This window comes from Lacerta agilis, chromosome 4 (assembly GCF_009819535.1).
Source record: "Lacerta agilis isolate rLacAgi1 chromosome 4, rLacAgi1.pri, whole genome shotgun sequence".
Lineage (NCBI taxonomy): Eukaryota > Metazoa > Chordata > Lepidosauria > Squamata > Lacertidae > Lacerta > Lacerta agilis.
Genome location: NC_046315.1, coordinates 68,708,964 through 68,833,461, shown reverse-complemented (window position 1 = coordinate 68,833,461; position 124,498 = coordinate 68,708,964). Strand labels below are relative to the sequence as shown.

General features: G+C 42.8%; 5 protein-coding genes across 11 annotated transcripts; 3 read left to right on the top strand and 2 right to left on the bottom strand.

Annotated features, from left to right (window-relative positions):
* The first annotated feature begins 12,994 nt into the window (after positions 1–12,994).
* Positions 12,995–42,122, top strand: LOC117045908. 5 transcript variants are annotated; one of them, XM_033147469.1, is made up of 12 exons: positions 12,995–13,544; positions 25,647–25,679; positions 26,802–26,855; positions 28,084–28,137; positions 29,026–29,061; positions 30,560–30,631; positions 31,356–31,409; positions 32,844–32,867; positions 35,729–35,755; positions 38,544–38,653; positions 39,166–39,219; positions 42,034–42,122. In XM_033147469.1, the coding sequence occupies exons 1-12, from the start codon at positions 13,025–13,027 to the stop codon at positions 42,061–42,063; spliced, it is 1,068 nt and encodes a 355-aa protein (XP_033003360.1). In that variant the 5' UTR covers positions 12,995–13,024; the 3' UTR covers positions 42,064–42,122. The 5 variants fall into 5 exon arrangements, with proteins under 5 accessions (XP_033003360.1, XP_033003359.1, XP_033003363.1 ...); XM_033147468.1 differs by having other exon boundaries at positions 29,026–29,064; XM_033147472.1 differs by lacking the exon at positions 28,084–28,137.
* Positions 42,123–46,167: 4,045 nt separating this feature from the next.
* XG (Xg glycoprotein (Xg blood group)) lies at positions 46,168–67,753 on the top strand. Of its 2 annotated transcripts, none has more exons than XM_033147466.1 (11): positions 46,168–46,411; positions 48,151–48,354; positions 58,850–58,888; positions 60,288–60,329; positions 60,933–60,998; positions 61,839–61,877; positions 63,690–63,758; positions 65,053–65,109; positions 65,566–65,604; positions 66,284–66,403; positions 67,500–67,753. In XM_033147466.1, the coding sequence occupies exons 2-11, from the start codon at positions 48,297–48,299 to the stop codon at positions 67,514–67,516; spliced, it is 546 nt and encodes a 181-aa protein (XP_033003357.1). In that variant the 5' UTR covers positions 46,168–46,411; positions 48,151–48,296; the 3' UTR covers positions 67,517–67,753. The 2 variants fall into 2 exon arrangements, with proteins under 2 accessions (XP_033003357.1, XP_033003358.1); XM_033147467.1 differs by lacking the exon at positions 46,168–46,411 and adding an exon at positions 47,417–47,638.
* Positions 67,754–71,445: 3,692 nt separating this feature from the next.
* On the top strand, positions 71,446–86,305 carry GYG2 (glycogenin 2). Of its 2 annotated transcripts, none has more exons than XM_033147463.1 (9): positions 71,446–71,728; positions 74,305–74,446; positions 77,152–77,326; positions 77,872–78,034; positions 79,095–79,221; positions 81,004–81,226; positions 81,650–81,778; positions 84,234–84,344; positions 85,598–86,305. In XM_033147463.1, exons 1-9 carry the CDS (start codon positions 71,722–71,724, stop codon positions 85,757–85,759), a joined length of 1,239 nt encoding a protein of 412 aa, XP_033003354.1. In that variant the 5' UTR covers positions 71,446–71,721; the 3' UTR covers positions 85,760–86,305. The 2 variants fall into 2 exon arrangements, with proteins under 2 accessions (XP_033003354.1, XP_033003355.1); XM_033147464.1 differs by having other exon boundaries at positions 84,234–84,338; positions 85,598–86,304.
* Positions 86,306–87,180: 875 nt separating this feature from the next.
* LOC117045905 (arylsulfatase D-like) lies at positions 87,181–109,623 on the bottom strand. Its single transcript, XM_033147462.1, has 10 exons — positions 109,261–109,623; positions 106,892–107,032; positions 106,362–106,483; positions 105,794–105,916; positions 104,645–105,068; positions 98,967–99,103; positions 98,095–98,229; positions 96,728–96,890; positions 94,810–94,931; positions 87,181–87,563 (listed from the first exon to the last, which is right to left on the bottom strand). The coding sequence occupies exons 1-10, from the start codon at positions 109,308–109,310 to the stop codon at positions 87,187–87,189; spliced, it is 1,794 nt and encodes a 597-aa protein (XP_033003353.1). The 5' UTR covers positions 109,311–109,623; the 3' UTR covers positions 87,181–87,186.
* A 4,480-nt stretch (positions 109,624–114,103) lies between these two features.
* On the bottom strand, positions 114,104–123,473 carry LOC117045904 (arylsulfatase D-like). Its single transcript, XM_033147461.1, has 10 exons — positions 123,362–123,473; positions 121,662–121,811; positions 121,303–121,424; positions 120,438–120,560; positions 118,463–118,886; positions 118,246–118,382; positions 117,603–117,737; positions 116,097–116,259; positions 115,082–115,203; positions 114,104–114,677 (listed from the first exon to the last, which is right to left on the bottom strand). Exons 1-10 carry the CDS (start codon positions 123,439–123,441, stop codon positions 114,301–114,303), a joined length of 1,833 nt encoding a protein of 610 aa, XP_033003352.1. The 5' UTR covers positions 123,442–123,473; the 3' UTR covers positions 114,104–114,300.
* Positions 123,474–124,498: the final 1,025 nt, after the last annotated feature.

The following is a 124,498-nucleotide window of genomic DNA, read 5'->3' as shown; positions in this document are numbered from 1 at the left end:
GGTTTGCATCTTAAGTGTGTGGGTTGCAAGCTCCCCAAGAAGAGGAGGTGGAATACAAGTCAGAAAGTATTATGTGTATTAGAGTTGTTATAATTTCAATCCAGCAATCGAGGATCAATGTCCAGGCTCATGAACTCCAAAGTTCATGAATAATGGTTTTAACCATTACAGGATCAGCCTCCATAGCACAATAATAAATCGTCAGTAGCTGAATATTGCACTAGCAATGTTGATAGGAGATATTCATGTAAGACAGTGGGTGTATTCCAGAAAGGATTGTATTTTTGAAACAGAAACAACTACCGCTGTCAAAACCTGCAGGGAGACTAGTTATGAACTAACAGTGCAGATGACAAAGTCAGGCACTATCAGTTTCCAGAAGGGGGAAGCAAAGAATAATAAACAGGGATAACTTGCACTGCATTCAACTCCTGGCTACTAATGATCTCAGTGGAGTGGACGACATCTGGTCACTTTTGTTTGGCTCTTGGGTACTTGCAAGGATTCTAAAAAATCTCTTAAGATCATAAACATTGAGGCAAGAAGCTTGTTTTTTCACCATTTTTGTGTTTTGTTTTTGAAGTAGAAAAGCTCATGTCATGATGAGTGCACAGAAGCACTAAGCACTGTTTGAACCATCATGAAACATGCTAAATCTTCTGAAATACAACAGGACAGGGTATTTATAATATACAAATGGGACAACTCATGAACTTGTCCTCTGTCAAGAGTTAGCAAAATGGATAGGATTGCTACAAAACCCCATTTCTGGATCAACAGATTTTTTGACCTTTCTCCAGGACAGGCAGAGGGACTGGTCAAGCTTGACAATACATTTAAGTGCATGAATGTTATTAAAGGAAAACGTAATGTAAATGAAATTAAAGATTTTATATAGATAACAGCCACATGGAACCCTGAGCAGCCTTGGGAATGTAAGCAAAGCCAGCCCTACCATTAGACAGAGAGAGACAGCTGCCTGAGGCAGTGGTGGCCATTGGAGCTGGGTGGTGCACTAATCCCAGGAACTTTCTTATATTATCACATACAATAATTTCCTCCTAGGTGGAGGTTATATGCTTGCTTTTACTTTTCTCTCTCTGATAAAAACATGCCGTGTCTGAAACTTGCCTGCCACTTACAGAGAGTCCCATAGTCAGAATTTCCCAGAGGCTCATGGCCATCCATCTACTGCTACTTTTTGGAGAGATTCTTGCTACCCTCAAACCAGAAGCCTGATTGTCGGTAGTAGGTTTTACCAAGCTGGTGACTGTTCTCTCTTCCTGACTACTATAGTTGTTTGTGCTTAAGAGTAGAGTGGGAATGAAACATCTCTCCCTCTGATGCGAACTTTATGTTTATTGCCATCTCTTGAATGATCGCCTAAATGCTCCAAAGTGGAACTTTTGCAGATGTTTCCAGAAACATTTAGTTACTGTATAGTGGCATGTGGTCGGTGGACACGGGGAACCAGGCTAGTCCCTTAATTGTTCCCCTGGCACCTCCTTCCCAAAGCCTGGGGAGCTTGTGTCCATCTTAGGGGGGGAAGCATGATGCTCTGACGGGTCCAAGAGCCCTCCTGCCTGGCTTTGGGAAGGAGGCAGGAGGGCTATAGCATCCTGTCAGAAGCCTGATGCCTCCTTCCCAAAGTCTGGGAAGCTTCTGCTTGGTTTAGGGAGGGAAGCATGATGCTCACACAAACAACATCTCTTCCTTCCACTCCCCCATTGCCCCCGGACGCTGGCACCTCTAGCCCTAACTGTTCCCCAATGAAAAATTTCACCACATACCACTGTTACTGTATGATCTGTGACCCTCCAGATGCTGTTTGACCCCCAGCTCCCATTATCCCTGACCACTGTGCATTCTACGTGGGGCTGATGGGAAATAAATGACAACAACATCCGGAGGGCCATAGGTTTCCCAGCCCTGCTGTATGTAAGCACTGCCATTCACTGAAGGGTACAAGAACAAATGAGTGTGTCTGATTGTTAGTATTCATTTATTAAAGTTCTACACTTCCCTTCATCTGAGGATCACAGGGCAGCTTCTAATATAAAGACACAAAAATGCACAGCATCGCAACAAACAAAAACAATACTCCTCTTCTCACATTTTGGGTGAGTTTGCTCATTTCACAGCAAGAAAGGAGTCGATCTTATTTGCGTTTGAGTTGAAACGCCATAAATGTTCTTAGAAAAAGTTTGTAGCTTTAGGTGGCTGGTTAAAGACACACCTTTTCCCACAGGCATTTGGAGAAGAATCCTGATAAGATAAATGGATTAGTTGCAGCGGCAGAGTACATTCCTATTCAATGAGCTGCCATGAGTGCTGGAATTGTGAATTTTAAGGACTTTGCTATTTTGCAGGTGTTATGTATTCTTTTTATCTTTTTTGACTTCATTATAAACCACTTTGTGGTAGCATGTCATGCCAATTAATATTACGTCTAAAGATGCATCTATAATTTATATTAACTCTGAAAGTAAGATGCTTTGTGCTCAATAACATTTCTACTTCTTCTCTTAATAGTGTTTCATCTCCATTTAGAGAAAGTACACTGGTGTATTGCCCACATCTAGTGCCCACAGCAAAGTGTACCTGCCATTGAGCTTGGGGCTGGGCTGTGGTGCCGTTTGGTGGTAGAGGGCAGAGCTGCTTCTGTCAGGTGACATGCCCTGTGTCCCCTAGTTAACCGGGATAATAGTGTCCTGTCGCCAGTATTTAGCTGAGATTCAACACCAGTCTGGTTGCTTTCTGCATGTGGAATGGGGGGGGGGGAGAGGGCACCTTGCCCTTTTCCTCAGGCAGCGAATGGAACCCAAGGCACAGGAGAAATTGACGTCCTTCTCTCCCTGTCGCAACGCAGACAACCATTTCCATAAGCTTCTATTTGCTTTTCTAAGGGAAGCATCCACTGGCACCAGCGAAGGTATCTCTTGAATTGAAGATTGCAGCTTCTAAGTGGGAATTCTAGATGGCACTGTGGGAGGTATAACCCCATTGTCCCAAGGCTGCTCAGTGTTCCCTGTAACTTCTGTTTCCATAACTAAAATGTACGTATTCATTGCAATCATGCAATTAACATCGCTTCAAGGTTGGCAGCCCTCAATTGTGCTACCATAGCGCATCATCCTACAATCCCTATAAAATAATGAAATATGCCCAATGAAAACACAGTCTGTTGGGTCACAGGTACATTATTTGCGGTTGTGCCGCTAAATAAAATAAAATGTGCTTGTGGAAGGGGGTGATTGGTTGTTATTTGCTTTTATTTTATTACGTATTTTGTGTCCTCATTTTGTATTTTTATGTTGTGAACTGCCCTGTGATCTTCGGATGAAGGGCAGTATACGAAACAAACAAACAAACAAACAAATCTCACTAGTTCTGTGCATGCACACACACATAATCAGATATAGATTGTATGAATAAAGAAATGGTCAAGAAAAATATATTAAAATGTACTGTGGGAAAGCCTGTAACATTTTTTAAAGTAGATGTCTCGCAAAGGTAATGTGAGCCAATGGAAAGGTGACATTTAATTAAGATTACTGACCAACATGAAAAGATTCCAAAGTTTCCTTTTCAGACCTTCTTGAAATATCATGCTACTGGCATCTTCATAAAATGCCACAGGTTTCTCAAATGCCAGGCGATCACATGCACTCAGTCTGAAACCGTGAATATCTGTATGGAAGATAGCCTTGCTTGATTGGGAATTAATGGGGCTTCAAAGATGGAAATCTTAGAGAGTTGATCTGCAAGAGTAAGTGATGTAGCATTGCTACACGTTGTGCAAAAATAACTAAATGGATGAGAGACACTAAGAACCCCGATCCCATTATCCACTGCATAAGGCCATAGACAGATAGCATGTCAAGGAAGCTTTATAACTGCCCACATTTGCCTCTGGCCCTCCCCACCTCAAGCACACGGCCCTCAGAATGTTGCTGAAAAGTGAATGCAATTCCCAGCCTCAAAAAGGTTCATTGCTATGCACCTGAGGCATCAGGATCATCCTCATCCTGTCCTTTGTATGGGAAGAGCAGGATCATATTTTCTCACCAACCGTGGGTATTTCAGATCAAATCTTTTTCATCATTGTCAACAGTTTTAAACAGTACTGACATCCACCTGCCTTCAGCCCTTCCGCTTGGCAGTGGCGATGTCTCCGCTGTCTGTCTGAGCATGGATTCAATGAGAAGAATCTAACCCTTGATAAAGAAATTCAGCTTCATTTGGCATTTCTGATCATATCCGCTCATGATTTCACTGGTAACCATTGAAAACCTGGCACAACTGTCAAGAAAAAGAAGGTAGTTTGTTGACAAGCCTGCTCTTGGTATGCGAAGAACAGGTTTCAGGAATCTGACATCTTGCACAGCTGTAAAATGATTATACTTTGGCCTTGATATAATCTAGCCGGAGATTTTGCTTTCCATTAATATTTACTGCAAGTCAAAACTCCCCTATCACAGCACAGAAAACTCGGCGCAATGTTGCTCTGTGAATGGAACGGCATGCAATGCATGAAGTGAGCTTGCTTTCCCTTCTTACTCCACCCTGGCAGAAGGCGGGAGAGAGATGTACAGAACAGAAAGAAAGCAGGAAAATTCAAAACCAATGAGTCACATCTGTGAGGGCAATGAACTGAAAGAAATGATAGAAAACTTGGTTGTCCATATGCACCTGAGACAAGGTGGCCACACCTCAGTCTTAGCTGAAATGTGAGAAAATTGGCTCAAGGGGTGGGCAGTTGTTGATTTATTTTAAGTTACTTGAACACGGACATATTTTCTTTGGGAGATCCCACCTTGGGCTGTGCTCTGCTAAAGAATTTCAAAGCACAATGGCAGGCATGTTGCTATTTATCACAAGTATGCTGAGAAAGGGCTAAAGGGGAATAGTGGATAGCCAGAAGACTGAGTAGCACTTGGGGGAAAAAACAATATGTTTTTAATGCAAATCTCTCTCTCTCTCTCTCTCTCTCTCTCTCTCTCTCTCTCTCTCTCTCTCTCTCTCTCTCAAATGGCTTTTCATTGCTGCCTGCTGATGTCATTCCCCCCCCCAAAAAAAACACAATTTCGGATAATATAAAAAAGAAAAAGAAAATATATGTATGAGTCATGAACTGATGACCAGATTAATGTGACTTTGATCACCATGGTTGGCTCGTTTCCGCACTGAGGTCGACGGATTAAAAAAAAAATCACAGATCAGCCCTCTGGAGCATTTTGTACAATTGCAGTTATGCTTGCTATTGAAACTCGGTAGCAGTTTGATGTTCCAGGAATGTACACAATCTGTATTTTTCTTTATACACTTTATCTTGCTTTGGGTAACAATTGTGTGCAAAAGAAAAGAAAGCCCCCAGGGTTGTTTTAGTAATGATCTTTACTGCTTATCATTGCTGCCTAGTGTAATGTGGACGGAAAAGGTCAGCAGGCATGGGGGCTGTATTTCTCCTTCAAGCTGAACAACGCGGCGATCTGCATTCAGCAGGCCTTTCGTGCCGTGCGACAACTATGATCTGGAGGCAGGGGAACACAGCAAAATCATTACGAGAAAAAACTCAAATGAAGATTCAGTAACCTTCAGGTTGTTCTTTATCTTTGTTTGCTTAAATGAAAAAAAAAATCCACATATAAAACTGATGGTGGCAACGTTGCTGTCTTGGGCCGCCCCCCCCACAAGAATCATGAGAACTATTATTTGTTAAGGGTGCTGGGAATTGTAGCATTATGAATGAGTAAACTACAGCTCCCAGGATTTGGAGTGGGGCAGGGAGAATGTGCTTTAAATGTATTGGCATGTATACAACCTTGGATATGACAAGACTTGAGCCAAACACAGTTTTTTTCTCCATTTGCTTTAGAACATGTTGGTCCTCCAGCATTCTGCATTATCTTCCCCATCCTGTGCCCTCCAGATCTTACTGACCTGCAACTCCTGTCATCTCTGACCATTGCCCATGTGCCCAACAGCATCCAGGAGACCTGTCAAGGGTGCTTCCCAGCCAAGGAATGCGCAGGGCAGATAATTATTTATTGTCAAAGATAATACTTAACAGTCATTTCTACAGCTCTGTATACACACACACACACAGAGAGAGAGAGAGAGAGAGAGAGAGAGAGAGAGAGAGAGAGAGAGAGAGAGACCAATCTATTGGCTAGGGAGCTATTCCCAGGTCTGTGCTTTATGGAGCAGTTGCAGCAGTTACAATACCTGGGATAGCTCAGCTGGTAGTGCATGCAACTCTTAATCTCAGGGTTGTGGGTTTGAGATCCATGTTGGGCAAAAGATTCCTGCATTGCAGGGGGTTGGACTAGATGACACCCAGGGTCCCTTCCAGCTCTACGATTCTAACAGGGGGCTGCCCGCCCTCCACCAGTTTCAATACCTTCCCCCAACAGGCTGCATATGCAGCCTGAGACTGCATGGAAACTTTCTCTGCACATCTCTTTTCAGTTCCCTCCTGGTTCTGGGAGACAGTGGTGCAGGGGAGGGTGGGGAAGCACGTGGCCCTTCACTTGCCTGACCTGCTTCTTCCTCCTCTTCTTCCGACCCATCCTGTGCTCCACCTTCCAGCTCTGAAGCTTCCCCTGCCTCTTCCTCTTGCCTCCTAGCTGGTACAGTTCCCCACAAATCACTGACCCCCTCTCCCAAGAGGGACTCCAGCCTCCCCGCCCCCAGTACATACTCACTAGTGGCTTGCAAGTCCTTGACAAGACCACAGATTCTCTGTTGCAGCTTTAGGAAGAGGTGGGACATGATCTTTTACCTTTTGCCTGCAACCTTTAACTAAGCAGATGTAATCCACTCTTCTTGGCATTCTTTGTGATAAGGATGGTACTGCACAGCCATCTTCATTGTGCTTTTATGTTGCGATGTCGATGGATCCGTGTGTGTGTGTGTGTGTGTGTGTGTGTGTGTTTAATAGCTGCTACTCAAATATTTTCAGAAACGCTTAGTATCCCACTGGTAGGTGGTTAATGGACGGTAGTAAAGAGAAAGTGGCTGCAAATGGGCCCCCACAAAGGACAGTTTGGAAAATCTTCCCAAGAGGGGGGGAAAAACCTCAGTAAACAGGAGGGTAGTGTCATGAAGGTATAAAATCACCTCATCCACCCAGAATTGGAAGCAGACAAATCTACTTTCCATCCAGACACTGATATGCTGATCTACTCTTGCATTTCTGATTTGTTTGTTTTCCATAGAATCATAGAATTGCAGAGTTGGAAGGGACCACTAGGTTCCTCTAGTTGAAGCCCTTGAAATGCAGGAATCTTTTGGCCCAGTGTAAAGCTTCAACCCACAGCCCTGAGAGTAAGAGTTAATTCAAACTGCAAGAGTTAAATCCTTTTTCATGTTATAACTGTTTTCATGATAGTGACTTGTGGGATTACTCCTGCAAATTAAAATCTTCTCACGAGGCACTTGAGCTTGGAGTTACATTACCCTGAACAATCATCAGGATAAGAACATCCCCCAAGGAATACGGCAACTGCTGCTTTGGCACAGTTGGCTGCGCAGTGTAATTTGGCTTTAAAGCAACACATCTATTTTTCAGCTATGAGCAACAGGAGCACAATCTAACATCCTATTTGATAGCTTCAGGAAGCTGGGGGGGGGGAATAGATGCACAAATCAGATTTCTACCACATCCAAAACCATTCATCCACTGTGTTTCACCGGCATGAAGGGGAGTGCCAATTTGGTAATGCTAGCATGTTTCATTGGAGGGAAAGACCAAAACCAATTGGGAATGCTTAAAGCCATTACATGAATGAAATTCTGCTTGGAGATATGTATTTTCATATCTTTAACAGAAATTTTAATTCTCGAAGTCAAAAGTGCCCCCCCCTTTGTCTTTCTCTTTGTCAAGGAAATGAAAACAGAAAAATACAGGAAATAAATGGTTACTTAACAATACTGTCATTCCACCCCCCTCTCCTTGTGGTAATAAATCATTTCCTGCTGTTCTTCCATTCTCCAGCTAAGCAGTACAGTATTTCAAGTCCCACATCATGGCCACCCCACCCCACGAGCTGTTGCTAAGTGAAAATACAACAATGTTGGCAACAGTTTGAGAAGTCGGAGAGCTACATTTAATAGGCAGGCAGCCTATTAGCTTGGCAGCAAGTTGGTAAAACTACCGAGGCTTCAATGCTGTTTGTTTCCATACATACACCCACTCAGCAGCAAACATGCACTGTTTGGCAGCTAACACACATTCATCAAGAGGGATTCCAAATTCTGTTTTGTTGTTTTATTTATCCATCATGTGCTCTTCAAGGCTGGGACAGGGAACCCACACTTGCTCCTGAAGGTTGAAGGCCACCCTTTTCAGTCTGTTTCCCCTTAAACTGGCTCACAGCATAAACTTGTACTCCCTCGCTCATCCACAAAGACACCACTTCAACACAGCTAGAATTTGTGTGCACCCCTAAAGTTCAAAGCATGCTGGGAACAAGAATATAGGTATTGTTTCCTTTTTCTGACAGCTGTTTTCTGGTTTAGTCTTTGGGATTCAAAATGCCTGTGCTTTGCTGTGTAGTGATAATCTTCTGCTGCTTCATAGAGCATCTTACAGAAGTGACAGCTTCTTTGTCTTCTACCCTTTCATGAGATGTCCTGCCTGCCAGAAGGACTACACAGGGAACATACCTATCTATGAAAGGAGAGCAGGTGGCTCAGGTACTGGGCAAAACAGGAGATTGTATCTTTCTCCAAGATTGGGGGTCTTGTAGAAGACACACATTAACACCAGTGTATGTAGAAAGCAGCAAGAAGGCAAATTGCTAGCTTAAAGTTAATGATGCCTAAACCACTGAGCCTAGGGCTTGCTGACCAGAAGGTCGGCGGTTCGAATCCCCATGATGAGGTGAGCTCCTGTTGTTCGGTCCCAGCTCCTGCCCACCTAGCAGTTCAAAAGCACAGAGTGCAAGTAGATAAATAGATACCACTCCAGCGGGAAGGTAAACAGTGTTTCCGTGCACTGCTCTGGTTTACTGGAAGCGGCTTAGTCATGCTGGCCACATGACCCGGAAGCTGTCTGCAGACAAACGGTGGCTCCCTCGGCCTTTAGAGCAAGATGAGCGCCGCAACCCCAGAGTCGTCCGCGACTCGACCTAATGGTCAGGGGTACCTTTACCTTAATGCAGGTTCGAGGACTTGGAAGGCAATCACATCCACACCACATGGTCTGCATATGGACACCTAAAGTGTTATATTGGCATGATGAGGTAACATTTACAAGTCTTTAAATCAGCATCTGATGAGCTCAGACACAGAGTATCCCACAATGCATGGAATCTAATATATGACTGCAACAAGATTTATTTATAAAACGTTTATCCCACTTAATGTAATAGAAATATCTAGGCAGTTTACTTAAAAACAATGGGTTGTATTCAGAGTAGTGCTATGTAAATCATTCTGTCAGCACAAATATTTCTCCTCCTCTCTTCTTGCCATGCCCCCCCCCATCTGTTTTGGAATTTTCCCATTTCCCCACAGCAGAATTATTTAGCTGAATACTGCCCAATAAAAGTACAACATTCAATAACATTTTCTAAAAACTGAATAAAAAACAAATTGCAGTTGCATATCACAAATAAGACTGAGCAATGCACAATCCAAAACATGGGAAATTAACAGTCAGAGTCCACAAAAGTTGGGTAAATACAGACATTTTAAAGAGAAGATTACAGGTCACTACTGTCTTTGCCTCACAGAGGGCGGCTGCTATCACTGAGAAGCTCCGCTTCCACATTGTCACCTGACCTTTTCTGTTATAGCAATGACCCTCCGAAACTTTAGCAGGGTGGAGAAGTTTACCAAAGATAAGCTCTGACAAATTAGATTATACTGAACATTGTAAAAACTGATAGGTAGTAATAGTATAGATTTGATATAGTATCTCCTGTGGAGCTAACGGGCAACTGATTCTCTGAGACACAGAAAGCACAATCCAGATCTGTTGCACACATTTATTTTGCCCCTGAAAAGTACTTCTTGAGAAACTGGTTTAAATTTTGAAATAAAAATTGCTGCATTACCCTGCAGTGTGTCTATCACAAAACAGTTTTATGCGATTCTGGTAATGTGGGGTCTACCCACACTTGCCCAGTGTTGTTGTGGATGGCTGCATACCAAGATCAGTTTCTGTGCTACAAACAGGTTGGTGTGGACGCAGTTTTGGTTGCGAAGACCAGTCATTCATATTTGTGAATATTTTGTGCCATTCCCGCTCTCTCCCGACATTTTGAAGGGTTGTCAAAACCCTAGTCGATGCTTCTTCCCATATGGAAAAGATACTTCCTTTACCTTCTTCCCCCCCAAAAAAAACCCCTTCCACCATTCTTCCAGGATGTTTATCAGCTCTGTTGCCATTACTGCTGCCATGATGCAACCACTGAGCAACTTTGCTTGACTCTTTCCTCCTGGATCTCTGTTCTCTAGGGTAGGAAACCATTGCTTTCAGTCACTCTCAGTGGAGTAGGTCCTGCAGGAAGGAGACGGAGAGCAGGTGCAGACGAGTTTATTTTGACTCTGATTATGGCAGCACAATGGTCTCAGAAGGTGTGTGAAGGAGGATGAAGGTGTATGAGTAAGGGAGATAGACCTGAGCAGTTGAATCGCCTAGTTAGCATGACAGGATGTTCCAAAGCTTGGAGACTATTTTGTACGTAAAGAGTTGAACTTACCCTGAATAATAATTAAAAAAAAACCTTGTGTTGATTGTGGGCACAAAAATCTATGTTTAAATTATAAGCTTACTGATGGATAAAATTTCTTATTCAGTGGCACATTAATGGCTTGAACAATAACTAATACAGCTCCCTTTCTGTCTGCTTGCCTGGTTACCTGGAACAGATTCTAATCACCACAGGCAAGTAAACAAGTAGCTACTTAAAAGCCCATCTTCATGTGACATGTTCATGAAGGGTGGTGAGGAATCTGTTAGCTGAGACAGTTCTGGATACCACTGAATATGTCCTTGATGTAAGAAAAACAGAGAAGATGAGGCGAACAGGGTGGCTAATATTAAAATGATTTAGAAATGCATTCAGATTTCATAGGAGAAAACAAAAATTGTTTCAGGAACTACCAACAGCTTGGCACTTCTTTCATACAATATTAAGTTTTTTTAAAAAAAAAATAATGCTGAAGATTGAGAAAAACAAATGACAACAATGTGATATTTAGTCACACCAAGTGATTCATTGCAGCTCAGTAGTTAATGCTGAGTTGTTCCTTCCTTGGCTTAAATTTCATTGTGCCAAGTTTTGGAAACACGCTGTTTAAACACTGTGCATGACTACACGGTTCGCCATTTCTGATACAAACTTAACTCCCATTCTTTTTTCCTCCCAATACAAACATAAGTAGAGAGCCTGATGGATCAGGCCAATGGTCCATCTAGTTCAGCCTCCTTTTCTCCTGTGGGAAAACTGCAAGCAGAATTGAAACATAAGCAAACTCTTCCCCTTTAGTGGTTTCCACCAACTAGTATTCAGAAACATTACTGTCTCCAGCTATGGAGGCAAAGCATTTCCATCATGGCTAGTTGCCACTGATAGTCTTATCCTCCCTAGGTCTCCCAAACAAGCTGATGTAAGAGTAGGCTTTCTTCTTCGGAAAGGGAGACATGTATGTAAAGATCATATTAACTGTAACTGTTGTTGTTTTTTTAGAATGTTTTCACTGTTTTAGAGAGTTTTTTCATTTTAAATTGTGGGTGTGTTTGCCGCCCTGCGGTCCATCGGGAGGAAGGGTGGGATACATTTTTTTGGCAAATAAACACATTAAATAATATGGGAATAAAACACATGGGCCTGCCTTTTGCCAAACAAAACAATATTTAAAATCTATAGTACGGAAAGGGAGATCCTTGCATAATGCTGGCGCAAACTCTGTGTAATGCTTTCCAACAGGGGAGAAAGGTTGGGTCAGAGAGTAACAGTCCAGTAAACTTAGCTGGTGACAAATTTTAATTGTTAAGTGCAAACAACAACATACACCCACACCAGTGTTCTCCTGGAGCTGGAGAAATCAGATCCTGAGTAACCACTAAATAATCATTTTTGAAGTTCAATTTATGAGGGAACTTAATATTTGTAACTTTCTATAGTATAACATATCTCTGCTGCACCTTGTCTGTGCAGAGAAGAGGCCATAGCCACCACTCTGAGGCTTTATTATTTTATTTATTTTATTTTATTACAATCATGTGATGTATAAATTTTATGAAATAAAATAAATAGCTCAGTGCTATTCAAAGACATGATGCCTACCAGGCAACAATACTTTGCTGTGCTCACTAGCAAGCACTTCATAAATTAAGACCAAACTTGACAAGCTTTTTTCCCCTTGTTTCAGAGCTAGGGAACTTTTGGCCCTCCAGGTGTTGCTGAACTCCTAACTTTCAACCTGCCAGAAGAAGTTCAAGCATCCTCACTTGATGAGATGTCTGGCTTGTGTGCAGCATCCCTCACAGATCTAACACTACTAGATTGCCTCAAAGGGTTGCATCCAACTAAATCAAGTGGGTCAGAGTAGACCCACTGAAATAATTGGCCCTCAGTTAGCCATGTCCATTTGTTTCGATGCGTCCTTCAGCTACAACACATATAAGGCTGGCCTGCCCTCACAACATCCAGAGAGCAAGGAATGGCTTGTCATATGTATTGCATTTATATCTTGCATTTCCGCCAACCACAACCAGCTGAAGATCGCGCATGTGGTTCTCTCCTCTCAAGTTTATCATCAGGCCAACATTTCAGGCTGCACGTGTGAACTCCGGAGATAAGGGCGGATTTGAAAGCGAGTCTCTCCGAAAGCCAACGGCGGGATCTCCATGCCATCCCTGCCGCCACATGCGGACACAAGATGACCCCGTTGACCTGCACAACTCATCCTTTTAGCCGTTTAGCCAAATCTCTAGCCAAATCCGGGCCTCTTTTCTGCTGTGATCTGAGCAGCAGGCCTGCGATTCTACCCACGGCTCCCTTCGCAGATGGAAGAAAGCCCAGCTGCGCCACACCCGAGCCGGCGGCTGCCCGCGGGTTTCCTATTACTTCGGGGCATGACTCAACGCTGGTGTCTTCTCCTGGCCACCGGGGTGGGCGGTGCTCTCCCTCGCCTCTCCTTCCATTGGCTGCCGGAGTTCGGCGCCCACTCCGCATTGGCCGCCCTTCTCCTCGGCGGCGGGTCTCCAAGCGAGCGCCGCTCCGAGTCCCCTTTTGGCTGCGGGGCTGCAAGTTGCGGGCCGCTTGTTTTGCAGCTGAACCGAGAGGGCGAGGAGGGGAGCTCGCGGGAAACGGGGTCTCTCCCTTCATCCTCTGAGGGAAGGGTGGGAAACAAGGAGAGCGCGGGTGGAAAGGACCCGAGCAGAGATTGGGAGCGCCGCGAAGTTCGCTTCAAGTCTCGGGGGGCAGCAGCAGTAGCAGCCGTCGACGGCGGCGGCGGGACCATGACGAGACTCGCCCTCCTGGTGCCTTTCGCCGCGCTGGTGCTGCTGGCGGGACGCGGCCGAGGTAAGGAGCGCTGCTTGGCCCCTTCCCCCCCCCCCCCTGCGCGCGCGCCTGTAGCCTTCGACGCGGGGCGCTGCTCGTCCCTCTCTCCCCCAGCCCGAACAAAGGCTCCGGGAGAGCGGCAGGAAAAAGGGAGCAGCAGCAGCAGCAGCAGCCGCGCCCCGACGGGAGGCGCCGAAGGGACGCCCACCCCCTGCCCGCCGCAGCAGCGCCGCTCCCGGGCGCCTTTGTGCTGCCAGCCTCGAGGAGCGGGCGAAGGGAAGCCCGTCTGCATATGCTCGAAGACATCCTCTCCTTCGAAGGCTCGGCTCACCAAAAGAGTCAAATGCAGTGCTTTTTTCTGGGGGTACGCATACCCCTAATTTTTTTGTGGATTTTTTTTTGTACTTTAGTCCATTTATTGCGTTTATTTTTCCCGATTTGAACTATAAAATGGTGGTTTTCTGGAATCAAAATGAGAGTAACCCTAAACATTCCCACCCCAAAAAGCATTGCTCAAATGGATCCTAGAAGGATTTGGGGGGGGGGAGGGAGTGGGAATCGCAACGGGGTGACAGGCGTTTGGCCCAAATTGGGCTGTAAGCAGACCAGGCGGCAAGTTGTTATGTATTTATGGACACCTTGCCTTTTCCCCTGATAGGGACACAAGGCAGATAAAATAAGAACTGAAAACATAGCGGGCAATAATAATAGAAACCCAATTAAACATTAGGGTCTGGGAACACTTCCAAGAAGAGCAAGCAGATGGTTTTATCTGTAGGCCAAATGGACAGGATCACACCCAGCAGGAGGTGGCAGCTTGAATAAAATATTGGGGGGCCAGGTAAGCCCCCACCCCACACAGTCAATCACATGGTGGGGCACACCCACACCATTTGAATGGCAGTGCCCATCAACTTGGGGGGCCCTGGCCCCCTCAAATATGGGGGTAGCCCATGGACATAGCCAAGGGGGGTCAAGGAGGGGCAGCTGCCCCCCCAATCAATAGAAATAAATAAAAATACATAGCTAACTGAGGTTCTCTCCCCCCGCAGCAAAAGGCCTGCGCCCCCAACAAAAATCCCGGCCACGCCTTGGCCCCTAGGAGTTGGCTCCTGTGGTACCCAGGTGTTGTCCTAATATTGTGGAATTATTCTCCCACTTCACCACTTAAGCTTGCTCTGAAAGGAGAGGGGATTCTGCCTGCATCATGTCTACATTCCAAAGAGATGTCAGTGTTAAGATCTTGGATAAGCATGTGTTTTCTGGCTTCAGTTTCCTGTTAGACATGCCCACAGGTCTTTGTGTGGAGCCTTTCCCCAGTTGTTTAAGGACCTGGTACTATAAACTTGGTAGTGCCTATCCTGATGCAGAGCAAATGGTACTTAGCAAGGTGGCTGAGTGGGAACTTAGGGTAAAGTGCGAACTGGAGGGTGTTTGTGGAAATTCATTCTTCCTGTTGGCTGGCTGTGCCAGACTTTGGTTTATTTATTTGCCACTGAATTAACATCCTAAACAAATAGGAAGATAGCCTTGAAATCTATTATACTTTTATGGGGTAGGCTTAACTGCAACCTAATATTCTTTGTACATGTAGATTTTCACTGGGGGAAAGGCAATATAGAGTGCAGCCCTATATAGGTTTACTTAGGGAGAAGTCTCACTGAGTTCAGGGGACCTTGCTCCATAATAGTTGCATTTAGAATTGCAACCTGTGTCTGCTTTTGGCTTAGTTATGTTATTGTTGAATAGTGACAGAGGATTTTCCATGGCTATGTGGTTTCACCCACAGCACCACCTGCATCCCAGACTATTAACAAACAATGGGTCCAGTTATGGCAGGCTTCCTCAACCTCGGTCCTCCAGATGTTTTGAGACTACAATTCCCATCATCCCTGACCACTCGTCCTGCTAGCTACGGATCATGGGAGTTGTAGACCAAAAACATCTGGAGGGCCGAGGTTGAGGAAGCCTGAGTTATGGAATAACTTTGACTGCTAGTCACATTATTTGAGCTGACTTCTTTGGAAAACATTTATTATGAGGATGGGAATTGCCCTTTATGTGATTCAGTAATTGGGAAGGGGTGCATATGATGCTAGAATTCTATCCTCCTGTGACATCTGGGGACACCCCCCCCCCCCGGAATCACCACAGTTTTTGGAAAAACCACGTGCACACCCATAGGTGAAGGATGCATACAGCTGTTTTGGTCTTGTATGTGGTGGAGTAGACCTAAGAGTGCTATTTAGTTATGACAATATATTCACACTTCAGTGGTAATCTTTGTCTGAAGCAGGCCTGATGTACTGGAAGAACAAAATTGTCTTCTCTACAGCAAATCATTCTATCATCTTTTTTTTTTTTTAACCATTTGTAACAGGACTTTCTTCCGTGGAGCTCAGAGCACTGGTTATTGCTCAGGCTGCACATGATGTTTTTCTTTCTATTTATTATCTAAAGTAGTCTCTCAAGCTGCAATGCCCTGTGGGAGAGGGCGGAACATTTTAACCCTTTCCATTCTACTGCTTTTGCATACCTGCAAATTGTCCCAAAGCTGTGTTTAGTTTCATTTATTCTATCTTCCCCCTATGAACTACAAGCAGCTATGTGTAGACAGTAGCACAGTTAGCCTGGGGTGGTGGTGGTGGTCTGCACTGGGAGCAGGGGGGCTGTAGGGTGTCATGGGGGTCTATAGGGCAGCACGGGAGTGCTGCATGGGAGCTGTTGTGCCGGGGGTGGGTGGGATTCTGTGCCTTGGTGGAGCTTGCAGGTAGCACAGCAGTTCCTGGGTATTTCAGGTGCTGCAGCAGGGTAGAATCACTTCCCATCCTTGAAATTGGTGACTGCCCTAAACAAACTGAGCAACTGTGGTCTGCCCCAGGTGCCGGTGGGGGTTGTGCTGTGTGTGTGGAGGTGTGTGTGTGGAGGTGAAAACACACCAGAGAGCCAAGGGTTAAAATGTTCTGTCACACGCTGCCTCCTCCTCTTTACACTGATTAGCATCATGTTCAGTTTGTCTCTTAACCTTAGAACAACCCACTGAGTTAGGTTAGTCTAAAATATTCTACTGACTTGACCAAAAGCACTCCTTGAACATTGCAGCTGAGCAATGTTGAAGTAGACTGTATAACAAGTTGAGCAGTGCAGTTGTTTTGCTCCAATTGCATTAAGTTTAACCAGACGGGGAAATAGCTTTCCTTGAATGCCTTTCCATTTTGGAATTCTGGCCCAGATAAATTCCCATTTTAGGCAGCACAGATAGCTACACAGCTTTTTGACTACAGCATAGTTCTCTGTGACAGGACCAAGTTTTAAAAATGCATTTCCTTTTTGTTAGGGGAACATAGGGAATCCTTATTCTATTATCAACCTTTAAAAAAAAGTTTAATACCATCGTTTATTATCCACCACCTAAACAAGTTTATTTGGACATAAATGAAAGGCATTGATTTCAGTGGTACCTGTATCTGGTTAATATGCTTGGGATGGCTGCCTTGAACTTTACAGTCTTTTTGGGCCCAAGTCATTCATCTTCCTGCTCCTAAACTGAGCATTATAGTTTTCCAATAAACAATTTTAGAGCTGACTCTCACACATGTAAGTACTTGGATCCAGCTTGTATGTGACAAATACCACTCTGAGCAAGCCACCTCCCTGGAACTGTTATGACTGTTCACTCATGTTAGGCATATTAATCATTTCCTTACCAACTATCAAACAGAGTCCTACAGTATGTAGGTTGGCAGAGAAGTAATTTGTACACATATCGTTTTTCAATTAATGTTTTCTCACTTCTCCTTGCAACAATGGGCAAGTATAAATTGATATTTGTCAGCTGGTAACCTGCCAGCTCCTTCCAACCTAGCAGTTTGAAAGCACGTCAAAGTGCAAGTAGATAAATAGGTACCGCTCCGGCGGGAAGGTAAATGGCGTTTCCGTGCACTGCTCTGGCTTCGCCAGAAGCGGCTTAGTCATGTTGGCCACATGACCCGGAAGCTGTATGCCGGCTTCCTCAGCCAGTAACGCGAGATGAGCACCGCAACGCCAGAGTCATTCATGACTGGACTTAACTGTCAGGGGTCCTTTACCTTTACCTTTAACCTGCCAGTGCATGTGCATGCTGCATAAGCACGGGCAAGATGCAGCACTTCCTCTGGATACTTGGAGAGACTTTTTGTGTTATTCATGAGGCTACCGTGCAACAAGTGAAACATGGGGGAATAGAAAGCAGCTGTTGCATGAGTTGTCATAGATCGGGGTCAGCAAACTTTTTCAGCCATGGGCCGGTCCACTGTCCCTCAGACCTTGTGGGGGGCCGGACTATATTTTGAAAAAAAATATGAACGAATTCCTGTGCCCCATAAATAATCCAAAGATGCATTTTAAATAAAAGGACACATTCTACTCATGTAAAATGCTGATTCCCGGACTGTCTGCGGGCCGCATTTAGAAGGCGATTGGGCTGCATCCAGCCCCCGGGCCTTAGTTTGGGGACCCCTGTCATAGATGGTTGCCTCTTGCTTCTGTAGGCAAAATCCCCAATTAGGAATGAGACCGAGCAATAAAATGCAATGATTAACGGGAGCAGTTAGGAACATGGAAAGCATGCCTTCTACTGTGTCAGAGCTCTAGTCCATCTATCTGTTGCCAATGCCTACACCAGAGGTGGGGAATTTTCTCAGCCCAAGGACTTCATACCCTCGTGGCAGCCTTCTGGGGGCTGCATGCCAGCAGTGGTTGGGAGCGGAGGCAAAAGAGGCAGAGCAATGGAGATGACTCTTGCCTTCGTACAGTAGGGTGCATTCCAGCCACACACGCCTGGGTTTTGCACACGCTTCTCCATTCAGTCCAGCAAGAGGCATTGTTCAAGGACTCATTTCAGCCAGGCAAAAGCACTTGAAAGGGGCAACAAGCATGGCTGCTGCCGGGGGGCTAGCCTGGGGCGAGTCCTGAGAGCTGGAGAGAGGCTTGGGGAGTTGCATTTAATCCCCATGCATGAGGTTCCCCCATCCCTGGCCTACACTGACCCACAATGGCTCACCCAAGTTTTCAGAATGGGGACATTCCCAACCTGCCTGGAAGCTCCAAGGATTGAACCTGAAACCTTCTGCCTGCAGAGTTTGTTCTGCCGCTGAGCTGTGGCTCCACGTCACAGATTTACTGTGTGAGCTTGTTGTCCTAGCAGAGATTGCCTTACCATTTAGCTATTGCCCACCTGGTTATAAGGTGTTGCATCAGGTTCCAATTATGTTAGCAAGTGGGAATCTTATAGGTGCAGGGATGTTTAAAACAGGACAGCTTAGCAGAAATATTAGCATTATTGTATTTTATGTTTATTGTTCTGGGGATAAAAGAAGAGCAGGGTATAAATATGTTAGTACTGAACTGGCAACATGCAATAATATATATTGTAGGAAAAATCCTAAAAATACAGCAACTAAATTAATCCAGCCGCCTGTCCATAGTACAGGCAAATGAAAGCATAAATGCAGCTATTGTAATAAGCTCACAAGGCAACAGCATTGCATTAGTTGCTTTAAGTATAGGGTCTACAAAACTGCTGTCAAAAGAACGAAAAGGAGAAACGGCATCTTTGTTGGAAGACAAGCTGTTAGGCAATTCATTCCAGATGTTTGTTTCCGCCAACCCTTATTGAATAAACCTTGAACTTTTGCCAGCATCTTTGTGTTTACTGGGTATGTTTATCCTGTGGATTGCAAATGGTCCACCTGCTATCTCTTCATTCCTTTCCCCCACTTGTGCAAGGAATATAGCCCATTTCCAGGGGGAAGGAAGCAATGGATGATTGTGGCAGGTGAAAGAAAATAGAGAGGCATTCAGCACTGAGCCTTACAGTCAACAATGAGCACAAGCTTCAAATTAAGTGCTGTCTGCAGATATACATTGGTGTTACCCAGAATGAAACTGTATCACACTCCAGTGTGGGTAAGACTGCCATGTTAAAAGCCTGGGCATCATCTTAGGTGCTGTATCTTTCTGTGCATCTGTCTGAGGAGAGCACATGATGCAGCTGCCTTGGAGAAGCTAAGAAGGTCTGGATCTTGTCAGTACTTGGGAAACCTTGGCTTCCATGACGTCATGGAAGACAGGTGGCACTCACGCAATGCAATAAACATTGTTAAGATTAAAAAAACCCAACAACAACCCAGCAAGATAGAATTGGAAACCTACTGCATTCTTAACTGATTGTAGTGATACAGTTGCAGATTTGATTTGAAGATACTCTGTTGACTTAGCTGGGCCTCGGTTCTCCTTCCATGACTGGAAGCTTCTTCCATTAACAGAGTGAAACTATTGGATACATTCCTGTTAACTACAACATGGTGGTGTAGGTTTCCCAGAAAATAACCAGTGCAAATATGGATAATTTGTAGTGGAAAAATTGCTGGTGCCCTAATCTAGTTAGCATGCTTGTTTTGCCTGTATTTGGTATACAAAGCCAAAAAGAGCTCCTTTGAAATGACCACGTTTGCCTAACAATGCACCTGCAATTGGCATCATTCATTGTTACCAATTAACTCGGGAGATCCGTAGGGTGGCAACACGAGAATGGGCCTTCTCTGCAGTGGCTCCCCCATCTGTGGAATGCTCTCCTCAGGGAAGTTCACCTGGCGCCTTCATTATACACTTTTAGGCACCAGGCAAGAACGCTCCTTTTTAACCAGGCCTTTGGTTGATTTGATTGACATCCTATGCCCTTTTAAAATATGGAGGGTTTTTTTTTTTTGGAAGGTGGGTTATTGGGTTGTTGTTTTTATTTTGATTATCTATTTTGTGGTTTTGTATTCTGATTTTGTTCTGTGAACCGCCCTGGGTCATTATATAAATTCAGTAAATAAATAAATAAAACTTTTGCAATGGACATATTTTTGCAGAAAAAAATTGCACTCCCATCACTATTACTAAATTATTGGAGTATAAATATAGACTATGGGGAAATTGGAAAGAAACTATAGGCTGAAGGTAGTCATTTGAGACAGCGTTATTCCCCTTCCATACGAAAGTATGTATTACATCATCAGTCTCAGTGAGATGAGGGAAATCCCAAATCTTGTTGTCAAAGTCTTGGTTGCAATCAATTTTGGGTAGTATTCCTACAGATGAATAAGTCAAATCAGTCTGGCCTGCCTCATAGCCGTCATTTTTTGTGGGAGGTGCACGTGTTAATTAATGAAAGTTTAGCCTTGCATTAAAGTATCAGAAAAGTCTTAAGCAGGGGTCAGCAACCTTTTTCAGCTGTGGGCCGGTCCACAAAAAACAACAACATGAGGTCCCAATCTGGATCAGCCCAGTGTGGACAAGGGATTAAATCTTCCTCTCCCACATGCACCTCCCCACTCTCTGCAGTAAAGTACACTGTCAGCATGCCAAAGGAGGAATGATTTCTGGTGAAGGGGGGATACGTTTTCATTACCCCAACCCAGAAAGTGGTCTTGCAGAGCAACTTGCTGTATGTATGTGTGGAAAGTTAAGCATTTGCCCCAGCTGGGCTCCTTCTTTCAAAATGGCCTGGAAAGGCAGTGATTCGAATTGCTGAAAGACACAGTAGAATGAAGTAACCACAGATTAGTTTAGTGATTTGGCAGGTGGGAAGGAGCCTAGTGTAGACCCGAAAGCAGCTGGCAGCATGGTAACTTGCTAGAAACAGGGAAAGTGAAGTAGCAGAGGCATGGGATTTCAGATTCGTAGGAAAGCATGTAGAATGCAGTTGGGGTTGTAGTACTATGAAAAAGCTTTGTCTCCTAAGCTATTCGGAGAGTACATTTTTGATCCCTTGCATCTTAGAAAGGACTTTGAAATAACTTTTTCCTTGGACAGAAAATTAGTACAACGCCAGCTTTTTAGCTTGGAGCAGTGTGCTGATAGAAGCAGTCTGTGTGGTGCACAGTTTCTTGAATCTGCAGTGCAGCGTTGACTCTTCCCAACTTCATGGTATGTTGCTGCAGAGCTAATTATAAAGGGCTGCTTGGCAGCGCATGTAAACATCCTGCCAGAGCTTTTGCCTCATCGGGTAGCCCACAGATTTCTGCGTAGCACGAGATGACTCATGCTGTTGCAAGCTGTCAGTTATTCTCCTATGAGTCATGCTTGTATGCCAGTCCCTCTACTTTAAAGGTGTCCAAGTGTCCAGATCTCTCTATTGAGATGTTTTGCAGAGGTGATATGGAAAAGGCATTCCAGTCTGTTACTCATTAGCAAGGAGGGTGTCCCCCACTTCATTGTTCTGAAATCCCATACCCAATGGTTTTGGCGTGCCTCTATTGCTAAATGGATTGCAGATGACAAATGAAACTTGGAGAAAATCGCAACAACAAAAATGATAAAAATGGAAGGGGGCAGGAGGGAGAGATTAAATATTACCCCCCTTCCAGTCATTGAAATGGATGTTTGCTTTTGTTTATTGAAATGGTAAAAGGTGACCCAATGTTTTCATTGGTGTTAATCTCACTGGGCTGGATCCTGACTCTTCTCCATGGGTGTAAGGGATCCTTCTGTGAGCACAACTATCCTTCTGGTTTTTAGAAGTTCTTTCAATATTTTAAGAAAAGTTGGGAACCAACTTATTTTTAATTGAATGGTGTTGAGCTGTTTAGGCACACTTTATGGTTGTTTAGCAAGTTATTTCTGCCAATATCAGAACAGAACTCTCATCCCACCCAGCACTTCCTTTCCTGATAAATCTCTATTGGTAACTGGATAGGAAATAAGTTACAAAATAAGTTGCTCAAAATTGGGAAGGGGAGAAAATCCCAAAATCGAGGATTGGCAGATTAAATTAGTAGAATATATGAATTTAGCAAAAATGACAGCAGTGATTAGAAATGTCCCAAAACAAAAAATCAAAAGCGAGTGGAAATATGTGGAAGATTACTTGATTAAAGAAGGTATAAAAACAAACGGAATTGGTGATTTGTCTAGAATGAGATACATAAGGGAATATATAGATGGATAGTATATTATATGACAGATTGATGCATTTTGCTAGATGGTTGTATTGTATGGTGAGGAAAAGTAAGAAATGTTAAAATGTAGAGGGAAACGATATACAAATGATGGGGAGTCATTGTTTTTATTTATATTTTATTTTTATTTTTTGCTGTTTTTTGGGGGGTTGGTTATCTTTTTTTTCCTTTGTGATTGTGTTTGTATTGTATGATTTGCGTTTTTCTTTGTTGTATATTTGTGTGTGAATGTAGTTTTTTAAAAAAATATTTTGAAATAAAGATTATTTATATTCTAAATAAATAAATAAATAAATAAAAGGAAATAAGTTACAGTATGTGTATTTAAACATTAGTTTTGAGTTGGAGGAGAAAACCTACCAAAAACAAGGCACCTTAACAACATGCTAATGGTTTTTCACACATACCTGCACCCTAATTAACTGCCTATGGCTGAAAGTAAAAATTGATAATGTGTTCATCCAACAACTGTACTGATTCCTGCTGCTTACAACAGCAGGCCTTTATATTCTTTTATTTAATAGATTTATTGCCTACCATTCGGAACACAATATTTTTGAACACCAGCTTACAGCCATTTAAAACAATGGTTTAAAACAATCGCTATCATAGTAACAGCAATAAAAAAAACCATCAATATGTCACAGCCAGCGATATCCATATAAGGCTTAGAACAGAAGCTGCTGCCTTTTGCATCATCTCATCATTAGACTCCATTTCATTTTCCTTATGCGTGGTGGAATTGAACACTGGAAGTAATAGTTGCTGTGGGGTGGGGGCAGGTCCAGCATGAATGCTGTCATGCACTTATCCATGGATTAGTTTTGGGTGCAGGGTTGAAAGACAACTTGCCCAGTTGAAATTGACTGAATATGCAGAAATGGACAAACTAACGGGAAGAATCCGAGAGCAGCGGGACCAGAAATTCATCAAAGACTGGTTAAAATTTACGAATTATTTGAAAGACAATTTACATCTGAATACGTTAATAGGATTTCAAGAAGTTTAGTAGTGAATGTGTAGAATTATTATTGTAAGTAGGATAGTAAAGTAAGGGAAATTTCTTTTTTTTGATAATGTAAGCAATGGTTAATTAAAGAAGTATAATGCTAAGTTAAAAATTTAGAAAGCCATTTGAAGGGATTGACGGAAGTCATGGCTTGACAGCCAAATGGAAAATGTGTGAAAATGTTTAAATATTACTGTAGTAGTTTAGTATAAAAAATAATAAAAATTATATATAAAAAAAGAAAGACAACTTGCCCAGAAGTCATGTAGGGTTGTCACTTGTATCCTTTAAACACCTAGATCAGGGCTTTGGGGGGGAAACACGATCCCTGAGCAGGTACAAGAAGACTGATGGCATCCTGTCTTAGACAAAATTGTGGTCACTCAGGCAGGCACAAAGCGCTAGCACCTGCTGTTCCAGCTTTGCAGGGTCATGCTGAGGGAGCATATATATTGGGCTGCTATTGAGAACCTTCTGAAAACCCACAGTTCTACCCAAGGGAAATAGACAAGTTTGGGGGTACAAAAGTACTGTTGATAGATGCCCAGGGATATGTGTTTGGCAAGCTTGTAATGCCTCTTCAATCATGTTAAGAAATGGAAGAATGGAAAAGTTAATTGGACACGCTCTTGTGTTTTGTTATAATTGCCCTGCAGTGACCATCTTTTCCTTGGACTGTTCTTTTGCATGTGGCAGAGCCTGCCAACCTTCTTGGATTCATTTGCAGCCTGAAGATACTGTCACAGGCAACACACACCACAACTAAGCACATGTTGCAGCCAGTTCTTCTGGCTACAACAGAATGCATCTTTCAAGCTTAATTTCAGTGGGAGGAGACATGGTGGGGGGGGGCAATGAAAGCTGCTATGGGCACATATGTATACACAGATGCTACATTGGTTTTCCCCTTGCTTATCTATGCAACCAGATATGAACAATCTTAAGGAAACTGAGGAGTCATCTAGTTTAGTGTTCTGTTTCTAGTGGGTGCTTCCAAGATGTTTACAAGCAGGATATGAAAGGAAACCAGTACCTGCCATTTAGAGGTAAACTGCCTCTGGACACAGTCTTGGCCAATAGCCCTTTATAGGTCTACACCTTAGGGAACAATCTTTATCACCATTGGTTACGTATATCCCAAGCTTTGCAGTTTTGTTTTTGGGTTTACCATACCATTTCTTGGCTGTCCTTCAGCACATCTGGCAAGATTAAACTGCCAGATATATTTATGCTAACAAGGAAGGAGAGGATGAGAATTTGTATTCCTGTTCAGATACTTCAGGTGGTGCAGAATATGGTGGCCAGACTGCTTATGGGGGCATGTGGTTGACAACATGAAAAACCATTTTTATAACTCCCACAGTGGCTGCTCATCTACTACCAAGACAGGTTTAAGGTCTATGTATTATCAAGCCCTGAACAACTTAAGCCCATGTTAGGACCATCTGAAGCCTTGTATCCCAGCCAAATCACTAAGACCATCTGCAGGACCACCACTGGTCGTTCCTCAAGTGAGTGAGGTCAGTCTAACAGGGACAGGAATCTGAGCCTGTGTAATGCCCTTCCAACAGAGACCTAGCAGTCACCTTTTGTTTTAACCTTTAAACATGCTGAAAAAAAATTCTATGTCACCAAGTTTGTGCAAGCAATTAAGAAACTATTGATGATCTCTGATTTTAAATATGTATGTTGTTTTTATTGTATGTATCTATGGGACACGGGTGGTGCTGTGGCCTAAACTACTGAGCCTAGGGCTTGCCAATTGGAAGGTCAGCAGTTCGAATCCCCGCGACAGGGTGAGCTTCCATTGCTCAGTCCCAGCTCCTGCCAACCTAGCAGTTTGAAAGCACGTCAAAGTGCAAATAGATAAATAGGTACTGCTGCAGTGGGAAGGTAAAACGGCATTTCCGTGCGCTGCTCTGGTTCGCCAGAAGCAGCTTAGTCATGCTGGCCAAATGACCCAGAAGCTTTCTGCGGACAAACACCGGCTCCCTCGGCCAGTAAAGCGAGATGAGCGCTACAACCCCAGAGTCGTCCCTTTACCTCTATGGCAGCTATAAACTGGTGTGATTTTTTCCCTTTGAGACATACAAATATATTTATAAATAAGCAATTATTTTAATTTTACAGGACAAGATCTTGACTTGTCAGATGCATTTGGCGGTAAGTTAACTACAACCTACAACCTAATGAAGTAAACTTAAGAATATTTAATGGGTTTTATAGTAACCATGATATTGTGATGCAGATTTTAGTCTAAATCAGATCTTAACCCTGTCTTGGCTTCAGTAGCATCCTGCTGCATTATCTCAGTTTAATAAATCAAGAGGGGTGATCCTGATTTATAGAGCCCAGGAATTTAAAACAAGGTGGGTAATGCAGAATTGAGGGTAGGAGGGGGAGGAAATGTTAAATTACTTGAATGTAAAAATCTGCAGTGTCATGAGATTGAGCTGTGATTAACATACCAGCACAGCATTATATAACCCATGAGCATCAAGAGAACTAGAAAACTAATTACCAGGGTGTACACTGTATTCAGATGAATTTAAGGCTGAACCAAATCTTATGGTCAGTGCACACCTCTACTCAGTTATGTGAGCCTAAGGTGCTTTAGACATGCTGGCACAGGGGCTGGGGGAGCAGTAGCCTCCTGACCAACTGCCTTTGAAAGTGATGGGAATTGGAAATATAGTTTGGTATTCAACCCCCCACACCCAGGTGAAAACATTTATTCTGAGCTAGCACAAATCCCTTGTGGGAACCTAAGCAGCTCTTTCAGTTCATGCCCCCCGCCACTTCAAGCACGCACGCGCGAGCACGCACACACACCAGTGCAAGGGTGCAGTCTTTAAAGCTTGACCATGTGCACTGTCCAAAGTGAATTCCTACCTTCCATTCCCCCCCCCTTTGGCACAAACTTTGCTTTGCCTCCTACCCCCTTCGGATGACCAGTTTAGGGTTTGGCATAGCTCTACTTTACTCATTGTGCAAATGAGCAGCAAAGGCTCACACCTTGTATCTGGTTTCTTTGTGTATTTTTTAAAAATAATGAATATACTGTATGTTACCCACCCTTCACAAAACATCCTGGGTGAGGTCTAGTAAGAATAAAAATGCAGTCAAGCAACTATCTTACCAGCAAGAATAAGTGCAGCCCTGTCCAGTTTTTTTTTTTGTGTGTGTGTGTGTGTAATGCTGAATCACTAATCAGTCCTAGCAAGTGCCTCCTTGGTAACTGGTCATTGAAGTTATATTAAGCCCTGTGTGTTTTTAATATGGCAGATCCGACAGATGTAACACAGAAGCCAATTCCACCAAACAAAAAGCCAACACAAAGTGAGTATAAGAGTAATCAGAACATTGATTTGCTATTCCTATATACAATTATTTTTCATTGTATGTGACTAGGTTTGGGTTATAAATGGCATTGTATGTCATGAGTTGTCACCCCTCCGTCTCAGGAAACAATGGAGGAATGCGTTCTGATGAGTACAAGAGAAGTAGAAGCCAAATTTGCCTTAGTCCAATGTTTTGTTTTGTTTTTTTGCGGATATGTGGGTGAACTTTCCATAACACTGATTATTCATGTATTTAGGGTCTAATAATGCAACCCACTTCAGGCTAGGTATAGGGCAGGACAAGCATCCAAATAATGCATCCTTGACTGCATGTGTACATGAATGTGAACACGTGTCATCAACAGAGGTGTGATTTCCAAGATATTGGGTCCAGAGTCAGGGCATGCCATGGGGACATGGCCTTGCCAGACTATTTACAGAGGGGAAATTGCAACAGAACGCAGACTTCAGTTTGGTTGAAAAATAAAAGCGTTGGTTACAAAACTGAAAAGTGGTCAGTGGGTACAGACATACATGCAAATGCTGCTTGAGCACCATCCTGCCTAGACCAAACACTGTTCTCAAGTAGTTCTCTGAACAGAGAGATAAAAACAGGCAAGAACAATCGCTGTTGCAGTATGTTACGGCAGATAAAGCGGGTGGGCTGCTAGGGGGCTACTATGCTGAGCTGGTGGCTCCACACACACACACCATGTGTACTCCCTAAACCTGTTCTGAAATTTCCCCCAATGCTTCAGAGCAAATTCAGGGACAGTGCAAGGTACATGTGGTGGGAAGTCTCATTGGGCTAGTTTTATTCTTGGTGCTAGTGAAACTATTTTATTGAGTACCATTCCTTTCTGCTTTAAAATATCAATCATTTTAACCTATAATATTTCATTGGCAACCCCATGAGTGCCCAATTCAAATATGGTTCTATGTGCATTGTGAACCCCCCCCCCTTTTGTGTGTGTGTCACTTACTATTACCATTTAAAAAAAATCTAAATTGTTTTAGCTGAAATATTTCATTTCTGGGAGAAAAGTTACAACTGTGTTGTCTTTCCTGTTTAGGTGATGATGGCTTTAACTTGGCAGCCCTGTCCAGTTGTGTGTGTGTGTGTGTGTGTGTGTGTGTATGCTCAATCACTAATCAGCCCTAGCAACTACCCCCTGGTAACTGGTCATTCAAGTGATATTAAGCCCTGTGTGTTTTTAATATGGCAGATCCGACAGATGTAACACAGAAGCCGATTCCACCTAACAAAAAGCCAACACAAAGTGGGTATAAGAGTAATCAGAACGTTGATTTGCTATTCCTATATACAATTATTTTTCAGTGTACGTGACTAGGTTTGGGTTATAAATGGCATTGTATGTCATGAGTTGTCATCCCTCCATGTCTCAGGAAACAATGGAGGAATGCGTTCTGATGAGTACAAGAGAAGTAGATGCCAAATTTGCTTTAGTCCAATGTTTTGTTTTGTTTTTTTGCGGATATGTGGGTGAACTTTCCATAACACTGATAATTCATGTATTTAGGGTCTAATAATGCAACCCACTCCAGGCTAGGTATAGGGCAGGACAAACATCCAAATAATGCTTCCTTGACTGCATGTGTACATGAATGTGAACACGTGTCATCAACAGAGGTGTGATTTCCAAGATATTGGGCCTAGAGTCAGGGCATGCCATGGGGACATGGCCTTGCCAGACTACTTACAGAGGGGAAAGCATGAAGTACTAATAACTGTTCCAAAGTTTCTCATTGCGCAACATAATATTCCCTCCCCACCCCCATGTATCCCCTAAATCTGTTCTGGAAGTTCCTCCAACCCTTCAGAGCGAATTCTGGGACAGTGCAAGGTACACGAAATCCTCATTGGGCTAGTTTTAATCTTTGTGCTAATGAAACTACTTTATTGAGTACCGTCCTTTCTGCTTTATAAAATATCAATCATTTTAACCTATAATATTTCATTGGCAACCCCTGACATTGACCATGAGTGCCCAATTTAAATAGGGTTCTACATGCAATGTGAGGCGCCCCACCCCCCGGTGTGTGTGTCACTCACTGTTAGCATTAATAATAATAAAATCTAAATTGTTTCACCTGGAATACTTCATTTCTGGGAGAAAAATTACAACTGTGTTGTCTTCCCTGTTTAGATGATGATGATGGCTTTAACTTGGAAGATGCCTTTGGTGGTGAGTATTGTCTGCACTCCATGCAAGTCTAGTTTGTATGTTGCTTTTGAAGCCCAGACAGTCACAAATTCAAAGACCATAGCGCTAGGATCCTTGGAAGTCCTTTGTACAAATAGCACTTCAGACCTCTGCAAACCTAAGGTTTAAAGAGCAGTGTGAAGCTGTTTGCAAAAGGCTTTCAAACAGCCCTGTGTTGTGCTTTGAAGCAGCATCCGGCAAGATGCTGATGGGTGGAGGTTTCAGTGCTGCTTTCTGCAGGGGTCTGAGCAGGATTTGAACTCAGTTTATCAACTGCTGAGTGGCACTTAAATCCTGCTGCTTTGGCTGCACACACCACTTGCCTGTGAGGCAGTGACACTTGCATCTAATGCAGAATTGAACTCTTTCAATTCCCTAAGCAGCTGGTGTCACCCTCCCAGATTAGTAGGTGGCTGTGGTTTTGGGAAAAAAATTGCCTCGTGTGCCAAGACTGGCCCAAGAGCCAGAGCTTCTCTATCCCATTTGAGCAGCATAAGCAAATATAATGGACAGAGTAGTATCTCAACTGTACAGTTGCATCAAATGGTCTACTTAAAATCAGCCAGAGAATTGCCTTTACCATCTTCCGCAAATTTTAGGAAACGGTGCTGCAAGATCGTCTACAGTCACACTCTGCACACTATAAGAACCTTTGCCAGATGTTGCAAGACTGCTAGTCCCATCATCCCTGACCATTGGTCATGCTGGCTAGGGGTGATGGGAGTTTTAGTCCAAAAATACCTTGAGGCACCAGTTTCAGGCAGCTGACCCAGCACTACAGATGCTGTTTACCTTTCCCTTGCTCTTTGTATGCCTGCTTCAGTCACTGCTGGTAATCTGTACATCCCTCTCCTGGATGCATTAATAATTTGGGGGAGTTGGCAGGTGACATTCTTAGTGACTGCGGAGAAATAATATGGCTTATTGATCTGCCTCTGCTCCTGCACCAAAAGAAACTTGAGGGAAGAGAGGGGAGGTTATTTATCCTGCTTGCTCTGGAACTCCTCCCCAAGGAGCTTAGGGTCTTCTAAATAGTTCTCCCCATCCCCATTTTATTCTCACAACAATGCTGTGAGATACATTAAGCTGAGAGACAGGCTCAAGATCACCTAATCAGTTCCATGGCTGAGTGGAGATTTGAACCCTGGTTTCCCAGATCCTGATAGTTTTCTGCTCAGAAATAGCCCTGTGCCAAACCCCTCCTTAAATTTGGATGGGTTTCTGAAGGGTATGAAAGCTGCTGAACAAGAAAGTGACAGAATAACCTGAGAGCATGCCAGGATGTCATGTACACACAGCTGTGGTATTGGCTTTAAGCTAGATTCCAAGTTTTAACAATGTGGATGGGCTTGTCAAGTACATTATTCTACCTAATAAGCAAGGAAAATGGGACACCCTTCCTACAAAATCAGAATATCAAGGTATTTTCTGCTTCTCTTATTTTGAAGTTTGTTATCTCTCTCTCTCTCTCTGTTAGTGGATGACCCCAAGAAGCCAGAGCCACCAGCACCACCTCAACCAAATCCTGGAAGTCATGGCAATACTGGTGGTAAGCTTCTCTAGAAATACTTCTTCAGAGCGTAGCCTGACAGTATCAGTTATGGTCAGTAACCTAAAATCTAATCTGAGATTAAAGAAGAGAGGTGATAACTTTCATCTGTGCTTCAGTGCATCTTCAGATCTTTATAGTTCACCATCTGCAAGATTTTCAGCTCAGTGCTGATGTAACACTGCTGATGGCTTACCCATAGCATTCTCACTCCCTTCCTTTGTCAGCAGTAATATAATGTAGCTCTATATCAGCATTGATCCTGGTTTAGTTTTAACCAGAACTTGAAATGTTTTGTGAACCTGGTTAGAGCTGAATTAGTGTTCTGCTACTGCACCAGATCTTTTGCAGGAGACGTGGAGAAATTTATAAAGCACATACGTAATATAAGGCACTGTAGGTAGAGATTGCTGCCATCCTAATCATGCACATGGGTGCTTGATGCCAACATGTTTCACGAAATGGCACCAGCATGGCTGTTCACTTGCCCCTCTTGAGCAACTTCAAATGTGAGTCTTACATGCTCTCCATAACCATCTTAGCTGAATTCCGTGGGCTTTTCTTCGTGGAAAACATGCTTGGGATTGTAGCTATATTTATAGTCCCTGGAAAAGTGCCACAAACACCATAGTGTACAGATTGTCATAGGAAATAATATGTTAAAATTATGTTGTGGGTTTTTAGAAGACTTTGTTCCTAACAAATATTCTCTTTTAAAAAAAAGATTTTAGTGATTTGGATTTAAATGATGGTCAGGCACCTGCAGATCCACCAAAAGGTAAGTTTGTAGTGCAAACTGTTATAAATAACCACAGATATGTCACATTTGTGTTTTTTTTAATAATACTGAGGGATTATGATGGGGCTTCTCTGGTAATAATAATAATAATAATAATAATAATAATAATAATAATAATAATAATATCTGTTTCCCTAAATCAATTGATATCTAATCTGGCTTTGCATTAACTAAGCAAATCTTTTTAAAATGTTAATTTAAACATTTTAACAGTTTTCTACTAGCCAGAATATGTTGAAATGTTTTATTTGGGGATGTGGTGTCTGGGACAAACTAAAAAGATGGATTGCGCTGTGCTCTTAGCTTTGGTGCTTACAGAAATTCAACATTTTACTTGGAAATCATCTTGATTAGAATACCTGTAGGTATTTTGAGATGGAGCTTAGGAACTTACATCTCTCCAGGTGATATAGGACAACAACCCCATCATTCCTGATCTTGGGCTGATGGGACCTGGAGCCCTACAATGGCTGGAACGCCACATGTTCCCCATCTCTAATAGATGTTTCCCTTAGATGCTGAGGCATTGGGGGTCAGGGGCAACGACAGAGTGAACCAGGAAGTCTTTCTCCGTTGTCCAAATGTAGATGGGAAAATGGAGTTGCACTCAAACCAGGATACACCCAAAAGTTGCTTTAGTGGAGAAATGACTTCCTGCTTCATTCCAAAGCTATTACTGGGTCTTCTCGGGGCTAACTTCTGTTCTGCAAGGACTAAATGCTTGCTTTTTAAAGAAATGAAACTCAAGAATCTGTTCCCCTGCTGGCCCTGACCCAGTATCTGTTGAATTAGTTTCCAGTCCTGAAATTTGTTTGACAGCTTTGGGCACCTACTTTTCGATACCCCATTGTATATACCGTAATAGCAGTTTCAGCATTCCTGACCAGACAGAAGCTCTTAACACAACACAGTTAATAACATTGACTTTTTATTCATGTGTAATAGCTTAATAGTTTTAGTTTTCTGTTCTAACCATTCAAGGAACTAATGGCACAACTGAGTGTCTGTAGCGGTGGCATTTGTACTGCTCAAATTTGTCTACATGCTCCTTGAAACTCCCTGTGAAGGTCCTTCATAGATAGGACACTCTTAAATGATCATGCATGATAAATGCATGAATCACCTTGATTGAGCATGATAAATGGCTGAATAATCTTTGAGTTTTGATCTGGGGCTGGTTTTGCAAGGCTCATGCATAATACTTTGTTTGATAGTTTGAACGTTATTCTACATTTTAAATAAAGTACAAACACATAGTTTGAATTGGTTATGTCTGCATGTGTTCTATGCACAACTAATTGATGCTAACTATGTGCACAGCTAACTTATAATTTCTCAGTTACTTTTCTTAGAATAATTTGTGTTGATTTTGCTTCTCACGCTGGTTTGCACAATTTTTCTTTCTTAATGTAGGCCGTGCTTCTAACCCTTCTGCAGGTATGTGAGCCGTTCCAATGTTTGCTTTTCCATGTAGCAAGATGTTTGCAACTGTTGTCTGTTATACCACACATGTCCTTGTTACATTGTCGTAGTTGTTTTACTTGTAACTTGCAAGTCCCTTGCAAGTCTCTGATCATATGCTTCCCATGGGGTCATGAGCTGCTTGAAGGCACACAAGGTTCTAAAAAGAAAACAAGAAAACAATCCAGTTTAATTGTACAGGCCATCCTTAATACCTTTTATCAAAGCAAATTTATTTTAAGGATAGCCATCACTCAAAACAAGTCAAGAAGAGGAGGGGTGGGTTTGGTTTTTTTTTTGTATTTGATATCCTGCTTTATCACTACCCGAAGGAGTCTCAAAGCTAACATTCTCCTTTCCCTTCCTCCCCCACAACAAACACTCTGTGCAGTGAGTGGGGCTGAGAGACTTCAGAGAAGTGTGATTAGCCCAAGGTCACCCAGCAGCTGCATGTGGAGGAGCGGAGACGCGAACCTGGTTCCCCAGATTACGAGTCTACCGCTCTTAACCACTACACCACACTGGCTCTCCAAGAGAGCAATTGCTTTTAGTTCTAGACCTCAGTCTGATAGAAATATGATTATAGCCATATCTTGGATCTCAAATGCCTTGGCTCCTGAACAAAGCGGCTCCCAAACGATCAAAACCTGGAAGTGAGTGTTCTGGTTTTTGAACTATTTTTGGAAGCCGAATGTCCAACGCTCCTGCAGCCAATCGGAAGCCGCACCTTGGTTTTCGAACGGTTCCATATTCTGTTTGAGAACCAAGGTACGACTGCAATAAGAAAAACAGAAGACATATCTATGGACATTGATGAGCCAGTCATGGGTAAAACAAACACAAACAAAAGGATTGGCAAGACTGCAGGCAGAGTGAGGAGACAGTCCATCATGTCTGGTCAGATACCAAGGGATGTATTAGGTGAGGTTAATCAGCAGCTGTGGAACAATAAGCAAGGGACCAAGATGAATTGCAGACTGTGCTACCTTTTCACAGTATCTTCAGTACATCAGCAGTAGAAACAGTTGGTGTAGACCTGCGTAATAAGATTGCAGCTCTAGTCTATCTATTCTCTCTGCTGCCATCTCACTTTTATATAAAAATAGTGGAACACTAACAACACTTTAACATTTCTTTCCCTCCCACTCACATATTGGGAAGGGCAGTTATGTGATTGCATTCAGCGTTCTCAGAGGGCTGTTGTGTATAATTTCCCTCTGACTTAACTGCTCACATCCAGAGTATTTCATAGTACAGCACTGCTATCTGGAAACTGAAAGGGTTACAGCTAATTGTTGGAAGGGAATATTCTAAATATCTCCTCCAAGGAACTCTGAAAGGCTTTAAAAGGGGGGGGGGAATCACCCTGCCTTCTGAGAGTCCTGGGCCATGCCCAGCACAAAGATAAATAGCAAAATACATCTGGAAATAAAATACATGCCAAACTAAAATATTTAGAGAATAACCATCATTGAAACACCAACCCACATATTTCTGCTAGTGGCCATGAAACAACAACAATTTGGGAAGTTCTGTGTGATCTGTAAAGTCTTCAGTTGCCATCTCTCAACAATGAAGGGGACAGAGGTAACCTGAGGCAGAGATCATTCCAAAGTCAAGGCCCCTTTGGGATAAGTGATAGGGTACCTTTGGGTGAGCATTTCTGACAAGGAGCAACAGCTGACTTTGAAAAAGTGTGCCACGCTATTTATACCTTTCAGTGATTAATAATATGCACCTTGCCTTTGATCGCTATTCATAGATTAAGCAGAAGAAGGAGCAATATATGAAGAGGCTTCGGGTTTAGATGTAAATATTTATCTTGGTAATAGCACTGGCCCTTCACATACTGCTTATTTGTTAATACAAGTTTCCCAGGACTTCTGGGTTCAGGAATTTGAGAGGGAGGGGGTGGGTTGAGAAAATGTATGTCTGTATGGATATTCTCTTTGTTTATGGTTTTGACAGATGGATTGGTAATGGATAATGTTTAAGAATTAATAGCCAAAACGTAGGGGACCGGAGGGAGGAAAGGGGTGGAGAAGAGCAAAAAATAATTAATTAAAATGTGTTTATTTATGGAAATTTAAATTTAGGCTATGGAAGGTTCAGAAATATTGTGAGGCAGGTGATATGTCAAATTTATAAGTAAAATACGTCAGATGAATAATTATTTGGTAAAGGGGTTAAGGAAAAATGTTAAGAGTGTATAAAGCAGTATGGAGATTTAATTGGTGATAACTGTGAATAAGGGTTTAACTTGGAAGTCAACGGGGGGGGGGATCGGGGAAGTCAGTAAAGATGATGTAAGGAGCTAATTGGTTAAATTGGGAAAGAATTGTTAATTACCCCAGTGAGAGGGGTGTGTGTTTTGTTTAGCTCCCTTTGGTGAGAGAAAGGGGAGTGTGGAAAATTTAATCATATTCTGTATTTCGGTCTAAATTGTAAAATCTTTTATATATATATATATATGTTAATACAAGAATCCTTCTGACCTTCTTTTACTCTGCTAGTACAGTGGTACCTCAGGTTACAGACGCTTCAGGTTACAGACTCTGCTAACCCAGAAATAACGCTTCAGGTTAAGAACTTTGCTTCAGGATAAGAACAGAAATCATGCTCTGGCGGCGCAGCGGGAGGCCCCATTAGCTAAAGTGGTGCTTCAGGTTAAGAACAGTTTCAGGTTAAGAACGGACCTCCAGCACGAATTAAGTTCTTAACCCGAGGTACCATTGTATTTGAATTGGAAGGTAGAACACTTTTTACTGCAGTTGCCTCATAGGGGGAATAAAGAGCTACTGTTTGCAAAGCATATTCTAACAAAACTGTTTTCATAGGTTCAGACTCTGGTGGCAAGGCAGAAGGTAAGCTTGTGAGGTTGTTTATGGCACTTATAACCTTGGATTCTTAAGTCATCCCTAAAAGTTAACCTTTGTGCTGCAGCGGTCTATATGTTTTATCCTTGCTGTGTGTGTTCTGGTTCATCAGGTCAGTTGTGGGACAGAACTATTACAAACGACATCTTACTGTGATATTAAATCATATCCAAGGGGGAGCACAATGTTTGACAAAAGCAAAGTCCAAAATGGCCATGTTCACACATCACAGTCATCCAGGGTGGTTGGCTTCTCACATGCAATGTACCTAATTTATTTATTTTTAATTACAGTTTTGTGCCCACATATGGGATCCTAACGTTTAGGATTACAGTACAAATGGCAAAGTCTCAATGAAGGCTCAAAACAGATCTAATAGCTGTTGGGCAGACTGGAAGTAAAATTTAATCAGGCGAACATGAAATGCCTGTGGGTGGCTTCATTTACTCAGAGTAGGCTCGTTGAAACTAATGGACTTTATTTAGTCCTATTCATTCATTTCAGTGGGCCTATCCTGAGTAATAGTTAGTTGAATACCACTCAAGTTTGCTAGATAGTATTCATTTTTGTGAAACAATAATAGTTTTTCTTTCACATAGAAAAACTTTCTGTAACTCTTATCAAAGGCATTAATTCATTTAGTTGCTACCATGTTTCTCCTAAAATAAGACACCGTCTTATATATTTTTTCCCTCAACAAAACACAGTATGGCTTATTTTCAGGGGATGTCTTATTTTAACCGCATCGCATCAGTACGCTGCATAGCCACGCCTCTCCATGCTGTTTTAATGGGAGGTGCCGCATCACTATGGCTTATTTTCGGGGAACGGCTTATTTTCGGGGAACGGCTTATATTTCGCAGATGCATAGAAATCCTGCTATGGCTTATTTTATGGCCATGTCTTATTTTAGGAGAAACACGGTAACTGTAGGACTATATTCTGATAATTTAATATTAATCTATTCTTTAAGATAGGGATGGACAAAATGTGGTTCTCCATCCTACAGCTTGCACTACAACTCCCATGATGGCCATCCTGCCTGGTTCTGATGAGTTTTGGAGTTCAACAATTGCAGGGCCACAGGCATCCTACTTCCATTTTAAGAGAAGGCAATCACATTGTAAAACACACACATATACACAAAATAACATGGCCTTAAATTTATTTCTGTTTATATATAAAAATGCAAAGCTGTAGTCATGCTGCAGTTTATGGCGGGCCTGTCAACTCCAGTGTGAGAAGCAGCTGGCAGGCAGCCAAGCAAGCAGTGTGGGTGACAGTCGGCCCAGTTATGATGTTTAAACATGGCTGCAGTGAGGTTTGACACTGGGGAACAGGTGCTTCACACAACGGTTTAGCAAGCCATTGTGTGAAGCTCCTCCTCACTTCTTTAAAAAAAAGGCTTGGGATTGGGGTGAGTTGGGAGGGGGGCTTAGGCAAGCTGGGGGGTAGGTAGGGTAGGGAGTTGGTGAAGGGTAAAGGGGTGGGTTTTGCTCAAGTGGGTGGGAAGAGTGGGTGGCAACAGGGTGGGTGAGGTTTGTAAGCAAAAGAGCAGGGGCAGCAATCACTATATGATTCAGCCCCCAGCCCCCCGCATTGTTTGAGCTTTTCGTAAGGAAACAGACAATTGATGACCCTTCAAATATCTGCTGAAGTTCTCGGATTTGTCATTACTTCTGGGAGGAAGTCTAGCCATCTGTTCCCCTTTCATTCCATCTGTTCCCCTTTCTATGCACTTGCTTGAAACTTCTCTTGAGCAAGCATCCCTTATCAGATCTGACAATCGCTGAGCCATTGCTTCCTCTGGAAGCAGATTGGACAGCAGTGAGTTGTAGCGTAAGGACACAGAAATTGCTCTGCTGGATCAGGCCAGTGGCCCATCTAATTCATCATTGTGCTCTCACATTGACTAACCAGATACCCGAGAGCATTAGAGAACTCTCCCCTCCTGCACTTTTCAGCAAGTGGTATTCAGAAGCATACTGCCTCCAACCATAAAGACAGAGTATAGGCATTGTGGCTACTAGCCATTGACAAACATATCCTCCATGAATTTGTCTTTATCTTCTTTTCCTGCCATTCAAGTTGGAGGTCATCACTGTGTCCTGAATCTTCTGACATTGAGTTGTGTTTATGTCCATGAGTTCTAGTGGTGTGAGAAAGGGAGAAAAACCTACCTGTATTCATCTTCTCCATACATAATTCACATATAATCTTATGTGTGAGCCTGTGAAGTAATGACTGGTTTGAACACTTGGGTTTTCTTCCTTTCTACCATGCCTTGTTTAAGAACATGGATTTTTCAAGCTAGAAGCCAATGCATATCGATATTGGAAACCTACATTTCACAATATCTAGCTGAGATTTTAAATGGAGCAATTAGCATTTCTTCTAATGCAGATTTTTTTTAAAAAATGTATTTATTAAATCTGTATACAGTTCTTTATCCATAGAATTCAGGGCAGTTCACAACATAATAACTGAGCAATGTGAGTTGGAGGTCTTTCTGCCTTAGGAAGAACTACTTGGGTACTAAATACATGATCAAGCAGTCACAAACACATTATGAAATGTAACATTTATTTCAAAATTTGCATCATTTGAAAGCTGTGAGTTGGTGCCTTTTAAAGAAAAGGGAGCAAACTCTATTGAATACAGTGATTTCTTCTGATGTCATTAAATTGCTCTTAAAAATGCTTTCTCTGTTGTTATTTTTATTTATATGGCTTTTGAGAAGTGGATCAGATTAAGCCTGCTTTCTAACTTTTCACAGAAAATCCAGGAATGTTAGCTGGAATTATTAGCTCAGTACTTATAGCAGTAACTGGGGCTGTGTCAGCCTTTGTAGCCCACCAGAAGAAAAAGCTCTGCTTCAAGCAAGTGGTAAGTTTTATATTGAGTTTCTTTTTGCTTTTCATATGTTTCCTTTAATGTTTCTACTAACTTAATCAGTGACATGAGGAATCTTGTTTGTGTGTGCACAAGAGAGAGAGAGAGAGCTTCTCCATAATATGCATTATGACTGTATTATAATTGTATTTCACAGTGTAATTGGAGGCTTAAAGCAGGGGTCAGCAACCTTTTTCAGCTGTGGGCCGGATTATATATATATATATGGTGAACGAATTCCTATGCCCCACAAATATCCCAGAAATTCATTTTAAATAAAAGCACACATTCTACTCATGTAATAACACACTGATTCCCGGACCGTCTGTGGGCTGGATTTAGAAGGCGATTGGGCAGCATCTGGGCAGCATCTGGCCCATGGGCCTTAGGTTGCCTACCCCTGGCATAAAGTTTGAAATGTGCCCACTCTAGGCATTAGGTAATGTGTGTGAGCTGAATTATCTATGTGAAGTATAAATGTATCTAAATTGTGTTTGTATCTACAGATGAAGAAAATGTTAATATGCAAAGTCAACAAGGAGCACATTCAGAACCACCTGGTAAGGAATCTTCTTTATGAAAACAGAACTGAGTATGATTCTTTGCATACTTGAGATGTTTCAGAGTGGCTTTATATATGGAATTCTGCATGGTCTCCCATCAAGGCAACAACCAAGGCTGGACCTCCTGCTTAACATGCCTTCAGACAACTCTCAATTTTCACTTAACTTTGTCTACCTTGCTAACCCTTTTATTAGCTTTATATATTGGCCTTCTTTACATGACAGTTGTGAGATTCTGCAGGTGTACCATATGGAGATACAGGCACTGGCCATTTTGTGCACGTTCAATTTGTACGCCGTTTTCAGATCTGGAAGTGGGCGGGGCAGGGTTGGAATGGGGTGGGGCAGACTTACACACACTCCGCCTATGTGTGTAATGACTCAGAATGCAGCCTCCGCGCAAACAGGGAGTTGCCTACATATCTAAATGCCCTCAATTTGGAGGTTGGCCTTGGCTCATTAAGCGGGTGTGTTTTCTTCATTATCGGCTCCAAAGTTGTTCCTCTGCCACCTCCAACTCTGTTGCATATGAGGAGCTAGTAGAACCTCATGTGTCATCTTGGAAAAGAGAGTTAATGCTAAAAATGTGTTGGATCCTCTCTTTGTTGTTGTTTGATTTAGAGCAAAATAAATTGATAGTTAAACCCATTCAAATTTATGGCCCTAAGTCATGTCCATTCACTTCAATGGGTCTACCTTGAGTAGGCCTAGCATTGAACACCACCCATGGTTTTGCAAGAGTTGCCGCATTGGGTTATTTGCCATGTTGCCTATCATTAAATATGCCCTTAATACATCTTGTACATCTTACTTGCTTACCAGTACATAAAAGACAGAAGAGCTATTTATTAGTCATCTTCAATGCTTTACCTTCAGATGGCTGGTTTTCTAGAGTTTCTTTTGAAGATAAATGTTGCCAAGTAATTGCATTGAGCTGGAAGCATTTACTAATGATCTGGTTGGTTGAGCATAATGTGCTACTGCTGCTGACTATTGGTGGTGCTCTGCAGTTTGAGAAGGCGATCTTTCCTAGCCATACCTGGAGACGCAAGGAAATGAATCTGGGACTTCCTGCATAGCATGTGCTCTGTGAGTGAGCTAAGACCTTTCCCAGCAGTAGCGGGGAATGACTTTTAATAACAGAAACACACAGTTCAGGTTTTGCCCCATCTTGTCACTATCACCTTCTCAGCCATAGCTGCCGAGATGTGCAATTCGCACCCCTCTTGAGATTTGGCTGGCACTGACTTAAACTTTCAGTGCCAGCTGAAATCTGCCCTCTTTGGACAGTCATTTCAGGTGTAATCTAGACCAATACAATGACAGATGATCCATCTTGCTTATGTTGGGCTTTGCGTACATGTGAGTGTTAGAATGTGTGCATGCAGGGGGACAGAGACACAGACACACACACACATGTGTTCTGTTGGAAATGAGACATTACTGCATCAGAAACCCTTCATTACCAAGGGATAAAATGGGGATAGGGAGCAGGTTTGTTTATAATATGTCCATCTCATTCTCTGCAGTGCCCATGAAGTGACTCGCAGCACAAAAGCAATAACATTAATTATCAGCTAACAAAAATATCTATCTGAAAATTACAGTGATGAAAAGAACCCACGAAACACTATAAGCATCCAGCTAAATAAAAATGCATAAAATAGTGGAGAGTGCTACCCTTTAAATCAGTCTTTCCTATCAAAATGTCTCCATCCCGCTAAATTATGGAAACACCCATAAATTAGGGCTGCCATATGTCTGGGTTTCCCCTCACATTACCGGGATTTCAAAGGCGGAATTGACGCCTGGGGGGGGGACTTTGTCCTGGATCTTAGGCTTGTCTAAAAATAGCTCAACAACTTTTGGGGTGTCCTATGCATGTGTGTGTTTTAAGTGATTCCCCTCCCTACATGCCTACTTTATTTTTTATTGTATTTTGGTGCTTAATCAAAATTATGAATCCCAAGTAATCCTAAAGTAAAAGTGTAAGAAACAGTTGCAGCAAAAAAGGGAGGGGAACATGAATTACGATGAGGGATATGTGTTTAACCTGAAGATTACAAGGCTAAAGCTACAAATGGTGCACAGCACAGTCCGATGCCTGTCTACTGAGAAGTAAGCGCCACTGTCTCCAGTGGAGTTTACTCCCTAGAAAGTGTGTTTAGTATTGCAACCTCAATTGGCAAAAAAGGTATCAACAATAATCAGCTAGTAGTCATGGTAGTGGAATGTTGGATGTCTGACAGCTGCCCCTTATTGTTGGTCCATGGATTAGGCCAATAAAGCAAAGCTTAGCAGGACTTGGCTTTAGGGAAACTTTAATAGAATTTGGACAGAAATGAAACAAGCTGGAAGCAGGAAAGATTAACTTTGCTGGCGAATTGTTGCATGGAACAAAGAAGCTTCCTATAAAAGAGAGCACAAGACAGCAACTTTTTTCTTTTGTTTGTGTTCATAATGATCAGATAATTTTTCTCCGTCTCCAAAGTGCACGGCTGTTAACAACTGCTGAGAGGGCTTTCGGGGGTTTAGGATGACAGAGGACTAATGTATTGCCCATCTTCAGAAAGCTTTCACCTTCTAGATTGCAGTGGTGTCAAAATGCTTCACTAAAGAGAAAAAGGGATTTCTGCCTACTAGGAAAGAAGTTCCCATAGGTCCTGTTTTGGGGCTTTTGAATAGGCATGCTTAGGCATGGGCTTGTAAGAAGTTTTAGCAGCGGCCTTTGTACTTAAACACACTTTTTATTTACTTCAGGAAGTAATCTTTGAATACACTAATCTGTTTCTCTTTTTTTTTCCTTTTTAGTTCAACGCACACTTTTGCAGAAAACAGTAGCATCATTTAAGATTAAGCGAAGGCCAGAAAACTGGACAGAGGAATCTGTGTATTTCCCTGAAAAAAAATGCCACATATTTCAAGCAGCAAAAAAAACGAAGTTGCAAAGTAGAGTGAAAATAGTCCTGTTTGAAAATTTCTTTTGAAAGGGAGAATGGACGTTTTAAGAAACCTAAGTACTTGTATCTGTGGTTTACCCTTTGAAGTTCAAAGTTGCATACTTGCTGATTCCTGGCTTTAAAACAAATTTGATGTTGGAAACCTCTTGCTTTTGTCCGAAGGACTCATATTTTGCATTATGGCAAGAACCTTAACAGAGGAGATGATTTTAATGTATCCTGGTTAATGTCAGTGGGTAGGCTGCACCTGCCTCTCCGTTGTTGAGAATGGAATAAATGTTTGCCCTCTTCATGTTAGTGCCCTAAAATGCAGCACCATACTTGTCCCCCATAGAATATATCACAACCATCTGCCAAATGGATAGAAATTAAGCATAGCCCTCAGGCCTATGCTTCACATAGGGCTAAACTTCCTTGTCCGTAGAGACGCCAACTATTTAAAAACTGCATAACCTTATCCTGGCTTTTGGTTTTTTTGTCATCTTAGAATGGTGAGCAATAGGCTTTTATATGTACATGTATTTGCCTTCGAATAAGTGATTAAGATCTAATGTCTATTTTGGAGCATCTCTGATAATTGTACCTTTGCCTTTACAGTGAATGCATAGGAGGTGGAGGTGCTACTATGCATTGCCTTGCTACTTATTCTCACTCAGAGAAAGTCCTATCTAGTATACATGTTTCACCTGGGGCCTTTTGAATGCAAAAATAACAATATAGTGGTACCTCGGGTTACAAACTTAATTCGTTCCGGAGGTCTGCTCTTAACCCGAAACGGTTCCTAACCTGAGGCGCGTTTCGCTAATGGGGCCTGCCGCTGTTGTGTGATTTCCGTTCTCATCTGGGGCAAAGTTCGCAACCCGGAGCAACTACTACTTCCGGGTTAGCAGCGTTTGTAACCCAAAGCGTTTGCAAACTGAGATACCACTGTATTATATTGAAATGAAGTGTGGGAATTTTTTGTGGGGGGGGCACAGTAAAGCTGTGCAGCTGCATAAGCATATCATGTACTACTCACCCAGCCACTGTCTCTGAGCTGAGTTGTTTTCTACAGAATACCAAAAATTAATTTAGCAAATGCAATTGCCATTTAAAACTCAGTGATAGCATGTGCCTCTGACTATGGGATTTACCCTCTTTATTATTCACAAGTGCCCTGCTTCCTCTTGTTTCGTACTGTATTTACAAAAAAAGTTGACATTCTTGTGACCCTTAGCTATATTTTCAGTAAATGGCTTCCAACAAGGCTTGTTTCACCAATGGCAGATGCCTTTAGCTGCATACCTTGAAGTGCCATTAATATAGTAGTAGATAATTGATCAGAATAATACGAACTGAGCACTCTGTATTCCACTTAATGTGCAGAAAGGCTAGATAATGGTCACTGGGAGCTTGAAAATGGATTGTTTTCATTGGATCTAAATAAATTCCTGTCTACATGCTTTCAGTTTCAAGATTGTGGTAAACGTTTGGCACAAGGTGACAGCAAAAATTTAACCAGCTAAATCATGCAATGAGCATTATTTTTTTGAAACTCAGATACATTCTATCTAAGCATTGTGCCAATGTAAAATCAAAGTTATTGCATAGAATGTGATTTCTGTATGCATGACTCTCGTAATCAAAACAATATTGGATGGCATGTTCTTATTTAAACTAGAAACTAGCTAGCCACACATGTGGAGCATGGGTGCTTAAAATTCTTTCCATTTTTAATGCACACAAAACTCAAGATCAGTTCTTCATCATATTAGAAACTGAGCTAGGCACATGCTCCACAGCAAGTGTGCGTCATAGTTAATTCAATAAGAATATTGCATTTTGAGGCAATGCGTACCACTGAATACAACTTGCAAAGTGGCAATACTTTTTTAAAAAAAGAAATAATCATTTTGTAAACTACAAGCAATGCTAAACTTAATATTGGAGTGCTGCTGATTTCTAAAGATGTTTCTATGTCATTCCTAAACAGCAGAGTCTGAATTTTGCCTATTACCCCCCACCTTTGCATATTTTATTTAAAGCTCCATAGAATTCAGGACAGCTTACTTCCCAATGACATGTGTATAAAATAGGCTGCACTCCTATATTTGGAAGTAAACTATATTGAGGTCTGTGGGGCTTGTTTCTAAATAAACAAGCCATTAATTTCTAATGGAACTCATTGTTTTATTTCATCCCATCTTATTTCATGTGTACTATGTGATAAAGTGGCTTAAAACAGTAGCTGTTTGAGTGTGCTAAACTTCAAGTAGAGCAAGGATGGTGAGCCTTTGCTCCTGCAGAGATTGCCAGACTACAACTGCCATCTTCCTTGACTATTGGCCATTCTGGCTGGCGCTGATGGGAGTTGGAGTCCAGCAACATCTGGGGGGCCACAGGTTGTGAATTAGTGTTGCAGCTCCTTAGATTTTGAGAACTTCTAGGAATTTGGTAATTAAAACATAATACTTGTGATCTTTTTTAAAAATAAAAATCAACAGAACCTAAAAGTTTTTCGCTTGTCTGTATGTTTTTAAGGAGGTCTAGACAAAACGGCTGTATGATTTTAGCAGAGGCTTTGGGATTGAAAACCAAAAATATACAGCTTGTCAACAATCATGGAATTGTAGACTTGGAAGGGACACCAAGGGTCACCTCATCCAAACCCCTGCAATACAGGAATCTCAGCTAAAGCATCCAAGACAGATGGCCACCCAAGCTCTGCTTAAAAACCTCCAAAGAAGGAGAGTTCACAATTTCCCAAGGGAGACCATTCCGCTGTCGAACAGCTCTTATTGTCAGAAAGTTCTTCCTGGTGTTTAGTATGAATCTCCTTTCTATTAACTTGAAGCGGTTGGTTTGAGTCCTACCCCCCAGAGCAGGAGAAAGCAAGCTTGCGCCATCTTCCATGTGACAACCCTTTGATATTTGAAGATGGCTATCATATCTCCTCTCAGTCTCCTCTTTTCCAGGTTAAGAATACCCAGCTTCTTCAACCGTTCCTCATAAGGCTTGGCTTCCAGACCCTTGATCATCTTAGTTGCCCTCCTCTGCACACAATAACTGATAATGACCTGGTTTGGTTTTTAATTAGGTAAATGCCTGGACTAGCTTTGGAAGGATGCCAGTAAGCTAGGAGTAAGCAAGAGGACCTTAATATAGCCTCCAGCATAGTCTTCAAAAGCCTTATCCCTTTCTCCATGCAAGCCAAGGTGAAGAGATGGGGCTCTACTACACCTTTCCATGGGTTAGAGTTATTTGGCAACCCTGGGTTGATAACCTTATTTTATTGATACTCCCGACAATTCTTCCATGGGAGCTCAAGGCAATGTTCACAAGTCTTCAATACCTGCCTGTGACTGGCTGCTTTCTCTTTCTGTTTCCCACTGCAAGTTGACCAATACAACACTAGCGTCCCAGTTAGAAGAGCCCCAGGAAGATAACAGTTTGGGTGAGCAGGCCCAGGGCTGAGGATCCTGGAACAGCCTTGTAGTGAAGTTGTAATTTCTGTGTATCTGGCAAACTTTGAGTTACAGGTAGGTAGCCATGTTGGTCTGCCATAGTCAAAACAAAATAAAATAAAAAATTCCTTCCAGTAGCACTTTAGAGACCAACTAAGTTTGTTCTTACCAAGAACAAACTTAGTTGGTCTCTAAGGTGCTACTGGAAGGAATTTTTTTTTTATTTTGTTTTGGCAAACTTTGGTTCATGCCGGAGTGTAGCATTGTGGGAGAAATAGAGCTGTGGTATTCTGGGAAGTGGGTGTGTGGCCCCTTAAGAGGAACTCCTCTGTCTTTAAGAGTGAGCTAAATTGCATCCTGACCAGGAAGAGATGTTACCTGGTTTGCAATGCAGATTTACAATGCAAAAGTGAGAACCTGACACAGCTGGGGGCTTGAGTATTGATTGGGTTGTAAAGGCTATCAAGCACTTCACAAACTTAGGAGCCTGGTTGAGAGATGTGGGAATCTAGGGAGTGTCCTTTGTTCTCAAGGTCTGAAGACCAAACAAGGTTCAGCTGTGTGATCTCCTGACACTCAGGAAATATAGTTCCATCATGCAGCTATGGGTAAATTTGTCATTAACCTAAAGAAAGGATTGGTCCCTAACTTGTGTCTCATGTGGGATTGTGGGGATAAAGGATTTGGGGATTCAGATGCAAATTGCAGAACACCTTGCCCTGGTGCTCTCCCTCAGGAGTTAATGGACTCTTGACCACACACTGTACTATGAGACCTGGTTATTTTGTAAGTATGTTTTAGTCATATTCTACAATGTTGTTATTTTCTTGTTTGTAACCTTCTAAGAAATGTGCAAACCTTTTGAGTTGTCTTTTCAATAAATTTGGAAAAGGACTTTTGCCTTTCTGTAAGCTAAACTGGTGCCTGACCACTCAACACCTACCTGTTGAATTTCTAGTAAAACTCTGGAAGTCTGTGTCACAGTAATAGAGGTGGTGGCAGTTCTACTGATTTACGTTTTGCAACAAAGAACGGCACTCTCACCCACCTTGACCAGTTCCTGCCAGTGCCTAGGAGGAATGGGTGAGGGGGGATGGTAGCCGTCCACTACAAGTCCTCCCCCCCATCACTCCATGCACAAATATGTGCCTGTGCCAAAAATGGGCTTTCTGGATTCTGCCATTTGTTTGAAGAAGTAGAGGGATGGGGAAGAATATGGGTTCAGATCACATTCAAAGCTGATACCCTAACCCTAATTCACACTTTTTGAAACATTACATGAACCAAAACAAAATCAGCCTTTGAAATCCACCCTCTGAATATTTCAGTGCGTATCTCTAGCCAGGTAATGTGTATAGAAATGCAGGTTCTGAAGTAGTATACAGATACTTCCTCTGATCCTGAAAGTAGTATGCAACCATCATGGCTAGTGGCCTTGGATTGTAGCTACCTTTATGATCTTAAGCCAGTCCTGTCTGTCCACCTAGCCTACCTCGCAGGGTTATTGTGAAGATAAAATGGGGAGAAATATATCTCAGCATTGATTTCCTTGCAGGAAAGACTGTGAGGGTGTCTATATGTTTATTTCTATACACACACACACACACACACACGGCTTGAGTCTCCACAGCAGACTATTCAGCACTGTTGATCTTTTAAAGACGGCAGCATTATCGGAAGGCATAAGCCTGCCCAAACTACTCATGCCTACTCAAAAATAATCTTACATGATCACCCTGCATCTTGGCACTAAATGGTTGGCTGTATAATGTGCAACTTAAGTTGCTGTTTTGCAGCATGTTAATTCCAAGTTATTTCTTGTTCTGTGCTTTTGTCACATGCAAGCTATGCTGCTAGTCAAAATGTGAGGAAACTCTGCTCTCTTTTTTTCCAGTTGAATCTTATGATTCATGAGCAGCTGAGTGAACCAAGCTTTCAATCAGGGAGCTTTTCAAGTTCTTACAGTGCAACACCTACAGATGGCCAGGGCATGTTTTGACAGCTTGTTAACAGGTAGCCTGTGTATAGTTTGGGCTTTCGTTCCATCCTTTCTCTGTCTCAACTATTGTAATAACAGATGGGGAATGCAACAAGGGGATCCTCCTTGACACTTTGCACTCATTCTCTGCAAAGCAAAGATGTGACCCACAGCTCCCTGGTGATTTTACAACAAGTTGGTTGAGCTTGCTTCACAGACATTTTCCTTCTGCTGGGGATTAGCATAATGCATACTTATGCCACACCCTGCTTGGCTGTTTAATCATATGACAATTATTTCCGAACGCTGAGTGTCTTCTCTGTGGGAAGGGAGGTGAGCTGGGGAAAGCCTTAGTTTGTGCAATTTGACTGGCTGCAAACAGCTGATCCCTCCCTTTTCCTGAATCTACATGCCTCTTGCTCATAGGTGAATGGATGCAGATGTGGGTGTTGTATAATGCAGCTGCCAACTGTTTGTCTGAGATACTTTGTGATCAGCTTTTGATGCCTTCCAAACCTTTTCTCCTGCGGGTGACGTGGGCTTCTAGGTAGGACACCAGCGAGACCACAAGCGGTTCATGGGAGTATACAGCCATCATCTGCGTGAGGGTCTTTCTTCTTACGAAGCAAGGAAAGGAACTGTACAGCTGTGACTCCTTTATCCGCTTCAGACAAAAGGAAGACAGGCAAGGCCATGGTGAAGTTGGCAGCTGCCCTTTTGTGTGCAGGTTGCTTTCTGCTTACGGTCACAGGTAAGAAGCCCTTGTGGCTCTTTTCACATCTGGCATGGGGTGGTCAATGAAGCATTAAGCCCCAATAGGCTCGTAATTTGTTGATGGTGTGGTCCTTCCTAGATTTTATGCCTAGGATGAAAAGATACAGGTTCTCTCTCTCTCTCTCTCTAACTTTGGGGTGGGTGGTAGTGCTCTTCCAACCATCAGGTGGTAGATGTGGACAAGAGTGCCCCATACTCAACTTATTACTTTGCCAGCTCCACCTCCTGCTGCTGGGAGAGAAGATATTTGCCTACATTCCTACCTCTGTGATCTCCACATTGGGCTGCTCTTGACAATTGTTCTCAAGCAGCAGCTGGTACAGAACATGGCTCCCCATCTGTTGACACTCATAGGTTGGTGAAAATACATCTAAAACATCTGTACTGGCAAGCAGTTTGTTTACAGACCTCTGCATTCTGGGTGTATCAGGAAGTATTTGCATAGGAAGCTACCTGGGCCTTCAGGTCTGCTCATGAGAGCCTGCTCCAGGTTCCCTCCTTTAGGAAGGTGAGATGGTTGAGATCATCCCCCAGGGGCAGGTATTTTTCTCTATTGGTTCCAGAGTTGTGGATTAATATCCCCAAAGATGGCCTGTGGTCACCTTCAGTGGACATCTGAAGGTTATTTCATTCCACCTGGCATTTAAGGGTAATGGCAATTTCTTACTTTTGCTTGTTTGCAGTTTGCATGTTTGTTGTTTTAACGACAGCTTTTATATAGGAGTTTTTTGTTTTTTAAAAATATTTTAAGTTGTTGTAAGCTGCCTTCTGAACAAGCTTCACTTGAACAGCAGTCTGTAAATGTTGTACATTTACAGACTGGGGATGGCTAGAAAAAAAAAAATGACGAAGTAAGATAATTAAACAGGTTAGAAGAATCAGATTGTAATAAGGCTTCTATTTCCCCTGGCATGTATGTATTTCTCCAATAAGGAAAAATAAACTTTCAAACACATTTCTATGATAGAGCCAAGGATGAAGGAAGGGGAGGCGATGGGGCCCTCCACCTTGGGTGTCATCACTGAGGGGGGTGACATTCGGTGAGCCACCTGCCCGCGACTCCCAAGCCTACCTCGAGCTGTCAGGGGAAGGGGTGGAGCTGCGCTGCCTTACCAGCAGCCTTCCCCCCTTCGTTTTGACAGCTCGGGGGAGGCTTGGGAGTTGTGAGCGGGTAGCGCGCCATTGCCCCCCCCCCGCTCCTGGGATGCTTCCTGGGGGGGAGCCTGCCCTGAGCTGTCAAAAGGAAGAGGGAAGGGAGGAAGGCTGCTGGCAAAGCAGTGCGGCTCCCTTCTCCCCCCCCCTCCAGGGAAAGCAGCCCGCCACGGGTGGCTCGCTCCACCCCCCATGGGCGTCTCGCCCCTGGGACACTCGCTGTGGTGCCCCCCTGGGATGCTCAATCCGCCCCCATGGCCCCGCCCCCACGTGCACAGCTCCACCTCTGTTTAGAGCAGGGGCATCTAATATTAATAATAATTAGAGCTCAGTTCTGTAAGAGAAATGCATAAATGATGTTGCCCGATAATTTATTTGGATTATAAATTACAACAAAAATATTATTTTTTATTACTTTGCAATTCATTTCCAACAGAGGGGCCATTTCCCAGCTATATAGTTCTAAGAAACATCAACCAACTGTGGTTCTTCATATCATGTGGTGTTAACTTTTTCATTGGATCAGAGCATTATCTTGAAGCACATTGGCGACTACAATATTTGGTCGTCTTTAAGCTGGGGTTGCCATATTTCAAAACGTTAAAATCCGGAAAGAAAAGTAGTTGAGTTTTTTCCTGATTTCCACCCGGACACTGCTTGCAACTGCAGTACAGGTATTCTATTCCAGAAATTCTGTACGTATGGTAACCCTAATTTAAGCTGAACTCCCATCACCACATATTTGGGAGTAAGTCCAGAACCATCTTTCACTGAGGCTGCATGCACACCATACATTTAAAGCCGATTTAAAGAAAATGCCCTCCTCCAAAAGAATCCTGGGAATTGTAGTTTGCTAAATGGCTGGGACTTACAGCCCTGCGAGGAATAAACTAGAGTTCCTAGGATTTTTGTTGGGGGTGGGGGGGGGAGAATGTGCTTTAAATGTGAAATATACTCGGAGTCCAGTGTGAATTTCATGCTCTTTATTCAGCTCATAGTAGTGAGGAATGCAGTTCCCCCAAAACTTTTGCTTTATATACAATATTTACACAATGGGCCCCACGTGATTGGCTAATTCTGGGATACTCCTGTATCCCAATCAGAGTGTGGATTCACTTCCACCTGGAGTTGGATTGGGTGGCTCCTGTGGACCAATCAGACTGCTGCAATCTCAATCCTATTGTTCTGGGACCAATCAGACTGCTGCAATCTCAATCCTATTGTTCTAGGACCAATCAGACTGCTGCAGTTTGGATCCTATTCAACTCAGTACATAACAAAATGTATGGTGTGTATGCAACTTAAGGAAGAATTTGTTGCTCTGCCTCAGGCAGCAAAATGTCTTATCTCTAGTCATGGTGAACCTTACCTAAGGCTGGCCATGTTATTTTGGCACCTGAGGCAGAAAATCCCACAAACTATAACAGATAAAAACGATACATTAAGGGGGGGGTAGAACCCTTTGCTGCCTTTCCATTATACCCAAAATCAGCTTCCAGAGGTGGCCACCTCTTTCTGTTAGAAAGTCTACTTAACGGAAGTGTAAGGTAAAGGTAAAGGGACCGCTGACCAGTAGGTTCAGTCACGGACGACTCTGAGGTTGCAGCGCTCATCTTGCTTTATTGGCTGAGGGAGCCATCGTACAGCTTCTGGGTCATGTGGCCAGCATGACTAAGCTGCTTTCTGGTGAACCAGAGCAGGGCACAGAAACACCGTTTACCTTCCCGACGGAGCGGTACCTATTTATCTACTTGCACTTTGACATGCTTTCGAACTGCTAGGTTGGCAGGAGCTGGGACTGAGCAAAGGGAGCTCACCCCGTCGCGGGGATTCGAACCGCCGACCTTCTGATCAGCAAACCCTAGGCTCTGTAGTTATTAGACCTTTAAATTACACATTTGGGTAAAAAGAATGCTTACAAAAGAGGATTGTACTACTTGGTCACATTCATTTTGTATTTTTTAAAACGTCCAGCCCTTTTACTGCAATCTGGAAGCTGCTTATTAGCATTATAATCAGTACTGCTATATTTTCATTTTTAAAAAAATAAAAAAGCACCAACAGGCTTTTTAAATACATAATGTAATGAGTTCAGACTCCCAATAGTACCAATCATCTGTAGGTGATCTCATGAGTTTGCATTTTTATTTTTGCATGCAGTGGAGGGGGAGGGCAGAGGCAGGAGGCAAAATCCAGCAAGGTTATAGGCCTAGGCACGGCTTTGCTGTTACAAACTATGGAAGCAGAAACAACCCAAGGCCTGCAATGAACAGGTGCTCTTTGCAAACTCTGAAATGCAAGTGAAAGTCTTTACCAGTGTAAGAAGAGAAAGGAATGCAAGTTCTGGCCATAAAAATAAGTGATCTTTGTATTAATATAGCTGCATTACCCACACAGCTCTATTATGTGACTTGCAAACTCCTGATCTAGTGTTTCGTCTTGAGCATTATTGAACAAGCTGTTTTCCCGACTCATGCATTTAAAAACTTAATTCATTAACACCAACAGTCCTAATTTACAAAACTTAGCCCAATTTTTCTGAAATGAATGATAATTGCCTGAAAACTGGTGTGCTGGACAAGCTTTTCAGTTTATCACATAACTAATGAATGACTGAAAGGATGACAGTCTTCCAGAGAAGAAGAAAGTTCATCTGAGTAGGTGAAGAATGATAATCCACACCATCTCATTAAGTTTGGTATGTGGACTTTCTTGTTCTACAAAAAAATCAGACTGGGAGTTGCCTCTTTATGACACTTGGTAAGACTTCAGTTTTCAAATGCAGAGGCAGCCTGTATATTGAACGGTGTATTTTATAGGACATATTCAATTCAACAGTTGTATTTTTATGTTGTGAACTGCCCTGAGATCTTTGGATGAAGGGTGGTATTATATGACGACGACGATGACTAATAATAATAATGTATATTGCTCCTATTTGGCCAAACTGCGGGAGGCAGTGAAGGATAGGCGTGCCTGGCGTGCTCTGGTCCATGGGGTCACGAAGAGTCGGACACGACTGAATGACTGAACAACAACAAAAATATTGCTGCTATGACAGAATCCATAGTCTGCTTCAGTGATTTCCTCATGAGGGACTGTTTGTAGTGAAACCTCATTACCAATACTTATTTTTGATACTACTGATTTGCACTTGACTTGAGTGCCCACCCTTCCCTAAAATGTCAGGCCCCCATGGCCAACATAGCACTAGATTATTTCCAAATAGTCCATGCTCCACACTGAAGCCATGTCAATCCTCTGTTTCAGGTCCACATATACCTGTTAGCACTGTTTGCTGTATAAAAAGCTGACATGAGGACTGCAGTCACATGTTCCACACCTTTCCCTCAAAGTCCCAATCTTTAAGTGTTGTTTAAACGTCATCTTGAATGCCAATCTCACCTCATGGCTTCAATATGTTGAGTCATGTTGACAACCTGCTGGTGAGGAAGGGGCATGTTCATGAGTCTGTGCCTGCCATCCTCTCGGAAGTTAGTCATGGCCTCTGAATCATAAGCAACCTCTTTCACTCTTCTTTATCCTCGTCTTCTCTTCCCTTGGCTTATGAGCCACTGTCATAAGTGGTTGTTGACAGTGCTGCTGATCAACCTGTTTTCCCTGTCCGTAGTATGCACTCAGTTTAGGAAAACGCACCCAGTTGAAACCATTTCCATGATTGTTTATGTTACAAGGTTCCTGCATGAATATGAAGTTGGATTTGCTGAGGCCCATGGTCCCTTCCAAGTCTGTGCTTCTGTAACTTCTAAGCAAATAATGAGGAGCTAAAGTGGGGGAGAGGAGAGACGCAAAACAGGAAGGGTCAAAGGCCTGCCAATCTACATTTCAATAACAGAAATGCAGTTTGTTGTTCTTTGACTGTTGATAATACCTGTGATATCACAGATCCTGCTACCTGTGCAGCTTGGAGCTGTTTTTGAAGTGTGACATTTGTATGTGTGCTTGCCCACAGATAAAGCTATGAAAGAAAGAGAAATAATGCAGGGTTGCACCATTCCCCCATCGCAATGTCATTTTTCCTAGTCAGTCAGTCAGTCAATCAATCAATCTGTGCTTCTTTGTACACGTAGGTAGCCGTGTTGGTCTGCCATAGTAAAACAAAAATATTAAAATTTTAAAAATCCTTCTAGTAGCACCTTAGAGACCAACCAAGTTTGTTATTGGTATGAGCTTTGGTGGTGCTATACAGGATTCTATTCCTTAAAATTTTTTTTTACCATTATTAACAAGATCAGCAAAACTGTTTTTATTTTTAAAAACCTTCCAATCATAATATTCCACAAGTAAATATAACTTAGCAGAAAATTACAACATTTCTTTTATAAAAACTCAAAACCTACCTGAATTTGCTTTCGTGGGAGGTAATTATTTTCTTGACAATATTGCATAAAGGGCCACCTGTTTCCCCATAATTTATTTCTATATTCCCTTGCAATTCTCACTCTTGGATTAGACAAAGGATACGATTTCATACTGCAGCAAGGATACTGAGAGACTGTGGTTGCTCTCTGTTTTCTCCCTCCTGCTTCATTATCTCCTCTGGCTTTTAATCACAGTATATTAAAGTTCCATATAGCATGAATTAAATCATTGATGCCCTAATAATAATCTTTGCTCCCCCAAACCATGAACATATGTGTGTGATTCTTCTTTGAGTGCCCTGCATGCCTCTGTCTTCTGTGTCAACAGAGCCATTTTCCTCACAAAGATGTGTTTTCCTGCACTCCAACTGCAGAACCGCTCAAAAGCCAGTAATGAGGTACCTATTGAGATTGCCATGCAAATTGCCTCGATAACGGTGTCTAGAGGGAACTGAGTAATGAGGTGCTTGTGTCATCCAGGAAGTCACTTATCACATCCTATTTCGTCAAGTTTTAAAATACGGATACTCCAGTGCAAAAATCACTGGAAAGGAGAATGATTACCCATTTTTCATTCACTGAAGCTGCCCATGTTCCATTTTTGTCATTAGAAAGCAACCCTACTCATATTGCCAGATTTTCAGGATAGTTTCCAGGCCCTCCAATTGTCCCAATTTTCCAGGGACATCCCTGATTTAAAGAAGCTGTCCTGGTTTCTGAGTTGATCCTGGAAAGTCCAACTTTCCCTAAGGGTGTCTCTGTTTTCATTACAGAAATGTTGGAGGGTGTGGAGTTATCCGACTGCTGAGCCATCTGAAGGGAATTTTTAATGTTTAATGTTTCATTATGTGATATATATATATATGGCAACCCAGTAAGATGTATGGGGTATAAATAGTAAAGTTATCATTATGGAATGGGACGTCCCTATTGTAATTGGTGAAATGTTGGAGGGTATGAGTTCCCCTTTAGACAGAATATATTGCTGGCTTTTCAAAATATTCATCCGCTGTTCAACACAGATTTGTTGGAACAAAGCAGTGCAATAAAAAGAAACTGGCACTCTGCTGTTTGGGTATGTACAGATGTTCCACAGAGGAGATGTTTTGGGTGAGATTGTCTGTTGTTATCGGAAAAGGACTATTTTTACCAATCCATTTGCACTGCCTGCACGACTCCAAGCATTTGAATTAGGAGCATTGGAAGCTACCTTATACTTAATAGACCCATTGGTCTATCCAGCTCAGTATGGCTACACACCAACTGACAGCAGCTCTCCAGGGTTCAGATGATGGGCATTATCAGTCCTATCTGGAGATGCCATTCAGATATGGGATTGAGCTTGAGACCTTCTTTGCATGCAAAGCAGATGCCCTACCACTGATCTATGGACTTTTACATTGATGATATCAACTGCTGCTTCTAGTGTAATCTGTCCTTGCATCAGCACACTGGGATTTACTGAGTGATCCCAGACCTCAGGTGTTTCATGGCTTGTCAATGGGATCTAAGGATGCTCTAGGTCAGGTATGGGAAACCTGTGGCCCTCCAGATGTTATTGGACCAGTGGTGTGCCGTCAGTGGACTAGGGGAACTAGGCTAATCCCCTAAATCAGCCTTTCTCAACCTTGGGTCCACAGATGTTTTTGGCCTACAACTCCCATGATCCCTAGGTAGCAGGACCAGTGGTCAGGGATGATGGGAGTTGTAGGCCAAAAACATCTGGGGATCCAAGGTTGAGAAAGGCTGCCCTAAATGTTCCTCTGGTGCCTCCTCCCCAAAGCTCGCAAAGCTTCTGCCTAGTTTAGGGAGGGGTGTGTGATGCTCACACACATGGTGTCAGGATGTTGCAATGTCCAACATGAGCATTGGTTGCCCTTGCAAGCTAGTGCCTCTGGCCCTAACTATTCTCCTTTGAAAAATTTCACTGCATACCACATACTACAACTCCCATAACCACTGATCATGGGCCATGCTGATCAAGACTGATGGGTCTTGGACAGCCAATAACATCTTACTACTTCAGCATCCACCTGGGACACGGGTGGTGCTGTGGGTTAAACCACAGAGTCTAGGGCTTGCTGATCAGAAGGTCGGCGGTTCGAATCCCCACAATGGGTGAGCTCCCATTGCTCAGTCCCTGCTCCTGCCCACCTAGCAGTTCGAAAGCACATCAAAGTGCAAGTAGATACATAGGTACCGCTCCAGCCGGAAGGTAAACGGCGTTTCCGTGTGCTGCTCTGGTTCACCAGAAGCTGCTTTGTCATGCTGGCCACATGACCCAGAACTTGTACGCCGGCTCCCTCGGCCAGTAACGCGAGATGAGCCCGAACCCCAGAGTCAGACACGACTGGACCTAATGGTCAGGGGTCCTTTACCTTTACCTTTTTACTTCAGCATCCAGGTCAGTTTATTAGACTGCCCTAACATTACATTTTCCGGAGGCAGATTCAGAGGAACAGTTAAGGAGCTGACATGGTTGTTGGTTATTATGGCTGATTGTTGTTGAAGCACTGTGGTTCTGACACATACCAAATGCATAGTGGTTCACCACTTTCTGTCTTAACTCAAGATGTCATTTCTTATCCTGTGGTCCTGTGATTTCACCACCCATGCACAAATGTATCAGAACATTTAGTCACTGGTCATCACAACATTGTGTGGCTTTTAGCACATTGATACCTCAACATATCCCTCCCCCCCAACAGCAGGCTTTGCCAGGCACTGAAGAGCAACTGGAAATCTAAAATTTGTTTATATATGGCAGGGCTGTCCAACTCCCAAGAGACTATGATCTACTCACAGTATTAAAAAAAATGTTGTGTGGAGAGCTGAATTTGACACTCAGTTGGACTTCTTCCCAATTCAGAAGACATTGTTATTAAGTAAAATGGATGAGAAATGTCAACTTCTTCTGTGATTTTTTCCAGATGCAAAATGATGTAAGGACTATGTACACACACCATACATTGAAAGTACTGTACCCCCATCCAATAATTCTGGGAGAACTGTAGGTTTTTTTCTCACAAGCCATGGTTCCCAGCACCTTAAGCAATGACAGTTTTCAAGATTATTTGTAGGGTGGAAGATGCACTTTAAATATGTGGTATGTACTCAGCCTCAGATTTCAATCCAGAATTATAAATGCATAGGCTCTAGAGAACCCCACCCCATCGCAAAAAAGCAAAGCTAGGAATAGTGCCATCAACAACTCTGATCAGAAACAATGTAAGGTTTTTCAGTGTAGCAGCTTTTGTTTTTAGTAGCTGTCTCCTGATCTGCACAGCAACTGTAGCTATGCTAAAAGCAATTTTGATTCTGATTCGCCCTCAATGTTATGTGAATACAGTGGTACCTCGGGTTAAGAACTTAATTTGTTCCGGAGGTCTGTTCTTAACCTGAAACTGTTCTTAACCTGAAGCACCACTTTAGCTAATGGGGCCTCCCGCTGCTGCTTCGCCGCCAGAGCACGATTTGCTGTTCTTATCCTGAAGCAACGTTATTCTGGGTTGGCGGAGTATGTAATCTGAAGCGTATGTACGTAACCTGAAGCATATGTAACCCGAGGTACCACTGTACATCAATCAGATTTTATACTGCTGCAGTTCTGTTGGCACTTAAAGTGGAATTATTTCACAGTTTCACATTTCCTATGTGCTACAGTGCTTTGTCTTTCCTAATGCCTCATTTGCTTAACTTGCAGAGTGATGGAAAGACTACAGATTAACTGGAGCACAGACAGGAAGAGGTCTTAATGAAACAATGTCACCACATCAATATTACTGTTAATCATTTCTATAGCACTTTTCCGTTATGCTTTGGGTCCAAGATTTAAATGGTTCTTTCTCATCTGTATGGCGTCCCCAGTTTTCACCATCCTGGCCCAGAAACTCCTCAAATCCCTGCTTGCTTGCCTGCTTCACCAACAGAACACAACCTCACCCCTCTCAGTGGTGGCTAGTCTAGTAGAGCAATTGCAGTCTGCCTTCAGGCACCATCTCCTGTCTATAACCAGTTCAGTGGGGTGGCACTATTTCCTTCCTCCATCTTTGTTTCAGTGTTGCTGTTGTAGGGTTCAGCAGAGAGGAGAATGGGGACAAAACCAGAATTACTGCCTCCAGTGGAAGTGAGTTCCATAGTTTAACTCTGTGCTGAGCAAATATTAATATACCTGATTGGATATCTTCAGCATTCCCAGGATATTGGGCATGCCAGCTATAATCTTCTTCTATCCAATATTCACAGTTTATTTTCAAGTGGTTTGCCACCATGCAACAGGAGGAGAGAATTCAAGACTTCAGGAAGAAATCTTGTTGGCACATTGGCATCATGGCACCATTGAAAACATCCTTTTTATTTGGGGCGGATCGGGTGTAGGGAAATGATACCTGCAAACCAAAATACTTGTTTTCGAACACTTCCATTGAGATTACTTTGGGAATTCGTAAACAAGCTTTTGGGAGTTGCAGCCAAACCGGCTTCTAGACTCTAGAGGCTGCATCACATGTTTCATGTTCATTCTGATGAATTAAGCTAGTGTGATTCTATAAATGAGATCATTATGTTTCATTTCTGAGAGTTCCTGTTTTGAATCAAGTGGGCCAACTGCATCAGTCATGCCATCTTCCATGGGACCCCGATGCAAAAGCTGTGGAAAAAGGCACATTCTGTGATGGGAATCATTAGGAACAGGATAGAAAATAAAATTTACTAATATCAAGTTTGGGCGGGGAAAGTTATTTTGGGTTCCTTCCAGACTAGTTTAACTCAGAGCAACCACAATCTTTCAGATTTTATATAAAGCTCAGGTTACACAAGTCTGCCATCATGCTGTTATAGCAGGCCAGAATCCTTGGCAGATATCCTGGGGAAACAAGGCAGACTGAAGCTTTGCATTCTGTTATAATGTCTTTCTAAATTATTGTGTTCTTTCGATAGGCAGTGATGACTTTGACTTAGCGGATGCTCTTGACAAAGGTAAGATTCCTGGCAAAAAAAATTAATATTATTTATTTGATCTAAACATCAAACTGAAGTGAATCCTCTTTCAACGTAAGTCAATGGCAAAACTGGAAATCATTGCACAGAAATAAATATGGAACCCTGGGTAGATTTTCTGAAGAAACAAAACACACAAAGGGGTCTAAAAGAAGTAAAACAAATGCTGCAGTTCTAGTTGTTGTTTTTATTTTTATTCTTGTTATTATTTTAAAAAGAAATTTAAAAAAGAGGCAGAACACGTTTAACATGATTTGCTGGAGATCTCCCGCTTCTGGTCATGACCAAAAGAGAAACCCAAATCTAGGATTCAAAGGAGCATGTATGTAAATTATGCATATCCTAACTTTTCCTAAACCATTTGTGCTTCCTATTCCTCCCCACACAACAACCTATGCGGAGAACTACATATGCATAATCCTCCCAGAATCCTTCATCAGATGCCATTGTGTGTACATGTTGTTTTGGGGTTTGTTTGTTTTTTAGCAACTTGTCTTTCTATCTAAATAGCAACCTTTTTTTTTTTTTTAGTATAGGCAAACTCAAATAATGAGTTTGGGGTTCTGGATGGTACCTTCTTTACCCAGGAGTAGATCTTGGAGGGGGATTCACAGAAGATGCAGTTGGATCTTGGCCCAAGAATTCTTCATTTTAAACATATTTTTAAATGCCTTGAAATGTGATTCTTCTTGATTGAATCCAAGAGTATCTAGCACCAGCTACTTGCTATCTGGGAGAAGGGAGACGAAAAAATATATAAATCTAGAAGGGGCCATTGGAGTTGCTTCTACTTTAAAGCAGGGGTGTGAACATCTTCTTCAGTCCAGGGACCACATTCCTGCATGGGGAACCACCTGGGCACTGTGGCAGAAGGGGCTCGAGGCAAAATTGGGCAAATGTAATTCTTATCTTCACATGACAGGCTACATTTCAGCCATGTAAAAGTCAGAGGTTTCACACACACACACACACACACACACACACCCCTCTTCATCTTCCATCCCAGCAAGCAAGAGGCATTTTTTGCAGTTCAAGAAGGACACCTTCCAGCCAGGCAAGGGTGCTTGAGGATGGCATAGAACAGGGAAAGAGTCCCTGAGGGGCTTAGGTGGCTACATTTGGCCCTCAAGTCTGGACTTCCCAACCCCTGCTTTAAAATAAAGGGCCAATCATATTTCACAATGCAATGTATATACAGGTCAAGGGTGGTGTGTCCCATTTTGCCACCTGAGGTGAAATAAGAAAGTGCCACCCTGCAGCCAAATGAGTATAGAATTTCAACCTTAATCATCCCGCTTGGATTGAGAAACGTAATATCAAGTTGCCACTGCTTTTGATATGCTGTATGATACACTAACTTTGATTTTTATCGTGTTAGGTACCCCAAAGCCGCCTCCAGCTACCAAAAAGCCTTCAGTGGGTGAGATGCTGTAATTATACTCCCTCTTTTTATGCTCTTTTAGATGTGGTAGATATTTTATGTTATGCCACACTCACGCAGCAGCCATTTTGTGGCTGGTGCTTGGGAACTTTCCCAAAACATCAAATCTGTTTCATGGGCTATAAAGGCTAGTGACCCTTGCCTTAAACCAGACATTGGCAAACTCGGCTCTCCAGATGTTTTTGGACTACAACTCCCATCATCCCTGACCACTGGTCCTCCTAGCTAGGGATGATGCTAGTTGTAGTCCCAAAACATCTGGAGGGCCGAGTTTGCCTTTGCCTGCCTTAAACTAAGGAAGTTAAAACAATGCTCTTGCTAAGGGAAGAAAAATATGTATAGATTATATTCATTTATGGAAATGTTTATCATTAATTGGTGGCAATCCCAGACCTAACCTGTATTCTCACCTTGAACCGCATTCAGGTAGCAAAGGAAATAATGGAATGAATGATTTGCATTGTTAATTAGGCAGATTTAAAATGTTATAGTTAACACTGGATACAGATTTAAAACAGGGGCATTAATTCTGATTTCCATTTTGTTTCTCTTCATGGATACGCTTCTCAAAATGTTTAATAGATGGCAACTCCAGACCTAAGCTGTATCCGGACCTTAGACCACACGGAGGTGGCAACGCAAACAATGGTAAGAAGTATTTTCACTTTTATGATCTAAAAATAAATAAATGAGTGTTCATTTCTGATAATTAGAGTTACAGGTAGATAGCCGTGTTGGTCTGCCGTAGTCGAAACAAAATAAAAATTAAAAAAAATCCTTCCAGTAGCACCTTAGAGACCAACTAAGTTTGTTATTGGTATGAGCTTTCGTGTGCAAGCACATCTGAAGAAGTATCTGAAGAAGTGTGCATGCACGCGAAAGCTCATATCAAGAACAAACTTAGTTGGTCTCTAAGGTGCTACTGGAAGGAATTCTGATAATTACAGTTATATAAGCATAAATGTTTTGGAAATCCTTATTAGATTAGTATTTTTCTAAGTTCTATCCTAAGTTTTCCCTGTTATTATGAGATTATTATTTTTTTCTTTTGGAAATGTTCCCTTAGCATGTCTGACTGGAGCAGATCAGCCCTGAATTATGCTGTGTACTGTTGTAGTTTTGTGTGTGTGTGTGTGTGTGTGTAGAGAGAGAGAGAGAGAGAGAAAGAGAACTTTAGATTAAGGAACAGGAACCTGCGGCATTCCATATGTTGTAGGACAATTCCCATTATCACTGACCATTGATAGCTGTGGCTAATGGGAGCTGAAGTTCAATAATATCTGAAGGGCTGCAGGATCCCTATCCAACTTTAGATTAAAAAATGGATTATAAATGATGGGATGAACTGTCTGGGCATAGACATGGGATGGCTGTTACAATTGTTCATATTTGTTTTCTATTTTAATGCTTTCACTTATTGTTGAAAACTGGTATTTTATCTACATTGATAATGCTCATCCATTTGCAATATGTTTTGATTTCTTTTAGATCCCGACTTTCACTTAGGAGATGCCTTCGGTGCTGGTGGTAAGTGTTTGTCCATACCCTACATTTTGCAGTAATCTTTTAATTTTTTTCCAGCCAAATCCACAAATAAAGGAACTCCAATTAGTTGGATTTAAACTCGTAATGCTAATTTAACTTAATTTCATCTAAACACATTCTGCATTACCCATTTAAATCCATGTAATCTGGATTAACAGGGTTATGAATCAGACTTTAGCCCTTTCACATGTGCATTCTACGAATTTATGAACTCATTGTGACTGTGAAATTAGGGTCAACATTAAAATTGACAAGTTAACAATCTAGTTTCAGGTATATTTAGGATGCAATACAGAAAAATGGAGTAGTTAATTTATGAAGGTATGTAGGCCTTGCACCACCATACAAGCAATATATTATAATCCTAGGAAATCATACTATGCTCAACAGTCCTTATTCTCAGGTAAAGTGCATAGGATTACAGCCTTAAATATGCATTGCATCATAAGACTCACATGTTGCATCCCCTATTGAAAAAGTTTGAGACTCTTGCTTCTTAGTGTGTTTTGCATTTTTAATCCATACCACTTACAAAGAATAATGAGTGCATGAACTTCTTGTGGTTACCACACCTGTGCTCTCACTACCTACACAGAAGCATCAACAGAAGGAAACATAAGTAAATTGGCTATTTGTGTGGCCAGGCAGAGTCCCCCGAACCCCGGGCAGCCCCTGAGGGAAATAACGACATGTGACAATGTTCTATGGGATTAAATTGACCACAACTTTATTAATATTCAGATGTAGGGAGACCTTGGCTCAGGCATTGGGCGTTTATCCTTCCCAGCCTTCCAGCCGGGGTTCTGGATAATTTCAGGGTTATCCAGCATGAGTGGGGAGTGGGCTAGCTCTGGAGAACATATGTTCAAGTAGATAGCCTGCCCCCCTGTTCACCGCCGCTGGAGGGGAAGGGCAGTGATGACCTCAAGGCGTATGGTCAATGCCTCCCCCTGAGACCCCTTTAACGGGAACCCTGTTATCGACACCGCAATGGGGGCAGGGGTCACTGCCCCCCCAATTTTGTAGATGACTAAAGGATTCCGCCCAAGGCCTGCAACCACCAGAGTTGTGACGAATTGCTACGGGAAAGGCGAAACCTGACGATGCAGGGAAAGTCCTTTCCGGCCCTTCAACAGCAACCTTGACATAGCAGCGCCTGCGTGCCTGTGTGGCTGTGGAAAAAAAAGATGGTTAACCTGCAAAGTAAATGTCAATTGAGGGAGTGGAGGGTGGGGAAACTAAATCCAATGGCCGCTTCCCAGGTATGACTCAATTTCTATTGTGTGTACTGTATAATCCCTCCTTCTACCTGGCCAATCCCCCGGCAACACCTCCCCAGCCGGGATTGGGCGGCTGCTGAAGTAGGTAAAGTCCAAAGGTATCCAACCTGGGAAGGTGGTGTCAGGCCCAATGGCCAGGAGCTGCACCATGATCCGAGGGGGCTACTCACGATCACGCAAAATGCACACCCCATTTGATGTGGGGAACGTTCATTTTTCCTTAGCACAATGGACCAATATTGTGTTTTTGTAACATAACACAGATATTTATGTAAACTTTTAAAAAAAGGACTAATCATCGGAATTGATTCAAACTAAACATTTGCACTTTAAAAAAGAAAAAGGAAACCCTGTAAAACCAGTTAGGGCATGTTAGGCTCAACCTTTCAAGATGGAAACCTTCAAAGTACCATATTTCTAGAACTAAAGCCCAGCAAAGGCTGAAGCGAGAAAGAAAGAATTCTGTGCCTTGTTTTGAATTTTCATTTCTTTAAATTGTACCTGTCCTTTCTAGATGGTCCTCCTCCAAACCCTCAGCCATACCCACGTCCACGTCCACAGCCAGGAAGCCATATTAATTCTGGTAAGCATAATTTGTGGTAAATGCAAAAGGCTGTTTAACAAGCAATTTGTTGCCTATATATTTTTTATAATTATGACTGAGTTTAGGAGCAAAGTGATTGATGTGATGACAAGGAGATCTGTCTTGAGACACTCAAGGCTATTGGAGGGGTAACTCATCACATGCTGATGGGGGTTGTAGTTCAAAACATCTGGAATAGATCAGGTTGGGGAAGACTAGGGTCGTTCTGCAAAAACAGCACATATCTTACAGTATATGAGCTATTTGAAAATATATTGTTGCACTATTTTTGTTGTTGTTAGAATAGCAATTTTCTGTCAATCTGACTGCTAGGTATTGTAGCTTTTGAACAGACTCCAACTGGATGCTTTGAGTTACAGGTAGGTAGCCGTGTTGGTTTGCCGTAGTCGAAAAAAAAAGAAAAAATAATAAAATTCCTTCCAGGAGCACCTTAGAGACCAACTAAGTTTGTTCTTGATATGAGCTTTTGTGTGCATGCACACTTCTTCATGGATGCTTTGAGGTTAAAGATAGCTCATTTCTTGTATCTAGCTCTAGATCAGGGTTTCCCAAGCCTGGGTCTCCAGCTGTTTTTGGACTACAATTCCCATCACCCTTGACCACTGGTCCTGCTAGCTAGGGATGGTGGAAGTTGTAGTCCAAAACACCTGGAGACCTAAGTTTGGGAAACCCTGGTGTTGATATAGGCTGAAGGCAGGTAACTGCCTTTGAGCCAAGAAAGATGTTTGCAAAATATTAGCATTCATCCTGGGAAAAGCTGGGAAGGATACTGTAAGGTTTTCAGTGGCTGCTCATGAGTAACCAGTCTGACTCCAAGGTTTCTGAAACTAGGTTTCTTTATTGTGCAAATATGTACAGCGCAGCTATAAAAAATACGTCCAGCTCATCCTTTGGCAGAGTCTGGGAATGATCCCTTCCAGTTCTTTGCCCAGCATAAAAGTCGCGGGATGCGGAACCCCCGCCTACCCCCTCAGCGTCTTTCCCCCCTGCGCAAGTGGGGAGACGGAAAAGGTGCCTCCCCTCCAGCCTCTGCTTGGTATGTGGGCTCCCTCTCCCTGTCAGAGCCCTGACTCCTACTTCCCAGTCACATCTCTCCCTCCCCACTAGAGGGATCACTGCCTTCCCCACTGGAGGAAGATGAATTGCTCAGCAGTTGAGGCGGGGGCTCGCGATACTGATAAAGCCCTGGCAACTCCTTGCCTTGCGCCGAGGGCAGCCCCCTGACAGATACTTTGGAGAAAAGGACTAATACCATAATTTTAATTATTTGTAGGTGATTTTAATGATTTGGATCTCAACGATGGGAGACCTCCACCTCCAGGACCAGCAGGTAACCGACAGTGATTCAGGTCCTTCACATTGGTTCACAACATATCATAGCAACCTATCATCAGCATTATTTTAGCTGCACTCTTAGAAATTCATAGACCACAGATGGGAAAACTGTGGTCCTCCAGATATTGTTGGACTTCAACTCATCCTTAGCTATTGGCTGAGGCTGATCTGTGTTGGGGCCTAGCAACATCTTAATGTCCACATTAATGTCCTGCCAAAGAGTTTACAAAAAGGTGTAATTGACTGAGGAGTATGTATTATCCTTATTCTTCTTGCTGATACAGAATGAAAGCACAAAAGGTTAAGCTAACATCCTAATAACCGGCATAACTCTAGCAGAGTATTTTTTTAACCAAATCTTGCCAAATAGCTTGCTGTGGTTTTGACATTTCTCTATTTCTCTTCTCCCCAAAAATCATGTTTCTGTTTTTGTTGCTGTCTTTTGTTTCAGGGGGCAACGAGCACATTTCAAACCAAGGTGGAAACACTGGTAAGGCTAGTGTACAGGTTTTTTTTTTTTGTTGAAGTATATTATGGGGGCAAAGTACATTTTATGATTGATGCGCTTTTAAAAATCAGCCATGTTCACTTCGAATAAAAAGTAGCTGGAGGTCCCCAGTCTGATGAAAATCACTTTCCCATCCTCAGGCATTTATTTGCCCCTGGAGTTGCAGTTTGAAGTAAGCAGCAGTCAGGTGAAGGCGATATCTGTGGATGAAACCATTGATGTCCCCAACATGGATCAAGAGCATGCTCCAGTTGGTGGCCTGTGTAGCTGCTTTCCCTTCCAATTCAGGAAGGTCTGCATGTGGCCCTCAATGCCTTTTCTGGTAGCCCTTGGTAACCTTTGAAGCCCCACAGCCCTCACTGGGAGATGCTGGGCTTTGGGAAGGACGTATGAGGGCTCTAAGACTCTGCCAGATCCTCACACCTCCTTCCCAAAGCCTGGTAGTCAGTCATTGCTTCATTTATTGTGATTATGAGTTCTACTCAAATCTCTCTCTCTTAAAGTAAACAAACAATATTAGACCACCCAGACATGGATTATTATACTTTTTAAAATATACATGTGTGAAACTACCATAGTGTGCTGGTTCAGTTTCTATACTTAAAACAGAATATTCGTATGTTTCAGAAGAGAAATATGTGTTTCCTCCCCTTCTCTCTAGTGGATAGTTCGGCAGCTCAAATTTCGTCTCCTGTTGTGGTTGCAGTTGTGCTGTTAGCCTGTGGGGCAATAGCGGGCTACACTGCTTACAAGAAAAAGAGATACTGTTTTAAACCGAGAGGTAAGAATAACTGTAGTTACATATTTGCTATGATGAACTAAAAAATAATCATGGTTCTAATGGATGAAACCACTTGCAATGAAAATTCAAAACTGAAGAGATGAGTTAGAGATTCTTTGTTCTTGCCAATCTACTTCAAATCACCCAGAGATGATTCCTGCTAGATTCCTTCTGCCTACCTGTGGTTTAGCCTTTTACTATTTACTCTGTCAACTGTTTTTAAGGCATTTCCCACCTCTACTGTCAGACAGTCACATTCCTGAACCCAGAATGTTAGGTATGCAAGGCGTGTGCTCTATCACTGAACTCTGGACTCTTCCCGAATAACTGGGGATATCTGACTCTCCAAGCAAACAGAGATGGGAAGAATAATCCCTGCATTACCCACAGCAGAACTAGAGACTCAAGAGCGTGGGGAAAAGTACATTCTTTTCTACAAAAGTGTGAGAACAGCTGAGAAATACTATTTTACATTTAGAATAAATCTTTCTGGTTTCAACTTCTACCATGCCAGATTTTTAAGCTTCATTAAGGCTGGAATCATAAACACACATGAAATAAAGTTCTTAAGTGTTCAAGGACATGCATTAGGAAGCTCACAATTGCATATCCCCAGTGCTTTTTTTCTGGGGAGGGTGCAGGGATACGCATACCCCTAAACATGTTGTGAATCTAAGTTTGGCCTCTTTGAGGGGGCAGTATTTCAATATGAGTAGGAAAATGAGAGTACTCCTAAACATTTTTTTAAGAAAAAAAAGCACTGCATATCCCTGAGTATTTAGGAATGCACACTTGACAGGTTTACTGGAAGAATTACCAGTGCAGTCACAGCAGATACAATTGGCATGTAAAAGTTTGATAAACAAGTGGTTACACAAACTCATGGTTCCTTTGAGCATATAGGCTCTGATCTGAGCTTGGATTTCACCAAATTATAAGGGTTTGCAACATAATCCTACGCATTTGTCTTTTTGTTTGGAAGCAAGTCCCATTGTGTTCAATGGGGGTTTTCTCCCTTGTTAGTGTATTTGCATTGCACTGCACTTTGGGTAATGCATTCCTCTATTTTAAATTTATATGACATCTTTCATTTTAGGTGGGGCAGTTGTCTAAACCATCAAGAAACCAACTGAGAAATACTGACCTCCAGAAGATCATCTATAAACTCTCATGCACTGTGTTACATTTATGTATAAATTCTCCCATTGAGATTTTCAGTAATGACATTTTCCTTGAGTGAAAACTGTTAACCAATATTTCAAACCTAGAGACTAATTAATTGCACACAACTACATGAGAGTTCTTCAATAATATGACAAAAAATGTTTCTAAATGTCATACTTTGTAGGGGGGGAAGTCTTTCAACTATATTTTCTGTTTTACTCAGGGGGTAATTGGAACATGGTCACTACCTTGGAGGTAGCTTTGAGCAATATGCAGGTTTATTTGCCACTGACAATCAGAATATCAATAAATCTTTGTAATGGCAATATGAAGTGATTTATCTCAGTGCAGACATTACTCATTATTTGGATGAGCCTAATGCATTTTGGTAACATTTTATTAAGCAGCAGATGTCCTAGTCAGTAAATGTAGCATCAGATCCAGAGCATGTGAAAAACTGCATTCTCCCAACAAACCTGTCTGTGTATTAGAATCAATAACAGAGACCCTGTTGTTGGAGTTTCCAACATCAGAGATTCGGTGAATAACTACTGACTATGAGGCTTTCTTGGTCGTGCTGCCCTGGCAATAGAATGACCTCCCCAGATCTATCTGCTGGTGGTATGCTCTTAAGGACTTGGCAAAGGCAATTTTATTTTCTTATGCTTTTTAGTGAAATCTGCTTTTTAGATCTATTTTGGTTGCTAATGTGACTTCGTTGGGGTTTCTGATTTTAGTCAATTGTCTGGAAGGACAGGGTAGTGATTCTTTAATTCATGAATTCAATCTATTGGTATCTGTGAGATATGAAATAAATTGGGTTCACTTGCAAGTAATAACCCTCAATCAGCTATGTGGATCCACATGAACAAATGAACATGTTTCCGAATGCACATTCCCATCTGGATTCAGTCTGGTATGATAAAAAAAAAATGTATTGTGCATCGTGCAGTGTTAAAAACTCCACTAGTATCTGCAAGGCTACTAGTTGGGCTCAAGGGTTTCTGGCTTAGGGATATTGTATTTTTAAAAGTGGTGGTGGGATTCCCCCCCCCACCCCTGACTTTTCTGTCTATTTTTAATACATTATGATTTCTCATGGTCATTTTTGTTAGTGTATCAGTTGCATATTAGCTGCAGAATTCATTGCGTGTGGTGGTGGTGGGGATTATGTTCTTGTTGTTTTCCTTTCTGTCCTAAACTGCACCTGAATAACTGTGCCAAATGAAGAACTTATTGTAATGGAATAAGTATTTAAATATATTAATATGCTGCAGATTAAAATAAAAGTAGAAAAAAGTCTGAGATGGAATCCTTTGTGTGTGGTCTCTCTTCAGCCATATTTCAAAAAAGTGTTCTCAGAATAAACAAGCCCAGCCCACCCCTGACTTTAATCTAAAGTGAGGCCAGGTGTTTGCAGTGCACCTTGGAAGCCTGTCCTTATCTGTTCGTTTTGATAGGTAAGTTCATACCCCACAATATTTCATCAAAAGGGTGAGCAGTTGTGGCACCCCAATTCTCATACCAAGGTTCAATTGCTATGTTCTTAAGTGCTATATAAATTTATTTTGCAGTGGCTAGATTGCCCTTGTCAGATACTGTAATTGTCTTAAAATGTTATGTTCACTTCTCAGAGCAGCGGGGGCACACATTTGTTGCATGAGAGTTTAAATGTAACCGTGAAACCTGAAATTGTCAAACAGTGACACTCTGGAAGTGCCCTTTGTGTTGTTCTCTGGATTCAAAATCAACCACCCTTTCTATTATTTCTTTCCATACACAAACCAAGATTCCATCATTCTTAGCTGGGAGGGGGGGGGGGAATATGTGCCCCACAACCCATTCTCAGTGTCAGGAAGCAATCTTCTAACAATTAGTTCCCATGGAGACACACCACTTGAATATTGTGGGTTATTAACATTCCTTTCTCAAGTAAGCACAAGAACTCTGGCCAGGTATTGCCTGAAGGCAACAAGCAGAGATGGCTGTAAGAGAAATCTGATAGCAAAAATCCTTACCGTATGAAGCATAAGACTCAGAAGCTGCAGTGTGTGTGATATGCCAGGCTTCATGATGCAGCCTCACTCTTTCCTTTGCTTAAAGACAGTCATATTGAGGTGAAGGAGAATCTAAATTCAGATTGGGGCCTTATTCCCTATGGAGGGGAATTTAACCATTTCCCCCTCACTCCATTTTGCAGATCAAACACAAACACACACCCCACCACCACCACTGCCAATTAATATGGAGATGAGTGCTAAACTTTCACAAGATTCCATTAGATTTCCAGAAAAGGCCTTTTTGTTATGTGAAAGCTAAAATATCATGTGCAATGTCGGGGAAATGGAATAAACTGCTGTGTCAATGCGATTTAACGGATGTAAATGACAAAAGACGAACTAACAGAGTCCAGGCGCTCCAACTCTCCGTATCTTGACTTATTCGGATAATTTCATGGCGTCGACTTGTTTCTAAAACCTTTTGATTGTCGTTTTGTATTGTATCGATTATGCACACCCACCGGAGCCAACTCCTAGGGGCCGAGGCCCTTTCAACAAAAATAAAATTATTTGAAGGGCTGCCCCCCCCCCCCCAGTTGATGGGCACTGCCATTCAAATAGGGTCTTGATTATGCGATCCCCCTATTTTCTTCAACTTGGCACCCCTGCTTTTTCTTCAGCGGCATGTAAATCTTTTTATCAACTCCCAGCCTCCGGCCCCAACGCAGCCTGTTGATGCTCCAGCAGAGTTCGCTTCGTTCCTGCTCCGTTGCAGCGCGCCTGGCGAGCCCCTCTCCGCAACGGGGACCCGGCCTGGCGGAGGGAGGGGCGGGGCCGCGGCGGCGGCCAATGAGCGCGAGGCCCCGCCCCCGCTGCCCCTGGGAGAGCGCGTCACAGGTTGCCTTTCGCCCCCTCGGCTGGCCGCGGCGGCGACTGGGCAGAGAGCAGCGTCGCGTCGGCCGAGCTGCCCGCCGAAGCCCCCAAGGGCGCCTGGAGGACTTGCAGAGGGCAGCGCCGCTTGCAGAGTAGGAGACTGCACGGTGTGGAGTGGCAGCCGGGATGGAGCCGACAGAGTAAGCGGGGAATGAAGTCCGAGGGGCGTCCAGGCTATTGCATTTATAGCCCACCTTTTCTCCAAGAACCTCTAGGTGGCGCACGTGTCCTGCACCACAACCCTGCGAGGTAGGATCGGCTGAGAGGCAGTGGCTGGGCCAAGATTGGACTATGTCCTGCTAATAGCACCTTTTCCCCCTCACCATGGGCGTAGCCAGGATTTATGTTAAGGGGACAGGCATTTTTTTTTGGGGGGGGAGCTGCCCCCTCCTGCCCCCCTTGGCAACGTCCATGCCCTCACCCCGTGGGCGGATGGAGGGGGGGGGGAAGCACAGGATGGTTGCCAACGCATGGGTGAGGGTTGTTATTGCCTTGATCTGTTATAGCAAACCCGCCACGAGCCTTGGGGCAACCTTGAAGACTTAGCGGATCGCCGAGACATTAGCCTGTGTGCGCCAACTCAGAAGCAAGTCCTCCTGAGCTCGCGTGCAAGCAGGCGTGTAGAGGATCGGGCCCTATGGTTGCAGCCCTGATCACGCGGAGTTAAATGACGCTGAACTTTGACGGACTTGCTCCGGAGTAAACGTCCCTTTAGCATCGTGCTGTGGGGGCTAGCTGGAGAAAACAAAAACGATCGCCCAAACCACCGGCCTGTTAGGCTGCTGCGAGACTCATTCTTCGTTTTAGCCTTGTTAATGGTCAACTTCTGCTGGTAAAAGGGAATGGAAGGGGACATGCTCATGTGTGCTTCTGCTTCTGCATAGATAGCCTTTAAAATATTTGTATTGAGTTTCCTTTTTTGATCGACCACCCAGTGCAGTAGGAAAGATCAAGTTCCTTCTTTTCCCTCTCCCTCCGACATCTTTCCTTCTCTCTCTCAAAGTGAGGTTGGATTTGTCCCAGAGGCCACAGCAATCTGGGGCCACATGCAATCTGGGGAATGCGTGAATGAATGTTTTAATTCACTTGCTCTCATCAACAGGAAAGAAAGAGGCTAATCTTATCTGGTGATTTGTTGAGTGAGAGAAGGCCTGCTGGGAACCCTTCTCTCTCCTTCCAGTTTTGGATTTACTTAGCGGATTACCCTGTTGGCTTTAAAGGATGCCTGGTAAGTGGATTCCCCCCCCCCCCTTTGTTTCTTCCTTTGGGAACTACAGTATATGCATTTTCTCCAAGCAGTTTTCATTCTGAATACATTATACTGGGCACAGTTCAATAAGAGAGTGAGAAGAAGAGGTTGAATCCTACTGCATGCTTACTTTTGTCACCAAGTAAAGTGGTACCTCGTGTTGCAGACACAATGCGTTCCGGGGTGCCGTTCACACCCTGAAAAGTCTGCAACCTGAGCGGCGATATCGTGCATGCACGGAAGCGTGATATCGTGCTTCTGTGCATGCGCAACCCGCGCAGAACACGCTGAGTGCTTCTGCGCGTGTGGCGAAACCCGGAAGTAAACACTTCTGGGTTTGATGCGTTCGTAACCCGCACCGCTCGCAACCCGCAGTGAACGCAACACGAGGTATGACTGTACACATGGACGCGGGTGGCGCTGTGGGTTAAACCACAAAGCCTAGGACTTGCTGATCAGAAGGTCGGCGGTTTGAATCCCCACGACGGGGTGAGTTCCAATTGTTTGTACCCTGCTCCTGCCAACCTAGCAGTTCGAAAGCACGTCAAAGTGCAAGTAGATAAATAGGTACTGCTCTGGTTGGAAGGTAAACAGCGTTTCCGTGCGCTGCTCTGGTTTGCCAGAAGCGGCTTAGTCATGCTGGCCACATGACCCGGAAGCTGCACACCAGTTCCCTCGGCCAGTAAAGCGAGATGAGCGCTGCAACCCCAGAGTCATCCATGACTGGACCTAACAGCTAGGGGTCCCTTTTTATACACGACACAAATACACCCTTAGTACATTCCTTCATTTCTCTTTTCTGATCTCAACCATGTAGAATGACTCTTTCTCTATATATGCACGTGCAATAGGTTTTTAAAGAATTGTATACATTTATTTCAGTGGGGCTTACTTCCGAATAAGTATGAGTAAGATTATGTAGAACATGGCCATTAGTCCATATAGTGCTGTATTGTCTGCGCGGACTGGCAGCGACTCCAGGGTTTGACAGGGGACACTCCCAGTCCTATCTAGAGATGCCAGAGATTGAACCTGGGACCTTCTGCATGCAAACCCCTACCACTGAACTATGACCCTTTCTCTAGGAGATAACTACCACACTGTATTCATAGAATTGTAGAGTTGGAAGGGACCCCAAGGGTCATCTATTCCAAGCCCCTGCAATGCAGGAATCTCCGCTAGATCACATGTGCTTAAAAACCTCAAATGGAGAGTCCATAACCTTCTAACGGATTCTGTTCTGCTGTGGAACAGCTCTTACTGTCAGAAAGTCTTCCTGATGTTTAGTTGGAATCTCCTTTCTTGTGATGAAGCTCCCCCCTCTTTTCTTTAAGAAGCACAGAAAACTGTATCATTTTTATTAGTTCACCTGTTTCCCATAGGTAAATATAAACAACCCTCTTCAATTCCTGCATGTTTCTCTATTGTGCCTGAAGTTTTATTCTGGTCTCATGAGCATAGCCTGGCATAAGCAAAATCAGAAATAGTCTGTAATGAAGTAATTTCCCTTCTTTACATGCTAAGTGTTGTTTGATGAGCAACACATCTGCTTTCAAAAATAAACATCCAGTTGCAGTAGTTGAAGATTCCTTGCAAATGCGCAGGGAAATTATAGGTTTCGTTTTGGTTCCTAATTTTAAGGTTTAGCACCCGCTCATTTCCAAGGAGGAATTTGTATTAAGCAAAACAGAGTCAATGGTACTTAGACTCTTCACGTTGCTTGCTTTCTGTACAACAGTGTTGTACGGTATCACGAGAGGGTTGCAATTTGGAGAATGTCTCCTTTCTGTAGCTTAGGCCTAGGCCTGACTGCACTGACAGTAATTTGTATGAATGGGGTGTGGTACCTACTCAGCCAGACCTCCATGAGACCTGACAAGCTAAACTGGTACATCACATAAACTCTGTGTGCATCCTACACCCCATGTCCCAGAAAACTTGTGCAATTCACTGGAGTTCTTTAACAGATGAATGGGTGTACAAATAATTATTTGAAGGCAGAGTACTTGAAGTCCACAGAAATAGCCCAATGCTTATTGGGTGCATATAGGCAAAGTAATAAATAGATGTCACATGGCCATAAACAAAGGGCTGTTGCGTACATAGCCTGAAGTCAGTGTCCTAAATGTATTAAGGCACCTGTCTGTCCCCACAGTGTGATACAAAGCTCACATACTATCACTTGCACTCATAGGCTGGCTCACCCTATATGTTTGCATCTTTTTCAGTTGTGCCAAGATTGCATGGGTGGGCCTCTGTGAGCTTGAATCTGTGTACAAGTGCATCATGTGTTATGCTTAATTCTATATTGTCTCTTTCACTATGACAAAACAAATTCTGGGACATGTCATACAATCTGCTAATAGGAAGCAAAAACCTTGCTAGCTTATGCAATTATTTACTTGTTTCTCTCAAAGGTTTATGTAAGCAAAAGAGCTTATTGTAGAGTCCGCACACGTTTACAGAAATTGCAGCTTGGTAGGATGAAGTAAGAAGGTCCCCCGCTAATTCTTGGCTGCTGTCGTAATGGACCATTCTGAAATGCTTGTTTACAGTGACAGACCAGGCCTTTGTGACCCTTGCTACCAATGATGTTTATTGCCATGGAGCTCTGGTTCTCGGACAGTCCTTGAGGAACCATAAAACATCTCGAAGGCTGGCAGTGCTAATTACATCTCAGGTCTCCAGTGCAATGAGGTGAGGACACGTTCTCAGATTCACTTAACTGGATATCTTCAAAATGTAAATGCAAATTCTGTTCCATGACCCTGATTACAAAATAACAATAAGCAGGCAGTGTGTTGAATGAGTGGCTTAATTCCCAATGAAATCATGTGTGGCCAAAAGTGTGAGCAAACAGGTTTTGTTTTGTTCAGGAAGTAAATTTCCTCTTGTGGTCCTATATTTGGATCACTTTGTGCATAGAACTGTAAGCAGAGACTGATATACTTGGGTGACTGCATGAAGAAAAGAACTGCATGCAGGTTTTCAGCCATGAAAAGTCCAAACTCCAATTTACACACAGATATGCATAACATTTCAGCATTCAGTTACAATGTGGGAAGGTGTAAGCGGTCAGTCATGGTTCCCATTCCTCTGGGAACTGCGTGTATGAGTAGGAGAGCTCCTTTCAGAAAAAACAGGTCACAGGAAGTGTGCCTGGTGCACATAGCATCAGCAAGAGGGTGGGGCTTACCCTATGCATTTTCCCATCTCCCTTTCCATATTGAGACAGAACATCCAAAAAGGGCAATATTCTCTCCAAATATTTCTAATAGTTTTTCGTGGATTTTCTTCCCTGCTCCCATTTCATTCACTTACCCGAAGAAGCACTGTCTATTGACAAATTTCATAGGGAAACACAAACATATTTATTACAGTTTAGGAAAGAAGGCGGTCTCTTAGAAGAACTACAGATAGAAGTTTTGTTTCCTATCAGAAACAAAGAACTGAAGCTTATTCAAAGAAACCGATTGGCAGTAGATAAGATGAAAGTATTTTTTTTGCCCAGTGGGCAATAAAAGCATATACATTTACCTGGGACTAAGTGAATTCCATGGGGCTTGCTTCTGAGTAGACATGTCTAGCACTTGGCTATAAATTATGGAATTAGTTCCTGCCAGATGTACCAATAGCCACTTGTTTAAATGGCTTTAAAAATGATTAGAGGTCAGGACAGCTGATGGCTATTAAGTAAGCCAAATGGTACCTGCAACAAAATGTTACCGCACCGAATGTCTTTGTTTACTGTTCCAAGTGTTAGCCATGCCTTCCTTCCATTTGCTCTCCTCCCTAACAGTCTGCTACCTTTCTGTGGCCACTGAGAATATTTAGTCTTCAAATGGGCTGTATTGGGAACCCTCCTTCATAGGATTATTTTCTCTCTCTGAATATTTTCTGCAGATGTTGGGGGGATGTTGCTCAGGAATGGTGTCGTTTTGGCTATGTAAAAATCAGCACTCATGCCCGAACATAAAAATAGAGGAAATGACAGCTCAGTGGAACTTGATATTCAGAAGCTGTCTTTGTCTCAGACTACTAGATGCTGGAGACAAGCAGCAGGGGAGAACATTCATGCTCTGCTTATGAGCTTCCAGGTGCATGCATCTGGCTGCCTGCTGTTGGAAACAGAAACTAAACTAGATGGACATTTTTTTGGATGCAATTGGGCATTTCCCCTCCCTGCTCATTTACACAGCAGGCAATTCCTCCATTACATATTGATCATTACCCAAATACAGTCGTACCTTGGTTTTCGAACAGAATGCGGTCCGGAAGTCCATTCAACTTCCGAAATGTTCGGAAACCAAGGTGCGGCTTCTGATTGGCTGCAGGAACATCCTGCAGCCAATAGGAAGCTGCGGAAGCCGCAGTGGACGTTTGGCTTCTGAGGCAAAGTTCACAAACTGGAACACCTACTTGCGGGTTTACGGCGTTCGAGTTCAAAGTTGTTCATGAACTAAACTGTTCGAAAACCAAGATACGACTGTATTCCTCATCACTTGGCAGTCAAGTGCTAGAACCGAAGTGGACATTGAATCGTTCTTCTAAGTCTTATGATAGCTGATCAACTTTGATGATTAGTTGGCATTTTAAATAGTCAGATTGGTTTTGACCTGTAATCTTTGGTTCTTGCGTGGCATCTTCAACTTGTTTTCCTTACATTTTGCTCCTGCTCCTTCGTTATCAGCGACTGCTTCTTATAGTTCATAGGAAGTGGATTTTGGTTTTGGTTTTCCTTATATTTCTAACGTGACTTTGTTTGCTTGTTTATCTTGCATCTAGTAGATACCACAGGCATCTCCCCACTCATGCGGGGGTTCTGTTCCCGGGTACCGCATGTATACATGAAATCACGTATAGTGGGGAACACCATTTAGAAAGCCTGTAAACATCCTCTAAACCCCTGGAAACCCTTGAAAACCCTTTAAAAAACCAGCTACAATTACCAGACTGGTATAAATGGTGGCAATGGTAGCTCTCAGTCTTCCTCATCTTTGGAGGATGATGTGGAAATGACAACAAGGGGGGTAGACGGGTACCCTGAAGTGCCTGGCTGTGATTTAGAAGTACCTTCTTTCTCAAACTTGGAACTCTCCACCATGTCAGTGCAAAGGCTCATGGGACTGCAGTTGCAAAGTCTCTGGGGATTGCTAGCCATTTCCCCCACTTTTCACACCCCCTTTTTGCAGTTTTCCCACTCTTTGTGGCTGTTTTTTGCCCTTTTGGCAGCTTTTGGCAGTTTAAATCAAACGTGTGTAAGTGTGGAGATGCCTGTATTTGTTTTTAAATAATCCAGCTGCTGTTCTCAGTTCAGTTTGATGTCAGAAACCCTGCACTGCATTTCTTGCAAAAGGAGATGTCTCAAGGCTCCCCATCTTGTATTTTACCTCTTTTGTCAGGGCTGCCCTCAACACCGTATTTGACACAGTGGTGGATGTGAATGAAATTGACAGCAATGACTCTGTGCACTTGGCTTTGCTGGAGAGACTGGAACTGGGTGTAACCTTCACCAAACTTCATTGCTGGACTCTTACTCAGTATAGCAAATGTGTCTTCATGGATGCAGACACATTGGTAAGGGAAGCACCGGTTAGAAAAAGAAAGTTTTGCCATGTTGCTTTCAATCCCATGTTGTGGGATTTTAATGGAAGAGATTTATATGTGGGTTGACTATCTTTAAATATACATTTCTATGCTTCGTTTCTTCTTTTCAACTTTGTCTCATATACTCTTTTTTGCCTTGAGTATTCAATTAAAGCATCCCACCAATTCTGTTAATATTTTTTCTTTTCCCAAATATACCTCTAAATACCTCCATTCTTCCTTTAGTTTCTGCTTAGATATGTTCCTAATTGCTCCTGTCATTTTCGCCAGATTTGTGAATTCTACTAATTTGATGTGCCAATCATTAATTTGAGGTACCCTTTCTCCCAATTTTGTGCTATGATTATCCTTGCTGCCGCACAGGCGTATAAAAACATGTTTCTCCTTCTCTCTGGTATTTCTTTGGGAATTATACTCAGCAGGAAGTTCTCTGGTCTTTTCTCAAATGTTACTTTCAATATCTTTTTTTACTTTTCGTATACCTCATTTCAAAAATTTTGCCACATCTTTTCTAGGTACTGTGTAATATTGATGAGCTGTTTGACCGGGAAGAACTCTCAGCAGCTCCAGATTCTGGCTGGCCAGACTGCTTTAATAGTGGTGTGTTTGTTTTCAAACCTTCTTTGAAAACCTACAACCTCCTCCTGCAGTTCGCAAATGAACACGGCAGCTTTGATGGTAAGTTCACTGACCTGCTCCCCTTCCTGGTTCTGCTTGAGTGAGGTCTGCATGGGTGAAGTTCTTTGGCAATGTGAACTTTTTGATGGAGCTGCACTCTTACCACAGCCAATGTGTTTTCATGGATGAGGACACTCTAGTAAGGCCACCGATCTCTGAAATAGCAAGCTGGGATGAAAGTTCAGAAGTAGATGCTACCAAAAAGAGAGAGGAAAGAACGTCAAGCAGCAATTGCTAGTGTAAATGGCTTTCATATATACAGCTTTGCCCATTTCCTGTATCATCTAGTTAGTTTGTACTAGATTGTGTCATTGTGTCTCAAGTACCTTTCCCAACTTTGGCTTCACAGGCTACCATTTGCTGGGTGGGGAAGTTGGCTAATAATAAATCCACCCCATAAACTCTTGGCATTTTCAGTGCTGGCTGTGGTTTTCGTTATCTCATAGCTCTACTATTCCATAAGGAGGAATGTACAAGAGAACTTGTGGTCCTCCAGATATTACTGGACTCCCAACTCCCATCATCCTCAGCAAGCATGGTCAGTTGTCAGGAATAATGGAAGTTGGAGTCGAGTATCAGCTGGAAGCCCAAAAGGTCCTCTTGCTGATGTCTCTCCCCCCCCCCCCAAAAAAATATAGCATGTCATGTAAAATAGGGAACAAGGAATAAGAAACATCAGTTTCGGAAACTGATTAAAAAAATTGGGCAGGTGGTCAAAACATTGCTGCTGTTGTTGCTGCTGTGAGTGGGAAGACCGCTCCCTCCTCTGGCCAACTCCATCGGGCCTAGGAGGCGGGCCTACACTCACCAACACAGCTTAAGAGGCGCCGAGAAGGGCAGCCTCGGCTCTTGCTCTGTAAATTTACATTGCAATGTAGCCAAAGCAAATTCCGGGTATATTGAAAAATGTACTTGGCCAATAAATTATTATTCTATTCTATTCTATTCTATTCTATTCTATTCTATTCTAAAACCAATTGTCACTACTGTTTGGCATGAGTAAGTTTGGGTTTCAAGATTAAATGGTTGCTTATGTCATGTATTCTTTTCAATACTTTAGGAGGTGATCAGGGATTGTTAAACAGTTTCTTCAACAACTGGGCAACAACAGACATTAGCAAACACTTGCCATTTCTCTATAATCTAAGCAGCAGTGTTGTCTATACCTATGCCCCTGCTTTTCAACAGTAAGTACAGAAATATACCTCTCTCTATTGATGAATGTCTACTTTACTCTAGGGCTGAAATCTCGGTGGCAAACCCTTGCATGGGCAAAAATATCTCTCCTAAAGACATATGCTCACAGGTTTCTCTTTGTCATAGCTGATAATGGGATGTCTGTACACACACGCAACACAAGATTGCTCACAACCAAGATTATATATAGGTGTTGAACCTCTCGTAGAATCATAGAGTTGGAAAGGGCCCAATACCTTGTAATGTGTCAATACAGTTTCAAAAGCAAGCCTGATTTAAGAAATCAATAACTGACTATACTGAAATTACCGATAATCTTGTGTCATACATAGCATTACTATCAGTATATATATGTAGGTCCTAATTATGGTGATCAACTGGTGAATTTATTTATATGGCAAAAACACTCAGCTTGCTGTTTCTGACCATTTATGTTTACACAAAACCAGTAATCAGGATGGAATAGTTTGACTGCCATGTTTGTGTAATCCGGAAGAAGCGATGACACGCCCAAGCATGCAAAAATGTAAACACCTAATTATGCACCAGAGCAAAAACTATTCGTTTGATAAGCAACAGGAAAGCAAATGAGACAACCCATGCAATGCTCAACTGGAAAACCAAAATTCTCTACCAGGTGCTGATGAGATGCTTTCGCTTTGAATGTGTGAGAATCCCTGCTTGCTGATGTGTAATGGGATGGAAGGTGTCGTACATTTAGAAGAAGCCCTAGGTGATGGAACAGAATGAGTGAGACTGATGTGTTTACCGTGCCACTACAAACCAATGGCATCTTGCTAAACAGCATTCTGTCCATCCTGCCTTCATCAGCAATGGCTTCCAGCCATAATTTAAAATCCCCCTCCCATGTTGAACATGGTAACACCTTCTAGTTCTTCCTTGCCCTCCCAAGTGCATTGTCAAGTTCATGCTCCATTGTCTAATGAGCGGTTTTCAAGGAGTTTACTTCCTCCTCCTCCCCCCGCACAACCAGACACTCCTGCTGTCAGTTGGCCTATGACTGCGGAGATGAAGGGAAGGGCACACTGACCCTTGTCACTAGCCACTGGAAGGCTGCATGTCTCCTTCCCAAGAGGCCACTTTCTGGCAAGGGTGACTTCAGCCATTGGTTAAATGACAGGTGGCTACAATGAGCTGCTTTCAGTCTCCCACCCAACAAAAGCACTGCTGCTGGTGTGACAACAGAAGCCTTTCCCACCACGCAGAGGACCAAGGCCTGCTGAGTACTTGCACCATCTCCATCTCAGCAAGAACACTAGCAAAGGAAGATCAGTCTGGCCCCAGCTAGATGCAAATGCCTGTTATCAACTCACATCTTAGTACTGGAATTGTCAACCTGATTTCCCTCCTCTACACTTATGTATTTGTTTGTTTGTTTGTGAGCCAGGCATAGCTGTCAACCTTTCCCTTTTTTTTGCGGGAAATTCCCTTATTATAGTATTGGGAAACAGCAGGGAGGGTTGACAGCTATGTATATAGCAGTGGGGAACAGCAGGGAGGGTTGACAGCTATGAAGCCAGGGCTTGATTTATTTTCACCCATGTTTAGCTCCTGCAGTGGTGCTGTGTATTGAATTTTAATTTCTGTGAGTCACTGGATTTTTAAAAAAACTATATACCCATGAATGAATGAATGAATGAATGAATAGTTCTGCAATGCCTTGGCAGAGATGAACCATCTTGCATCTACTTTTAAAAAAAATGGGGCTTAATATAAACTCATTTTTAAGATTACATGTGTCCTTTTTGTAGTTTTGGCAAAGATGCAAAGGTAGTCCACTTCTTGGGACCATCAAAGCCATGGAGTTATAAATACAACCCTCAAACAGGAACACTGATAGGAGACGGTTCATCCTCAGTATCTAACGGCCAGCTCTGTTTCCTTAAACTCTGGTGGACAACGTACAGTTCTGATGTATTGCCATTACTGGAAAAAATGCAGGAGTCTTCTGAGCCACAAATCCAGAGAGAAGAGGTAAATTTTTTTTGGAAGGGGAGCTTTTTGGTTTGGTTTCCTTGCTTTGTGGAAAGCAGCTTTTGAAACCGCAAGAACTTTTGTTATATGCCACAGGGGTGTGTTCAAAGAAAAAGGGTAGGAATAAGGGCAAACATCGCCTCCCCCACCACCATGCATCCCTGGGGCATGCCTAAAGCACTTCTTGAATGTGCATTGCCATTCCCTGCCTGGCAAAACTATTCACATTTTAAAGGAGAATTTGAGCTACATTAGAACAGCGAGCTGCACATAATATAGTTGTTAGCAGTGATAATAGAATGATAACTGTCAAAATAAATAAAAAGTGAAATGTAGCGGAAAAGGAAACAGAATATTTAAAATGCATAGGAACTTTCATGGATGAAGAACTTCCAAAATTACATTAATTTTTGTTGTTATTAGCCTAGCTTGAGTGGAGATGAAAGTAAATTGGAAAGAGGAAATCCTGCCATTAGCAGTTCTTTGCCAGCAAATGAGGAACATGTATCTGAAACAGTTGCAAACTCACCTGATGAGTTAACTGCCGAAAATGTAAGTACTTTTTATTTCTGCTAATTAGTTACAGTAACCTTAATTCTAAAAAATTGAAGATGCTTCCAAGTGTTCTGTATTTAAAATTGATTTAAAGCATTGTGCCAGCTTATCTCCCAAATATGTATGACGTGAGTGTGCTTAAAATCTGAGGGTGGGGGGGGGAATTCCATCGGCAAAGCAATACTATTAAATTAGGATTTCAATTGTAAATAACTTACTATAATGTGATTTTCTGTTTTTAAGATGAGTGGTTTGGACCAGACGGAGAGAAGCAGCATTAGTGTGATTCTGGTTTCCTCTCACCAGTTTTCTGCTTCTTGTTTGAGCCTTGTAGATGCACTTATCTCCCTTGGTGCCAGGGGGTGGGGTGGATCTCCTTAAAGGATTTAGGACAATAAACAGAAGCCTGGTGATACTAACAGCATGCTTATATCTCGTTCAGTTCACTTGGGGTTTTCTTCCCAGTATGTGTGCTTAGGAGCACAGCCTCAGAGCGAGGCACTCCATTTCTGACTACTTTTGGGAACTGTGTCTTCTCTCCAGAGCAGAGATGAGGCTTCTTAAACTATATTCAGTTTAATCCTTAATACTTTTACTTGACAACATGCTATGTTGCAGTCAGTGGAACTACAGTCGTATCTTGGTTCTCGAACGAAATCTGTTCTGGAAGTCCGTTTGACTTCCAAAAACGTCTGAAAACCAAGGAACGGCTTCCGATTGGCTGCAGGAGCTTCCTGAAGTCAATCAGAAGCAGCGTAAGCCACGTCGGATGTTTGGCTTCCAAAAAAGTTTGCTAACTGGAACACGCTCTTCCGGGTTTGTGGTGTCTGGGAGCCAAAACGTTCGAGTCACAAGGCGTTCGAGAACCAAGGTACACGTTATGTTGCATGCTAAGTATGTTTGAGGAACCCCGTTTTAAAAATGAGGATTTTTTAAAAAATGTGACTGGCTGGAATCTTAAGCAATCCAAACTCAAGAACGTCCTCAATGAGGGATTGGAACAAGGGGATCTCTCGCTCAGCCAGGCTGTGCCAGTTGAAATCCTGCATCCTGACACAGCCAGGGCTCAGCGAAAGAAGAGTAAGCCAAGACCAAACTAAGTCCCCCAAAAGTGGTGTGGTAGGATGGGCAAGGGGAGAAATTTGTTGTCGTTCAGTCGTGTCCGACTCTTCGTGACCCCATGGACCAGAGCACGCCAGGCACGCCTATCCTTCACTGCCTCCCGCAGTTTGGCCAAACTCATGCTAGTCGCTTCGAGAACACTGTCCAACCATCTCATCCTCGGTCGTCCCCTTCTCCTTGTGCCCTCCATCTTTCCCAACATCAGGCTCTTTTTCCAGGGAGTCTTCTCTTCTCATGAGGGGAGAATTACCCCACCCCAAACTTCATTCAGCTCAGTCACATGACTTATCAACTCTGTTTTAAAGGCTTGCTTTCCCTCTGCCAGGCTCAGGCCAGCTCAAGTGACAGTAGCCCTGCTGCTCAAGGGAGTTTGGAGTGGGAGTATTTACCTAGGCATAACTTGAGTTGGTTTCCTATATTTCGGATTGCTTTGCCAGGGAGTGATACAAACCCAAGGTCTACCAGGACAAACTGAGTAGATGTATCTCTGGCTGAGCTGGCTAAAGTCTTGGCTCAGCCTGGAGTTGCACCATTGTAAGTCTTCCACTCCAGCTCAGCCAGCTCAGCAAAGGGATGTTATGGATGGGAGAGCAGAGGACAGGGCAGGTGGAGACATATCCCTGTTCCAAACTCAGTTCAGCTTAGTCATGTGACGTAGCAACTGAAAGGAAGTTATGCTGGTGAAAAGGGTCATGGAAGTCAAATTCTATTTTAAAGGCTTGCTTTCCCTCTGCCAGGCCTGGGCTGGCTCAACCAGCAGTGTCCCCACTCTTGAATGGAGTTTGGAATAGGGGTAAGGTCCACCAGCATAATTTACCCCGGTGTATATTGGCTTCCTATCATTTAAATTGCTGTGTTAGTTAGGGTTGCCATACGTCTGGAATTCCTCAGACGTTACCCGGTTTCTGGGCAGGAATTGCTTTAATGTCTGGGAAAATCTGGCCATATGGCAAGCTCAACAACTTTTGTGTCCAGGTGTTCACTTTTTGAAATATGGGAACCCTAGTGTTAGTGAGATACCACCCCTTCACTATAAGTAGGGTAGAATGGGATGTTAGTGGTCAATACACATCTGTGTGGGTTGTGGCACACCATAGTGATGTTCTTAATAGCTGAATCACAACAGAAGAGGCTAGTTGCTCCTATTCCTTTGGTCTTTTGCAGCTTATTTTGAACCTGAAAATTACTTCTACTTTGAAAAGTGATTGACCAAGTGATGATGTATTTAAAGATATGGGCCAGGCTCCATAATGGCTTTGATAAAAACTGATCTCTTCTTTTCTGAATGAGCAGTAAGAACTTAGTAAAACAGGCACTTTATTTTTATCAGTCTGCACAGAAAGCTGAGGGCAGCCTTGAGGCCCACATCGCTGAGCCAGGTGAATCATCTCCAGAGCCCACTTTTAACCCAACTCCTCAAGAAACTGTGAAAATGGTGAATGTGAGTAATGCCTTTTGGAGGCAACGTTTATTTCTGCATTCTGATCTGAGAACAGTGATTTCGGAATGGGCACCTTCGTAAGATAATCTGTACAGACAAATAGCAACATGGCCCGCTAATTTTGTTCTGTTTTTTTAAAAGAAGAAATGGGGAGGGAAAATGGATGAAGCACTTGAAGGCATTCTGAGGCATGGGAGCAAGGGAAGAGCAAAGAACCTGAAAATGTCTGAATGGGATACACGTCCAGTGGAAACGACAGCAAAGTATTTGCAAGACAGGATCCGACATTATGGCTCACTTACATTTGCTATGAGACGCTGTTCTGCCAAATGCAGCAGTTCTTTCTAAGGATACCAGGACAAAAGAAACGAGGAGGTGGAAGGGGAACCAAAACAGCTTTATTAAACAAACACCAAACAAAACATACACACCCAAAATGTCCTCAATCTGCTCCCAGGAGCCCCTCAAGTGGATAGCAAGGACACATAAGCATGTAGACACACAGCACCCTAGTCTTATGTCTGTGATGAGGCTCACTCTCCCATCCCAAATACCTGCCTTTTATAGAGAGCTTGATCTTAATTAGCAAAAGCTGTGGTCAAACATCCAAGCTCTCTGTCCTTAAAGAAACATCCGCACAGAAGCTAAGTTTGGGGTGCGGCTCGGATATGGGGATAACTCAAAGACATGCCACTATCTCCTCGTAACAATTTCTTCCGGATTGTTTCCCATACAAATGCTAGCTCTGCTCATATCTATGAGGGGGGTCATGGAGCTGCTGCCTGGCTCTACCCATTCTGCTGCACTCTCTGCGCTCATCCCTTCTATACCTTGGGGAATGAACTTGTGCAACATTGAGCATTCTCTACTTTCGAAGAATCCCTGTGCAATTTCTACTCGTATACAAGCCCTAGAAGATCCGAGTTCTAAATAGCATAGGGAGTCTCCTCTGGCTGGAGGACTAGGGAGAAACCCCCACTGCCTCACATTATTAGAATCCTAGTGTGGGGAAATGCCTCATTTTTGCTACTCAGACCAAACAATCTGTGCGCATCCCTATTCCCATACTGTGATAATGTCCCTCGAGTAACCTGAGCTACTCTATTCTCTGTAACAATGTGTAGCTCGTCTTCTAGTTGCCCTTGGCACTGAGAAGTCAACTGTTTGCACTATTATTAGAACCTTGAAACTAGCTTTCCGTCTTTTTTGTGTCGCCTGAAAACGGTACAAATGGCGTTTCTCCCTTTTCGCAGGATGCCGTTGCCAGCTCTGTTTCAGAGCTATGTATTCAGCCAAATCCAGAGGTGCCGAGCGCAGAAGAAGAGCGAAGAAAATGGGAGGAAGGCCACATTGACTATCTGGGGAAAGATGCTTTTGAAAACATTAAAAAGAAGTTAGATTCCTTTTTGTTATAGATCTTGCTTGTGTACTCTTAGCAGGGACCGACTGCTGTTTAAATTTACAACGTATGCGAAATCTCCAGGGCCCTTCCTGTTTTGCAGGGGGGGAATGCAAACAAAAATAGCACCTTGAAAATGGTTGTGCTTGCTAAATGCACCCGTGTATGCATTGTGACAGTATGCATTGCTTCCAGAGAATGAAACGCAATGGGCTTGTAAAACTGCCTTACATGAGTCAGAACATTGGGTCAGCTTAGCCAGTACTGATTATTCTGCCTGGCAGCATCTTCTAGGCTTGTATAGTAAAGCTACTTGAGAAATGCTTAGCTGGAAATGCCAGGGGACCTTCCGTCTGCATTTCTTGTGTGGTTTTTGGTGGGACAATCCACAGTGCCTAGTTGAACAGCCCACCGGTACTGCAGCTATTCAATCTTCATTCATTTTTGCAGCTCAGTGTGTTTTGTCGGACCAATGTTGTTTTCTTTTGGATTTATTTACTTTTGTTTTGGACCAACCTCTATAGATAAGCTTGATAAAGACTTTTGAATCCATTCTCTCTCTCTCTCTCTCTCTCTCTCTCTCTCTCTCTCTCCTCTCTCTCTCTCTCTCTGTGTGTGTGTGTGTCTCATGCAGATGGGTGCTGTACACTCTGCTAAAGGTTTTTTTTTTATTACTGATCTATAGTGCCTCATGAAATATTCTCACCTTCATCTGAGAACATGCTATTTGATTCTTTGGTTTGACAGGTACAAATATTGGAAATAAAAAGTCCAAAGGCTTCTAAGGCAGGACTGATGCACACACAGCAGACTCTGTTCCATAAGACACACAGATATTTCACCTTTTTAGGAGGGAAAAAGTGCGTCTTATGGAGCGAAAAATACGGCAAGAGGTATCCAAATGCACAGCAAACAGATAAACCACTTTTCAAAATAAATCTCTCTGTAATAAGAATGCCATTGCGGAGTCCTTACTGGAGGATTTGTATGAAGTTAAAGAGTGGGAATAAAAACAGAGGCAGGTTGCACAACAGCATGGCCGTGGCACGAGACCAAGAAGGGAGTGACACAGAGAAGAGAAAAGTGGTGCTTTTAAAGAATGGCACAGGTTTGAGTCAAGTACCACCAATGTATGCAAGTACTGTGGAATATTTAGGCTCAGCATTCTTTAGCGTTCTCTCATGAGGCAGCTAAGGATTGGACGAGGGAGGGGTTTTTTGTTGTTGGTTAGTTTCCATGTTATACCCATATATGCTACTTTTCCTTGTTATTGGCTTGTTTTCTTAAAAGCAGCAACCCCCTCAGTGTCTCTCCATCCCTGCTTTGCTCAAACCTTAATTGAGAAGGAGCAGCTAAAATGATACAGGAAACCTCTGTTCTCACTGTCTTTGCTTGTGTTGTCTGTACTAAGAACAATGTTCCATTGCAAGAGGATTCTTTTTGCTAGCCCACTTTATATGAATGGGTATCACTTTCTTCATTGTCACACCAACAGAATGGGAAGGTCCCACAGCATGGCTGCAGCCATGGTTTCCACATAATGTTTCCAAGAGAGAGCTGCTGTGGGACCGGAGTGATGGTCTTGCGATGCTCCTCCACAGCTCTGTCTGTGTGCTTTAGGACTGTGTGGAACAAGGGCTCCGTGTCCGGTGAAAGAGGCATGGCCTCTGATGGGTCTCTTGAGAGATCAAACAGCAGAGGAGGATCATGATGTGTTACACCTTCTCCAGAACATGGGCATAACCCTTTTTCATAACAGGCTCCTGCACCTTTGGGGTTGAATATCGGTGTCGTGTAATGAACTTTCCATACTGGACCACCTGGAAGGGAAAACAAAGCAAAAACACCATGATACAATAACCGCGAAAATGATGGAACATGGAGTTTTCTGGAGATTCGGTTTAAATATAAAAATTCAAATAGATTTTGTTGGTTTGTTCAATGTACAAGGGGAGTCGAGAAAAGTAAGGAGGAAGGGGGTGGGGGAAAGGAGGTGAGAGTGAAATTGAGGGTGCGAAGGGGATTGCAAAAATAAAAGGAGGGAGTAGGAGGCATGGGAATGTGGGTGAAAATGAAACCAGGGACATCAAAGTGTATGCAGAATAGGAGGGCATGTTGGCTTCATAGAGTACTTGAGGTGAAAAGGGTGCTTAGTAGTTGCAAGTTCCCATCATCAAATGCATCAACTAAGATGATTTCATCTCATTATGTGGACTCCACAAACATGGATGCCATAATAAAAATCCTTATAAAATTATATTTGGCCTGGATAATTTTCTTTACAAGTTTCTAAATGAGCCACTAATGGGCAATATGATTATTTTAATTACCGGTAACTGTAACTGCAACTTGAGACTACCGTAAAAAAGAAGTATACAGCATTCTATAATTTGATATGCATTAGAATAGTTTTCACAGCTTTCTGCACCCTTCCTGTATTTTACTGTGAACATCCCTGTTTCATAGTGGGAAAGGACAAGTCCTAAAGTGACCACTTGTGCTCTTCCTAAGTAGAGTTCCTTGCTAACCGTTGCTGCAGAGAGGGAACTGCTCTTGCCAATACAACCAGCAGTCTCTCACCCATATTTGCTTTTTTGTAATTCTTTACTTTCTGGTTTTGTAAATAGAGAAATCCTGCTTTTTTCCTTTATTTTTGTAACTTTGTTCATTATCAAATAAACATTTTATATTCTTGATTTCTATATCTGTCTTTCATTATATTAATTTGTTTGGGAATTGTATGTAGCAGCTGTAGATGTTATTGTCAATGTGACTTGCAAGAGCTGGTTCTTTATTGGGAGAAATTTACAAGGTGCAGTTTTTTAAGGGAAAAGCATTTGAGTGCTCTGGAAATCCTGTTAATGAATGAGTGTGTGTGTGTGTGTGTGTGTGTGTGTGTGTGTGGTATGGACTAGAGATGTGAAGACAGGAGAAGAATTGGAATACCCTCCCACCCATTTTTCTTCAATTTTTTCATTCCACCTCCTCTGCCTTAACATCACATTTCAGTATAAAGCTCCCTTTGCTGTTTTAATCACACATTCACTTGCACCAGAGTGAGGGCTATACAAATGTTGCAAAAGATGTAATACACTGTGGATATGATCAATGACAGCCAGACAAGAGAAGGAAAGGTGGTAGCCTTTCTAAAATATATTTTGGGTGCCCTAGGCACTTTAATATGAACAAGGTAAAGTGATGAAATGATGTGGTTTTTTTGGGGGGGGGGAATTTAAACCCAAAGACTTTCTCTCAAAAAACAAAGAATTAGACTGAAAGGATGCTGTTGTCTCATCTAAGGAACAGCATGCAACTAAGTAACTGCTCAAATATCCTCCCAGCATCCCTCTTCCCTTGCACTTTTCTTCACTATACCAGGAAAAACAAACTTTGGCTTGCCATCATGGTTTGTTCAACAAACCATCGGGGCCAGTTTGCGCATAATGGAAACCTAAATGCTGCTTGGTTTGCTCCTGCAGGACCAGCATGCTAGTTCATTGTAAACTATAGCTTATTTTAAACCAAAGTTCAATGCAGTGGTGGGGAACTCCTAGTCCATGGGCCTAATTAGAATAATCAGGCCTGGCAGACACCCTCATTTGGCCCATGCCATACTGTCTTATCAGACGTCAGTCATGGCACCAAACTCAAAAGAAGAGGAAATGTACTCATACGTGAACTGATTCTTCGCAGCTGTGGGCTGAATTCTTTTTTTAAATTCATGCCAGGGCTGCAAAGGAAGAATTGGGAGTACAGTCTGAAGCAGCCCATGGAGAGCTGTCTACTTCTCATTTAATGCTAAATGCAAAGTAGCTTAATGACCATGGATCGAATAAGCTTGTAATTCATCTCTGGATTATCTCCTTCAACACTTAGATGGATTGCTGTAGGAAAGAAGCCCTTTAACATGGCGCAGTATCCAGGCTGTAAATTTCAAAAGAGCTCAGCTCAGTAGGGGTCTGCATAATCTCGCCTTCACACTGGGAAGCTGGTAGTTTATTTTAGGTGCCTAGCAATTCAATCAACATAACAGCTAAAATGGCATAGATAGGACCAAGCTCCTTTAGCTCCATCGCTCTCAATGAAAATTAACCCGGTTAAATCCAAGTACTCCGCTTTAGCAGTGTGGAAGATTGGTCTGTTTGTAAGGTTAGAGCTGATGCTTGTAGGTGTAACTGAGTTCATAGTTAGGTGCACTGAACTCCCATTCCAATGGGGTTTAACTATGATTATAATATGAGCATGATTTAAAAATGTGACCACTTCTTTCTGGATTGAGAGGAACATGCAGAATTCACGATGATGGGCAGAATTATTTCCGCTACAAATGTAAGATGCTGCCTTATACCAAATCAGATGGATGGTCCATCTAGTTCAGTTTTTGTCTGATAAGCCGTGGTTTTGTGTGATTATCTTCAAGATAACTCATGGTTCTTTAAGCAAACCATGACTTTGAACTAGGCCAGTAAGAAGGAAGTTCTATAAAAGTCATCAAAGTGTTTATTACCAAAGAAGAGCTCTTGTGTACAATTTATTTGTTTAAATAAGTGCATCTTCATTATCACTTCATTATTATTATTATTATTTTGGGGGGAGATCTATCGGGATCATGCAATCGAAAAGGATCAACCAGGAATGCCCCACGATCGACCGGTGGATCACGGTCAACCAGTTGGACATCACTGTTCTAGTGTGTTGAAAAGGAGCTCAGAATTTGGTGACAAAGGACTGGTTTCAGAAGGATCATGTGAGGTCAAAAAGCAAGGGAGGATTGTGGTGAGTTACTCGCTTTCCAGAACATGGACACAGTCTTCTTCCATAACAAGCACCAGCCCCCTCTGGGTGAAAATTTGGAGTCACATAATGGGCCTTCCAGAGAGCGCCACCTTAGAGAAAAGAAACTAAAGATATTCAGTTTCTAGTTGATGAATATGTGGTCCTTCTCCAAACACTTTTTGAAATTCTCATTGGAATGGATGTCAAATTAGTTCACGATAGTTAAACTACTTGGTTCTTCCAACAGAAGATTTTCCAGGACAAGGTCTTTGGAGCTGCTTCAGAAACCTTTACCCTCGTACAGCTCTGTCAAAAATGATGAATTGCTAGCTGCCATGGAAGAAAGCTTCTCCACAGGATAGATATGGAATTCTGTTTTTCCGCTCCACAAAACTGTTAGCTCTAAAAATAAAACTGTTAGCCCTGGTGAGCAGCTATCAGGAAGAGGGAGCCTACCTCATAGAAAAAATCTCTTCTCTGATATTAAAGATAGATATTTAAAAAGCAATCTGTTTATACTGTTTAATTGTATCGAGTTTAAGAATGGAAAATAAGAAAGCCCACTGATTCCAGGAGAGGGTCTTTAAAACAGTGGTCTGCAAGCTTCTCTCGGGTGGTCTGTAGTGTGTCTGTGGATGTGTGGTTGCATTAAGGACTCAAACTGATTTTTAACTGTTGCTTTCCTTTTTATTTCTTATCTTTTATGCCTTTTATTGTATTACAATTTGATTTCTGTGGCATTCAAACTGCAGTGCAATAAATTACAATATGTAAGAAATAAATATATATATATATATATTTTAAAAATCACACAGCACCTGGCTCTGTGCATCACAGTTGCTACAACAGACAGAAAAAATGATTAACTGGTTCATAAAGAACAATTTTCAAGTGGTCTGTGGTAGAAAAGGTTTGGGAACCACTGTGCTAGGGTCACTTCAGCCCATGTATGCATACAAGGAATTCTGCCAGCAAGTGGTCACGTAAAAATAATAATCAAGAAGGATCTTTTGGACATACCTACCTAGCCTTACTTAACCAATGTGTCCCAAGTTTATGATATGAAAAGACAGAAATGATTCACAGCCTCAAGGAGCAGCAGAAATACATGAAAGACTATGTATATATATATGAATATATTTTCTAATGGTCTGATTAGAATATTTTTTTAAAAAAAAATCAGTGACTTGAAAAAAGAATAATAAAGATTAAGGGTGACATTCAACTAAGCATTCAATTACACTTTTGCACTTGTGTAAAAGAATTTCCACCCTTTTTTCTCCCCCCCCCCCCGCACACCACATCATTCTTAAATCCTTTTGAGCACTGGGGGAACAAATGCCTAATTTGCACAGCTTCATTCTATGCAAGTTAAACAATGGTATATATACTTTTGATTAAGCAAGGATTTTGCAAAAACAGGTGGACATTAGGATCAGATCTGTCAACTGCTAGATCCACGTGTACAACATCTAGGAGCTGCCAAATGGTCTGATCCTGCAATGTTTCCCAGGCTATCTGCTTATGTCTCAAAGCACAGTTGTAACTTCTATTTAATACATTTGTACGCTAAAGCCATTCTGAAAACGCTGTGTGTTTTTGCATATGGAGGTCATAATACCTGCAGCTGAATCATTTTCAAAATCTAGCAGCATAAGCACTTTGCAATTCTGTTGCTGTGAAGATAGCTACTTTTCAGAAAAATAAGCATTGGAAAAGGAAAGACTAAAATGCATGTTTGTAGAAAGAAAGCTTGACTATCTTTGCCCTCTAGTGGAATATATTATAATACACATAGTCACTCTTCAGTTATATTCCAACAAACAAACCACCGGTAACTACCGTATTTTTCGCGCCATAGGACGCACCGGACCATAGGGCGCACCTCATTTTTAGAGGAGGAAACAAGGGGAAAAAATATTTTTCTGGTTTTCTTCCTCTAAAAGACCTGTTTTTTTGAGGACCAGCTAAAGGTTTTGCAGCTTTTTTGCAAAGGGTAAAGCCCTGGTTTTTTTGAGGATCAGCTAAATGTTTTGCAGCTGTTTTTGCAAAGGGAAAAGCCCTTGGTTTTTTTTGAGGATCAGCTAAATGTTTTGTAGCTTTTTTTGCAAAGGGGGAAAAGCAAAGAGGAAAAGCCACATTTTTATGGGGTTCAACTCACATTCCTGAAAAATCTTAAGGAAAGGGAGCAGTTTCTACTGTTTCCAGACAGATAATCTAATCAGCCAGTCACATGTCGCTGGGGAAACAAACAACCTCCCTCTGCAGCACATTCAACAAAGGAGGGCAGGGCTGAAAGGGAGCTGGGACTCTTATCTCTCTCCCGATCTCTTGCTGATCAGCTGCTGAGCGGGGTCCTTTCAACACCCCCTTTTCTCTTTGTAAAATAAAAGCCACAATCTGCTTTTGGCCCCTGGGCAATTTAGCTCCAGGGACCACCATTCGCTCCATAAGATGCACAGGTATTTCCCCTTACTTTTTAGGAGGAAAAAAGTGTGTCTTATGGAGCAAAAAATGCGGTAACTGGTTTCTGCCTAGGACGGTGGACGCTGAATGATGCACACTTCCAGATTAATGCAAGAAGAAGAAGGAGAAGGAGAAGAAGAAGATGACTATTTCTTTATCTGTTTTGTATTACTCTAGTTTGGTAAAAAGATTAAGCTTGGCAATATTGATTTCTTCGTTTTGTTGAATCCCAGAGCTGTACTGCAGAAAGAAACCCGTCAAAGTTTTCAAACCCAGCTCCTTCAAAACAGAGAAGATCCACCAGGCACAATATTGTTGTATTCATGTCATCAGTGCTCAACCCTTACTGTAAGCAAGAGCAATCCCACCCTGTTCAATGGAGCTTCCTTCAGATAAGTGTGCATATCTTAAAACAAAATCGAAAATTCTTTCTAGTAGCACCTTAGAGACCAACTGAGTTTGTTCTTGGTATGAGCTTTCGTGTGCATGCACACTTCTTCAGATACACGTGCATATCTTATTCACCAGCCTGCAGACGAATAATATTGGCAAGTAATGTTGTTGGTACCCCATGGCCAACTGTGGCTGACTCAACATGTCGCCTGACTCGACTTTTGAGAAAGACTTCAGGAGAGAGACATTGTGACCCCCCCCCCAGACAGTCAGTTCACAGAGAATGGATATACACAGATACATAACGTCTCACACATTATTTTGTGTACATTGTGGTTAGTGCGTGAAAATGCTCAGTGCTCCAACACAGGTTAGCGAGTGTGTGAGCTTGCTATTGGCAACTCACAGGTAGAATCCATTCCAGCTTTTGAGATTTCCCCAAGCATTTCCAAAATGCTTTCAATCTCAACCTAGCAGTCATAATAGACGGAAATGGATACTCAATCCAGAAATGGATAATAGCCTATCCAGTACCAAATCCTCATGTTTCTAATAGTGAAATCCATACAGCACAACCTATAGCTTTGAGTGAGGTTGTGTGGCATAGCTGTCAAGTTTCGGATTTGAAAATAAGGGATCAATGGTCTCACCTATCCCGGGGACAGTCACATGTCAGTGGTGGGCGGAGCCAGAAGCAAAAGTGGGCGGAGCAGCAATGTAAACTCCAAGCGGGCTCAGGCTCAGAGCGGAGCAAATAGGAGGGCAGCCAGCAAAGAGGAGGGCAGCCATGTGCTCCGCGCAATGGAGCCCCATCGTCTTCTTGTCTGATCCCATCAAAACAGGACAGGAAGCAGCTCCGCCCAGGCTCCGCCCGCCAGCTAACCTTATTGGCCGGCTGAGGGGCTCGACGGCAACTGATAGGGGCTGATGCAGGGGGAGAAATATACTCCCCTGTAAGCACGGGAAATGGCTCCCACTTGCTTTGAGGGCTGAGGCTTTTCTCTCCAAGTAGGCGAGGTCTTCCCACCCAGTCCCTGGCCAGCAGGGGAGGAGCTGCTTCCATTAAAAATGGGAAATTTAAGGTAAATAGAAAATAAGGGAGAGCAGCGGGAAACTGCTTAAAATAAGGGAGAATCCCGGGGAAAACGGGATACTTGACAGCACTGTTGTGTGGACATTTAAAGCACATTTAAAGTGCATGGATTGCCCCCAAAGAATCTTGGGAACTGTAATTTACCCTTCACAGAGCAAAAATCTCCAGCACCTTAATAAACTACAGTTCCCAGGATGCACTTTAAATGTATGGTGCGCACACAGTCTGAGAAGCAAGCAAGTTGGTGTCAAGATGCCACGCTGAATTGTTCAGACTGAGCTAAGCATTTTATTTCAGTGACCCATATACCTGCTATACAGATAATATTTTCTACTCACTCTCTCTCTGGTACCAGCGCACCGCATGCAAGTACGACCCACAGTAGTGAAACATGAATTCATGCTCTGAGTGCTGCACTTCTCCCTGTAGCAAAGCTATCTGGTTCCTTCCATCAATCACCCTAGGAAAAGTAACAATACATTTAGTAAAGTAGTACAGTATAGGCCGATTACTGATTCCTTAAATACAGCTCAGGGCAAAATGTGCCAGGATAGAAGGAAGGGGGCAAAGAAAGAGGATATAGGATTTTCAGGATCCTCTCTGTGCCGCCATATTTCCCGTAAGAGTCCTTATTCTCCGTTAGGAGTTGAGCTAGTCTTGGCACTTTTCCGTTTAATTAAATGAACAGTTTTCAGTTGGGCAAATGTATCAGGTAATACTCATCACCAGATGAGCCAGCTTCCACTCACTTAAGACGCCTTCCTCTTGTCTTGCCCCTTCTCCTACCAACTGCAGCTTTCTATCTATCCCCCATAATCCAATCTGGATGGTTGGTGGACCCACTGGAGTAGAGGTGGCGAGCTTCTGAGGTAGTCAGGCAAGCAGAAGTCCATTGTGCAATTCATCAGGCATAACTATGTCAACCATGTGTCCCAAATTCTTACCCAGGGCCAGATTTAGGTTTGATGAGGCCCTAAGCTACTGAAGGTAATGGGGCCACTTATATGTCCAGCTGTCCTTTGCCAACAACATTTCACACACACACACACACACACACACACACACAGAGAGAGAGAGAGAGAGAGAGAGAGAGAGACTCTATATTTCTATATATAGGCACCCTATATATAGAAATGAGCAAACCAGTGATATTTTAGAGAGCAGGCTAGCAGGCGGAGCCCATTACTTACATCATAGAAGAAGAAGAAGAAGAGTTTGGATTTGATATCCCGCTTTTCACTACCCAAAGGAGTCTCAAAGTGGCTAACATTCTCCTTTCCCTTCCTCCCCCACAACAAACACTCTGTGAGGTGAGTGGGGCTGAGAGACTTCAAAGAAGTGTGACTAGCCCAAGGTCACCCAGCAGCTGCATGTGGAGGAGCGGAGACACGAACCCGGTTCCCCAGATTACAAGTCTACCGCTCTTAACCACTACACCACACCATAGGAGCCTACACAACACAAAACACTGTTGCTGTATTTGGTTTTTTATCTTATATTTTGGAAATGTACATCCAGTTTTTTTCCCCTTTAAATTTTTTTAGGGCCCCCAAGAGAGTGGGGCCTAGCCACTCTGGGTGGCGTCCAACAAATTTAAACACAATACGACATCAAACATCAAAAACATCCCTGAACATGGCTGCCTTCAGATGTCTTCTAAATGTCAGGTAGTTGTTTATTTCCTTGACATCTGATGGGAGGGAGTTCCACAGGGCAGGCGTGACTACTGAGAAGGCCACCTGCCTTCTATTTAAATATGTGGTCTTGTAATAGAAGAAAGATCAATTTACATTTGATTTTACAAAGTCTGGTATAGCTCAGTTGGTAGAGCATAAGATTCTTAATTTGGGGTCATGGGTTTGAGCCCATTTGAAATGGAGAAAAGGAGGGGGGAAATCCTCAAAATATTAAATGCTGTTGGGAAAATAAAAAAGCACATTGACGTGGAGATGTGGAATAACATTCCAGCATTGCAGGGTGTTGGACTAGATGATCGTTTCAACTCTGCAATTCTATGATTTGACAAGCTTTTGCCCTTATATGGAGAAATCAATTTGAATTTAACAGGCCAGCATATTTTTTTTAAATGCAATCTTTACAAAACACCTGTAGATGAAATCAGTTAAGATGTTTCCGGATTAAAACATGTCAGAAAGCCAAGCAAATGGATGATTCTATGGATTACACATATTTTTGCAAATTTTAATGGCTAAAATCCCAATCGTCTTGATCTACTTTCAGACCAGTATTCTGTACCTGTCTTGTGGAATCGATGCCCCAGCTAAGTGAGCCACTGTTGGGAAAATATCCATAAGACTTATTGGTTCATCAATAACACTGCCAGCGGGGACTATCCCTGGCCAGCGAACTATTCCAGGCACACGGATTCCTCCTTCCCAGCCTCCCATACCTTTTCCACCTGCCAAAGAAGAAGAAATAGAAGAGAAAGATAATTACAATGTCATAGTTCAGTGTGGAGATTGTCAGAGTGGAGGTCAGCTGATAATTGCATTTTAAAAAACCTAGAGCCCAGCATGAATAATGAAAGAACACACATATTGATAAAGAGGATGCACAGGCTCTTGACATATATAAGTACATATATATAACTGCCCAAGCTTTAAGACTGATTTCCAAGGCACTGTTTTGTGATCCACCCATGAAAGCAGGAAGCTTGGTGAATATCAGGGATCTTCCATATCTGTGATAGTCAAGATGAATTCATAGGTCCCCCACTCTTTGGCCATTTAAGAAATCTTAAAGACTTGGGGGATGGCGATGCAGGTGGTTTTATGGATGTTCTATTTAAGAACTGTTTTAAGCCACTGATGCTATTATTTTTTTAACCACTATTTTAAATTTTTTAATGTTAATGTTATGTCATAATGATTTGTTGCAACCCACTTTGGGAGCCAGTGAACGTGCCTTTGTAGTAGCATTACCATATTTTTCACTCCATAGGGCGCACCTCGTTTTTAGAGGAGGAAACCCAGAAAAAAATTTTTTTTCTGGTTTTCCTCCTCTAAAAGCCCTGTTTTTTTGAGGATCAGCTAAAAGTTTTGCAGCATTTTTTGCAAAGGGGGAAAAGCAAAGAGCCCCATTTTTATGGGGTTCAACTCACATTTCTGTAGCTTCTAAAGGAAAGGGAGCCGTTTCTACAGTTTCCAGGCAGATAATCTAATCAGCCAGTCACATGTCGCTGGGGAAACAAACAACCTCCCTCTGCAGCACATTCAACAATGGAGGGCGGGGCTGAAGGGCAGCCGGGACTCTTATCTCTCTCCCGATCTCTTGCTGATCAGCTGCTGAGCGGGTTCCTTTCAACACCCCCTTTTCTCTTTGTAAAATAAAAAGCATGATCCTCTTTTGGCCCCTGGGCAATTCAGCTCCAAGGACCACCACTTGCTCCATAAGACGCACAGATATTTCCCCTTACTTTTTAGGAGGAAAAAAGTGCGTCTTATGGAGCGAAAAATACGGTATATGTTTGTGATTCAGAAGCCCAGTTTGCCCTCTCAAAGCCTTGTTCTGTATGCATGGAAGTTTCCAGACACACAGGCACATTGCAGTAATCCATATAAGAGGCTATAAGGGCATGGAGAATTGAAGCAAAGCTGCCTTACCTTTGTATATACCATTCCAGCCACCTAGCTGGGTAACACCCTGTCTAGCCTCCAAAAAGCCGCCGTGGTCAGAAGTAAAGTAAGTAAAAGTGTTGTTCCTCAAGCCCACTTTGTCAACAGCAGCAAGAATTTTTCCTGCAGAGTTAGATGAACCACAAGAGTTAATTTTAAGCCAAATACTTGGGTCCAGGATACCTCAAGGACCGCAAAATCCTTTATATCCCTGCCTGATCACAGAGGTCTTTTGGGATTCAGTGTTAGATGCAAGGCTCATATCCCTCAGAAGAAATGCACTTAACATTGTGGGACTAGTTTTATGGTGCTCCCTTCCATCTGAGGTCAGGCAGGCCCCCTCTGTGTTGCACTTCTGGCATCTAATGAAGATTTTTAAAAAAATAATAATTCCAGATGGTATTTCAATTGGTGATTTGATTTCATAGTTTTAACTGGTTTTTATTTTTTTGCATTGTATCTTTGTAAACTGCTTTTAGATACTATGGTAGTTAAGCAGCATATAAGTTGTTTCAATAAAATATAAATAAATAAGCTTGTAAAATCGATATAGAGAGGATTATCTGTCATTTCCAGATGTTGAAATGACATTGCCACAGTATCCTAATGCAGTTTCAGGAAGTGTTTCAGGCAACTGATGACAGGGAAGGCGAGTTATCGGATTTATGAATCTCTGTTCTCCAGTGGTAAGCTGAACACTGAAGTCAGTTGAAAGACAACGAGGAAGTTACAAATTCAGGAAGAAGAAGAAGAAGAAGAAGAAGAAGAAGAAGAAGAAGAAGAAGAAGAAGAAGAAGAAGAAGAAGAAGGCTACTACTTTGGTCCTTAGACAAATATCAATAATCACAAGTGCTACTCACCCACCATCCAATCCATTTCCTCTACATTGTCTCCATATAAACCATGCCTGCTTTTTCCATGAAAACTCTTTGTGCTGAAACAGGGTGTGTGGACATGTAACAAAGAAACAAAGAGGAGGAACGGTCCTTGTTTGTTTCTGGAGGGGGAGGGATAAAATGTTTAAGAATGTTGTTTTAAAACAACAACAAAATCATCCATTAGCTACGTGGAATTCATAGCTGAGCAAAGATATGAACAGATACAGACACAGAGATCTTACCATACACACTAATGAGATTATTGAAATATTACAAAAGGAGTAGGTTTTAGCCCATTCAGCCGGTCATTACAATCATTACCATGCTTCATGGTCATTATTATTATAAGCAGTGCCTGCCAGATTGAAATGCGGTGAGGCAAGGACCTTCCGCTGCTGAGTTTCCTATTGACTGCCACCCTAAAACTCTGAGCAACTGCATTTGGCAAAGCTTATGAGTTTCAGACTTAAAGCATGAGAATTCCTGATCCTAAATTTGTTGTGTTGGCTGTACCACATGCTTACATTTACACACATACCCAGGCATACACATTTGCACTTCAGCACATGTAAACATCAATGAAACTGTAAGAGCCTCTTCAGATACCCAATAGGTAAGAACTTTGTAATCAATCTCTATTTTCTAGGAGTGTTGCAGCTCCACTGCTTTTTCTCTTGTGGATTTTATTGTTTTCCTTCTTTAGACTAGGAGTATGTATGTAATAAGATATTGGTTTGAATGCACCTGTGATGCTATATTTGTGCTGCACCATATTAGTCAACCTTATTATTAATTTTCTTTGCAATTTTATCATGCATAGATGCTTCTCTTAAGTGTCCAGAAAAACTTATGATGTGGTGGGAAGAAACTGTTTAAAGACATTTTCTGTAACAAAGTGCTCAGTCTGGTTCCTGCCAAACTTCCCACCTTTCATAAGCATCTTTTAGGGTCATGCATGAAGTACACACAAGCTCCTACACGTATAACAATGGGAGCTATAGTCCAACACCTTGAGGGCACATTGACAATCCTTCCACAATAACAGAGTGTTTATTTTATTTACACTGAAGATCAAAATAGATTATGATGATATTCAACTACTTTATATGAAAGAGTCACAAATTAGTGAAGAACTTTGGGTAGAACTTTATTTTTGCAGATAAAGTCACTCAGATTTGGGAGGGGGTAGACTCCACCGTGGGAGTAGGGCCAGGGCAGGAGAATGCTAGAGTCCTGTCTAGTCAAGTTGTGTGGGATCAATTCCAATCTGTTACCTCCAAGAATGTGGACAGGCTGCTTGGACGAGTGAAACCAACCACCTGTCTCCTTGATCATTGCCCATCCTGGCTTATAAAAGATAGCCAGGAAGAGCTGGGTGATGGGCTTCACGGGGTGGTGAATGCTTCTCTCTGTGAGGGAGCCTTCCCAGACCAGCTGAAAGAGGCAGTTATCAAACTGCTTCTTAAAAAACCATCTTTAGATGTGGCCAATATGGCCAACTATTGCCCAGTCTCAAATCTTCCATTCTTGGACAAGGTGATTGAGTGAGTGGTTGCTGAACAACTCCAGGCATGCCTGGAAGAAGCAGACCATTTGGATCCCCTCCAGTTGGGATCAGGCCTCATCATGGGACTGAAACTGCCTTGGTCGCATTGGTTGATGATCTCTGGCAGGCCAGGGACAAAGGTGAGAGCTGTTTCCGAGTTCTGCTGAATATCTCAGCGGCTTTTGATACCATCAACAATAACATCCTTCTGGACTATCTAGAGCACGGGTGTCAAACACAAGGCCCGGGGGCCTAATCCGGCCCGCCAGACCTCGTCATGTGGCCCGCGCGCGCCTCCCTCCCTCCCAGCACCCGCCCGCCTACACTGGGGAGGGAGGGCGCGCACGCTCACTGCACGCACGCAAACACACATGCACAGGCGCGCGCACACAGAGCAACCTCCTTCCCCTTCCCCCTGATCACGTGCCCCACTGCTGCCGGGACGGTCACCAGCACCACCCCCTCCCTGCATCTACACACACACACACACACAGCCGCGCAGCTGGCCTCTCTTGTTCCATCCGCAGCCGGCACAGGCGCTTCCCCTCCGGGAGCCTCGTGGAGAAAGAGGCGCTGCGGCAGGGAGGAAGAGAGAAGTAGCAGCCGGCACCGATCTCCTCCTCCTGTTTTGCCACCGGCGGAGGATCCTTCTCCTTCCTGCTCCTCTTTTTTTTTACAAATCATATTTATTGTGGTTTCCAATAAAACAATATCATATGAAACATTCCAAATTACATTCCAAATTATTTCTCCAATTATAAAACAAAAAGAAAGGTTCCAAATTGTCCAGATTATTACTTTAAGTTTTGTTTACGGCTTCCCATGCTTCAAATTCCAGAGGCTCTGTTATCATAACTATTGCTTTGCTTTCTCTTCCAATATTTTCGCAGCCGCTGACATATCCAACAAGTAAGATAAGTCCAAACAAACAGTATCGCTGTGTGATTTTAAGTCTGTACTCCACATTCCTTCTTTCGCCCTTGCTGGTTGAAGTCCAAAAGTCACATTTGGACGGTCGCCATCTTGTTCTTTATTATATTTCATATATTTTTCCACTTTTAAAAGTCCCGATCTGCACCAGCTTTTAAATCTTCGGAGGGTTAGCCATCTCACTTATAAATCATCACGTAAAAAGAAAAGGAATGCGGCAATGTCCTCCTTGATCTCACTTTGCAGTCCGGGCATAATTCCAACTGCGTCATTTCTGGGCAGTCAACCAAATTCTTCCAATTAAAGTCCGTCAATGTCCAAGGGATTCATCTTTTGCCAAAAATTACAGATAAGAACGCTCTTCCCTCTTCCAAACGTTAACAAAACATTCCACTCAAAGGGGATAGCGTCTCTCTTTCATAATTTACACATTTATTTATAGATTAATAGTTCGTATATTCTCCTCCATATTCAATTTTTCAGTCCTTCAAGTCTCACTTGTTATATAAACGTTGGGTCTTCTGGGGGGGGGGTATTTGCCCAATATAAAATCATACAATCACATAGTCCAGGGCTCCTCCCCCCCTTCTGTCCCGTTTCACATACCGATACAGTCGTAAATTCTCATCCTCTTCTTTTCAAACAGTGGCTGGATTCTTTAGCAAAATACTTTCTCCTCTTTCGTTTGAAACATACCCAAGGCTACTCACTAATTTATATTTCTTAGCATTGGGAATCCCGGACGGACAGGCCGGTCGCAGGAGTGCCGAACCAATCCGGGGGGGCTTTCTGCCCAGGCTCCCCTGCTCTTTTTCCCAAAAGGGTCAGAGCAGGTTTTGGAGCACCGCGGGCAAGCTGTCCTTCCCACATTCCTGGGAAGCTTGGGAGGCTGCATACTCCCAAAACAGCCTCAAAATTTCCCCTGGAGGTCGGGAGCAGATGGAATTCTGACCATACCAGTCCGTACCGGAAACGGAAGCCTCTCCTTCCTGCTCCTCTTTCCTGCCGCCACCACCACCGCCTGGAGGTAGCTTTTCTCCTTGGCGTTGCCGGCTGGCTCTCCTCCCTTTCCCCGCGCGCCCTTGCGCCGCTCCCTTGGGGAGCCGCAGGGCTCCCCGCTGAGCTGGGAGAAGACACAGCGCCATGCGGAGCATGTGCGCAAACACGGCATCCTCCAGTTCCTGCACATCTACCGGGAGGTGGGCGAGAGGCACAAGGACGTGCTCAAGTGGGGCGACGAGGTGAGTGAGGGCCGGGGAGATGGAGCTGAAGACCGGATGGATCCAAGAAGCTGCCTTCCTTCCTTTCCTCTCCTCTCCTCTTCTTCCTTCTTTCTTTTTTTCCCTCTCTCTTCTTTCTTTCGTCCACCCACCATGGCGCGCTTTTGCTGCTGCTGCTTCAACTTCAACACAATAACCTTGGGAGGTAGACCGCTGGCGGCCCTGCCCTCGCCCAACACCACTGCATGGTGCACATGTTCATAGCTGTCAACTTTTCCCTTTTCTTGCGAGGAATCCTATTCGGAATAAGGGAATTTCCCTTTAAAAAAGGGAAAAGTTGACAGCTATGCATGTTGCATGGGGAGCGAGTTTACTGGGCGTCAATGGGGTCTGCCCTGAGGAAAAAGTTTGGGGTTGTTATGGTTGTTATTGTTATTTGTTAAATTTGTTTGCTGCCCTTGGATCTCAGGATAGTTCACGACATGAAAAAGCACAACATACATAATAAAGCAAACAAATAAGACACACACACACACATGTGGGTTCCCTTGCACCCCCAATTCTGCTGGTTCACACTCAACCGAGACCATTTTTTGCAGTGTGAAACCTGTGTTACCTTGGAAAGCCACAAGCACATCCGATTTAAAGCTTGTGTCTCACATTCGGTTTCAGAAGTGGTTTAAAAGGCTTGTATAGCATCACTTATGAAAATGCCCTTCAGCTTCCCTCCTGCATGTAACAGATTGCTTTGTGCCTGGGTCTTCTCACATGGTGACTATTCAGTAGGCATGGTGCTTGTTTACTAATTAATGGGTTTGTGTATGCTAGTCCCATCAGAAAGGCCATGATTTACACCAGTGCCACCGTGCTCTCCTTTCACCCCGAGTTAAAATGATTGAAGTAGTGCACGGAGTGGACACATAGTCCTACAGATAAAACTGGCCCTTTGAGGGTGACCAAACTGCTGATGCGGCCCCCGATGTTTGACACCCCTGATCTAGAGGGTTTGGAAGCTGGGGGCACTGATATACAGTGGTTCTGCTCCTTCCTCCTGGGCCGTGTTCAGAAAGTGGTGGGGGAGATGAGTGTTCAGACCCCTGGGCTCTCATTTGTGGGGTGCCTCAGGGTTCTGTCCTCTCCCCCATGCTTCTTAACACCTACATGCAGCTGCTGGGAAAGATCAGAGGGTTTCGGCTGGGTTTCATCAGTATGCGGATGATACCCAGCTCTACTTCTCTTTCAAATCAGAACCAGTGAAGGTGGTGAAGGTCCTGTGTGAGTGTCTGGAGGCAGTTGGAGGATGGATGGCAGTTCTCCAGACTTCTGAGCCAATTTTGGGGGGCATCTAAGAGATGGAGGGCAGGGGGAATCCTGTTGCACAAGTAGAGAGAAATCCTTCCAGAGGATTTCGGTTGATGAAGTTTCTTAGGTGAATCCAACCCATTGTGTTTACAAGTTGCACACTTCTCTCTTATACGCTTAATGTTATGAATGTCTGAGCCCAATCAAACACAAAGGAAAAGTCACATTCCACACAGTTTTCTTTACAGTTGGACCTTGGCTGAGATGTACCAATACCTCAGCAAGGTAGCCAGATCCTAAATCAGAGCTTTGCAAACTGTGTGTCATGATACGTTAGTGTGTCGGCTGCAGTGTGCAGGTGTGTCGTACGAACATTCCCCACGCTTCTCTTGGGGCTGGAAAGGGGTTAGTTTAACCTCTGGTTTGCTAGTAAAACTGAATTACTGTATCACAAAATGATGCATAAAAAGTTTGGAAAGCTCTGTCCTAAAAGTTTGTATCAATGCAACATCATCTGAAAAACATGCCACTGAGCAATGCAGTGATTTGACATACTAGTAAAGGTAGTCTTAGCTTCATCCTAAGCCCTGACAACAAAAGTTTCAAAATCAGTCCACTCCTCCCAAAATCTGAAAAGCAGTTAAATCATTTTAATGGGTTACCGTTTAATAAATGAGATCGACTCTTTCAATATCCTGGAGGCAGCATTTTCCAGCTTTATTGGTTGCTGAGTAATGGTGCGATCTCTCAACATGATGCAGTTCCAGTACCTTACAAATCCATAATTGGCAAACCAGGAGATGAAAAATAGGACACCACATGAAGCAGTGAAGGCAATTATTTTCCATTTCACATAGAACAAACCGGTAGTTTGTCCCAGCACAAGAGTGAACACCAAAAGAGCTGCCATCTGGGTGTAAAACCAATACGTAGCTTGCAGTTGGACGTTTATCTCAGGATCCTTGTTAGCCTGGCATTCATTCACAAGTGTGAAAGGTGTGCCATAGAAGTAATCAAAGCCATGGTTTAAAGGGTGGTGGCAGTGGTCATTGTGGGATTCACAGTTCATGCCTTGGTGCCATTTTCCTGAAAAGATACACAATGATAGCTGAAGAAACCGTGAATCCTGTAAATTACCAATAACCAACTTAATACACATCATATTTATATTGGAAAAATACAGGCAAACCCTGCCCCCCCAAAATAGCTTGCCCCTTGATTCTGCCTGCTCACCCTCTAATTTATTTTATGTTTTTATTTATACTTTTAAAGTTTTTACATTTCATTAATTTTACAATCAATTTGACATTTCAAAATTTGACTTCCTTCTCCCTCTTTCTGTGGTTCCTTAAATTTATTTTTCAATATCTTCTGCATAGCCAAATTCATTTAACTTGCTCATTTAATTATCTACTGTAAATATATACTCTTATAAAACTGCAATTTATCTGTAAATATTCAATAAAACATTTCCATTCTTTTATAAACAGTTGTTTATCATGATTTCTTATTCTTCTGGTAAGTTTCGCCATTGCTGCATATTCCATAAGTTTTTTGTATCCATTCTTCCTTTACTGGGACTCCTGCTTCTTTCCACTTTGGGGCATTCTTGCTGCTGTAGTAGCATACATAAATAAATTTCTATATGGTTTAGGTAGTTCTGTCCCAGTAATTTCTTTTGCTTGCCCTCTAATTTAACCTCATCAGCTGGAGAACCCAAGGAGGCAGTGACAACCATGAAATTTTGGATCAAACTGAAGCTCAGCTGTGTCAGTGAAAAATGGAAGGAATATGTCAATGTGATACTGTACCTATAAGGCCCGTGGTGTAGCCCTGTTGCTGCAATAACTTAGCAAATGTTGTTTCATTAGCAGGGAGTCCTCCAGAAGCACCAGCCCATGTGATGACACGGGTCCCATGTATGGACACCATACCTAACATGTAAAAGGAATTGGGGGGAGGAGCCTTAGTATGAGTTGCAGCTGCTAACACATTGATTTCGCCAGGCTGTGGTTAATAAACCCTTCAGGATGTCAGGCAGGGTTCCCTCCCAGCCCAACCAGGAGATGATGGGGATTGAACTGGGAAACTTCTGCTTGCAACACAGTTGCGCTACCACTGGGTACAGGCTTGTGCCTGTGTGAAAAGACTCCTAGAGTCCTCTGCAGCAGGACAGCTGGCCAGGAGGTGTGACTGACAGTATCTTGTCATGCTCGGTCCAGCTATGCAAAAAATACATTGTAGACCCCCTGAAAGAGGTATGTGTATGTGTGTGCATATGTTCCCCCCTCCCCTCAATCTGCATCGGGGCTGGTTACCACTTAGGGTAATCTTCTGTGCACCCAAACACCAGCCAACCATTTAAAGAGAGTGCCAAACCTGATCTGATGGGGTATCTGCCAGTCAGAAAAGATGCTCTGCTTGGGGTACAAAGCGAAGCTGCAGCAATCTGCTGAGTAAGCTTCACTCCTTCCCTTGCTAGCTGGTCAATATTAGGAGTCCTAATATGTAGAACAAAGAGATACTTTAGTTTGGGAATACTGTATTGTCCCCTGTCATTTGCAGAAACCTTTTCGTGAAGCCTTTCTTTGGTTGCAGCTCCATCTTGAGGGCTACAGAGGCAACAAAGGGTTTATTTAGAAATTGTATAAAACACTAAAAAAAATTCTCAAGGCTATAGAGATGAAATATGGCTAAATTGCATAACCCAAATCATCAGACTCTAGTAATGCAGTGACACTGTACAAAAATGTGATTTACACTGTGATGGTTAATTGCATAAGGAGCCATTGGGGTGAATAGGAGATGCCCCCAAAAGCAAAAGGTGTGCCTGGGGAGGAATGGGATGAGTGGTGCGATTTTGTGGGTGGGGTTGAGTGCATGATCTCAAGTCACAAAATGAAACTTACCTGAGCGTATCATTACCAAAACATCCCAAATCACCATAGCCAAGGTCATCCGCCATTATCAACAAAATGTTGGGTCTTGACACGGCCGCGTCACACATTTGGGGAAATAAGGAGGAAACTAGCAAAATAGCTAGACTGCATCTACATAAACAACCACCAAAACATCTGGATCAGAATTTTCTAAGGTTGAAATATCTATGATTGTGGTGGGGGAGAGAGATAATATTTAGTGGAAGGGTTGTAGGAGCTCAATGACAGAGCAAATAGTTTCTGTGCTAATGGTTCCAGGTTCGGGTCACATCCACATCATACATGCAAAGTACATGGCTTCTCCCAAAGAACTCTGGGAAGGCAGTTCCTGGCATCTCCAGCTGGTGCTAAGAAAGACTCCTGTCTGATACCCTTAAGAACTGCTGACTGTAAAAGAAAACACACAAAAAGCGAAGAGTGCCACACCACCTTTTCACTGAAAGTCCTGCCTTTTGAGATGAATGGGTATAAACTTTATATTGCTTGATATGAGTTTGGATAGGAATGTTTATGCCCTTGTGAAGTAGAGAAAATAGATACTGTGGGACATGTCTTACTGCGTTGTTCCTTCTACCGTGAAATCCACCGCCATTTTATTAATTCACTTTTACAAGGTATACCAGGAAGATCTGAAGGGTTTTATATCGATTATCTTTTGCCTGACCAGTTTCCCAAGATCGCTGCCAAGGTAGCTAGATTTTGTGCAGCAGCAATAGCTCGTCGGCACAGGATCTTGTCTTAATTTTAGAATTATTAACACCTTACCTTGGTTTTTTAAAAAACCATTTTAATATAATTATTTTATATTTTCCCTTGCTTTTTAATATCTTACATTGTTTTAAACTTCACATGTAATAGTATACTTAATGGATAGTATTTTATTGTGGTTTGCTTTCTTCTTATCTTCTGTACTGGTCATTGACCAAAATAAATAAAGTCTTGATATGAGAGAGAGACAAAGAGAGAGAGAGAGATCTTGCTTCAGGGTTTCTTGTACATGACCTGAATGTCCCTGACCTAAAGGAACAGGTTTTGAGTTCCTCCGACTTATGGCATGGGTATGTGATGGTTTGTTTTAGAGTTAAAGCCATGCTCTTTACCTCTGATACTAAGGAATGGGTTTTTAGTCGTTATCATGAGGTAAAGCCCCTTCAGACCCTGTAGTAGGTGATCATAATTAAATTTTCCCTGTGTGTTTAGTTATAGCTGCTGACTTTCCTTATAGTTATTTCCATACCCCTGCCCACTACCCAAACAGTAGGAACAAGGGATAGACATGACCCACCATATTCAGGCCCCATTATGGTGCTGAGGGGTCCGTTTTGCTCAGGTATACAAGGCATACCATTCCCCACTCACCACCCCACCTAAACCAATAAATAAATGCATTACAACTTCACTAAGAAATATACTTTATAGCACATTGTGTGTGCACATGCTTGTCCCCATTTTAGCTACCCCCAATTTCTGTGATGTGTCAATTTTCCACCACCATAAATTTCTTCTGCGAATCAAACGACAGACATCTCTAGAATAAATCTGGCATGTACAGCACAATGAACTTTAACAAAAAAAGTTGCAACCACGAACTCCAAAACCACAATGAATTACGCATACTATTGCTCTGAAGCCGGGGTTGTCTGGGGAGTAACACTGACACATTTAAAAAGTACCGTATTTTTCTGTGTATAAGACTAGGATTCCCCCCCTAAAAAATAATGTCCAAAATTTGGGGGCGTCTTATACATGGATAGATGTCCCCCCATTTTCTTAAATCAGAGTCCCCCAAAATAGGGGATGTCTTATACATGGGGGCATCTTATAGACAGAAAAATACGGCACTCAACACAAGTAGTGTTTCCGCTGTGTTATTTACTGATTTGCATGTTTAAAGAGAGGGATTTTTAGAGCTGTTGCAGCTTTATTTATGTATTCAAGTCCATACAATCCCACCCCCCCTCAGACGCAACAAAACTTACTTGAATAGGGCTTCAATGGGACACAGTACTGAAGAAATCTCAGAAGTTAACCACCTGCTACATTCCGTTGGCGTTTCAAAAATATTGCTCTGTCTTGGTCAGATAAATTCCCTGCAAACTGTAGTTACTTCCACATTCACCACCAATCAACCGGACATCAGGGAACAGAGAGATTATTTTTATTCTATCTGGGTTTGCCTGCACAGAGTGCACAGTCACAATGGGAAATATGCTGTTTAGCCATTGCTACAAGTACCAGAAAACAATGGAAAAACTAATTGGCAAGAACCAGCATTAGTTGCTATTTAAAATACATAAAGAGAATGATTCCTCTTCCAAAAAGGAATGCTTTCCACTTACCTGGAGAGCCTAATCTTCAATTTGCGATGTATCCCCAGTCCTCTAGGCATTTGGAGGTGATATAGCAAGAATCACCGTCTGGCTTTGTCTCCTTTTTTGACAGCTCACAAGGCTGTGTCTTCCAACCATCTGCTTCCTTAATAGCTTGCCAAGTAAATCGGTGGATTGTGAAACAAGATGGCTATTGCAAATTGACACGAACCCTTGAACAGCTACGGACAAAGTCCACTCTTGGAAAGCAATCACTGTTATGCTTTTCAACTACTCTAGCGGCCTTTATAGCAGCTTCTGTTGCGCCCAGTCACTCAGAGAAAAACCTTCACCGTGCCAACAGGAAGTTTTGTTCCTGAAGCAAGCAAGATTTTGTTACTGTATATTTTATTTCCTCTCTTGTTTTTGCTCACGATCCCAAATTTCCAGACAGCTGAGAAATCTATCTATCTATCTATCTATCTATCTATCTATCTATCTATCTATCTGCTTCACATAAGTTTAGTGCTGGTTTGCATTTGTCATTCTGCCATTGTAATACTGCTCTCATGTGCACAGTGGGGGCCAGTAATAGAGTGGCAGATTTGAGAGTGGGATACCCTTTTCTCCCCCCCCCCCTTTTCATTAAATTTAATGCAGACACCAAAAGAAAAAAATACCAATAAAGTACAAATAGAGAAATATATATTTTTTCACAGTTCACACGACTTTCTAAGCAGTGCTCTTTTTTTATTTAAAAGGTGCTGGTACTCACCACGAAGTTGTTGCAGTAAGTGCCAATATTTGGCGGGGGGGGGGGGAGGTGCCAGTACTACATATCCTTGAGTACCCCCAGAAAAAAAGCACTGATTCTAAGAAAGGTGCAATCACTAAAGGAAAAATAGGGATGCCTATGGCAACCTACAAAGGATTTTGGGGGTCTCATGGGCTTTAGGAGGTCAGTATCCAATGTGAAATGGGCATAGGTCTATACAAGCTCTTGCTAATGCAATTAGTTGTTAATATCCCGCAGGGCTCTCTTTTCTGGATTTGCCATAATACACCCAGTCAGTTACTCTTCTGAGATGGGTAGAGAATATTTCCAAATTTTAAATATCACATTTCTTTCTCTTGCACCTTTATTTGATGCATTTCTAGGTCACCTTCCAATTCAAGAAATTCAGAAGAAGGCATAAACAGCTGCCTAACTGGGGGGAAAGTTTCACCCATTATATGTCTCCGTGTTGAGGGTGCTGTTAAAGAAACAGGAGCAGCAACCCAACTTCTCCTATAAAGAGTAACTGTGGAGTTCTGCAAGGATATGTGAACTTGTGATTGCCTGTAAAAATCAATCATGTAAACCATATGGAAAGAATACATTTCTTTGAAAGCATTAGATCAAATGATTTTCAGTTTAGAAGTAAACATAATTCGTATTCTGCTTGAAGGGTCTTCTGCAGCCATGAAAGGAAAAGCACCACAAATAATTTTTTAAAAAGGAAAATCTCAATCTACTGTGGTGAGTTTCTTTGCATGCACTCACTTTATGCTATAGATATACACCTTAGAATTTCATTCAAACTCTCATCAGCCTCAATGATTTGTAGTCCAAAATATATGAAGGTCAGCAAGTTGGGAAGGCTAGCATGAACTTGGTGGCTAGGCTGAGTAAAAAAAAAACTGCTGTTTCTCCCCCCTCCCAAATTTCAGGTGTAAGAGTAGATCATTATGAAGCAAAAACAGCACCACCAATGCACAAGAGTGAGGGCTTGGCTAGGCTTCTGCTTGGCCACACTTCCAAGCAGTTTCCTCACTCCTTTCCCAGGGAAAACCCACTCTTTAGCTCTAAATTGAAACAAAGAGCAATTCATGGAAAACCCGATGGCCATTTGCTAAAGTGCTAAAGAGCTGTTTTCCCGGAGGGGGGGGGAGCAACAGGAAAGAAAGAGAAGAAGAAGAGTTTGGATTTGATATCCCGCTTTATCACTACCCGAAGGAGTCTCAAAGTAGCTAACAATTTCCTTTCTCTTCCTCTACCATAACAAACACTCTGTGAGGTGAGTGAGGTTGAGGAAAAGAGGAAGTGTGAATAAGCCCAGAGCCCCAAAATTTGCAGAAGGACAAACAAAATTATGGTGGAATGACCCGGAAGCTGTCTGCAGACAAATGGCGGCTCCCTCGGCCTATAGAGTGAGATGAACGCCGCAACCCCAGAGTCGGACACGACTGGACCTAATGGTCAGGGGTCCCTTTACCTTTACCTTTATCCAGGGAGAAGGAATCTTGTGCAAGAGAATCTTCTTCTCCCATGCACTCACTAAATCTGTTTTAGGGGTTTTCCAAACCTTCTGAAGGTTTGGGGAAGGCGCAGGGCATGGGAAGAGGGAGAAGCAGGAGAAACTGTCCTATAGCACAAGCAGAAATAGGTTTGATGAACATAGGCCATTGTTCCAAGTTCCACTTGTGAATGGATGAGTGCACCATCTGTGTAAATATCCATTTGTTTCTTTTCCTTTACAATTAGAAATATTTCCGCCCCACTGACTAGCCACTATACTGCCTCTGTCTCCCATACCCAAAGGGAATACAGAAGCTATGAAAACTTTACACACAGAGTTGTTAGGAATATAAATATGACAAGGAAATCCTTTGTGGCCTGAGCCTGAATGAATGAGGTTGGCTATCAATCTTAATAAATACAGCCAACAACTCTGGCTTCTAAAACCAGAGTATTGCTTTTTCCTTTGCCAAGTAATTTGCTAAAGGATATATAAGTCACAGTAGTAAAGGAACAGAAGTGAATGTTGGCAGGCCTACAGAGGTTGGTAGAAGCATATAGGAAATGTCATCTATGTCACACTCCAATCAAAAACAAGATTTTTCATTCTTTTGCAGCAGCCATATTTCGGGGACATACTTTCTCATTTTTTTTCTTCAAACCTCTAAAATGCAACTATGTGTTCTCCCCATGTTTTCAAAGGAAAACATATTCTAACCAGTGCTAAATCTCACTATACAGTCCTAAAATCAGTGAAATTAACTGAAACATGTATTTTATTCAATTTAATTCATGATCAAATACCCCAAAAGCAAAATATCAGTCATTATTAGTACTGCAAATGTGGGCACTAATCTCCAAAAGCCTTACTTCCAGCATAATCATGAGTATGTCTGCTCACAAGCAGGTCACATTCTGTTCAAGGGAGTGTGTTCCCACATAAATATGTATAGGATTGCAGCCTAATTTTATCTTAAAAAGAAAAAGAAAACCATAATCCAACAAAAGCTATTAGTTGACTCCAAACCCAAGCCACAAATTTTAGTAAGCTGGTTTGCAGATGCTTACATGGAAAAGGGATAGCATATTTGTATTTTATAGGAAGGGAGAATACAGAACCGAGGTCAACAGTGATTGTGTGTTCACCATTTGAAAGTCTAACCTTTTTAGCGTATCCCAAGTTTTGTTTGGAGACCTGATCAGAAATGTCATCAGCTGTCTAGCCCCTCCTTATATTTTTGCACTCCCTCTTTTAGTGCTCCCTCCTTTGCTATTTACCTCCTTTCACGATTTTGGTTACCGGTATTTTGCTTCATTTTAAACACTTTGCCACACATATATTTTTTTGTGCTTGCAAGATTTCTCATCAGATTTCTGTTCTGTCCACCCCACCAAAATATCTACGGATTGTGCACCACAGAGCATTACATTTCATTTGTACATGAAAAGGTATGTGGGCAAGCAGAAGAGGAACATCTCTTGCTGATCCTTCTTTCTTAAAAACAAAGAAACCCAGAAGCCTCATATTTGAAACATGGACCAAAATCTTGTAACGTGTACCAGAACAGCACACAATGAGACAACAAGAGTGACATGGTTTTCTTTTTCTTCCTCTTGAAAGTTTAATAAGAACTTATGAAAGGGAAGAGCTAGTTTATGATGTTTAGATTGTGCCTCCCTCTAAGTGCTTGGAGTTGCCAATTATTGCATGGATCAGGGGTAGGCAACCTAAGGCCCGGGGGTCGGATGCAGCCCAATTACCTTCTCAGTTTGGCCAGCGGATGGTCTGGGAACCAGTGTGTTTTTACATGAGTAAAATGTGTCCTTTTATTTAAAATTTGTGGGGCGTAGGAATTCGCCCCCCCCCCCAAAAAAAATATAGTCTGGCCCACCACATGGTCCGAGGGACGGTGGACCGGCCCACAGCTGAAAAAGGTTGCTGACCCCTGGCATGGATAGTCCGTGCAGAATTATTGTCAGTTCTCATTTCAGGTATAATGATCACTGGTAGAGTTAACGTAGAAATCCTTTTCTTTCTCATTATCAGCCTTGTAGCGCTGAGGGTAGAACTGCTATGCAGTCCCACTCAGGCTTATCCACACACCCTACACACCATCCTGTGTTGTGCAAAGTCCAGGAGAACAGGTGACAGTAATGGGAGATGTGAAGGGCAGTGTCAGGGGCTGGACTGCGGAGGAATGGTGGGGGCCACCCCCATTCTACACAACCTTCCCAAGAACAGGAGGACAACATAGAATTACAACAGTGGTTTGCAGAAGGTCATAGTTCAGAGAATGTAGAGGGGAAAAGCTGGGAAATAATGGAAGAGGAAGTAGAAACAGCTGACAAGACACAGTGTGTTTGGAGAACATTCCTGAGCCCCCCTCCCCCAGGACTAGGCGGGCAGTGTGAGTAGCCGAACAGAAAGCTCAGAGACAGAAAGATCAGACCAACCAATGCAGGGATGACGTAGCATAAGAGAGACGAGGGGGGTGGGTGGGACTTTATTTGGAGCCATTTCTTGAAAGAGAGATGCATTCCTTTGTCTCTCGCTGTGATTATTGAATAAACTAATTGGTAAGAACTCTTTTAAAAATCTGCTTCTTTGCTGCCACCGGGGGAGGGACCTGATTCCCCAAGCCTGACAGGCAGGAAATGATCTGGCTACATCTTCCTTCAAGCCTGGGGACTCTTTGAGAAACAGGAGAAAGCAACCTTAACTGACAGGAAGCAGCTAAAATCACACAGGAAACCTCTTGGATGATGTTCTCTGCGACAAAAGGATTCTTTGGTCAGCTGGCTTTATATGAATGGGCGCTGCTTTCTTCCTTGTCACACCAGCAGAATGGGAAGGTCCCACAGCATGGCTGCAGCCATGGTTTCCACATAATGTTTCCAAGAGAGAGCTGCTGTGGGACAGGTGTGAGGGTCTTGCGATGCTCCTCCACAGCTCTGCCTATGTGCTTTAGGACTGTGTGGAACAAGGGCTCCGTGTCAGGGGAAAGAGGCACGGCCTCTGATGGGTCTCTCGAGAGATCAAACAGCAGAGGAGGATCATGATGCGTTACTCCTTCTCCAGAACATGGGCAAATTCCTTTTCCATAACAGGCTCCTGCGCCTTTGGGGTGAAATATTGGAGTCATGTAATGAGCCTTCCATAATGCACCACCTGGGAGGAAAAAGGAAGCACAAACAAAAACAACCTGAAACAATAATCATGAAGGTGATGGTGTTCCCTGGAGATCTGGCTGAAATCTGAAAATTCAAATAAATTTACTTGCCAAGAAGGAAATGCACAAGAACAACTCTCCGATAGCCCAGTGCATGAGGTGTAATCTATTCCTCTCAATCTGCTTCTGGCCACTTGACCTGATTTTGTCAAGTTCCATTGACAATGAACTATATGCCCAGCAGTTTTAGGAACACTGCTTTCTATGGCAATGATTACCAGGCATGTTCTGTCTCTACCCTTCCCCCCTTGCAAAAAAGTAGTAAATTTAAGTACACCTGCATCTTATTATTTTTAATAAGAGGAGGTTTGTTTTCACACTCAGGGGAATTAGTTGTACTCACTGTCTTTCTGATGCCACCGTACTGCATGTAAGTATGATCCACAGTAATGAAACATGAATTCATGTCCTGAATGCTTGACTTCTTGTTGTAGTAAAGGCAATAGATTCCTTCCGTCAATTATTCTATAGCGACAAAGAAAGAATAAGTCATCAGGCAGAAGACTAAAATGAAAAAAGCCATGTTTTTTTGCACTGCTTTCTTGTAAACAGCCCCTCCCCCTAATGCATTCACATCAATTTTGAACAACATCCTGAAAAGTCTGTTTTCAATATTACCCCCCCCCCCCCAGCATTTGATTAAACACAGATTTGGCCACAAGGGACACAATCACATTATATCCAAAGATATTATAACAAAGACGAAAGATGAGTGTATACACTATTCAAAGAACTAATTAAGAGGAAAGAAGCCATGAAGTAGTGTAGTTATTTCGATATTTGCTTCTTCTTCTTTTAAGAGTTATGTGAGCATGTCTTAATCTTCAGTGCCAGAATTATAAACAAAACCTAACTAAGGAAGCATCTCCAACATTCACAAAAATAGTATGGGCCATAAATGGAGGAACCATGGACATCAGTTAGGTTACAGATGCTGTGCAGTAGGTGCTTACAACACTAACACAACCATATTCCACACAGCATTAATGATCGCACTGATCCAGTAGGTTGGCTGGGAATTTTCTCTTTCTTTCATTTCAAAAGAGAACAAAAGTGCTGGAAAAGTGTAAGTTGCCTACAAAAAGGTATTACTTAATACCTTAATTCAGATGACTGAATCTTGCAGAAGAATACTGGAGGATAATCCGCCCCCCACCCCAAAAAAATGAAGGGAGGGAGGGAGGGAAGGAAGGAAGGAAAGAAGGAAGGGAAAATGTATGCTTGAACAGAGAACCTACACTGACTATCAATGTCCACTGCTCTCAGGCTACATTATATATTGCATGATGAATTCTGCTTATTTCAAGATGCATTCAAGTAGAGCATGACCAGTATGAGCAAGGATACAGGTTCTATACCTGTCCTGTGGTACAGTCCCTCCAGCCGCATGAGCCACCGTAGGGTAAATATCCATAAGGCTTGTTGGTTCGTCAACAACAGTGTTGGCAGGGAGCATTCCAGGCCACCTTAAGATGCCTGGCACACGAATGCCTCCTTCCCAACCTCCCATGCCTTTGCCCCCTACATTGGGAACAAAATAGCAGAAACAGACATGTTTATTACACTTATTTTCCTAAGCAAACGAACATTCCAAGTCTCTTGTGGGTGGTGGAGGAACCACAAGGCCTTTCCATTTTCTTTTAAACTATCAATATGCACTAAAGGGCCTAGGATCAGTGGGATTACTTTCATTTCAAACAAAAGCAGATCACAGGTTTGAGAATATATTGCAACCTTCCGTACTTGTATTTGTATAATTATTTTATTTATGCCCCACCCATCTGTCTGGGTTTCCCTAGCCACTCTGGGTGGCTTACAGCATATATAAAACATAGTAAAATATCAAACATTAAAAACTTCCCGATACAGAGCAGATGTCTTCTAAAAGTTATGTAGTTCTTTATCTCCTTGACATCTGAAGGGAGGGCATTCCATAGGGAGGGCACCACTACTGAGAAGGCCTTCTGCCTGGTTCCCTGTAACTTTGCTTCTTGCAGTGAGGGAACCAGCAGAAGACCCTCGGCACTGGACCTCAGTGTCTGGGCTAAATGATGGGGGTGGAGACGCTCCTTCAGGTATACTGGCCCAAGGCTGTTTAGGGCTTTAAAGTTACAGGTGGGTAGCCGTGCTGGTCTGCCATAGTCGAAACAAAATAGAAAATTCTTTCCAGTAGCACCTTAGAGACCAACTGAGTTTGTTCTTGGTATGAGCTTTCGTGTGCATGCACACTTCTTCAGATAAGTGTGCATGCACACGAAAGCTCATACCAAGAACAAACTCAGTTGGTCTCTAAGGTGCTACTGGAAAGAATTTTCTATTTTGTTTCGACTAGGGCTTTAAAGGTCAGCACCAACACTTTGTTCAGAAATGTACTGGGAGCCAGTGAAGATCCTTCAACACCAGTGTTATATGGTCCCGGTGGCCACTCCCAGTCACCAGTCTAGCTGCCACATTCTGGATTAGTTGTAGTTTCCGAGTCACCTTCAAAGGAAGCACCACACAGAGCGCAATGCAGTAGTCCAAGTGGGAGATAACTAGAGCATGTACCACTCTGGCATCACAGTCCCCAAGCAGGTAGGGCCTCAGACAGCATACCAGATGGAGCTGGTAGATAGCTGCCCTGGACACAGAATTGACCAGCACCTCCATGGACAGCTGTGAGTTACCCAATAATATTTAAGAGCAATATCCAACTCAAAAGAGTTCCCAGAGACATATGTATACAGGGTGTGGTCAATAAAAGACCACATGCCTCCTAATTTCATAGCATAGGAAGAGAGATCAATTTATCCTGGAAAACAACCCAAAGCAAAATTACCCAAACTTCTAGACAGGGGGTGCAACTATACTGCTGCACTGTTTACCTTTATATATGCCATTCCAGCCACCCAGCTGTATTGTTCCTTCCTGAGCTTCCAGCTGCCCTCCGTGGTCTGAGGCAAAATAGGTCAGTGTGTTGTTTCTCAAGCCTTCCTTGTCAATAGTGTCTAGAATTTGACCTACACAGTTAACCCCCCACCAAAAACAAATATTTACTATGGAGGCAATAGCACACAAGGAACTTGTCTTATTTTATCCTCAAAACAGTCCTGTGGTACAAGTTAAGCTTGGCTCCTAAAACTGCTCATGAAACAGGGATAACCTATCTCTCCCTCCTGACTTTGAAAGAGGCTAGCTGTTCCTTAGATGCACATCAAATTATTGCATAAATGTGTGCGTTGTAGAATTGACAGCAGCCATGCAGGAATCTTTCTCCTCCTTCCCTCCATCCTAACAGGACATGTATGTGATTATCCCACCAAAATTGTAATAAACTGCAGCACTGAGGGCAGGATGTTCTATTTTCACCTTTGTGAAAGGGTAGCTGATATTTAAACCATTCACTCAGTCCTTGCAGCCCATAAATAAGGCAGTGTTCAAGTCAGCCACAGAATCATAGTCCATGCCTCACCACCACTTGGGATGACCAGTTAACAAGAGAAAAATGTTTAGAGAATGCCAACACACCTACTAACCAGTCCATTTCTTCTACATTGTCTCCATATATCCCATGCCTGCTTTTCCCAAGAAAAGCTTCTGTTGTAAACAGGGGCGTGTGGACGTGCAAAAAAGAAACAAAGAGGAGGAATGGCCCATGCTTGTTGCTTAAAAGAAATGAATAGAAAACATTTAGTAAATTGCAGCATCTTTGCAGTTTGATATTTCAGGAAAAGTGTTCAATTACCTCTGAATAAACGAAACTGCTTCCTTTAGGACGAGAGAAGCCGTTCTTTCCAGCTTCATTGGTTGTTCAGTGATGTTGTGGTTGCGCATCAAGATGCAATTCCAGTATTTCACAAAGCCATAACTGGAGTACCAGGAAGCAAAAAACAGGAACCCAAGTAAAGCAAAAAAGGTGACCACATTCCAAGTAACAGAGACCAATCCTGTTGTCTTTCCTACAAGAGCTGTGAGAACTGCAAGGGCAATAAGTTGGGTGTAAAACCACAGCTTAGCCTGCAATGCTGCATCCAACTCTGGAGGCTTGTGGTCCTGGCAGTTGTTGAGAAGAGTGAAAGGCATGCCATAAAAGTAATCAAAGCCGTGACTCAAAGGATGGTGGCAGTGATCATGGGCAGAGTCACAGTTTACCCCTTGATGCCACTTCCCTGGAAATGAATGCAGAAAACAGTCTGTTACTATTACTTTGAGTGGATTCTGCTGCCCGCCCCGTCAAAGTTTCATAACTAAAGTTATCTTCCAGGAAGGTCTTCCTTTCAAACACGGTTGCAATGAATGGTACTGTACAACCGTGCACTTTCATGGGACTATAGCAGCACTAAAGCACTCTTGTAGCATTTTAACATGTCATGGCTTCTCCTAAAAAATCCTGGGAACTGGAAGTGGTTAAGTGTGCTCACCTAACATACCTACAATTCCCAGTACCCTCAAGAAACAAGTTTCTAATCTTCTCCATAACTTGTAAATCTGGTATCAGTGTGCTTTAAAAGTATGGTGTGTTTGTCCACTCAAATCCTTACTTCCCTCCCTATAATGATCCTTTAAGCGGAGATTTCAGAATGATCCTTTAAGTGGCATTACCTGACCATCTGTGCCAGACAGTGTTAATCTTCATGTTTAATACATGAACCATTTCTCAAAAGGACCGCTACGACTGTGAATCTTTAGAAGTATGGTGTACATTCAGATTTACAGGGAAACTGCAACACAGCAGATTTAGTGGAATCTCTTGACCTACTAACCTCCACCGTGAAATCAATCAACAATTTGTCGCACTTGGCTTCCTTTTCAGTTGATGGTCTAATCATTAGACTCTTAACTCTCACACACAAGCCCAGCATGTAGTCTGAGACAGACTCCCACAGAAGGCAGCAATGAGCATGCATCACTTCAGGAGCACTCCTAATCCGCACAGAAAAAGTCCTAAACGTCTAACCCGGTCCTGAATCTCAATATGAGCTTAAGATACAGTCATTACTGTCCCTGCGCACTGTTTACACAATTACAGCCAGGTGTTTAGGTACAGATGCGTACATGCAACTATCAACAGAAATCTAGTTACAGTATTACAGTATTTCTTTTCTCTCTTTTTAACAATCATTTGGTATTTCTGATTTTCCTTCTCACTTTACTTCTGCCATCTTAAATCATGAATGTTGCCAAGTGGGTATACGAGTCAGAAAACAAAGACATACTTGCTGACACACTTGGTAACATATTTGCCAAAGTTTTTGGCTCACTCAAATGCTTGCTACAGTACAGGCAGGTTATTGTGTAACACTGTTAGTGTAAGTCACATAAAAGTAGGTCAAGTTAATGTAGCACATTCTGACCCAGTCATACCAAATATCCCACATTTATACTCAACACACTGAGAGAGAGAGAGAGAGAGAGATGGACAGGCAGACAGGCAGGCAGGTTAAAGAGGGCAAATTCCAGGTAAGCATGGGGACCCTTAGCTTTAACAAACAAACAAAGGATCTTATTGGAACAGGGAATTAAGTCAATGTCAAAGCTGCCTTCATTCCACAGGCCTTATGATGAGGAAATGTCAGGCAACAAACATTTTCTTATCTGCTGGAACGAGTAATTTTTCATCACCTTCACATCCAAGATTTAATAAGCTTTCCTTGTTATATGAAGACCTGAAGATCTATAGACACCAAAGATCATGAGGAGGTCATAGGATTTCTACGTACCTACAAGTCCCGTGGCATAACCCTGCTGCTGCAATACCTTGGCAAAAGTGGTTTCATTGGCAGGAAGTCCTCCTGAGCCAGCGTTCCACTGCAGAGCCCGATAGGAACCACCTGAAGCCATGCCTGTATTGCCAAGGATAAAGACCACAAGTAAACCTACCACCAATACATTTATCAAGTTCAGTTTACATGGATCTGCATCACACTTTACACTCAAACAGTATCAAGACATCAATATAACCCAGCTGTACAAATTCATCCAGCTGGGTTCAAAGGTTGCTGGTGTCACAAAAACACCATATCCTTCCTTTAAATAATACTATCGCAGGAATGAGCTCCTGTCCTGGTAGACAGAATAATAATGCTAAAACCATTTCATTGATGGGGAACGTATTATAGAAGCTGTCAAAACGAATACAAAGCTTAGTCATTTAAATGTGGTTCCTTGCATCACCAGCCTGGTGAAACTTCAGCAAATCCCAGCATCTTCCAACCTAATGCCTTGTACAGCGAAAATTCGCAACAGATAATCAAATCAACCATTTAAGTAATTGTTATTATTTAAACTCAGGAAATAAATCATTGAATTACACTTCATTGGCTGATAGTAGATTCAAGACAAGACAGGTAGTTAACTTGCAGAACTCACAGCCACAATCTGCTATGGCCACTAGCTTAGATGGCTGTAAAAGAGGTTTAGATAAATTTATCAGCAGCTGAGTATCATGCTAAAAAATGCAGTCAGGAATGAAGTACTGGTTTTTCACGTGGAACAAAACTGTACTACATTCAGCATGCTTATTTTGTTCAACCTTGCACATTGTCTCAGCTGCACATCAAACCAGACGTTCCAAATATACTCGACCTGATCTGATGGGGTATCTGCCAGTCAGAAAAGCTGCTCTGCTTGGGGTACAAAGCGAAGCTGCAGCAATGTGCTGAGTAAGTTTCACTCCTTCCTTTGCCAGCCGGTCAATATTAGGGGTGCTGAGATGAAAAGGTGATGTATTAATAGAATGAAATAGCAGGAGACGAAAGAAGGAGGCAATATATGGCCATTTATCTTGACAGTCCAAGCAACCTGCATATCATAGGCGACGCTGCTTTGTAGTGACAAGCCATAGTGAAGTAAAATCGGCTGGAAGATGGCCCAAAGCTGTTCAAAAAACATTTTAGCCAGTGTCATATTCACAACAACACCACAGTAACCCAAGAATCCCTTACTTGATAGTGTCGTTGCCATAGCAGCCTAGATCTCCAATCCCGAGGTCATCGGCCAACATCAGAACAATATTAGGTTTCATGTCCAGAGCTGCATTTGTCCCACGGGCATCAAGTGATATAACTAAAGCCAACAGAGTAGCTAGATAGATTCTGAAATCAAAAATCACCAAACAATGGTTTACTTGTATGAAGCTGACAGGAGAGAGGAAAGACCCAGACCATAAGTCAGTACAGTGGTACATCTCCATTGACGAATGTTTTGGAACCTGGACACAAAAGACCCGGAAGTAAATGCTTCCATTTTTGAACACGCCTCGAAAGTCGAATGGCTTCCTCTGTGTCTTTTTCAATTTTCTCAATTGAATGTGCAAACAGCACTTTGCGCCTTGGTTTTTTTTTTTTTTTAAACCTTTTGGAACTTGAATGGTCTTCCAGAACAGATTACATTCGAGAACCGAGGTACCACTGTATTTTTAGTATGCCAATGATAAAACTGTTATAATGGACTACGACAGTTGAGTAAAATGGAGTGACACTTTCAGGACTGCTTTAGATGTAAATTATTATGATGCAATTTTAATTACAACAATTTATTAAATTTCTGTTCCACCTTTCTTTCCAAAGGAGCTCAGAGTGGTAAAGCAATATGATTGAAATAAATTTTTTTAAAAAGTTAAAATATCTAAAAACAACAAGCACAACACTGTAAGCCTAAGTATTGGATGGATGCCCACTTTGCCCCCACCTCAAGTTGAGAACTATGCACCTCTGCTATAACAGGTTCCCATGTGTTGGGAGAAATGTATGTAGAGGGAAGATTGTCCTATGCATGGAGGCCTCAGGGTACCAAGAGGTACAACAGACTCTCCTAGTCCCCATAAGGTATGGACAGCACAGAGCACAGAGGCAGAGCTGTGACCATAGGGGTGGGGCTAGAGAGGCATGGTCCTGATTTAAAGAGGTTATCACGTTGCCCATGCTAGGAAGGGCAAGAACAACACCCCCCCCCCCACACACCAATATTATTGTTGTTGAGAGCAAGCAAAAGTATTTCCTGCTTCTTCAAACGGAGGCAATTCCCTTCCCCCCCCTTCCCCGCCCGCGTACTTTTGTGCCTTTAATAGCAGCTCCACTCCACAGCCTAGTATTATGTAAGTGAAGTTTTATTCAGTGTGCAGGAAAATTGTTTAGTAATGGGGAAAGCTCGTCTGCTTAATTGCCGCTGGTAATGGCAAAGGTACTAGCCTGAGTTTGGCCAAATTGCGGGAGACAGTGAAGGATAGGCGTGCCCGGCGTGCTCTGGTCCATGGGGTCACGAAGAGTCGGGAACGACTGAACAACAACAATGACAAAGGCAGGAGGAATACAGCTCTACCTGCCACGCCTTTGCAGGGTCTTGACTCACCTCCATTTTATTTTATTTTATAATGGAAAGTTCAGTCATATAGCAAACCCTGCTTTACAAACTCCTTCTTTCCTTTGAAAACAAAGATCCCCCCCCCCAAGCAAGATGGCAGGAGTTTGGCTTTTCTGCAGGACGGGGGTCCAAAAGGAGGAAGCAAGCGACAGGCTTTCGCCTCCCACCCCGCTAGCCAAGCACAGGCTCAGAACCAGAGCCCGCCGACGCTGCGCTTCCAGACACGCAGAAAGGGAACGCAGCTCCGTGAAAATCAGCTCCAGGGAAATCGGGAAAGGCACACCTTGGAAACGGAGGAGAGACCCTCTCCAGGCGCTCGCCCTCTGCTTGGATGAGCCCATCGTGTAGCCAGGCAATCCCCATCGCGAAAGCCAGGAGGACCCACCCGGAAGAAAGGACCCTGGCCAAGGGGGCAAGGCTTAGGCAGAGCCAGTAAAAGGTTGCAGAGAAAGCAAAAGTCTCCCTTGAAAACAGCGAGCTTCGGTAAGGGGATGAGGGGAAATTCCAAACTTTTTCAGAAAGCGTAGAGCAGGTTTTCTTTCATTGAATCATAGAGTTATATGGGATTGTATGGGGTGTTAGGGGAGAGGTAGTAGTACCTCTGGGGGGGGGAACACGTAGCTCTTCTTCTGGGATACGTGGTCCACTTTAGTCCCCACCCTGCCCTCAGCTCTCACCTAGGGCTCCTAGAAGCTGTCAGCGTGCAGCCACACCCCGGGAATGGCTTCAATTGGCTGGCTAAACTAGGTGAAGGTAGCTGATGGGTCTCAAACCCTCATAAATTAGGGACTTCACCTGCATGCAAAGACAATCTCTGGCAGGATGAGCTGAGCAGACCAACAGTGGGTCCAATGGTTAAGAAGGTGGTTTCTACACATGCTGTAGAAGGAAGTGAGGGGCAGGTGGGTTTCATCAGCCTGGGAAGGTAGCCCATCTAGGAGAAGGAAAACTCTGATCTTAAACCCAGGGGCGTAGCAAGGGGGCGGGGGCCCCGGGCCGCGCCCCTGCTGAGGGTGACATTTCGGGTGTTGGCCCCGCCCCCTGGACTTTTTTTTTTTAAAAAAAATTAAACTTTTAATTTTTTTTTTTTTTAAAATTAAGGCTATTTTCAGCTCCGCCCCAGCAGCGCTGAAAATAGCCCCCCCCTCCAGCGGCGGAGCTCGCCATGGAGGCAAGGGGTGGGCCAGCGAGGTGGGGTGCCACCCCCTCCTCGCTGGCCTGCCCCTTGCCTCTATGCCGAGCTCCGCTGCTGGCTGGCTTGTGGAGCCGGGGCATGGAGAGGGGTGGGCCAGCGAGGAGGGACACCCCTCCTCGCTGGCCCGTCCCTCTCCCTGCCCCAACTTGTGCTCCACCAAGGGAGCCCGGGCGGCAGATTCAGGAGTCTTTGCAGCCTGCAGAGACTCCCAAATCCGCCGCCCGA

Coding starts and splice junctions, on each gene's coding strand:
- LOC117045908 (XM_033147468.1), top strand. CDS start 13,025: ATGGAAGAAAGCCCAGCTGCGCCACACCCGAGCCGGCGGCTGCCCGCG. Junction 13,545..25,646: donor GCTGGCGGGACGCGGCCGAG/GTAAGGAGCGCT, acceptor TTAATTTTACAG/GACAAGATCTTGACTTGTCA. Junction 26,856..28,083: donor AAACAAAAAGCCAACACAAA/GTGAGTATAAGA, acceptor TTAATATGGCAG/ATCCGACAGATGTAACACAG.
- XG (XM_033147466.1), top strand. CDS start 48,297: ATGGTGAAGTTGGCAGCTGCCCTTTTGTGTGCAGGTTGCTTTCTGCTT. Junction 60,999..61,838: donor AGGTGGCAACGCAAACAATG/GTAAGAAGTATT, acceptor GATTTCTTTTAG/ATCCCGACTTTCACTTAGGA. Junction 63,759..65,052: donor AGGAAGCCATATTAATTCTG/GTAAGCATAATT, acceptor AATTATTTGTAG/GTGATTTTAATGATTTGGAT.
- GYG2 (XM_033147463.1), top strand. Junction 74,447..77,151: donor CAGGTCTCCAGTGCAATGAG/GTGAGGACACGT, acceptor CTCTTTTGTCAG/GGCTGCCCTCAACACCGTAT. Junction 79,222..81,003: donor TATGCCCCTGCTTTTCAACA/GTAAGTACAGAA, acceptor TCCTTTTTGTAG/TTTTGGCAAAGATGCAAAGG.
- LOC117045905 (XM_033147462.1), bottom strand. CDS start 109,310: ATGCCTAGAGGACTGGGGATACATCGCAAATTGAAGATTAGGCTCTCC. Junction 99,104..104,644: donor TCGATCTCATTTATTAAACG/GTAACCCATTAA, acceptor CTCCCCCTCCAG/AAACAAACAAGGACCGTTCC. Junction 94,932..96,727: donor GCATCGATTCCACAAGACAG/GTACAGAATACT, acceptor TACTTTTCCTAG/GGTGATTGATGGAAGGAACC.
- LOC117045904 (XM_033147461.1), bottom strand. CDS start 123,441: ATGGGGATTGCCTGGCTACACGATGGGCTCATCCAAGCAGAGGGCGAG. Junction 118,887..120,437: donor TTATGCCACGGGACTTGTAG/GTACGTAGAAAT, acceptor ATTCATTTCCAG/GGAAGTGGCATCAAGGGGTA. Junction 116,260..117,602: donor CTGGAATGGCATATATAAAG/GTAAACAGTGCA, acceptor TTCCCAATGTAG/GGGGCAAAGGCATGGGAGGT.